This window comes from Acanthochromis polyacanthus, chromosome 13 (assembly GCF_021347895.1).
Source record: "Acanthochromis polyacanthus isolate Apoly-LR-REF ecotype Palm Island chromosome 13, KAUST_Apoly_ChrSc, whole genome shotgun sequence".
Classification (NCBI taxonomy): domain Eukaryota; kingdom Metazoa; phylum Chordata; class Actinopteri; family Pomacentridae; genus Acanthochromis; species Acanthochromis polyacanthus.
The window spans coordinates 5,956,180-6,100,358 of NC_067125.1; the positions used below are offsets into that span (position 1 = coordinate 5,956,180).

Sequence of the window (144,179 nt, forward strand, 5' to 3'; positions counted from 1 at the left end):
ATGTAAAGTAGGCCGTGAAGAACACTATAGAGAAGTTATCTTTAAAAAAAAAATCATCATGAGTTTTGTCCAAAAAAACGGCATAAATACTATGTCGAAAAAATATGCCATATTTCCAACATGTCGTAAAAACATGCCATATGATGAAATAGTGTAAAGTAGGCAGTGAAAAATACTATAGAGCAGTTATCTTTAAAAAAAAATCATCATGAGTTTTGTCCAAAAAAAACACCATAGTATAGTATGTCGAAAAAAAATGTAATTTTGTCAACATGTCGTAAAAACATGTCATATGATAAAATAATGTAAAGTAGGCCATGAAAAACACTACAGAGCCATTTTTTTGAAAAAATAATCATCATAAATTTTGTCAAAAAAAATTTTTTTGTTCAAAAACACACCATATGTCGAAAAAATATGCCATTTTTCAACATGTCGTAAAAACATGCCATATGATGAAATAATGTAAAGTAGGTCGTGAAAAACACTATAGACCAGTTTTCTTTGAAAATAAAAGTCATCATGAATTTTGTCCAAAAAAATGACATAGTATAGTATGTCGAAAAACATGCCATTTTTCCAACATGTCGTAAAAACATGCCATATGATAAAATAATGTAAAGTAGGCCGTGAAAAACACTATAGAGTAGTTTGTTTGAAAAAATAATCATCATGAATTTTGTCAAAAAAAATTTTTGTTACAAAAACACACATGTCGAAAAAATATGCCATTTTTCCAACATGTCGTAAAAACATGCCATATGATGAAATAATGTAAAGTAGGTCGTGAAAAACACTATAGACCAGTTTTCTTTGAAAATAAAAGTCATCATGAATTTTGTCCAAAAAAACGCCATAGTATAGTATGTCGAAAAAAATGCCATTTTTCCAACATGTCGTAAAAACATGCCATATGATAAAATAATGTAAAGTAGGCCGTGAAAAACACTATAGAGTAGTTTGTTTGAAAAAATAATCATCATGAATTTTGTCAAAAAAAATTTTGTTCAAAAACACACCATATGTCGAAACAATATGCCATTTTCCAACATGTCGTAAAAACATGCCATATGATGAAATAATGTAAAGTAGGTCGTGAAAAACACTATAGACCAGTTTTCTTTGAAAATAAAAGTCATCATGAATTTTGTCCAAAAAAACGCCATAGTATACTCGGTCGAAAAAAAATGCCATTTTGTCAACATGTCGTAAAAACATACCACAAAAGGGCGCCCGTGTAGCTCAACTGGTTAAGCTGGAAACCCATGTACAGGGCCTGGTCTCTGATGCAGCGGCCTGGGTTCGAATCTTGCTGCATGTCTTCTCTCTCTTCACTGTGACTTTCAGACAAATACAAACAAAACCATGCTATATGATGAAATAATGTGAAGTTTGCCGTGAAGAACACTGCAGTTAGGATTTCTTTGAAAAAAAATCATCATGAATTTTGTCCAAAAAAACGCCATAGTATAGTATGTTGAAAAAAAAACCCATTTTGTCAACATGGTGTAAAAACATGCCAGATGATGAAATAATGTAAAGTAGGCCGTGAAGAACACTATAGAGTAGTTTGTTTAAAAAAAAAATCATCATGTGTTTTGTCCAAAAAAACGGCATAAATACTGTCGAAAAAATATGCCATATTTCCAACATGTCGTTAAAGCACACCACATGGGGTGCCTGTATAGCTCAACAGGTTAAACTGGCAACCCATGTACAGGACCTGGCCTCTGAAGCAGCGGCCTGGGTTCGAATCCTGCATGCGGCACTTTGTTGCGTGTCTTCATCCCACTCTTCTCCCCCAATTTCTTGACTTTCACTTCCGAATGAAGCCGAAAAAGGCTAAAAACAAAAAAATAACATGCCATATGATAAAATAATATAAAGTGGGCCCTGAAAAACAGAACAGAGCAGTTTTCTTCTAAAAAAAATCATCATGAATTTGGTCCAAAAAAACGCCATAGTAAAGTATGTCAAAAAAAATGTAATTTTGTCAACATGTCGTAAAAACATGCCATATGATAAGATAATGTAAAGTAGGCCATGAAAAACACTACAGAGTTTTTTTTTTGAAAAATAATCATCATGAATTTTGTCCAAAATTTTTTTTGTTCAAAAACACACATGTCGAAAAAATATGCCATTTTTCCAACATGTCGTAAAAACATGCCATATGATAAAATAATGTAAAGTAGGCCATGAAAAACACTATAGAGCCATTTTTTTGAAAAAATAATCATCATGAATTTTGTCCAAAAATTTTTTTGTTCAAAAACACACCATATGTCGAAAAAATATGCCATTTTTCCAACATGTCGTAAAAACATGCCATATGATGAAATAATGTAAAGTAGGCCGTGAAAAACACTATAGACCAGTTTTCTTTGAAAATAAAAGTCATCATGAGTTTTGTCCAAAAAAACGCCATAGTATAGTATGTCGAAAAAAATGCCATTTTTCCAACATGTCGTAAAAACATGCCATATGATGAAATAATGTAAAGTAGGTCGTGAAAAACACTATAGACCAGTTTTCTTTGAAAATAAAAGTCATCATGAATTTTGTCCAAAAAAACGCCATAGTATAGTATGTCGAAAAAAATGCCATTTTTCCAACATGTCGTAAAAACATGCCATATGATAAAATAATGTAAAGTAGGCCGTGAAAAACACTATAGAGTAGTTTGTTTGAAAAAATAATCATCATGAATTTTGTCAAAAAAAATTTTGTTCAAAAACACACCATATGTCGAAACAATATGCCATTTTTCCAACATGTCGTAAAAACATGCCATATGATGAAATAATGTAAAGTAGGTCGTGAAAAACACTATAGACCAGTTTTCTTTGAAAATAAAAGTCATCATGAATTTTGTCCAAAAAAACGCCATAGTATACTCGGTTGAAAAAAAATGCCATTTTGTCAACATGTCGTAAAAACATGCCATATGATAAGATAATGTAAAGTAGGCCATGAAAAACACTACAGAGTTTTTTTTTTTGAAAAATAATCATCATGAATTTTGTCCAAAATTTTTTTTGTTCAAAAACACACCATATGTCGAAAAAATATGCCATTTTTCCAACATGTCGTAAAAACATGCCATATGATGAAATAATGTAAAGTAGGCCATGAAAAACACCATAGAGCCGTTTTCTATGAAAATAAAATATCATCATGAATTTTGTCCAAAAAAACGCCATAATATATTATGTCGAAAAAAAATGCCATATTGTCAACATGTCGTAAAAACATGCCATATGATGAAATAATGTAAAGTAGGCCGTGAAGAACACTATAGAGAAGTTATCTTTAAAAAAAAAAAATCATCATGAGTTTTGTCCAAAAAAACGGCATAAATACTATGTCGAAAAAAAATGCCATATTTCCAACATGTCGTAAAAACATGCCATATGATGAAATAGTGTAAAGTAGGCAGTGAAAAATACTATAGAGCAGTTATCTTTAAAAAAAAATCATCATGAGTTTTGTCCAAAAAAACACCATAGTATAGTATGTCGAAAAAAAATGTAATTTTGTCAACATGTCGTCAAAACATGTCATATGATAAAATAATGTAAAGTAGGCCATGAAAAACACTATAGAGCCATTTTTTTGAAAAAATAATCATCATAAATTTTGTCCAAAAATTTTCTTGTTCAAAAACACACCATATGTCGAAAAAATATGCCATTTTTCAACATGTCGTAAAAACATGCCATATGATGAAATAATGTAAAGTAGGCCGTGAAGAACACTATAGAGCAGTTATCTTTAAAAAACAAAAATCATCATGAGTTTTGTCCAAAAAAACGGCATAAATACTATGTCGAAAAAATATGCCATATTTCCAACATGTCGTATAAACATGCCATATGATGAAATAATGTAAAGTAGGCCGTGAAAAACACCATAGAGCTGTTTTCTATGAAAATAAAATATCATGAATTTTGTCCAAAAAAACGCCATAGTATATTATGTCGAAAAAAAATGCCATATTGTCAACATGTCGTAAAAACATGCCACAAAAGGGCGCCCGTATGGCTCAACTGGTTAAGCTGGAAACCTATGTACGCGGCCTGGGTTCGAACCTTGCTGCATGTTTTCTCCCACTTCCTGTCTCTCTTCACTGTGACTTTCAGACAAATGTAAAAAACAAAATACAAACAAAACCATGCCATATGATGAAATAATGTGAAGTTTGCCGTGAAAAACACTACAGTTAGGATTTCTTCGGAAAAAAAATATCATCATGAATTTTGTCCAAAAAAATGCCATAGTATAGTATGTCGAAAAAAAATACCATTTTGTCAACATGTTGTAAAAACATGCCATATGATGAAATAATGTAAAGTAGGCCGTGAAGAACACTATAGAGCAGTTATCTTTAAAAAAAAAATCATCATGAGTTTTGTCCAAAAAAACGGCATAAATACTATGTCGAAAAAATATGCCATATTTCCAACATGTCGTAAAAACATGCCATATGATGAAATAGTGTAAAGTAGGCAGTGAAAAATACTATAGAGCAGTTATCTTTAAAAAAAATCATCATGAGTTTTGTTAAAAAAAACACCATAGTATAGCATGTCGAAAAAAAATGTCATTTTGTCAACATGTCGTAAAAACATGCCATATGATAAAATAATGTAAAGTAGGCCATGAAAAACACTATAGAGCCATTTTTTTGAAAAAATAATCATCATGAATTTTGTCCAAAAATTTTTTTGTTCAAAAACACACCATATGTCGAAAAAATATGCCATTTTTCAACATGTCGTAAAAACATGCCATATGATGAAATAATGTAAAGTAGGCCGTGAAAAACACTATAGAGCTGTTTTCTTTGAAAATAAAAGTCAACATGAGTTTTGTCCAAAAAAACGCCATAGTACAGTTTGTCGAAAAAAAATGCCATTTTGTCAACATGTCATAAAAACATGCCGTATGATGAAATAATGTAAAGTCGGTCGTGAAAAACACTACAGAGCAGTTTTCGTTGAAAAAAACATATGATAGTTTATTACCTATTATTGGTGAATATGGAGCAGAAAACTGAAAGAGACGGTTTATTTTTCAAAAACTTCAAAAAAAAGTTCAGGAATGACCCATAAGTAACCTGGCCTCCCTCTGCCCTTAAAAGTCCTCACTTTTGTGTTTCTGAGCTGACCTCCAGTGGAGTCTTTGGGTCATGACATGAAGCACTCTGTAGTTTATCCACTAGAGGGCAGTAAAACACAACAGAACAGAGTCTGACACCAACACAGCAGTCCAACAGTCAGGTGAACGGATGGCCTGAAAACACTGGTAAACACAATCTGGAAAGATAAAATCAATATCAGACAAAAGGAATTTTAGACATCTGAGGATATACACTAGTGAACACATTAGAGCAGCGGGTCAATAAAAGGAGACTGACAAGCGTACAGATAGGAGGGGCAGAAATACACTTTTCCTCATCTCGCTGTCATGCAGGGCTTGTTCAAACAGCTTTGGCTTATCATGCTACACTGCTGAGTCATGATTGATCACAGGCTGGGTCTGATCACACGTCTCTCCTGCTGCCGTGAGCCTCCACTGTCAACAAAGAACAGCCTGTGCTCAGGTCGGCCTGATACATCAGCCTGAGCTTTTTATTGGAAACTGGAGATCAGCCAGTCACCGTCTGCAAATAAAACAGTTCTTAGCTGCTACTATGGCGTCACTGCTCCGATTACAGCTTCTAATACTACAGCCCTCTATACTGTGTTCCCTCTGTCGCTGCTGCTGGTCCACTGCTGTGTTCATGTGTCGACACCTGAAGCTACAGCCAGCAGACGTGAGTTTAGCTCAGCATAAAGACTGAAAAGCAGGGAGAAACTGCACATGGATGTGTCCAAAAGTGACAAAAACTGCAGTCTTAATACCTTTAAAACACACTAAAACATTTTTTTTAAAGGTTCTGTATGATTAAAATCCATTTTATTGTGTTTTGTGCTTGTTTTAAACTTAGAGGTGTAAATTTAAAGCTGTTAAGATATGAATATATTCACTTTTATCATTCCTCAAACTCCTGTACAACTAGACAGTCTTCCAACTTTATAAACCAATTCAATCCAGGTACCATCTAACACCTGACTACCTGATAGTCATCCAGCTGTCAACAGTGTGTTCATTGCAAACAGCCCCTTTGGAACAGCCTTAAAACCATACAGTCATTTTTAAGTGAGGCATTTTTGTGGTATTTTACGTGAACAATAGAGCAAAAAGACATACTGTGGGGACAAGTGAGACTTTGATTTACTGCCTGAAAAGGAGCACAATATGGGACCATTGATTTGTGTAGTAATAGAGGTGCTGCAATAATGTAGTGCAGTTGTGCCTACGGACAGATGTGAGTGTGATAGTGTGTGAAAATGTATAATTATTTAACATTGCTAGTGGAGAAAGATGACCAGTTTTAAAACGATCATAAATCTAAAACTCCATTTAACCCTTAAAGTGGGTCAAAAATGACCTATCTGAAATGTTTTTTTATCATTTTATATTCCAGCTATACCTTAAAAGCATGTTTTCAATTATTTCAACTCTTTTAAGTTATCTTTTATACCTTTGAAGAAATTGTGATATTTGTATTACCACCTCAGCCTCTTTACCACTGATACCATACAAGAGGTGAAGCACAAACTTGGAGGGACGGAGAGCAGCAACAGCTGGAGGAAAAGAGTGGAAAAATGTGAACAGAATGGATGCTGACATTCTTCTATTGCTGTTCTGTGTCATATTTTTCTTTTTCAATTATCAATTCGTTCACAATCTGCTACAAAGTGAAAAATAAACATATTTTGAAATCATCCTTGTGTGGACAAAACTATAATGATATTACAAATGATTATTCTTAACCAAAATGACAATATTGATTCTCATATGGGTCATTTTTGATCCTTATCGAAGACTTTATTATGCAATCACTGGAGCATCTAATTGTTAAATAAGTCATTTGGTAGCAATCTATCAGCCAAGTGGTTAGTTTGGTTCGAGGACACACCACCCGGGTACAAATGCACTAAGCAGTGAGTGTTTGATTCCTAACTGGCTCAACCATTTGCTGCATGTCGTCTCCTTTGTCTCTTTGTCCCATTTCTTGTCTTTCATTACTGCCTAGATCAATGAAGAAATAGAATAATCTTTCATTTTTTTTCTTGCATAGCTGCTGAACTGCAGTCAGCAGTTAGTTACTAACTGTGTGTGTCTGCCGTTTGCTCCTGGGTATGGTAGTGTACAATGGGGTTTTGAAATATTTTCTCTGAAAACAGCTGCTGCTGGAAACATCATTATGAGAGATGGAACCAAAACAGCAAAGTTGCAGAAAGGAAAAGCAAAACAATGAGGTGAATTATTGCGAGAACAGCTCCTGTGGAGCTCAGAGAAAGTGCAGGGTGGAGGTTCAACCCGTTTCATGTACACTCCATTGTTACTATGGAAGTATCCATCATAGCTGTTGTAAGTCAAACTACTACACACACACGACTGTTCAAAAGTTTGCCATCACTTAGAAATGTTCTTATTTTTGAAAGAAAAGCATATTTTCAATGAAGATAACCTTAAATGAATGATAGATCCAGTGTAGACATTGTTAATGTGGTAAATGACTGTTCTAGGTGGAAACGGCTGATTTTTAACGGAATATCTCCATAGGGGTACAGAGGAACATTTCCAGCAACCATCACTCCTGTGTTCTAATGCTACATTGTGTTAGCTAATGGTGCTGGAAGGCTCATTGATGATTAGAAAACCCTTGTGCAGTTATGTTAGCACATGGATAAAAGTGAGTTTTCATGGAAAACATGGAATTGTCTGGGTGACCCCAAACTTTTAGTGTAAACACATAAAACTGACAAAAGGTCTCCATTTAAAAATATTCACATCACCTTCACAGATTTATATATTTGAGTGCTAGACTGTCTACATTCTTTACTCCCTTGTTAGAAAGCGATGCTCCCACTGTGTCCTCCCTTTTCCACTGCTGTCTGTTACATAAGACTGAGCTGATGTTGAGGAACAACAGTCTGTCCATCTCCTGACTTCTGACAACTTTGAGGGGAAAAAAAAAATCCAATTTTCCTGTAACACAGTTTGGCTTCGTCATCCTTTGACTATTCCTACGGCAACACCTGACCAAAGAGTGTCTGTCGGTTCCATGCCTGTTTAGAGTCTGCAACTTGAAAAGTCAAGCAGGGTCAGTCACATTTAACAACCAAAATCATTTCGGATTTTAGCCTCTTGACGAAAACCAAACTGTTATTTTCTCTGTCACCATCAGAAATAACACGCTTCTTATCGCAGGACATGGTCTTGGACGGCTGAGTGGAATTTTCGAGAGGATGGAGTATTCCGTCTCGGACGAAGAGGAAGCTGTATTGGGGAGGATTCTTGGTGGGTTCCTTGTGCGTATCATGCACATATAGGGATTATTCTCATAAAACTAAATTCCAGCTTGTAAAGCTTTGGTATGTCTCTGAGCCCTGGCCACTCGCTCTTTCTTGGAAATTATAGTGCTTCGTCACACTTGAGAGAAATACTTTGAATTCTTCTGAGAGTCTGGAAGATGTATTTTGCCGAGTGGGGTAATATAAATGTTTATTCAAGTCCTGCGTGCACAGAGAAGACAACTCACATGCACTCATCCCTCAGAGAACACTTGATTGAGTTTTTTAATGGTCGATCTACTTCATATAGTAGCCATGCATTGTTTATTTGAGCACAGCGATTGAAAATGATAACTACCTCACCTAATATGAGTAAGAGACCACCAGGTTGATGAGACATGCAGGCGTATGGAGCCCCTGAACTGACCTCCTCAGACTCGACTCAGCAAGACATGATGAGCTGAAGTCACATCTAAACACATTTTGCTGCACGACAGTGAAATGAACCCATGAAAGCTGAACCAATGAATTTAAGCAGCCAACAGCCAGCATACTGTTACATTAAAGCAGTGATATATTACAGTAGCCAGCTCTTGGACAAGCACATGGAAACATATTACGGTGAAGGGAATCTAATCCTTCTCTGCAGCACTTTATAAACAGTTTCTCTTTTTAAGTGTGCAGGAGTGAGAGTGAGCAGGACACATTATTTAGGCAGAGTTCTCAGTGGAGGATGAAGCAAGAGATGGAAATATGAGGTAAACCGGACTGCAGGAGACAACTTTCCCTTATCAACCTGCTGAGATAAGGTGGCGCTGATAAGGCAGCACCATCAACTTTAGTGAGATCACACGACTGAGACGGGAATGATGTCACCCTTAGTGATAAGCTTCTGCCTGTCTGAGGTTTTATTTCCTTCACAGAAGACTTCATAATGACGAGATGAGCAAGAGGAGGCAAAGTGATGTAAGCTTTCTCTGGAAAGGATCTGAACTCTGGAGCAATTTAATCACAGTAGGAAGACTGCTACCTGAGGCAGTGAACAGAGGTCCAATCATCTGCGCTCCTAGTGCAGGTGCAGCAGCGAAGAAAAAAAACACTGATTTCATGCGTCAAGAGGAAGAGTCTGGAGCACAGCACAGACAAATGTCTTTCATTCTAATATGACTCACCTCTGCAGGAGTGTTTTCAGCTGTGATTTTTCAGCTTTTAATTTCAAACTCTCTAGTAGACCAGGTCATACACAAGTAAAGAAATCACTTCTTTATAAAAGCATGAGGTTTGGTTTGCTCCAAAATCATTCCAAAGGTAATTTCAATGAAACGCTTCACCGCTCTCCTTTCAGTATTGATCAAGTTCATCTTGAGTTGTTCACAGAGAAAGGAAATAATTCAGGAGGCACTGGTGCAGCACCTCAAAGTGCTGTGTACCAAGGAGGACATTGTTGAAGATGCAGCAAACATGCCATCTCCAGTACAGAGGGGGTTGGATGCATGGATTAGATACCACTCTGGTCAGTGTTTGCAAGGGCTAGTCAGTCCATCTAGAAGCCTCAAGTTGTGACTGCATGAAAAAACTGCAGGGTTAACTGCACATCTGAACAGTTTATGATATTCTATATGATATTATTGTGATCTCTCGTCATGAAATCATTTGGGCAGATGTCACCTTTTTCTGTCTTTGTATTTGGTTCAGGACATAAATTGTTCAATTATGGCAGAAAGTAAAAAGAAAGCCAATGCTGCCACAAAGTGTTTTTTACCAAAGCTCCATTTGGTAAAATGTTCAGACCCTCAAACTATACAAACGTACCAAATTTCACGCTTTTATGAATAAGTATCACCTAAATTTGGCACAAATCACAAATCAGTCTTCTGAAACAGAGATTACAGCTGGGATTGTATGCTTCCTAGAGGAAGCTTCAAGGAAATGCAGTGTGCCCCCGTTTATCAGAGAAGGGAAAGTTATCTAGAAGAGTATTCACTAAACCAACCAGTTAGTCCTGGTTCTCGGAGTCTTCTCTTTAGTAAAATGAAAACATACTGTTGGGGGGGAAAAAAACCTTCTGATCTATCTTTCTGTCTTCTATCTCACTGTTACGTTTCACCCCCCCAGGTCTCAGAAAAATTAAATAAACTAAGGTTATTCATGGGTGAAATGAACAAAAACTGCACAAACAAACAAAAATTGGCGTCTGTGGTCTAAAAGGTTTTCTAAAAGGGGATAGGGTATGGTCAAATACCACTATCCCCCACTAAATCTACCAAATGTGGTAGAAAAAACCCCAAAAACCCCTCAAAAGAAAAAAACATTCTCTAAAACAAAAAGAAAGAAGCGCTGGGTTCTGGGCATTACTGACACAAAGACGCTTAGGTTTGTGGAAAGAAGGCTGACTGATGGCATCAAACCTTCCAGGTCGCCTACCCACAACCAACTGAGCAGCTGGGAGATCCCTCCTTATATCCCCGCCCAGCTGACTGGCAACAACACTCAGCCGAGCTCACACAGGTGCAGCAGATTGAGCCTGATCTCAGAGTCAGGCTGTGAACTTTCTAAGCCCATAACGCTCACCATCACATCTCTTGTTCAAACAAGTGTTGACACACTCACAGCAGCTACAGTTGAATTAAGTGATTTCTCCCAACGGCCAAAAGGAGCAACGACTGAAAAAAGACTAACAAGCTTTCACATGCAACACAAAAGAGAGATGTTTGCTGCATCAGCAGTATTTTCCACCAAGTATTAGAGAGAAGGCTTCAAAGGGGAGAGCATACTGGCTGCCCTAAGCACTTCTTGTGTAAACACAACCTCCTACATTTATTTTATGAATATTTTTGTCTGATTAGGTGATTAACTCTCTCAATCCTGAGAAGTTTTTGATGTGCGCTTATTTTTCACTGCAATATAAAGTCCACGACGGTGGAAACAGCACAACCATGACTAGTAGGAGAGAGAACTTATAAGAGGAAACATTTAAGTCAAGAAAAGTTTCTCTTTATTTGGTAATTTAAAAAAAATCAAAACCTGGATTCAACATTATCCGAGTGTCCACAGGTGTGACTAATACTGGAAATAATGGGAGTCCTGCATCCATCCATCCATCATCTATACACCGCTTAATCCTCACTAGGGTTGTGGGTGCTGGAGTCTATCCCAGCTGACTCAGGGCGAAGGCAGGGGACACCTGGACAGGTCACCAGTCTGTCAGTGGAAGACAGACAATCACACTCACATTCACACCTACAGACAATTGACACCTGTCGGGCATCGTTCACTATGACAGACAGCATATACTGATCAGTAGTTGTTCCCAAGGTGCGTTTGGTCTCCGGAGTCTGTCTAAACCCAGCACTGAGAGGATGAGACAGCACTAAACGGGGCTTCGATATGTCAAATTTTAGATTAAAGTGGCCTTATAAACTAGATTGACTGTCAACAGATGGACAGAGGAAAACTGCGGTGTTGTCATGGTTCTCTCAGGTGTGTGATTTGTTAACGAGTTAGCAAAGTTAGTTTTTTGGAGTTTTTCGTCTCCTTTGTGACAAAAAAAAATGCTTCCATGCAGCTTTCTGTAAGCTGGGACAAAAGAACTACTCCTGGCTTTATGTCCAGAAAAGACAAAATGCGCCTGGTATCTCCGGTTCTTCTCCGTAAATAATCTCTCCTGGGTTTTACACACTGCACTCATCTCATGAACATTCCTGTGGCCAGACTACATCATCAGATTCACATAGACCCAATTTGGCCTAATTAGGGGATTAAGAGCAGAAGCAAACGTTTACATTCACCCCGTGACTCCTCCGGTCTGGACCGCGGTGTACAGTACCAGCCGGCCTCAGCTCACAGACAGAAGCTGCCCTCAGTTCACAGACAGGCCACCACATGCTGGAGCCAGAGGTCGGCACGTGGTGCAGCTGGACGTCAGCAGGCACTGCAGGTTCAGCAAAAACACACAAGCAGAATTAATATTAAAAAACGTAGGAATGTGTGGTGAGAGGTTCTGTGCGTTGTATTGGAAATTTGTGCTTGTATGCGTAAGAAAAGAGGACATAGCAGAAAGGTCAGGGAGAAGGCTTAGCTAGCTGTGCACTCACACATCAGAAACATTGCTTTGCTTCAATACATGGCTCTTCTACCCAGTTCCTGTGGTAAAGCAGTTTTGACAGCTTCAGTGTCCTTGAATGGAACTACATAGCCTTAGAGAAGGCCTTTGAAGTTGTGATTAACACGCACACAGCGCTGTGAGGTCGGACAGTAGCATGAATAGTGTGTGCATTAATCTGCCAGGCCACCCAGTGTCCAGTGTTTTAGTAGACCCTGAAAACAAAGCCAACCCTGATCTGTTCACCAGGGCTTGTTTCTACTCAGACAGTGGAAAAGATCTGAGGCAGCTAAGAAGAAGCCGTACTAATGAGGTGATCACAAGATCTTTGTCGACCTGGCGTAACAGAGTAGTTCTGAGGATTTTTTTGACAATTTAAAACTTTTAAGTGTAGAAGTTTAGTTGTATGTGATTATAGCGTTCACCAAAACCCTCGCTGATGAATAATGTTGTTTATATTGTAACAGTGGAGTGTAGACTGTATATATACATAAAAAAAAATGTGTCTTCCGGATCTTGAAAAGGGAAGCCAGTGCATGTATGTGTTAAACATAAATTCTTTCTGACTGCCAGCAGGAGGAAACTCCTTTGGTTGCAATAAGAAGTCTGATTATATACAAAGTCTCTTAGAAAACGGCACTACTTCAGGCAACATTTTCCCAATGAGTTGATGATTTCAATCGCAAGTTTAAGACTTTTTAAATACAACATGGGGCTGCACAGTGGTTAGCACTGTCACCTTGCACCTAGAAGATCCCCAGCTAAGTCAGTATTAGGCACAACCATTACTGATTAAGATTTAGCTATTGCCTTATTGAAGTGTTAGAAAAAAAATTGTGCTGGAGCAGTAAATCTGAGTATTCAGATTTTAGGAAGGGCTGCTCAGTTGCTAGAACTGTTCCTTTGCACCTAGAAGATCCCCAGCTCACATCCCGGCCTGGGATCTTGTTCTCCATGTTCTCCCTGTGTATGTGTGGGTTTTCTCCAGGTTCTCCAGCTTCCTCCCACAGTCCAACAATATGCTGAGGTTAATTAGTGATTCTAAATTGTCTGTAAGTGTGAATGTAAGTGTGATTGTTTGTCTGTATATGTAGTCCTGTGATAGACTGGTGACCTGTCCAGGTGTCTCCCACCTTCACACCAAGTCAAGTGGGATAGACTCCAGTCTTCCTATGACCCTAGCTTGATAAAGCGGTGTATAGATAATAGATGGATGGATGTTGTTGATGAATGAAGTTCATGCTTTAAATTATGGTCCTATCAGTATGCTTTAGGATGGGGCTGTTGGCATCGACAGGTCGCTCTTGTATAAGTGATCCTTGTGTCGTTGACTTCTCAGTCAGATTGAACAACCAAGATGGAATCTGCCAAAATCCAAATTCAAACTTGAAAAATGGTAGCCCACAAACCAGGGGTGTCATTATGGTCTATTTCTGGGATATATTAGGTAGAAAGTCAGTTCTCATAGTCACTGTATTGGATGGTTGGAGAACTGGGTTAGAGGATCTCCAAAAATAGGGCTCCTTAGTTAAAGGTGGTTAGAAAAGGAATATGTCACAACATAAAGGGCATCACACCCTGTAGTGTATGTGGAGGTGTAGCCACATAACGGTCAGGCTGCACATCTGGAAACACCTACAAGCATCAGTACTGGATCCTGGAGCAATGAAGAGGGCTGCCTGGTCCAATGAGTCCCATTTTCTTTGATATCACATGTTACTTTGATGCACTGCGAGAAGAAGCTGGTGGAGGCAGTGTGAAGCTCTGGGTAATGTTCCGTTGGTAAATCTTGGATCTTGATCTTCACGTGGACATCAGTTTGGCAAGTGGAACCTACAGCCCATGTGCTTCATGACAATATTCTACTTTCCCATGGCAGTGACCCTTCAAGCAGGACTATCCACCCTGCTGCTCTCATCATACGGCTCAAGAATGGTTCAAGGAAAATGATTACGTTCAAGAGGTTGGCTTGGCCTCCAAATTTCCCAGATCTCAGTCTGCACCTGTGACAATTATCTCTGATTGCTTGGCAGCTGAAAGCAGCCTCAGTATATCTGTGAATTGTCACTTGTTTTATATGAACAGACACACACAAGCCTGAAAACTCTCAAACATCATTTTAAGAGGGATTTTTTAAAACATTTTTTTGTGTAATTACACAAATTAAAATAGTTCTCAAAATGCCTGGAAAATCAGATAACTGCTGCAAAGCTTGTAAACATAAAAGGCACCCAAATCTGAATGACATAAACCACCATTCAGATGGCTTGATGCAACCAACGGTGCTTTGTATTTACGAGAATCTCTTTTAATCTTGATTTCACTCTTTCAACTCGTTGCCTGTGATGCTGAATGCATGAGTGCTGGAACACCTGACGCAATATTACCGCTTTAATAGCAGTCGTCAGCAGCTCTGTGTCTGTAGATGAGGTTTTGTTCATTTGATGCTATGCAGAGCAGCTGGCCAGGACAGAAATCAAATGCGGAAAGCAATGACATATGAAGTGAGGCCTGCAAGATTGAAAAAGAATATGTTCAGACCAAATTGATGTACAACGTGTGGTCCATTTGTGAGGCCTTTTGCCATGGACACTCTGAGGCCTGATCTTGGACGAGTTCACTTCCAGATGTGTTTTCAGGCCCTGACTTATGTAATGTAAGGAGTCTGCACAGTGGGGGCAGGCACTGGCTGTCTGCTTTCTTGATTGAAGAAGTTCAAATGTTGATTCAGTCTCAGTACACTAAGTATTTCTCTTCACTGCAGCAGGCATCATTAACCCTCTACTTATTCAGGCCTGTTGTGCACAAGCTTGGATAACTGCGACCGCTCAATGTGCTGCACATCGTCTGTTTGCTTTCCAAACTGACCTCATGAGTGAAAACATATAGACTCATAATGACTGTATTTCATAACTTTTTGGCTGACAGAAGCAGGCCTGACAATTTCAATTCATTTGTTGTGCAAAAGCGCAGAAAGGTGGGCCTGTCAGTCTGCTTTTCTCTCCACATGAGCTGACACGAAGGCTTAAAAGAAAGCAGAACCCAAAGTTTGCTTAAATCACTCCTTTATATACAGTGTCTTCCCTCAGGGCCCACATATGTGTGTTTGGTTTACTCACCTGTGTGGACCTGCAAGTGCTTCTCAACAGGTGCTTCTGTGGTGCAGGGTTTGGGTTGATACAGTGTGTGTATAAAGCTGTTTACTTTAATAACAGCTCTGTGTGTGTGTGTGTGTGTGTGTGTGTGTGTGTGTGTGTGTGTGTGTGTGTGTGTGTGTGTGTGTGTGTGTGTGTGTGTGTGTGTGTGTGTGTGTGTGTGTGTGTTAAGCGGGTGGGGCGTTTTGGCTCCTCAGTTCTCAGAGATGACATCATTGGTCCATTAAATGAAATGCAAAATGCTGCAACATGCTGTCACAGTGGAAGAAGTGCTACTGTGCTCAAAACTTCTTTGAACAGAAGCAAATCTAACTAGAAAAGCACTCAGAGAACGCAGTACTCCGCCAAGGCTGCTCAGTCGTATCATTTCCAGCGGTTGAAATTATTAAAACATTTGTGGATCCAGACTATAAGCTGCATCGCTGCCAAAATCTAATCACTTGGTCCTTGTGTCATTTCTGACCTTCACTGAAAATTTCATCCAAATCTGTTTATGAGTAACATGATGAAATGGTTCGGCAAACACTGAAATATTTAGAATGAGGCAAAGTAAATGTTAATAAGCTAATCAAAAATCACATTGTTCCATGTGAGCTGTCCCATGTGTAGACAGGAGAGAGAGAGTTTTTGACTTTTTTGAAAATAGAATTACTGCACATAATGGGAGATGGAAACACCTTTATAAAATAGCTTCCAACACAGAAAAAGTTTGTCTTAGATGGCTGATCAGCTGACATGAAGGCTCCAACCCTCCAAGCAGACCATCATCTTTGTCAGAGCTGGGGAGCAACCAAAACCTGCCAATAGAACATCAGACATCCTAACCTCTGCAAGGGACTGGCAGCTGTTGGTGGACCTTGAGCAGCAGTTTAAGTTCCCCAGCCACGTTGCAGCTGCCACCCTGAGACCAGACATCGTCCTTGTGCTGGAATCCACCAAGCAGGTGGTGCTGTTGGAGCTGACAGTCCAATGGGCCTGGAAGAGGCCTATGAATGGAAGCTCTCCAAATATGCAGAGCTGGTCAACAGCTGTTAGCAGGCAGGATGGAGAGCAAGGTGTCTTCCAGTGGAAGTGGGCTGCAGGGGTTTTGTAGCCTGTTTCTCAACAAGAGCTTTCAGCTGGGCATCGAGGCAGAGAAGAAGAGGAGAGCCATCCACAGAACCACCGAAGCAGCAGAAGAAGCCTCAAGATGGCTGTGGTTAAAGTCATGTTAGCTAGCCGTCTGGACACAAGCTGAGGTCTGATCAGCCCCGGCTGGAGGAGGATGTATGATGCTGAAAGACCCAAAACACCCGATGACTACAGGAACGTCACTAAAGATGTGTCCAGAGGCATCAGTAGATGTATAGTCACATACTAAACTACTGGCTTCTGCAGCTTTTACTAGACAGAGGAGTGTCAATGCCGACTGATCACACATTCACTTTGTCACCCACCTCTTCTTTTACCCTTTTCTGTTTGAATGAATTGTTCAAGGGCAGTAGAATATTGCCATGGTGATACTCTACCCACTCACACCGAGTGACAGTAGTTCTTACAGCCTGCATCGCTTTACGCTCCACTGACTTTCAGGAGAAATCATTGAGCAACCAGAAGCTTTCATCAGATTTGGTGTGTTTATTTTAAAAAACTAATCAGGGACATGGTTTCTCTCTTATCCCTCATGATAATCTACAGATAGTTTAGTTTGATCTGGTAAGGCTCTCTCTGACCCTACCAGGTATACCAGCAGTAAATGGAATGACATTTGTCGCACCTAGTGCATTAAAGTTGCCATTTAAAACATTTCGTTAGGCATTAGTTGGCTGTGTTTCTTTTCTACAAAGTTCTGATCAATTAGACAAAAGCCATAGACCTCACTGTCAGTTTTTAGAGACATATTCTGCATACAGGCAGTTAACAGTCAACCATAAAAGGTAAGACTGGAGTTTTTCTTCTTTTTTTTTTCTGTTCACAAATCCTCTCAAAAGTCTCCTTAATGCTCTCCAACTTCCCAACCCACTCAGGCAGTCAGGTCCAAGCACTTCAGTTCCTGCTTTGGCTCTGTAGCACAAAGCAATAAACCATAAATAGTTAAAATTAAAACACAAAACATGTTATCAGGATCAATTTATTGTTGTATTTGGTTGGCAGTACGAACAATAAATACTATCATCAGTGTTTTCAGTTCAGTAGAAAAATGTTGATCTCTGGGGTTCTGAGGAATTTTGGAATAGGCAACATGACAAAGAACAGAAGAAGGAAGTGACACGTTTTCATGGAGTGGAAGAGGGGAAAAACATCTCCTTAACACAGTAAATGTTGAATTACTGGTTTCAAACAATTATCCACTTCTATCCACAAATCCAACAGATAAAACACACCGATGTTAAAAGCCACTCTTCAAGTCTGCAAACAGATGATCTCATCACATACTGTCCCAGTGAAATACAGTGGAGGAGTGTCTTTATTTAAAGAGTGCAGCTGTATAACAGTCTATCTGTTAGCCGTTTTTATTATAAACTGGCTGTTTTTAATCCAAGGCCACTCCTGACGTCAGCACTTTTGGAGAGGAACCTGCATACATTCCTAAGATGAGGAGGGATCCAGACCCAGACTCATTCCCCCTCCCTACCTGCACTTATCAGCCAGAACAACAAGCAGAGCTTTCTGCAGACAGGCTGATTGATAGATCAATCTGAGCAAACTTACAAGTGCTTTTTTTCCAACCAGACTGCCATAAAATTACACAGTGGTGAATTTTTTACAGCACAACTATTGAAGTCTATTATTTGATAACCAGCGCAGTCTGATGTGAACGTGCCACGTGAGAGAAACAACATAAAGTTTATTATTTATGAGGTCCATCTGCTGACCGAGAAACCCAGGAACAAACCTGTAGAAGGTCAGGCTGGTGTGAACAGTTAACTATGTGCTATATGGAAAACTTTCAAAATGACTCACATTGTGTACAACTGAGCATACTTATAAGACAGCTGTCTTGGCTAGAAAAGGCCTTTTGTGTGCAGAAAAATCATTCTTTCATTCTTTTCTAGCAGTTTTTGACTGCAGCTAAAACCACTTTTTACTGTTTCTTCCACCTTTCTGCCACAAATCATTGGAAAACTGCATTTACAGCAAGGAAAACCACTGGAAAACCGCTGTTTACTTAAAAACACCAACTAGATTACACTGCTGTGCAACTGCATCGCTGATCTTGAACACATTCCATACTGCTTTTAGGAAAATAAATTTTAATTGTGCTCATTACAGGACCCATAAATCTGCTTGTAAATACTTTCAAAAAAGCCCCTTTGACGTACAACCATTATCTCTGGGAGCTCAGAAACACATGCTGGGTGACATCTGAGATGCTGTGATATCTGATCATCAGATTATAATTTACAGTTAAGAATAGAATCACGGTGTCTCTGGGAGCTCAGTGCACTGTAGTATACTGTGTGAAGTGCGTTAAATGAGTTATGCTGTGAAAAGGCACCAAAACAAAAATGAATTAAGTTGAGCTGCAAAAATCATGCAACTCAATAAAACACAAACAAACAAAAAAATCTTTACCAATTTGACCACACAGATGCAGTATTCAAAACAACACAGAAGAAAGGTTAAGCAGCATCTTCTCTACCCTTTCTAAATGCTGCGATTATGCCGTCCAATCACTGAAGATCATTTCTGAATTTACCTGTTATTTCCTTCTGCATATCTCTACAAGCTGTCTTTTCATCACATCAGTTTAAAATACACGGACTAAACTAGAAAACACGTTATAAATGCAGTTCAACCAAGCATAAAATTAATATTTACAGATTAAGAGGCTCTATAAATGTAGCTCTTCCCCATTTTGTCAGTCTTCTTAGGGAACTTTTTCCTTCTCCACCTAATTTCTTGTTTATCATTGAAACCCTCAGTGCATACTTAGTTTAGTAGTTCTTCACATTTTAAGTACTGTCAAATATTATTGGACTTTCTCAGATTTGTTATGTAATTCACAGCTAAATACCAGATAATTTCCAGGAAATCAGCCTTATTTATTGCGATACACACTACCCTCAAAAACGATTTCGTGTTTTCCATGAAAACCCACACTTTCATCCATGTGCCAACATAATTCATCATCAATGAGCCTTTCAACAGCATTAGCTAACACAATGTAGCATTAGAACACAGGAGTGATGGTTGCTGGAAATGTTCCTCTGTACCCCTATGGAGATATTCCATTAAAAATCAGCTGTTTCCACCTAGAACAGTCATTTAGCACATTAACAATGTCTGGACTGGATTTATTTTATTTACCGGGGACAATACCAAGAACATTGCCACAAAAAAGGGAAAATATGTTGCATACAAGATGTCTAGCTTCAGCTTATTTGCAGTCTTTGTTCCTGGTCAGACATTTAAAATACAATGAAATATACCAAATACAATTAAAAACGCAATGACACAAATACAGTGAATAATACAATAAAAAAATAAATACAGTTGCAGTTGTCAATTACTGATAAAAGAAAATTAAGTTGAATTTAACACTGAACATTAGTAAAATGCTGTTACACACGTGGACAAAATTGTTGGTACCCCTCAGTTAAAGAAGGAAAAACCCACAATTCTCACTGAAATCACTTGAAACTCACAAAAGTAACAGTAAATAAAAATTTATTGAAAATTAAATCATCAAAAACAGCCATTACTTTTGAATTGTTGATTAACATAATTATTTAAAAAAACAAACTAATGAAACAGGCCTGGACAAAAATGATGGTACCTCTATAAAAGATTGAAAACTATTTGACCAGAGTGACATGATTAACTCAGGTGTGTCATTTAATTGACATCACAGGTGTTTCCAAACTCATAATCAGTCAGTCTGCCTATTTAAAGGGAGACAAGTAGTCACCCTGCTGTTTGGTGAAAAGGTGTGTACCACACTGAACATGGACAACAGAAAGCGAAGGAGAGAATTGTCCCAGGACATCCGAAAAAAAAATTATAGACAAACATCTTAAAGGTAAAGGCTATAAGACCATCTCTAAACAGCTTGAAGTTCCTGTGACAACAGTGGCTCATATTATTCAGAAGTTCAAGACCCACGGGACAGTAGCCAACCTCCCTGGACGTGGCCGCAAGAGGAAAATTGATGACAAATTGAAGAGACGGATCGTTGGAATTGTATCCAAAGAGCCCAGAGCAACCTCCAAAGAAATTAAAGGTGAACTCCAAGGCCAAGGTACATCAGTGTCAGATCGCACCATTCGTCGTTGTTTGAGCCAAAGTGGACTTCATGGGAGACGACCAAGGAGGACACCACTGCTGAAAAAAACTCATAAAAAAGCCAGACTGGAATTTGCAAAAATGCATGTTGACAAGCCACAAAGCTTCTGGGAGAATGTCCTTTGGACAGATGAGACCAAACTGGAGCTTTTTGGTAAGGCACATCAACTCTATGTTCATAGACTCAAAAACCAAGCATACGAAGAAAAGAACACTGTCCCTACGGTGAAACATGGAGGAGGCTCAGTAATGTTTTGGGGCTGCTTTGCTGCATCTGGCACAGGGTGTCTTGAAAGTGTGCAAGGTACGATGAAATCTGAAGACTATCAAGGCATTCTGGAGAGAAATGTGCTGCCTAGTGTCAGAAAGCTTGGTCTCAGTCGCAGGTCATGGGTCTTCCAACAGGACAACGATCCAAAACACACAGCCAAAAACACCCAAGAATGGCTGAGAGAAAAGCGTTGGACTATTCTAAAGTGGCCTTCTATGAGCCCAGATCTGAATCCCATTGAACATATGTGGAAGGAGCTGAAACATGCCATTTGGAGAAGACACCCATCAAACCTGAGACAACTGGAGCTGTTTGCTCATGAGGAGTGGGCCAAAATACCTGTTGACAGCTGCAGAACGCTCATTGACAAATACAGAAATCGTTTAATTGCAGTGATTGCCTCAAAAGGTTGTGCAACAAAATATTAAGTTATGGGTACCATCATTTTTGTCCAGCCCTATTTCATTAGTTTGTTTTTTTAAATAATTATGTTAATCAACAATTCAAAAGTGATGGCTGATTTTGATTATTTAATTTTCAATAAATTTTTATTTATTGTTACTTTTGTGAGTTTCAAGTGATTTCAGTGAGAATTGTGGGTTTTTCCTTCTTTAACTGAGGGGTACCAACAATTTTGTCCACGTGTGTATGTTGACAATGATGTGTAAGAAATTGATGTTCGCACTTCTGCTGCTGCTGCTTGAGCCAGTATTTAACTTTCATGCTGAACCTCTTCAGTTCCGTTAGGGATTTAATTTTTTTCTGATGGTAAGGAATTCCATAGGTGTGTACTTTGCTTGGTTCTGCTCCTCGCCATTGTCCTGGAGCCGTCTCTCCTTTTGAAGATCTGAGACATCCCTTGTGGGGCCAGTCATTCTAAACACAAGAGAACTTCCTACAATTGGAAAAAGTCAACATATTGTATTTTTCAGTGATGTCATAGTGGTGCCATTTGCGTGGTTTCTGATTAATTTAATGTCATCTTCACTGATAAAACTGCTTTTCCTTCAAAATTAAGGACATTTCTAAGTGACCTGAAACCTTTGAACGGCAGTGTATGTAATACGGTGCCGCTTTGTTTTTTGCCATTTCTTATCCAATAGCTAAAATGAATCAGGTGTGGAGTGTGCATAGCAACTGCTCACACATTCTTAGTAAGATATCATGATGAAAAATTTCCCTCCATGTTCCCTGAAACTCATCTGGCCTCCGCAAATTGGCCACATGTGCTGGCTGACACCAGCACTACTGGAAAATGTCGCAGGTGTCATAGGCGTTTTACTGTCACTGCTGTCAGGTCGGCTTTTCCATGACTTCCCAGAAATGCAATGGAAAGACTTTGCCATGAAAGAATGGAAAAAACTGCTCCAGACCCTTTTCTGATGGTCGGTTGGTGGGTTGGAAATCACCGCGTCGCTTAAAGAAATCCCTCATGCGCTCCAAATATTGGTCCTGTTTGTCTGATATAAATTTCAACCCTGGTCTCGAAATGAAACGCAGCCGCCGCAGACAATGGCTAATGAGGGAAAAAGTGAAAGCATGCCTTTAGCGTGTGCAGCACGTGCCTCATGTCGCAAATCTGTCATCTTAAGAGCCTCCTTTCAACACGTACAAGAACAGGTCGAACCTCTCCTAGCCTCAGTAAGGAAGCGCGTCACAGAATGTGAATGAAACGATGATGCTACAGAGTGTAAAAACAGGCCCTCGCTCTGTCATACAAGCCTGCTCTGGATAAACTATCCGGGCAGCACCTATGAGATGTCTGGGAAGATTATTTAGGAAGATGAGACCAGTGTTTGACGTCAGATAGATAGTGTCCTTAGCAACAGCAGAAAACACTGAAATACAAATACGACTGTGAGAGTTAACAGACAAAAGTTATTGTTACAACAATAACACATTCTTTGAAATTACTTTGGATCGCTCAGTTGTGAGTCATCATTTTTTTTTTACAGTGGGACTTTTTTTTTCTGAAATAATTTAACATTCCCTTGCAATAAGTCTTGCATTCTTTCAGCTCCACAGAGGAAGGCTGAGCAGTGGCCTGTTATGATACCGATACGACAGACTGCAGCTCTGATTGGAAGCAGGTATGGAATGAAGCTGGTGCTGTATTGTGGCGTTGTTACATTATTTTAGGATGGTTAACTGTGTGTGCTGTGAGTCCACATGGTTGTCTGTGATCTGTCCTGTGTGATCATGTGTGGTTTTACTGATGTTTTATTGGTTAGTGGCTGATATTAATAGGAGGAATAAAGAGCAATCACAGTCAGTACGGAAGAGTAATGAAATACATGTGCTGAATTATGTATTTACAATAGAAAATATGCATTTATAATTAAAATAGACAGAAATCAGACGACAGTCTGCATTGTTCCCTATTCTATGCAGCAATGTACATTTACATTATTTCCATCAGTTTCATCTATTTCTTCCTATGGGCAAACAGACAAGAACAAAAATTCTGTAATTCTTATTTTTTGCATATTTTCCCCACTTTAATGTTTAACATCATCAAATAAATGTAAATATCAGACAAAGACAATCCAAGTAAACACGAAATGCTTTTGTTTTTAAATGATGATTTTATTCCTTAAGGGAAAAAAATATTCATAGCGACCTGGCCCTTTAGATCATTGTTCTGCTGCAGAACTCAAGTGAGCTTCAGCTTGAGGTCACAAATTGATGGTTGAACGATCTCCTTCAGGATTGTCTGGTAGAGAGCAGAATTCATGATTCCATCACTCACAGAAAGTCGTCCAGGTCCTCAGACCATCACACTACCACCACCACCATGTTTCACTGTTGCTCTGATGTTCTTTTTCTGAAATGCTGTGTTACTTTTACACCAGATGTAACGACATACACACCTCTCAAAAAGTTCAACTTTCGTCTTGTCAGTCCACAGAATACTCTCCAAAAAGTCTTGGGGATCATTCAAGTATTTGTTTGCAAAAGTGAACAGCCTGTCCTCAAACAAAAAACGACCACATAGGTCGTCTGTACACGCCCGTATTACGACCCAGTGTTACGTTTTGACGTTATGCAACCTCTAGCGGTTGAGTAAATATCGATACTCCGGTGTCACAGGTGAAACGTCACCATGAACAAGCTTTTATCTAACACTATCCCTATCCCTAACCCTAACCATAACCATAACCCTAAACCCGTGCTGGGAAAGTGAGGAAAAAGCTGTTTCACGAGGGAAAAGCAGTTTCGCGAATTAAATCCCATAATGCGTTCCTTTTCCCCGTAGGGACGCTAACGTAAATACGCTCTCATGCATGTTACATACGACCGATGTGGTCGTACGAATTTGAGGACTTGCTGAAAGTGAAACAAGCCTTCATGTTCTTGTTGGTCAGCAGTGGTTTTGGCTCTGCCAGGGATCCATTCTTGGCCCGTCTCTTCGTTATTGTTCAGTCATGATCACTGACCTTACACGCACAGAGGTTGATGCCGTTTTCTGTAGAGAAGTGGATCTTTGGAAGAAGGCATAGACAATAACAGTATTATGTCACGTAGTGGTAGTTGATACTGATCTCTAGATTCATTCTGTTTTCCATCAAAACTGAAAAAATGTGTATATAATTAATTTTTTGCAGCGTGAGTATCAACATGAAATACTGTGACTCAGCTCTTTGACACCAAAGTAACTAAATCAATCTTCTAACATTTTTTTTCTTAAAGGAACTCAAATACTCCAGAGCCAAAACTACGTTAGTTCTTGACTCAGTGGTATGAAAATAAAAAAAACTGGCCCCATATAAAGCTTGTTGTTGACCTGTAGTATAAAATGCCTCTTCTCATCTTTCTGCAGTGTTTCCTATCTTGCATCCAAATGAAGAATTTCTGATCCAAGACCTTTAAAGACAACACTTTAGTTAAAGTTGGGAATAAAATTCATCAAATCATCAAACTTTGTGTTTTTTGGAAGCATCCAAAGCTTTGTGGCTCTAATTTGGCCTCTTCACTTGACCAATAACGGTCATAACTCAGAGCTTTTGACAGGTGAATGTAAAACAAACCAGAGAACAGTCTCAACATGAGGGTTTGTTTACAACCTGTCTGACTTCTCGTCTCTTGTGGCCCGCTTCTTGGATTCTTTCTGGTGATGTAACAGCAGTCTCAGTAATTAACTGAGTTATCATGTTGCCAAAAGGTACAGAGTCCAGGAAAAGTAACTGCCATTTTAGGCAAACACTCCGCAGATACTACAGAAGGCAAAGATAATGTGACGTTGATGCATTAATTGCTCATTATTCATTTGAAAATTCAGATCTCCAACAATATCCAGCAGAGATTGGCTTTTAAAAATGACGAATGAGTGTGTAAACTGTCAAACTTTGCAGAGTGTTTCCTCCTACTGGCTGTGTTTTCTACCTGGACTGGGTCAACACACTAACTGTCCGTATGGATCAATAGAAATGTGAAGCACACTGTAGAGGTACGCTAAATTTATTTTGAAGTTAATGCAACAGCGTTGTGGAGTCATACAAAAGTAATTAGAGGAAACCTAAAGTATTGTGAGGCAGCGCAAAAGTGGTTCTCAAAAAATTCTACATTGTGTTCCAAATACTAATAATAATAATAAGAAAAGAAAGAGACTTCAACAATAGACAGACGTCTGTCTCACCAGATTGAAAAAATACTTTCCCCCCTAAAACACAAAAAGAGATTTGACAGATGAAAATCTTAACACCTGGCCAAGCAATCACTGAGTTCCTGGTATTGATCAGCAGCTGTCATCATCATCATGGCAGCAGGAATATGTCATTTATTTCCACGTACAGAGCATCCCTGCAGGGGAAACTGTGATGCAGATTCAGGTGGTTGAGGTGTATTGTTTGTGTCACTGAGAGTGGCTGCTGGAAACAGGCTCTCCATTCACACCAAGTGGCCTGATCACTGTGATGAGGCTGGGATTTAATGGTGTTTCCACATGAGCAGACGGCTTGAAAGGGCATGAAGTTGAACAGTGAAACTTTTATACTTCTCCATAGTCGGCAGTCTGTCCTCTTTAGCTTATGTAACTTTATGTTATTTGTTACCTACTCACACCCTTGGAAAGTACTCACCGGTCATAACAGGATCCGGGACTGGATGAAAGTTTTCATTTCCTATAAATTCAACTTTTACTTTAGGTCCTTAATTTAATTTCGTGTCTGGAGACACAGCTCCTGGCAGAGCAGCAAAGATTATCTACGCTGTCTTTTAGTGACTGAATTAGCTATTCAAATGTCGAGCATCTCCAAAACTACCATGTTTTAAGAGAAAGTTGCCAAATAGAGAAAGTAAATTTCATTGCTTCGTTTTTTCTGCACAGCAAACATGTGACTGAATAAATGAGATTTATGCTCACATGCATGGACACATGCCGGCTATCTCTTGTAGCAAAAACATCTGATTCATTCCCTCCAAAGTCCGCTGTTATGTTTGAATGTTTTTAGTAGTCAAAGTCAAATAAAGATCGTGCTTGTGTAGGTCTGCCTTTCACATGTTTGCTCTTTATCCAGCAAATCTATTAATGCAACATGTATTCTCAAAACTCAAACAGTATTTGGTCACTGCACTGGTATAACAGAGACTTGTAGGAGTCCCAAGATAAATCTGCAGGGTCACAAGATGATGAAAGGGATTAGAAGCATAAATCATCTCTGTTGCATGGAACAAATTTTTTGTCTAAGCTTGAATGCTTCATATTGGATATTTTTACCTTTTGGAAACATTTAAAGTCATTTCAAATAAAACTATCTGTGATGGAAAACTTAGTTTTGGGATAAGTTTTCATAATTTGTGTGTATATCTGTGCCAAAACCAGTAACAAGCCATCACAAATAGACATTACTTCATTTTAAGGGATCAGAAATCTAAAATATTGAGAATGTTTGCTACATGGAGTTGTGTTTGTGTGTGTCCATTCTAAAAAAAAAAAAAAAGGTTTATATTGGAGCCCATGCTGTAGCTGAACAGCAGATATCATTTGAAATGAAATGGCAAATAGCTAAAGTAAAATTCCTGGTAGGCCTCATGATTAAACAAAAATGGTAACAATCAGCAACAATAGGCCATAGAGCCACACCAATCAATATTTCTACATTAAACAAATTTGAGCAAATTAGGGTTAATAAATAAACTTGTCTTCATAGTGTCATTAGAAGATGGCAGTATATTCTATGTAACTCATAGCTGTAATAAAGAGAGTAGAAGAAGCTGGAAACAAAACCAAGAGTACATTCAAATCCCCACAAGATGATATAATAGTGAATGTCAGAGAAAGGTTTGGGTCATTCCAGATGGAGGGCATTTGGACTTCAAAATTTTTGAATAAACACTTTCATAATTTTCAGCTCCATATTCATCAATAATAGGTAATAAACTATCAAAGGCTTGATTGGCTCAGCTTACACATCAGTGGTAGCATTTCTATTCCATGTTTTATTTGTTGTTTGCTAACCCTACTCTACAGTAACAGGGCTGCTAATCCATGCTAATGCTAGCTTTTTCTCAGCAGTAGAAGCTAGATATTTAGCTAGCTGTTACTGCTGACCAAGAGGACAAACTGACTGATGGAAAACAGTCCTAAAAATGACTCTGATCCTGATGGTATGAGGTAGAGTGAGACGTTCAATCAAGGCTGATGATATTACGAAAATATGAAAAATAGAAGAGAGGACATAGCTTTGCTCTACCCATTCTTTAGGAACACTGATGATGTTATTTCCAGTGTTTCATGTGATTCACTGTTTTCTTCTTCTACCAGAATAAAAGGTTATTTATCAGGGTTGTTGTGGGACACACGTTCCATGCATAATATTTAAAATAAGTTGATTAAAAAAATGTTCCCACAATTACAGGAGACGTCAATGGAAAAATAATACCAAAAAAGATTTAAGTTTAATTTTAACAGTTTGGTCATAAGGGGTGGGACAAGAGAAAACGTAATTTTAGGAGGAACTCCAGACTTATTTGGTATTTTAAAAAATATTTTCAAACATTCTTTTATCCCAGTTTTTTTTTTTTTTTTTTTTTTTTAAGATTTGATCTCAGGACAAGTAAATGTCCACAACAACTACACGTTTTAGTGTTTTGTACAGAGAAAAGCAGTGTTTGCATTTCTCATAGCGTATTACTTCTTCCACTAAAATAACTTCATACATTTTTTTAGTTTTTTGCGAAATGGATAAAGGAGAAAGGGGATTATGTTGTCCTTATATGGGCGACATAGTGTCAGAAGGGATGCTAATAGTATCAAACCCTCCTGACTCCTCAGGTCAACAGAACTACTTAGCTTCTTTTAGCCCATTGTGTTGATTTTATACCCCACATAGCCGACAGACACACGAGTTAGAAGAGCTTTTAGCAGCCAGTGGAGTCAAAAATCAAAGGAATATTCCACCTATATTCATTAGGTAGTCAGGAAAACAACTCTGTTAAAATGCTGACTTTGCTCTAGATCTGCAGGATGTGTGCATTGGCAACTTTTGCTAACACATTTACTGTATCAACTTTATTAGTGGTTTAATATGTCAGTGTTGTGTTTACAGTTCATTCTATTGTTGTTTTAATGCTTCTTTCATTTCATGCTTTAATTAAATTAACAACTTCTGCAAGCTGGCCTCCTATTGCTAAAGGCTAAATTCAGACTGCCAGAGCTGTTTTGAATAGGCTGCACGCTCTGTCAGAGACCGTACACTTTCATTTGAGCACAAAGCAGATGGAGGATTGAGATGAGGGTCAGTTACCTTCATACCCAATAATCAAAACTTTTGCCAAGTGTGTGTACAAAAGGCAGCTTTGGGCCAAGACTGTTATGGGAAATGTAACCAATCCAAATATGCAGTGACTTCATACAATACAGGCCTGTCAAACAGTGATTCAGTAAAGATTCCCTGCATCCAACAAGTGCTCCTCTTCCTCATTGTGTTGCCCAGTGCATCACAGAGCACAGACTGGCTCCCCTCACTAATGCGTCCAGATGTATAGTGTGTCACTGTGTTCAGCAGCATTAGCGCTAATGGAATACACTGCTGGGATACAGAGTGGTAGACCATAAAATGACTCTTTATAAATGTCAGCTCTACTCTTTAATGTAAGTGATACTGCAGAACAGATTGAGGGTTGGTTAGACTGGAGAAGACCTCTCTTACACAGCTGGTAACAGGCACCATAGTGGGAATATGGGTGTCGCTTGTCTACTGACAGCACACCTGTAAAATATGAGCACCGATTCATAATGTTGTGTTTCCTGCTGCATGCTGCAATACTACCTGGTAAAAAAAATCTTCAATATGCATTTTACATTACACCGTAAGAGCTGAGCTACACTGTAAATTGTGGGTAGTTGGGAGGTCAAATGGGAAACGTTGAAGCAGAGAGAACAACTTTGGGCAGCCTTGATGTCTATACACACTTAAGCTTTGGTTTCATTGAATATATAACGATGCTATAAATGAGCAGAACCAGATATTAACATGTCTATGCAATGACCAGTGATTCAGACAAGACTAAAATGTTTGAAGATGGATGTGGAGCTGTACAAAGGCTGCAACTATGATTAAATTTGATAAAAATTCAAAATTATGTTTTCGGTTGCACAATGGCTCTGTGGTTAGCACTTCCACCTTGCAGCTAGAAAACCCCCAGTTTGCGTCCCGGTCATCCCAGGATCTTTCTACATGGAGTTTACATGTTCTCCCTGGGTTTTCTCCAGGTTCTCCAGCTTCCTCCCACAGTCCAAAAACATGCTGAGGTTAATTGGTAATTCTAAATTGTCTGTAGATGTGAATGTGAGTGTGATTGTTTGTCTCTATGTTTAGTCCTGTGATAGACTGCTACCTGTCCAGGTGTCCCCTGCCTTCTAAGTCAGCTGGGATAGACTCCAGCCCCCCACGACCCTAATGAGGATTGAGCAGTGCATAGATGATGGATGTCTTATCACCTCCACTTTATTGTACAGACAAGCATTGTTGGAAACTTCAAGGTCACCCCTGTAATTTGGTTTCTTTGAAAGCAACCAAACACAGCGCTCTGTTCAGTTGCTTTTGTTCACCATTACATGTCACTAACTCTGTGTTTCCACCCAGGTCCTATTTCCTGTGTTTGTTCTCTCCACAGATTTCTCTGGATTTGGAGCTACACGTCTCTGATCTGCAGCCACTGATCTCACCACCTGCTATTCCCTCCCCCCTCATCCCCACTCTTACCCAGACGATTGAGGCAAATGGCCGCCTTCCCTCAGCCTGGTTCTGTTTTTTTTCCCCCCCTCCCTATCCTAGAAGTTTTCCTTCCCACTGTTGCTCATAGAGAATCCAAAGTAACTTTGGATTGTTGGTTTTTCTCTGTTCTCTCTTTAGAAGTTCATAAACTCTGTACCTTACTATGCTAAGCAATGTAAGATGACATACATAAGTTTACATCTACAGACTAGAGTGGACTATAAGGACTGAAGTTCCTAGGTAGTAATGTGGTTGGTCAAATACATTTGTTTTTTAAATGATTGCAGCCAATAAACTGTGTTTTTTGCACACAAGCCAAATATACTACAAAGTCAGAGTGGGAGCACCGTTTGGTACATCATCTTTCATCTGGTGTCTTAGATTACCACCGCATTAGTTTGAGTGTCAGCTAGAGATATGAAGATTGTCCTCTACTTTAAATGCCTGTATCCTCAGCACTACTATGAGGTGTAGCTGTTTTTTAGGTGAATGATGAAATGTTTTCTGCAGCTAGAGCCCAGTGAATGACTTCTTTCCAGCTAGTCATTATGCATCTTGTGAACGGATGTACAAATCCTCATAACAAATGGTGCTGACATTCTCTGCGATGTTCACCCTGAGCTTCAGAAGACAGACAGAAATTAGAAGAGACAGACATTATTCAAACACAGGCTCCCAGGTCAGGTGATCTCTGTTCTCACACTATGTAAAGTAGGTGGGCACAACTATGAACCTTAGTGAAGCTTGGGCCAGGGTTTACTCATGCCTGCAGAATTATTTTGCCCATCCTCATGAGGAAAAGACCTGGCGAACGCCTGGTGACACTTTTACAAATGAACACCTGAGTTGTCAAAACAGAGCGTCGCCTCCAGTTCAGCATTACCGAGCTGACTGTGTGCAGGCTTCTGGAACAATAACTGACAGGTAGTGATGTTATTCTGCAGCACGCAGCCCGCCCAAGTTTCACTCCAATGTTGATGCCTTTGACTGTGTGAACTCCCTCCATGTGAAGTGAAGAAGCAGAGGAGCAGACAGTCGACCCGTGACCTGGTGACGAGAGACCATATAAGGCAGCAGACTGAAGAAAGACACTGCAGTGTAATCCAGCCAGTTAGCAAGAAGAGGTCCTATAAGTCACCCACACATTCACACATATTCTTCCTGTAAAGCTGATGGCACTTCTCAGAAAAAAAAGGTTTTGATTTCAAGCCTTAGTTCAACTGACTAAACTGTACTGTGAGACAGCAGGACTTACACCAACAAAAGAAGCCTTGAGAGCCAAAAGCTTCCCTAATAAATCAAGTTTACGTAAGTACCAAGGAGAGCTATTAGACAGCCTCATAAAACATGTCTTACTCTAAGATGCAAGAACATCACTGTAATGTTCCAAAGAAATCTGACGTTTAAGCTGCTGAAACTGCCAAGCAGCTGCAGAATGAAGACAAGATGCAACACCAGTGACATAAACTGCATCTTCTGAAGCTGAAATCCCCTCCACCAGCACAGCAGTGTCACCAGGCTCAGCACAAATTAGACTAGAGATGTCACAGCACCAGAAATGTGGTAATCCACTTAACTTCCATGATTCATCTCAATAGCAAAATAATAAATCAATTAAACATTTTAACTGCTATGCTCTTTTGGAGGCAGCAATGTTTAAAACTCATGTAATCAATATTTTAATAATAACATTGGAACAAACATGTATAATCTGAACGGGGTAACCCACAGAGATGTGCCACCTGACACTGCAGAGTGTTTTACCCTCTTTCAGCTGATAGTTTTGGTTTTCTGGCCAGCGACTTCACCGTTCTGACAGATTATTGGACTTCACAGGGCTCAAGACTGCAATCAAATTGGTAGCATATGCAAGCATTTTTTGAGAGTGTGTCAGTTAAAATTTCATATGGTCACATTCATGCGAGTACGTGATGATCATTAGGTTGTTTTGGAGCCCCTCTGGCTGGCAGGGGCAGCTTCTGCGTCAGCCACTGTGGTTGAAAGTAGTACTTTTTCTTCTCCCCTGGCTCAGTCAGTCCCTCTCTGCCTGCACTCTTCCTGCCTGATGCATTAAACAATCCATTTAGCTGTTACTGTGTTCCAACGATGAAGTGGTCTATTGCTGATTATTTTAAAAACAAAATGAGGAGAGAGAGCTCAGGTAGGGAGAGGCAGCCTGAGCCAGTGAAGTCTTTAAAGTACGACTTTCAGTCACAATGGCTTGTGCAGTGCTTTGATTGCACAAACAAGAAAAGCACTCAGACGCACAGTACTCCAAGGTTGTTCATTCTTCCATATGGCATTGTCTGAAATGCAGCATTTCTTTATTAGTTACTGATGATCAGAAATCATGGCAACCATGGTGTCCATTTAATACAGATGTACTCACAAACAAAATGACCTCACGCTGAGTACAGGCGTGTGTTATGCAAGTTGTGTACGGATACCGAATCACGTGACCTAAATATGTAGCGGCGGCAGGAATTGATGGGACTCAGAAACACCCCGACAATTTAATCAGTTGTTCCTTGTATCATTTCCGACAGATAAGTCCTGATAAGTCCACAGTGGTGGATTTGTGGTAGGATCACAATCATGTGATCGTCAGCAAGCAGCTGATGTAGTGTTCACTTGTTGTCATGGTTACAGTGACACCATGCTGCTATCTGGCAATGATACAGAAATTTTTAACAAATTTGTGGATTCAGACTATAAGCTGCATCACTGCTAAAATCTAATCACTTGGTCCTTGTGTCATTTCTGACCTTCCCTGAAAATTTCACCCAAATTCTGTTTTTGAGTAACGTTGCTAACAGACAGACAAACAGATGTACGCCAATTGTCACATAACTCCACCGCCTTCCTTGGCGGAGTAACTATTATCCACGATCATCCACATAGATAAAACCACTTAGTTCCATCCATCCATTCTCTATACACCATTTTATCCTCACTAGGGTCTCAGGTGGTGCTGGAGCCTATCCCAGCTGACTCGGGTGAAGGCAGGAGACACTTGGACAGGTCGCCAGTCTGTCGCAGGGCTACATATACAGACAATCACACTCACACCTACGGACAATTTAGAGTAATCAATTAAAGACCCACCAAGGAAGATTTTAGCGGAAATGTAGCGTTGCCGAAGGGCTACATTTCCCGTGAGCCTCGGCGCACACTGTCGCAAACCGTCGTAAATGAGCGAGCGAGCCTCAGGAAAGCCAGCGGAGTTGAAATCATTGTTGAACAATGGCCACCGACAAGGTAATGTATACTAACCACACATCGCAAGCAACACACACAAAAGACAAAAGAATTGTATCAAACTTACAAAGAGCTAAAGTTACGTACCGGTCTAGGAGAAGCACAGCCAGCTCGGCATCTGTTTTGATTCCTTTTTGCTCCCGGAATTCTCTCCACCTCTGAAATGCCTGTCCAAGATGAACTTTTCTTTTGCTTCGTTGTCGATCTGACAACCTTTTTGCTTGCAGACTTAGCTCCGTTCGCTTCCTTTTGCGCTCCATGTGTGCCGTCTTCTCAACCAACTCTCCACTCTGCTACTGCTAAAAACAACTAGCTCCGCTCTTCTACGCTCCGTCAGCGCACGCGCACCGTATTTGCTGTAAATCACTCCGTCTCTCACAGGAAATTCTAGACGAGTCGACAAAAAATTTATAAAATACAAATATTTACAAAACCAAAATGATTCATGAATCGAAAATGGGGGCATTAATAAGTGTAAATAATGAAGATTCATCCACATTAATATGAGACTTTGTTACGAGCATAAAAATCTTCCTTGGTGGGTCTTTAACCTCAGCACATTTTTGGACCGGAGTACCTGGAGAAAACCCACACATGCACAGAGAGAACATGCAAACTCCATTCAGAAAGATCCCAGGCCGGGATTTGAACCAGGATCTTCTTGCTGCAAGGCAAAAGTGCTAACAACTCCACCACTGTACAGCCCACTTAGTTCCAGTTTGGGTAAATCTGACATTACAATTATTAATTTGAATCGTTATTATGTTTCACCCCCCCAGGTCTCAGACAAATTAAATAAACTAAGGTTATTCATGCGGGAAACGAACAAAAACTGCACAAACAAACAGAAAATGGGGTCTGTGGTCTAAAAGGTTTTCTAAAAGGGGATAGGGTGTGGTCAAATACCACTATCCCCCACTAAATCTACCAAATGTGGTAGAAAAAACCCCAAAAACCCCTCAAAAGAAAAAAACATTCTCTAAAACAAAAAGAAAGAAGCGCTGGGTTCTGGGCATTACTGACACAAAGACACTTAGGTTTCTGGAAAGAAGGCTGGCTGATGGCGTCAAACCTTCCAGGTCACCTACCCAAAACCAACTGAGCATCGGGGAAATCCCTCCTTATATCCCCGCCCAGCTGACTGGCAACAACACACAGCCAAGCTCAATCACACAGGTGCAGCAGATTGAGCCTGATCTCAGAGTCAGGCTGTGAACTTTCTAAGCCCATAACAGTCTCTCTGGTAATTTTTTACACCATATCTGTCTGAGCTGAAAGTCTGCAGTAACTTATGGAACTTCTGTATATTGTTGTGTCTATCGATGTCGTTGAGCCAGGGAGGCATTTTCAGTATACCCAGTTTACAGGAGTGATATCAGACATGCTGGTCTTTCCAAAATAATCTATGTTTAGATTAAATAATTCTGCAAATATCAATTCTTCATTTACTACCAAGCTTAACATCAATGCAAAACTAGATTGTGTACAGACAGCTATTCATCAGCATGCAGGATTCCTTAATACCAAAAAAACCAAACACAACTCCAAGTAAATGCTCATACTGCTTAGTCTTTTAGGTGTTTTTTTTAATAGCTTTGATTAATTTGAGTTTTTTATTCTGTATTATATCCTGTTTATTTTATATGTTCTTTCTTGCTTTATTTTAATTTTAGCTGTCTGGTTCTTTGCTGTGATGCCGCCTCCAATTCTCTAATGTTTTGATTTTAATTTCTACCTTTTAACCTCCAATTTCATTCTTTAATTTTTAGACTGCCCCTCGTTCCCTCATTTGATGTGAGCCCTAATCTATCTAATTGTTCACTAACTTATTTTTACTATTTATTTTAATTGACTGCTCGGCCTTGCCTCCTTATGTCTTGCTTGCTTGTCTGTGTCACATAGCCTAGCCGCGCTAGACAACCCACGGCAACGAATTTAATTCTCTGCCAGGGTGGGTCTAGTTACCCTCCATAAGGCTCCAGGCTGGATTCTCCTAAAACTGGCCGGACCAATCACCATGAAGTGTAGAGTCAGAAGGCGGGCGTAACTGAGTGACGACAGAGGCGCGACGATTCTGACAGAAACAACCGGCGCACAATAAACAGTTATCTTTCGACTCGGCTTTGGCCACAGCCCTTAAAGATTTGAAGCTAAAATTCAACTTGAAAGATAAACAAAGGACGGCACTGAAGTGTTTCATTGAGAAGAAAGACGTATTTGGACTTATGCCGACGGGATATGGCAAATCCTTAATATACCAGTTGGCTCCGCTGGTTGGGAAGCTAATGAGACTTAGCCACAATCCGCCGGTGCTCTCGGAACTACGTCAGCCTATTTGTTGCGTTGATTGGTTGTATACCTACCCAATTGCTGCAGACAGATTTGATAGACAACCTTTTAGCCCGCCTCCCTCCCTGTCGAGCTTCCCTAGACCCTTGTGCCGTCAGAAACATGGGTGTAGCATGGCTAGGCTATGTGTCACATGTTTTGACTGCCAAATCACCTTGTGAACGCTGTTAAACAAATAAATAAAGTTATTATAAATTAGAATTGTATTCTCTGCTGAATCTGACGTTTATCGTGCCAACAATATGTCAGTGTTTGCTGCACTCCAGTCAAATGGCCAACAAATCTATTATCTCAGGTTACCTCGTGCACCTATAAAGAGCTACCGCAGTGGAGATTGTTATGTAAATTTCAGCACACTTTACACTTTACTGATATGAAATGAGGACATTTATGCTACCACAAATTGTTCAGAAAGTAAAATAAGAGCTCAATTATTTCAAGGACAGTATGTGCAAACATTAAATGAAGAGTTACACTGTGATACAAAGACAACAACCAATCAGTGGTCTCTATGAAAGCTGCACTACTACTACTACAGTCAGGACACCGTGGTCATCACCCAGTGACACACATCTTCAGCTGGGACTTTGAAATGCAGGGTTAAAGGTGAAGACTAGCTGCTCCTGACTGCAAGGACTTTTGCATGAACACTGAAACACATGGAACTATTTGCTTGAAAAAACAACAGTCAGATGCTGAGAGCCACACAAAGACTTCCAGCTCCGTCGTATGAGTCAATTACAGCAAAGACTCCACACGAAGCGGCTTCAAATTGATTCTTTTAAAACAATAAATCCGTGTCACATACGTTGAAGCAGAAATATGTGGTGTGCCTGCAGGCAGCAGCTCTGCTTTGACAGCTCTAGCTTCTGTGTGTGAGCCGGTTTTCCTTTCATAGAAATCATATGAGACCCAGAGACCAGAGACCTCAAGATATCAACCACACTGTACAGTGACCAAGACGTGCATTAAAGGTTGATTTTATTATGTAACTGACTGGATTGCTTGCTGTTGGAAAATGTGCTCTGTGCCTAAGGATAGACAGGTGGGCGGACAAAGTTTGGAAAAAGTAACTGAAAAGATTTTTCAACTCAAAACCTGGAACGTTTTCACATAAATAAATATGTTTAACTACTTACTATCACTCAACAGTAATTGAAAACTTTTACATTCACTGTTGCAAATGCAAGCCATCTTCTCTTCTCTTCTCTTCTCTTCTCTTCTCTTCTCCTCTGCTCCTGTTTAGAAAAAACAGAGGAGAAAATGGGCAGTTTGCGTGAGCAGTGATGACAACTCACAGTGGGAGAGCAGTGCCTACAGAACCTCATGTAAAATTAGGAAGAAGCCGAGCCACAAACGAACCTTATAACAGTAACACTTTACAATAACCATCATTTGTAAATGGTAAAGAGATCGTTTATAAATGATTAACAGATAGTTTATTAATGCTTAATAATCATTTACGCACACACACACACACACACACACACACACACACACACACACACACACACACACACAGTTTTCGTTTTTCTATACCGGTGGGGACTTACCATTGACTCCCATTCATATCTAACCCCTAACCCTTACCCTAACCCTAACCTTAACCATCACCAAATCAATGCCTAACCCTAAACAAACGTTTTTGCACTTTTACATTTTTTATTAACAACAATATGGCCAAGAAAACGGTGTTGCCACCCGTAGGGACCTCATTTTAGGTCCCCACCGTAAGACAAGTCCCCACCTTTATAGCAAATAGTCAGGTCAAAGTCCCCACCGGTATAGCAGAAACAAGTACATACACACACACACACACACACACACACACACACACACACACACACACACACACACACATATACTGTGTTTTTCTATCATTGTGGGGACATTCTTTTGACCCACTGACTCCCATTCATACCTAACTCCTAACCCTTACCCTAACCCTAACCTTAACCCAGACCAAAACAATGCCTAACCCTAAAGAAACTTTTTTGCACTTTTACTTTTTTCAGTAACAACAACATGGCCAAGAAAACACTGTTTAAACTTGTGGGGACCGAAATGAGGTCCCCACAAGTGACATTGTTTTCGGTTTTCCTACAGTTGTGGGGACATTTGGTCCCCACAAGTATAGCCAGCACCTGACCACACACACACACACAAACACACACACACACACACACACACACACACACACACACACACAGAGGTATTGGACAGTTCAGGGGAGGAAAGCTAACATTTCAAAATAGGTTTTTCTACAATGTATGCTAACGTAAAAAAATTTGGGGTCACTTAGAAATGTCCTTGTTTTTGAAAGAAAAGCAGCTATTCTCAATGAAGAAAACATTAAATGAATGATAAATCCAGTGTAGACATTGTTAATGTGCTAAATGATTATTCTAGCTGGAAACAGCTGATTTCTAATGGAATATCTCCATAGAGGAACATTTCCAGCAACCATCACTCCTGTGTTCTAATGCTACATTGTGTTAGCTAATGGAGTTGAAAGGCTCATTGATGATTAAAAAACCCTTGTGCAGTTATGTTAGCACATGGATAAAAGTGTGAGTTTTCATGGAAAACATGAAATTGTCTGGGTGACCCCAAGCTTATGAACGGTAGTGTATGTGCAGTGCCACTACTATGGTGGAGGTTTGCTATAAGCCTGGCCATAAACAAACTATGACAAAGCAATGGTCAAGATCAGGCAACTAAAATATTTGGTTAAGGGTGGAGAAAGATTGTGGTTACAGTTAAATAACGCTATGGATGTGTCCGAAATCACTGCTTTGTTCATGCATTCACTATTCCCTATGTAATGGACACTTCATAGTTCACTTAAAAGTGGGCAGCTTGAGAAAGCATTGCATTGTGGTATGGTGAGCAGAAAGTAATGTAAATGCCATGGACACCACACGTAGAATTCCAACACTCAAATATATTAAGGAGTGACAGTCTGTAAAGGGTACACAGCTGTGTGTGAGTGGCTGTTAGGCTGAACTTAGACTCAACAGGACTTTTCCTCAACATGCAAACAGACTCACAAATACAGTTAAGCTAAGGTTGATCCTTCTCAGAAATAACATCAATCTAGGTCATTGTTGTAGTTTAGTGTGTAGACTAACATTTGCTAATTAACACAAAGCTCAAACAAGGCTGATGGGAATATTCTTAATTATGCAGATAATTAGTGTTTTAATATATAGAGGAAAAACTAAAGGAAAAGTAAGAAAAAGTAAATTAATCTTCAGTAGGGAATTAACATCTGTACCAACTGACATGACCATCAATTAATTGCTTCAAGAGATTTCACTCAAAATCCCAAATTTCTACTGGTGCAGCATCCACAGTAATGTACTTGAGGGACCTTAACCGAGCTCTCCATTTACAGGCTGATCTACATTCTGACCCTCACCTATGGCCCTGAGCTCGGAGGAGTGACCAAAAGAATGGCAGATCACAGATACAAACAGCATAGTGTAGGAGGGCTGAGCCTTAGTGGTATAGTGAAGGGCTTAGATATCTGGGAGCTGTTCCTTCACACTAAAAAGAGCCAGTAGAGGCAGTTTGGGTATCAGATTAGGATGCTTCCTGGGTGCCTTCCTTTGGAGGTTTTCCAGGCACATCCAACTAGGAGGAGACCCAGAACTTACTAGAGGAATTACACAGTTCATGTGACCTGGTACAATCCTGGGATTCCCCAGGAGGACCTGGAAAACACTGTGTGGGGTAGAGGGATGTCTGGAATAGCCTGCTTAGACTACTGCCACTAGGCTCCAGCTCAGAAAAGCATAAGAAAATGGATTTCACTTGAAGCCAAAGTTGTCTACTCCTAGTGATATGAACAGAAAAATAAAAAAAACAACAATAAAATAAAATCAGGAAAGGCAGATGTTAACTTGAATGCACACGCTATACATCTAATAAAGACTCAGACCACTGATTCCATCAATTAGATGTATTAGATGTGTAATCAGATACCCTGCCAGGAATGACCAAATTCTTCCTGTAGGAACCATGAATCTCTGTATCAAGTTTTGTGTTAATCTATAAAGTGATTGCCGAGATATTTCAGTCAGAACAACCAAAAGACAAATGAACATATGCAGTGGAGTTACCTGAAGTCTGTGACCAGGCATAAACTCACAAACCACACAATATGTGTTGCACACTTAGAGTACCTTTCTTGCTACACAATGGCACATACCTCCTCCTTAGTCATGAGGTGTGGAATCTCTAAATATTAATGTAATTCCTAAGCATATTTGACAAGAAAAAGGCATTTCGGAACTGACACGCTGCTTGATTGATGGGAGGCTCAGTGCAAAAACCTCACAGCAGTGATCTCATTGCAGACACGTTGGATAAAAAACGGAGAACTTATTTAAAATGGCAGAGAGAAGCGTCTGGAACATCACGATGAGAGACAGAACACAGACAAAGAGCAATAAAAGGTGCTCTGTACAGAAAGTACGGCCTTAGTTTTAACTGGGTACATAATCCTGAGAGTTTATATTGTTTGATGTTTTAGCCGACGTCATTCTGACGGTTGAGGTGCAACGACTTCAGAAGACAAGGCAATTTACTTTGATGCGAGGTCTTGTCTTATGAAAATGATATAACACAAGCTTTGGTTTGGCTCAGGAAATGTTAATGTGGGCTGGGGGACAATTTGGACAATCAGATAGCTTTCCAAACACATTGGCCTGTAGCGGCAGCAGAATTATTAAATGTTGAGAAGCTAACAGCAAAATGTGTGACTATCAGCCCTTAAAAGCAGTGAGTACAGAGTGGAGCAGCTGGGTAATTGCTACAGGCCCTGTGGCTTCTCATACGTTTACCTCCTCTTCCTTCCTCCATCTGCAGCATTGTGGGACGTCACGTGATTCAAAGGAATTTACACTGGAATTAAGGCTGGATGTTCCATGTCTGGCTAAAATGAGGCTTTTTCCAACACTAGAGAGCAGAAGAAATTATGAGCTGTAGTGGAAAGAATTAAACACTAAGTGAAGCTCTGAGAAGCTCATTAAAAATGAATGGAAATTGACATAGTAGTGTAGGTCGATGACTTGATTCTCTTATTGCTTCCATTAGCTGGTATTTGGTACAGTAGAGCTACTGGTGGAGAGACACGAGCAGAGCTGTGGAAAAGGGAGAAATCACCGTATATCAGACGGCTGTCATCGTTGTCCCTGAAGCTTGGAAAATAATGGAACAAACGTATTCACTTTTTGCATAACTGCAAGATGTCAGCTGCACAAATGGGCAGTAACGTTACCCAGGTCCTCAGGTCACGTCCTGAAATACGGAGCTTGAATGTCTAACTATTATTTTCTGTGGCTACAAAAGGCTAATGAATCTGGCAAGGACGTGATTTGTGGAATATTCCATTGAATCCAACCCCTCCATTGATTGGGAATGTATGACATGTGTATTAGTCATGCAGTGTGTTTTATTTTTCCTGGCAGCGAGGCTCACCACCGCATTATCACTCTCCTTACAAACTGCTGTATCCAGTTTGTCTAAAATCCGCCTCCAGTCGTTCACTTCCAACAGATAAGCCCAAAATGTAAACAAGGCATAAATGCATCTGCAAACACATTTTTGGCACTGCAGTAAAAGTTTACAAGGACAAAAGTAAGAGCCCAGCATTACACAACAGGGCTGTAATAGAGGCAATGAATGCAGGGTGATGGAGGGGTGAGTGATGGATTCCATCAACCAGTAATTCATGTTCATCCACCTGTCATTTCCCAGCAGATAAGCCGCACTTTTGTTTAAAGCTTTTATTATTAATGATTAGCGTGCAGCTGTTCTGTCAGCAATGTGTGCACAGAAATGCCAGAAAGGGTTTGAGGAATATTCTGTTTTATATTCATTATGGAAGTTTCTTTCTGATTTAAAAAAAAATACAATTTTGTTGATAAAACTTTAAGCACTTGGATTCATCTTAGAGAACACAAGTCTGGGGCAGAGGGTTGAAGGTGCTCCGATCGGTCTGCAGTCCAGCACAGGCCAACATCAACAACATCCTGGCTCTCTAAAATGGAAGACAATTACATCGACTTCAGCATTTTCAACACCATAACAAAGTGTCATCCACCGATCTCTGTCTCCTCCTCTGACAATTTCCAGGACTAGAATAGTTGATTATGAAGCACTGATTTTTAGCAGAGCTTGATATCTTCATCAGACTCTTATAACTAAAGATTGTAGCTAGCTGTTTGTGAGACAAATGTTGCCTCTAAAAACTTATATTAGCTGAATCTTTACTGTGTCTGAGTCATAGGTGAGGGGAGGGAAGGTGGAAAGGGAGATGAATTTTTATGAGTTTCGTTTGTCAAGTTCAATTCAAAATTTGAAAGCTCTTTATTAATGTTTACACAACGAAAAGTCTGTTTTGGCCATGCTTTTGTACACTTTTGTACAACAGGTCTTAAAATAAAGGAAACCTTCTTTTGTCCACATTCCTTCCATTGTTGGTTTTGATGACTCATAATGATCCATACACTCCCTGTCAAATGTTTTAGGACACTATATCATTCAAATGAAGTAGAACCTGTCCTGCAATTTTTGACAGGGGGTGTATTTCATCACATGGATGTGATCAGGGCAGGACTCTGATCATACATGTAAAGTTTCAGGCAGATTGGAGCATGTTCAGGACATTTACACAGCATTTGAAATTTCATGGCGAAGGATCAAAATTCCAGAGGCCGCCACGGACATGCCCTTTGACTTTGGAAAAAGATTTTAATAACTTTGGATCATTAAGGCCTCCTGTATGTACTGGCCGAATTTGAGGTGAATTGGAGTTTCCCCCTAGGAGGAGTTCGCTCTCAAAAAAAAATGAAAAATGGGCAAAATCTGACATTCAACGCAAAATAGCTCACTTCCTGTTGGGTTTGCAATGTGGCTGTCACTGACTTTTTTGTTCAGCCTGATGTGCTGCATATGTGTACCAAATTTGGTAGATACACCCCCTGTCAAAAGTTGTAGGACAGGTTCTACTTTATTTGAATGAGAAAGTGTCTTAAAACTTTTGACAGGGGGTGTATGTCTTGGCAGCGATGGAGGTGCATCAGTTTCACACACAAAAGAAAATCTAGATTATGTTCTCAAGGCACACAACAGAAATGTGGCAGAGGGATTGTCCTCATACTCAGATGTTATGTGATTCTTACTTTCACTTTATTAACTCTACTTCACTACCAGTTTTTGTATGGCAACTGCAATGTGGCATATTCTGTTCTCTTGCTACTCACCCATCCACCACCCCAAACTCCACACACTTAAACTACCACTCAAAAGTTTTAGAAAGCCCCAATTTTTCCAATTTTATTGGTCCAGTGAATATCTTGAAATGGTACCAAGGTAAGTGGTAAACTGCCAGAGGTTAAAAAAGGTGAAATTACCCAAAACTGAAAAAAGTGTACACTTCAGAATTACACAAAAGTTTTGTTTTGGTTTTTAGTGAACAAGAAATGGGTTGACAACTTACAGCTGTTCTGCACTAATGGAGGTTGATCAAGTCTTGAAAGTTGGTGCCACTCATTTTTAGAAAAACAAATGCTTGTCTTTTCAGGTTAAAGCCATTGCTTTCAACTTGGCACATGATTGTGTTACATAAGTAAAGTCAAACACAGAGTTTCAGTCTGGAAGCTTCATTGTCAGAGTAGGTCATGAAGACTGTATGACCTGAACAATTATTAGGTTACACTTGTCGAACCGTTCAAGATAAGGCAACAAAAACAGAGAGAAAGACTTTTGTGTTCACTGTCATAACATATACACTACCAGTCAAAAGTCTGGACACACATTCTCATTTAATGGTTGTTCTTCATTAATCCACCAAGGAACACAGAGTTATGTGACGACTGGTCTACGTTTGTCTGTGAATGTGTCTGTCTGTGCACAATATTACTTAAAAATCGATTTGGATGAGACCAAAGCACAGATTTCCACTGGTCTAATGTCCATTCCTTGGTCAATACAAATCTCTGCTGCTTGTTTCTTTTCCTTAGTAGTGGATCTTAGCAGATATTTGACCATAAAGGCCTGATTGGTCAGTTTGCTCTGAACAGTTGATGTAGAGATGTGTCTGCTACTAGAACTCTGTGTGGACTTTATCTGGGCTCTAATCTGAGCTGCTGTTAACTTTCCATTTCTGAGGCTGGTGACTCTGATGAACTTATCCTCAGCAGCAGAGGAGACTCTTGGTCTTCCTTTCCTGGAGCGGTTCTCATGTGAGCCATTTTCATCATGGCGTGATGCTTTTTGCGACTGCACTTGGAAATACATTCAAAGTTTTTGCAATTTTCTGGGCTGACTGACCTTCAGTTCTTAAAGTAGTGATGGACTGTCATTTCTCTTTATTTAGCTGATTGGTTCTTGCCATAATATGGATTACAACAGTTGTCAAATATGACTGTCAACTGTTGACCAACACAACTGATGATTCTAACCCCATTAAGTAAGCAAGAAAGAAAGGTCATAGAGACGCAGTGGGTTGAACTGACAGTCTCCCTCACAGACCTTCATCCTTCCATCCTGTTAACATCTGGTGCCATCCCTGGCAGCACATACCCACGAATCAGAGTACGTTCCTTCATGTGCTTAGTTTGTTACAATAGGTAACTTAGTCCACAGCAGTAAAGTGGGTGAAACATTCTGTATCCACAGTGCGCCTTTGTGATTTCACATCTAACAGGTCTGTTTGCACTCCGTTTAAATTTGTCTGGGTGATTAAATACACATTTTTCTGCAGTGTGACAAACCCAGAGCACATACAGTTTTCATAACTCATCCACACAGACTTTCAGATTGAAGAAACAATCTGCCTAAAACCATTTCAGAGTTACTGTGTATTTTGCAACATCTGTTTTGCCAATGCCACACAGCCACACAGCCACACAGCCAACGATGCTTTGTGTGTTTTCAAAGACAACAGCTGTGGGGTTTTTTTTGTTTTCAATGAAAGAAAAACACAGTAGTTAGCTTTGGCGGCAGTCGTCATCAAGGCAGACAAGGAAAGAACTCAAATTACATCAACACAAATCAAAGGAAGAAGAAACAGATGAATTGCTCACAGGCAGCTCACTGTGACAGCACACGATTAGCAGTAAAAAGACTTTGTGCTGGCTGAGTCTTAGTTTTCCTAAAGAGACAGCAGTGCCATCACATAATGGTTTCTTTGGGTGCTGTTAAGTGCTGACATTTTTTTTTTTTTTTTTTGCATAATTGTTGTCGGAAGTTTAAAAGTGTATTTTGAGGAAAATATGATATCCCACTGCTGTTATTTGTGAAGGTTCTCAGTTGTCCAGGTCATCTTAAGGTGAAGGTTTAGTTCAGGCAGCTGGACTTATTCTTGTGATCTTGAAGACGTTTCGCCTCTCATCTGAGCGGCTTCTTCACTTCTAAAACTAGTTTGGAGAGTCCCAGGTATTTAACCTCTAGAGGTGTAGGTGGGGCTAAGGCTGATGGTATCTACTGAAAGACTAAAGAAATCTTTCAAAAACAGGTGTTGACTCCCAATGAGGTATTAATATGCTAACAGAGGGGGGCCTGTTGAGAGTCGTTGATTAAATGGCCCACTGAGTAGCCTCCTACCTATGACTCATCATCATGTGAGTCGTTAGGCTCACCTGAGGAAAGGTGTGAAGAGCGGTTAAATCTTCTGGGGAGAGTTCTTAAGGCAGCTTTGTATGTTGCTGAGAGATGGTGTCTGAGGCCTCCCCCTCTGTTCAGAGTGGGTCGCTCAAGAAGAACATACAGTAGAGTGCAGCACTCACAGGTAAGCACTAGCATTATATGCTGAACTCAAATCTAAATGCAGCGTGTCATCTTATTTCATTCCAACCACTCATTTTTTATGATCATTTTTGGTTTTATTTGACAGGTAATTGGTTGAGAGACAGACAGGAAAGTATGGAGAAGACCTGCAACAAAGTGCTGTGAGCTGGAATCAAACCATGACCGCATCGGGAAGTATACATTTGGGTCATCCGCTCTACCAGTTGAGCTATCTGGATGCTAGAGAATAAGTATTTGTTCCAACAAATGCCATCTCTACAACTAATGGAGATCAATCAGTGGAAGTCAATAATGAGTCATACAGTCAATGAGGTTGTCGATGCTGCTTGTAGGATGTTGTCTTACTCTTTCTGACAAGCTTGGTGAAGTTCATAGACATTTTGGGGGATCAGGTCATGCTGTCGGACACGTCCATCCAGAGCTGTCTCATTCAGATTGTCAGACAACAAATACGGTAGTTGTGGACATTCAGGTCCTGGCTGTGGCACTAACTGACACGCCAGCATCCAACGTGAAAAGAACCAGTTCTCATCTTTCTCTTTTTATCTGGGGTATCATGTCATTTGAATAAAACGGCACGTTAGGGCCTGTTACAGTCACTGGTCAAAGGAGTTTCCGTATGCTGTTCACACTTTAAATCCATTTTTATCAAAAACAATAGAAAATGGATTTTTAACTTTTTCTCTAAGTGAGAAAAGAAGAACTTTTGCATGCTGCGTTTGTATTTTTGTTCAGAGTATATAAAGAATGGCTTTTTACAGTACAGTACATGATTGTACAAACTGCTTATGCTCATAAAACTCTAAACAATTAGTTTAGTTGTCTCCTGCAGCTGCACTCACATCCAAATACTTTGAGGCAACCAGCGGTGGTCACAACTAACCAGAGAGCATACGATAGCAGAAGAGTCTAAATAAATCTCCCGTGGCTGCAGTCAGACCTATATCCTCTACACGGGCGTTATCTGTCATACTGGGCATCCTGTTCCACAGAAACCAGTGATCTATGTGGGCGTTCCTGCATTTACCAGTGATGCTCATATGCTGGAATGCCCCGCCACAGCTGCAATCACACTCTACTGCCTCACTTGGATAAAATGTTGTTGGTGTATTAATAGTGCAGCACTTGTTGCGTTCTCGTCTGTAATGTGGTTGTCTATAAGTGATGTGGTGGCAGCAGTGATCACAATGAGTAAAATGCACTGCCAGGGACTGCAGAGGAAAATCAGACACAACTGTGGCTCAGACCGCTCATCATGTGTTGGGGAGTCTGCAAAGGAAAACAGCCATCTCCGAGTCAAAAATAGCGTGAACATTAGCCTTCCAAGATGACAAACAGTCCAAGTTGAGAAGTAATGTGAGGAACAATGCAGATGTTACAGCGATGAGTCTCAGCTGGTTTGTCCTAGAGTGAGCTGTACTGTATCTGATCCTAAAAACCTCTGTGTCAGGGCTTGGAGAATCTTTCACATAAAAATTGATGCAGTGTTGCAATTTGGTTCAGGTTCACAGTGTCTTTTTCCCCAAAAGATCATTTTTAAAAAAACGGAGGTGTTAACATGAAGTCAGAGACCGGGAGGAGAGTGGCTTGTACAATAACGTGTTGTTACACCAATGAGTGTGGACAATCACCGCTCCATGATCACAGAATAATTTCAAATGCCATATCTATGGTTGGGCAGCACTTTCACCTTGCAGCTAGAAGATTGCGCCCCAGCTCTACTGGGATCTTTCTGCATGGAGTTTGCATGTTCTCCCTGTTCATGTGGGGGTTTTCTCCAGGTTCTCCAGCTTCCTTCCACAGTCCAAAAACATGCTGAGGCTAATTGGTGATTCTAAATTGTCTGTAGGTGTGAATGTGAGTGTGATTGATTGTCTCTATATGTAGTCCTGTGATAGACTGTTACCTGTCTCCTGTCTTCACCCTCAGTCAGCTGGGATAGACTCCAGCCCCCCCATGTCCCTAATAAGGATTTAGTGGTGTATAGATAATAGATGGATGGATGGATATCTGTGGTTGCTTTGCTTTCATACCACAATCACCATAGTTAATTTGGAAACTTGGTTATTTGTTCCACACCAAAGGGATCTCTACAATGGTCGGCGTCCAAACAAGCTCATGCAAAATTTACCACTAATTTGCCTGCCAGAGTTCTGAAAGGAACCAGTAAACGGGATCAAATTTCTCCCATATTAGACTCTCTTCTTGGCTTACTGTAAAATACAGAATAGAATTCAAAATCCTGCTTCTCACATGTACAGCTCTTAATGACCAAGCTCCATCTGACCTTAAAGACCTCATTGAACCATATCATCCTAACAGAGCCCTTCCCTCTCAGACTCCTTCAGTTACCAGCTCCTCTGTTGCAGAATCAGCGCCCATGATGCACTAAGCACCTCTCCTTCTCTATATATACATTTATTTGCCACCTTTGTATGTCATTAAAATCTTTAACGTGTGTTTTATCTTCTCTGTCTGCTCTGCCCGTACCTGTCTGAAGGCATTTCTTATTTGCAGTCAGTAGCCTCACACTCAGGATCTATTGCTGTTTTGTTTGTTATCTGTTACTTCACGCTGCTTTTCTTTTCTCTCTCTCTGCTCTCCTCAACCCTGGTGCCGTTGGAGGTTAAGAAGGTTGGAGGTTAAGGCAAAGAAACTAATGTCCAGTACTTTCTCAAAGGGGGGACTGTTGAGTTTCCTTCTACAGTAAATTCTTGATCTTGCTATGTAAAATGCACTGAGATGACTTGTGATTTGGCATTATACAAATCAACCTAAATTCAGATGTGTTAGTTTGTTTTAACCCAACGAAACAAGGTAGAAGAGAAAGCATTCAAAATTTACTTAAAGGAGAATTCCAGCTCATTTCAATTGCAGAGATTCAGGGAAATGAACAAAAACAGTGGTGTATCAGGGCAACAAGTGGAAGATGCTCCCTGCAGCTTAAATCAGTTGAAACTTTTGTTTTCAGTCTGACTGGAAGAATCTGAAATAGGCCGTCAGCAAAAGGCACTCACTGCGCTATGGGACTGCATCGGGGCCAACTTACCAGCCGACCTATTCGCTCCACATATTCGCGTGCACACCAGCGCCACGCTTTGTTTACATGTTTGAGGCTATGGATAGTGTTACATTTACTCTGTATTCATGCTGGAGAGGTTTCTAGGACACAAGATGAAATTCTACTGTTCGGCATTCTGTGCCACCATTAAGTTTCAGTCTCTACAACAGAGGTGAAGAATGCAAAGCGAGCATGTCCCATAGTGACACAATAGCAGCATACATGGGAAACAAATGAGATCTGCGGAGTTTCTGTCAGTCTTTAAGGGAAGACTAAAAACCCAGCTCTTCACTGAACACCTTTGCACTTGACAGACTGCAATAAAATATAATGAAATAAATAAAAATTCTATTACATCCGCACTGCCTGTAGACACTACAGTTCTACTATCACTCTAGAACTTGTTGCATGGCTCTTATCCAGGCTGTTTTCTCCTGACTAGATCCTTGCTTGTGTTTATCTACTCTCAAATGTACGTCGCTTTGGGTAAAAATGTCTGCTAAATGAAAATGTAAAATTGTAGAAATAAACTGGAACTGCCTCGTCAGTAGAACGCAAGAATAGATAAATTATAGAGTCCTGTTAATGCGAGATTAAATTTACCCAGAAGTAGGTTTCTTGCTTGGAAGGCTGATTGGACCAGAGACTATAAATAAAAGATGGATGTAACCACCATGACAACACCCATTTATCATCTACCACTGTTTTGATATTGATAAATGTATTGGCTATTTTAGTGTAAATTGGAGCATATTTCACATAATGAACACTTTGCTGTATTATGGAAATAGGAAACTAGTGACTGAGACCATGATGCTTTTAGGAAAACGCTTACTGAGGAAGCATATCAAGTAAGAATTTGGATTATTTTCTCATGGATCAAATTCCTTTCTGCAACCAGAACAGTCACCCCCTGCTGGCTGTTAGAAAGAATGCAGGTTTAAGGCGCCAAGTTTTTCAGAACTGGAGGCGACAACCATCATATGGGATGTACCAGGAAGAGCCTGATGAACCCACAGGACATCCGAAGAGGTCCTGTGTCCATGCCCCACTGAGTTTTAACAGCATAAAAGGACCAACACAATGTAAGGAAGGTGGTTGTCATATTTAATCTGATCAGTGTATTAGCATTTTAAAGTAACAAGGTAAGCTACTGCAGCTTTGGTAAGCAAATAAATTCTCAGACAAGTTAGTTCATTTATTCCGACTTAGGTTTTTTTTTATTTACATTTTATACTTTTACAAAAACAACTCTTTTTAAGAACAACAGGACTGCAAAGCCAGAACACTAGCAAAGATTCAGAACAACCATAAACTCTTAAATACAGAGTGGTCTTGTCAGTTTTTAACAGCCAACTGTGGAATATGATCCAGTTAAAACACTCAACACCACAAACGTCAGTTCTCCGTATACAGTGTGCAGGTTGCGTTACTATCTGGGATGTTTTTTGTACAGTTTCTCCAAACTACAGTTTAAATACAGTATCAAAGACACAAAATACAACATCTGTCTCAAAGCAGGTTGTAATCAAGTAGCCTACAGTATAAAGAATATGCAACATAGTATGAGTGTATATACTGTATATTTATATATATACACACACTGCAGACGGTCACAAAGTGAAGACTACCAAGGCCCCCCATACTCCCAGACTAAGCTGTTCTATTCACATTTAACAAGAATATCCAAAGATGCCATGAAACAGCAACCATAATACAAAAATCACCAAAAATATATATGCCATTATGAAGAGCTACCAGGTTTTTTTTCTTATATTTTCCTACTTTTAAATAAACCATATGGACTGGAAAACGTATACAACATCAAGTGTACATTGAAAAGGCATGTCCTGTATATAATCAAGATATTTTAAAACATTGCACATAAAAAGGGATAACGTACAGAAAAGAAGAGGGCATGCTGAACAACAGATCAGAGCTACGCCGAATGAAAAGTCATCAACAAATAAGGCCTTGACAGAACGCACCGCCAACTCAAGACATGCTCTCTTTCACTTCACAGAACGATATGAACATGCACCTTCAGAAACAAACATAAAGGAGCTGAACAGAACCAGTCGTTTGATATCAAAGCCTTGTTCCTTGTTTCACAGATCAAATGGGGTCCTTGCCTATTTGATACACCTTCAGTCACATTTGATTAAAACAAAATGATACATTCTTTTTTTAATATATATATATATATATATATATCTGTATATTTATATATGTGATCTACCATTCCAAAGACAAAATGAAAACGTTTAAAACAACACCGGTCCATTTATTGCACACCATTGGTTCACAAAAATATTTTGGGCACTTTTGCGTTTCAACAAACAGCAGCATTTCATTATAAAAAGTTGTTTGAATACAGACACCGAACACAACAGATGAAAAGCATGACATACAAATGGAGAATAGAAAACACTTTTTTTTTTTCAAATTCTGACATTGTGCAACTAGAGTTAATAGGTCCATTTACTAAGGCTAGCCTCTTAAATGCACAACATCATACAGTGTTTTAAGGGGCTCGAACAGCAGGACCCCTTTGCTAATAGCATGGACCACTTCGAATGATTATCTCTGTCTTTTATTATGTGCAATTACTGATTGCCATGGCAAATCCCCAATGAGAGAGAGAACATTTGGTCCTGTAGGAAAAAGCTTGATTTGTACCCAGATAAAGAGGGCAAATGGCACAACATTTAGAAAGTGACTGAAAGGATGGCACAGGGTGACATCAGCTTTTATTAAGACAGCTCTCATTGGATTTCAGTGACCAGGACACGGGAAAACTCATGTCCTCATCACAGCAATATTCACCTTCACATTTACAATCAACCCTGTATGTGAGCTCTTACATCCTGCTGGGGTAATGCTAAATGTTGCCCGTTTGTACTACGTTTAGGGGGCGAGAAATAAAACGCAACAAGAAACCCAGTCACTGTCAGTAGCATTCAACTCATGGATTATCACCACGGGTGTCATTATCTTCTTAAAATACAGGCACAGCAACGTCTAAGTACAGAATTACAACCATGTTGGCACAACGCAGGTAACAGGAGTGGGAGGTCTGACCCAAAATCAGCTTTAAAAAGTGAGAGAAACTGGTAACATCAAAGACGGCCTGCTGCCAAACTGTGCTGATTGGCTCTTGCTTAACGCACGTTTATCATTTAGAAGGATTCAACTCACAGTATTTGCATTCACACATTAATTAACACCAAAGCAATGCTGTCCTATAAACAGCATCTCTTCCTGCTGCACAAACACAGTAAAAACAGACTCACCAAGCACTTTAACAGTAACACCAGCACAATCCAACACAACATTCTGCCTTAAGTTCCACTTTTAAAACATATAAATACATTTAGATTTTTTTGTTTACCCTGTCAGAAAGGTGATAATTCTACTTCCTGTTAATTATGGAGGCTGTAGCAGGTAGTGGAGACGTGTTTGACTGAAAAGGGTCCTGAATATTTCCCCCTCATATTCCATGTTAAAAAGCAGAATTTACGGCAGAGCTGTTGTTTTGGGTTAAACTACATCACGCGGTGTTCCTAATAAAGTGCTCCGTGAGTGTAAATGGTCGTCAGGGAAACTTTGACACTGTAGTTCCCCCCCCCCTCTTTCTGACAACTCAGATGAAGACAGAAAAACAACTGAATGGTGGTTAACCTCAAATCCACACAAGGCTAAAAGTTTAAAAAAGACAATCAAGCTGTACCCAAGTGAAACATCACTCCGACAGTCATGCAATATTGTAAAAATATCCGCAGTGTACCTGTTGGCAACTTTGAAAGCCACGTGAGAAATCGACATGTGTAACACGAACTAACGACAGCTAAATGAACCGCCATGTGACAAGCAGGCTGACCTTCAGCTGGGATGAAATGCTACATTACCATCTTAGAGACCAGTTTGGAATGGAACACTGCAGTTTACAGACAACCTTGCAACTCCAACCTTAATTTTTTTTAATGTTAAACATCAATTTATGCCTTATTTTGTATCTTATTTGGTTTAAAACAAAAGATAGATCAGTGCGGATCAAATATTTCACTTTTTGGAGACACAAAGGCTGACGTAAGAAGAGTGTTCATTAAAAACAAAACTAAAAAACAGGTCAGAAAAATTCCATACTGCACAAATGTCTTTAGGGAACACTTTGTCAATATATTTCAAGTTTTCAACATTTAAAATGAAATGTACTGTGTTCATATTGATCAAAGAAATGCACATACACACACCAGACATGTCAGATTTCACAACACCCAACATACACAGCATTCAAATAGTAAAACTACAGTACAAGCTATTGCAGTATAGATAATATTGACATTTAACAGTTTGCCTATAGCGACGGCACTGAAGGAATAACACAGTCTCTGCCCATACAAACTAGCATTACCACTACAAATGAAATACAAGGATTTTTTTTTCTTTAGCTCAGTTTGCAAACACTTGATTTGTCACTGTTGGCAAAGTCAAGACCTTTTCTTCCTCTACATGTCACTGTGTTAAAATGGGAACTCTCAGGCACTTTCCAAAAGTAGAGCAAGGCTTGGATTTGACAGACCTCAAATTTGCTAAGACAGAAATGACTTTAGCTAGTGCTGCATTCACGTCATATGGGAAAAAAAACAACCCTATTTCAAATGACTCTTAAAAAATACTGTTTACTGGCATTTCCACATGGAAAAAAAATCTTACGTGCTGAAATCTCATTATCAGTAAAGTTTAGGAAATTATATTAAGAAAACAATGACAACAATTATCATTTACTTTGCTGGATTAGGTTTGGTGTAGAACATACACTCAAATAAGTGCATCTGTGTAGCGTGTAGAAAAGTGCCATCAAGCCAGCTGAAGTCTTCAGGAAGCTTCGATCACGGCGTCTTGATGACTTCACATGAGGCGTCAGCATGTGCACGCCTTCAAGTCGTCCCTTTCAGCCGTCAAATCACTTCAACTGATATTCCCATATGACATGACTGCAAAATAAGACATGATGGGCAAGTAGAAGACTTGAATCACTCAATGGTAATGGAAGCCACCTCCTTGGCCTGAGCATGCTGCTGTTGCTGCTCTTCTTCAAACACCTCTGGGGAACTGCCTCCTACACTGTTGTCCATCTTGGTCTCCTCTGTCATGGCTGCCGTCTCGTCGGCGTCCATCTTGAGGGAGGCTGGGGCTTCCAGGGGATCCAGGGGCTCAGGTGAAAGGAAGCCGGAGGAACTCTCACAATTCTGGGTGGAGGAAGAGACCTGGGAGATGACAGGCATCTGGACGGAGGAGGAGGACGAGGCGGCAGTGGTGGTGGAGGTGGAGGTGCTGCCCGGGTAGACCGGGTGATGTTGGGACTCCTCCAGCTCATACTGGACTCCCAGCGCCTCCTCCTCCTCCTGTACCTGGCTCAGGTAGTCGGGCACGAGGAAATCACTGCAAGGACCAAGACAACTTGTTGAGGTCTTTTCATTTGTTACGGTATCACAAATACACAAAGTCTCAGGAGGAGTACATCCTCACTGAGTTTTGAGTCCGTATACACTCAGTGTAAAAACATGTGGTCTCTTATCATCACACAGTAAATCTGTGATGTTCAGTCTGATCTGGCACCACTTACAGGGTGGTGTTGTGTTTGTCAGTTAGCATGACAGCTCAAAAGTACATGAAAACACTATGACAACTTGTACAAACCTGACAAATATGTGATAATTCAAGTTTGACATTTATCATTTCGCTCTCAGAACTGTTTAACTGGGCAGAGGTTTGTTTTAAAGCAGAAACAACTTATCTGTTAATAGATAAAAAAGTTCACATAAAATTGATGTTTTTCCTCATCTTATGTTTTGACCTGTGATCCTAGATATCAGTAAAAGATGACATTTGCCAGAATATTGTGTAACAGCTACAAGAAAAAGATTGTAATTTGTTCTCAGAACTGCTTCAAACGTTCAGCTGTCAAAATACATGTAATTATCATCTAAACGTCCCTCATTCCCTCCATCCATGCAGGCTGCAGCCACATTTATTTTCTTTATCAAATAATCGGTTGATCCTTTTCTCGGTGACGTTCTAAAATGTCTTGTTTTGCCCAAAACCAAAAAAAAAAAAAAATCCTTTTTCTGTCAGTGAAGGAAAGAAGCTGCAACCAGATAATTCAGAGACTTGATGCTTTTTAAAACTGATTACCAAAAAAGGTTTGCAATTAACTTATTAGTGTATAACTAATCAATTAATCATGTCATCCATCAATCCATCCATACATAGCTTAGGATTGGGTCAATGACTTAGCCTTACTAAAAATCATTAAATGTCTAGTGGCTGTACTGCGTTTTGGTCTAAAGCAGCAACTAAAGCAGCATTCAACATAACGTTTCCCTACGATTTCTGTGGTCTTGACATAATAAGCTTACTTCTAATATGCCAAGTGATGTGTATCCACGCCCACCATCCACACCTATAATTCACCTCTAATACACTCCAGTGGTTGTAGCTCAATCAGTGTAATAAACAACAGAATTCATTCAACAATCTAAGGTGAGGGTTGGTAAGTCTGTTGGAACATGGGGATTTGAGATGAAGTGTTTAGTTCCAATACAAATGCACAGAATAATGCAGGAACACTTCAAAGAAATACAAAGTAACTGATGGTAGTCTAAGCTGAGAAACTACTGTCTTGGTTATCATCTCGTGACAGCACCTTAAAAAAAAGTACATTTGAATTTCTACAACAGAGGCCCATTAAAATGTGGAAGCACACAGTGTGAGAATGATGGTGAACTGGGTTTAGACTCCACAGTCCCACAGCGTTACAGGAACCGTAGAGATCAGAGCTCAGAATCCAGAATAAATAGAGACGGTCCAGTTTAACTCGTCTGTGGTACAAACAACAGCTGAACCTGACAAACTAGTCTGGAAATCAGCAACTTAGACTAAGAGTACAGTGTCGTTAACATATCTTTTTATGTGGAGACTGAGGATGGGAGTTAAGAGTCTCAGTGACTTGCCAGAGAATTTTCCACTCTGTTATGATCTCAGAAGTAGACCTTCTACTATAAAATGTTTGAGGAGTCAATGGACCATTTGAGTCCTGCCGACCTGCGAGGGCTTGAGTTGATTAAGGAGTGGAAAAGTCTGGGAAATAAAAACACACTTGGACTTTATAAAGACACCGTGTTCTAACTTTCATGTAGCTTTATGGCCTGAGCTGCTGATAAAAATAAACAACCCAGTCTACGTGGTTCAGGAAAAGTCAGTCATATAGGAACAGACACACATCACAAAATGATGAAAGTTGTATTCTGCAGGGATTGTTGGACCACTTGCACTTGGTGGTGTTTTTAAGGGTCTTATAACCAAGGAGTAGGACTATGTGATGGGTGGTTTATACAAGGCTACAGTTATCTCAGGTGTTTAAACACTGTACAGTTGAATCATAATTTTGGCAGTTTGTCTATATAATAATACTTTTGTATACTAGGTAATCTACTTCATCCTCACATCTTAAGGAATTTTGTCTGTCAACAAAGACCAAACAGACTTCAGGTATTTGAAGTCTCTCAGTGATGAAGGTTAAAGAACTAGCTCCACATTTTGGAGATACACTGAGTTGCTTTCTTACTGAGACTTAAATGAGAAGATCAATATCAGTCATGTAAATATTAAGAATCTACACCCAGCAGCTGCTTTGCTAATAGTAACAAAATTTACCTGGCTGCACATTTAAGAATCATCAATTAACAAATCATGTGTCATTTATTTGATTATTCCTAAAACTGTAGTAATGAAGCTGTCATTTTGCAGCTTTATGGGTCGTTATGATCCTTATGGTTCTTTGACTGGAGCCTGTGGCAACAATCATCTAACCCAGAACTGTATCCAGGCTAGAATTGGGCCACAACACAACCTCCTGTAAAAAACAAGTCATTGTTTGTACATCATGTTTGTGCAGAACAAACAAACCAGAAACATTTTCATTCAGGAGCTTTAGAGGTGTCATTAGATGGATTTTGTTACCTTGGTTAGAGTCACCGTAGCTGTGCAGGTATACCAAAACCTTCATTCTTTACATTAAGCTAAGAGTAATACCTGCTGGTAGTAGCTTCATATTTACCATACAGACATGAGGGTGGTATTGTTTTTTTCATTCAACCATTATAAGAAAGTTGAAAAGCCTACTTCCCCAAACGTCAAATGATTGTTCTAAACAAGTGAAATTAAAATTCCACAATAAATACAGTCAAATACTTCAGGTACATTTGATTTGAGCATTCAAATCAGTTGCAGTCATCTCAAAAACAGTTCTACACAACCAAAGCCACGACAACGATCCAATAAAATTCAGGTATTAGAATCTAAACTGAAGTTACTTTCTGATCCAGGTGAGATCTGAGTAAATGATGGGGGTCGACGCCCCCAAACTCCTCACCTGCTCTGGAAGTAGTTTGCTAGTTCGGATGCCTCATGGTTCAGACTCCTCAGGTGTACAATTAAATTGCCAGAGTTGGTGAACATGGCGCCGCACGTTTTGCACTCATAAATCCGCGGCTTGCGGATTATGTGTCGGGAGACCCTCATGTGATGCTTATATTCACCGAAGGACGTGAATGTGGCGCTACAAATCTGGCACCGGAAACAGCGTTTACCTTCGTGCTTCAGCCGATGCATCTTTAGGGAGTAGGCCCGTGTGAACTTTTTCCCACAGCGGTCACACTGGAAAGGTTTAATGCCTGGAGGAGGAAGACAAAACCATTGCTTGCTGATCTGAACAATAGCATCACACAAGTGTCAGTAACTATGTGTGAGTGAGGTGAGGTGGAGCGTTACTGTAATCACAAAGTCTGCCAACTGCTTTCTTTATCAATATATTCCAGTATGCCGACAGCAAAAATGCCTGACTACTCATCCCTAAGGTCTATACAAGGTGCAGCAATGCACAACAACCAACGATCATTTCACCTTTACAAAGTTTCCTTTAGCAACTGCACTGTCCAGACTTTTAAAGAATTCCAGGTCATGTTTTAATCCAGTTCCATTTGTTACACTCCAAGTCCAAATCACTTGTCTAAATGTTAAGCCATTCGCCCGCTTCTATAAAGACAAAGACAAAAAAGTGTGGGTTGTCAGTTTGCTTGGTAACCTACAATCCATCTGGCAAAAAAATTAATTATTATTTGAAGTCTTTAATTTTAGCTTTAAAATGTAATTTGTTAATGAGACAAATATAGTTTCTTCCTTAACCTACATAGTAAAATCAAATCAATGAGAGATACATTTAAAGTAAATACACCACTGTTGAAAAGTTTGGGGTCAATTCCATGTTTTCCATGAAAACACTCACTTTTATCCATGTGCTAACATAACTGCACAAGGGTTTTCTATTCATTAATGAGCCTTTCAGCACCATTAGCTAACACAATGTAGCATTAGAACACAGGAGTGATGGTTGCTGGAAATGTTCCTCTGTACCCCTATGGAGATATTCCATTAGTAATCAGCTGTTTCAGCTAGAATAGTCATTTATTACATTAACAATGTCTACACTGGATTTATCATTCATTTAACGTCTTCATTTTTTTTTTTCCATGTTTTTCTTTCAAAAATAAGGAGATTTCTACGTGAGCCCAAACAGAGGTGTTTATTCTGCAGGCTTATTGCAGCAGCTAATCACAGCCACACAGAGATTCACATTAACTGTGCAGGTTTTGATTTTGGACCCTTTCTGCTCCAGGACACCACCTACGCCACAAATACTGTTTATGGCTCTGTTTTACACTCTCACTTTACTTTGATTGCAAGTAAACATGTCACAGGCAACATTAAATCCATCAGCGCAGTACTATGCGTAAAGAGCACCAACAATGGAATTTGTACAATTTCTCCACGGCTTAAAAATAAGCGAGGACAGAACATACTAAAACGTGAAACAAACTGCCTATAAATTCCTTTAACCGCACTGAAATTAACACTTTACTTGTTCAAAACATTGAGTCACAGTGGATGGAATTTTGGCTTTTTTACAACAGTAAACAAAACAAAAACATCACAGTAAAAACAAATGTTTGTGGAATTGACCTAAATAAATTGAAAACCTAAAAAACGTCTACTATAATGCACCTCAAAGGGGATTTAAGTATGTTTCCAGGTGTTACAGAGAACACCTTCATCACAGAGGGACAGTTGTTACTATTATGCTGCTTTCTGGTCCGCTTGGGGGACCCTGTTAAACACATGTGCGGTACATCAGTATCTATGTACTCTACACATACACACCACTGCCCTTGTACAGCAACAGGCACAAATTTTGGGGCTGCGTGCAGATGTTCACACAGACATCTCCACTGACTGCAGCAGACTTTTGCATACGACGTGAAAAGTGTAACCCCAGCTTAAAGCCCTCAGTGTCTCCAGAAGGAGCTGTGTGAATCCTGATAAGTGTTCTCAACTGATGTCACATCAGTCAGTGTTGGTTTGTGCTGAACAATACAAGCTTATAAATGAATTTTTAAAAAAAAGTAGATTTAGAAAGAAGTGACCACTGCAGGCGTCTCTTTATCCACGCTTGAAGCCAGAAGCCACATTATCCACTTCTAGCTTAACAGTTCCCAGTATCAGACTGAACTGTCAGGAGTCGAGCCACACTGTGTATTTGGCACAGAATGAAGAAAACTAATGTCTGTTTTTCACGCATGGATTTAAATCGTTTTCTTCTGTTCATCACGATGGTACAGGAGCTCAGTGATAAGTAGCTGAGTACCTGTTTAACCCTTTAAGCTTCAGTCAATTCCAGCCATTTTCAGTACAAAAAAATCGCTAATATTCTATTTTTAAATAAAAAAACATTACGAAAAATACAGGGAATATTGGACGGGCATCGCGAGGTGCATTTCCTTGAAAACGACCGATTCGGGGATTTTATACCGACTTCAGGACATGTTTTGGACAAAATAGTTTACTGGCTTGTGTCATCTGGATGTAAAAGGTTGGATTATGGCCGTTTTTTGTGGAATCTTTTTTTTTGTGTGTAATAATAAACCCGGAAATGTGAGTCGCGCTGTGTACGTTAAAGCCGTGTATAGAGAACGGATGGATGGATATTTGTTTTTGTCGGACAAATGTGTTTTTCTCACCCACTGTGGTAATCGCATCTGAAAGTGGTTTATACCGGCGGATTCATGAGAATCTAAGCTTTCCATCGGCGTATAGTGTTTGTATAATCGTGTTTGCAGCCGTCGGACATTCTTGAAATTCCTATGCAAATTAGTAGGTGTTCCGCCGGCGGTACACTGAAGCTTAAGGGGTTAAACATCAGTGCTTGCCATTATCCAAAAGGATGAGCAATTGAGCGTAAAAGTCTCAAGAGAGCTTAATTACATCAACCGTGACTCAGTACGATTCAGCACTGTGAAAGTATCCAAAGATCAGTACTGCCTTATTATACCTCAGCACTACTGTACTACTAAACAATATATACACCACATAATATAACACGACTGCTACTAAAGTACTGTATTGCAATTTGAAGTCGTATTATTACGGTAGGCCCTTCATACTACTAGTATTATGAATGGTAGCATGTGTTTAATTTTATAGTACGGTGCTACCATCATACCAGTTGATGCGCTACAGCATTTACAACAGAACTCTCTCTAAAGTTCTATGTCACCGGTGGCATGGAGTTTTCATTTTTCCCATTTCACCTACCGGAGTGTATGAGCATGTGCTGTTTCAGGTTTTGAATGCGTGTAAATCTGACTCCACATGTTGGACACTGAAACGGCCGGTCAGGGCCGTTGGTGCCGGGTCGGGCTGACGGACTGATATAGAGGTGGTATGGATACTGAATACCTTCCAGCCTGAAATACAAAGAGAGGAAAAATCTAAGTGAGAATCAAGCTTGTATGTGCTTACGTGGACAAATGCATCCATCCTTGTATGAAGGCTACAAAGCATCCACTTTGACACGCAGGTAAAGTTACTGTTCCAGAGTCTCCTTGTGTCCCAGTAATTCTTCCTGAATTACATTAAGTTTTAAGACACAACTGACTGTGTGACTAGTGATGATAATGATAGGCGGCAGATTGGTTGGCATTAATCGATTTCCCGTTAGAAGTTACGTTGGCTTTCATATTTCATTTCATTTCATTTCATTTATTCTTTTCCATGGTAATGCATGAAAAATCAACAAATGGATACAATTTATAAAGCACAGAATACACACATCCCATGTACAAGAACAGGAGTAGGATGAAGAATAAGTCCTTTTAACTCCTACCCCAGTCTTTTTTCCAAACTCAAACAGAAAAATAACCACAACAAATAAACATCAGATGGCCACAATCAATCTACAGATCATCATATTAAATTTATCATCCATGTTTGTGGCTTGAGGCTTTACCGATATACAACCCGCATTCTTTATATTAAAGCGCATTATTTCAACATGACGTCCAAATCTATGATCTAAAGCAGGTGTGGCACAGACAGCCAGTCCTGGGATTCATGTCTATATGTCCTTTATTGCGTATGACTTGTTCGGTGCAAGTTGTAACAAATTGTGATACCTCTCATCATCTTCTGCATGTCCTCCAGCGTTCGAGGTGCTCTGCATTGACGGCAAGCCCTCTGACACGCCCTCATCCATCGACCCTGGAAAAACAAAGAAAAAAATGTACTCAGGGTGGCGGCCTGATTTTCTGACTAAAGCATGTCATCTTGGACAGGGTTACACTCATACACTTTAGTTCTTTGAAGGCTAATCCCCCATTTAAAGATTGATGATGCTGGATAACAATACTCTGCTATTCAACAGTTTAGGAAAAACTGACGAATGTTTCCATTTTCTGTCTATTTATGGCAGAGCAGAGAAGCCTTTCAAAACGCATTTGGGCCACTGGACAATAAAAGTTTCCACTGAGACCAATACAAATAAAAATCTTGTGGGTGTTTAGACAGCTCTGAGGGCGGGGAGAGGCAGGTTTGATTGCACATTTTACAAAGCAACACTGTGTTTAGTGGGTCAGGACACAGCTTCCATTAGAACGGTGACAGAATTGGTAACACTGGCACACTGACATGTGACTTCACAGTATTCTTTAACAAATAGATCAATGTAAGACTAAAGTAACTATAAGCCAACATTAAACATGCAGAAGTACTTCAAAATGCTGTGGAGGTGACAAGTAAAGAAAGCAGCCCCACCTATAGAGGAGGACTGTGGACTGATGAGCAGCTCCTCCTGGACCTGTTCACTCCCTGGCACTGTCTGCTGGTCACTCAGCGAGCTCTGAGAGGCACTGACCGGCTGCGACGACGCCTCCTGGACCTCCTCATCGCTGAGACGCTCCACCTTCACCCTTACATCTTCCTCCTCTGCTGCCACAGGTGACGACACCACCTTGGAGCTCTCACACGTCAGGAAGTCACTAAGGCGACGACCGACCACTACCTCAGAGGTCCCTGGGGTGCCCTGCTCTAAACAACGAGGGCTCTCTGGGAGCTTTGATTTGTCCGAGTGGAACCGCCGGTCAATCCCAAACGGGAACGTCCATGGAAAGGCCAGGGAGGACTCGACAGGCTGGGCTGTGCTGTCTGAGAAAGAGGGGGACGGGTTGGGGATCTGAGGGGAGGTGGTGACCATCTGTGTAGTGCATTTGAGCGGGCTCTCAGGTGATGCCATTGTCACAAAGCTTTTGCGTTTCCGTCGTGATTCGCGGCATATGGGGACATTTCTCTCCATCACGCTGCAGTCAGATGACACAGGTGACACGCTGCCATCCAGAGGCGTCAGGGCACAGTTTGATGAGGCGCTCTCTGGTGCCGATTCATGTGGCTTGTCTGCTGTCATGTTGTTGTTGTTGTTGTTGTTACCCGGACTCCACAGAATACTTGACTTCATGAACTCCGAACACGTGCTAGCCACAGCAAACATCTGCATGTAACTTGCAGCTGCCAGGACGTCAATGATATTCTCTGTGCTGATGGAGAGGGTGGATGTGTAGGCATATTCCAACAGCGGGGCGAAACCGCTAACTGTCACGTGATGAAGGTCCAACACAAATTTGTCCTCCTCCTCCGGCCGTCCCACTAGTTTGGTGCGAAAAAATTCACTGCAACAGGCCAGGACAACTTTGTGGGCCAGGAAGAGCTTGTCCTGGACCCGGATGGTGACGTCGCATAAGTGACCCTCATTGCGCAAAGCATTGAGCTTCTCAAGCATCTCCTGGCTGTGGGAGGTCGAGCTGTGGGTGAAGGTTTTGACCCCCATGTTGGAGTCCCTTTCTGACTGTGTACAGGAAATGTGTCCTGTGGAGAGATGGGAAGAAACAAAAACAAAACACTTCAGTTCACAAAAGTCAAAACATATAAGCTGTATCTCAGGAGTCGTGATCCACCTCTAGTAGGAAAATAACAAAGTGAGATCACTGTTATTGAAAATGTTTTTGCTAGGTTTTGTTATTCTTCTGTACATTACATCATTTTTGTTTGTGTAAGGCAACGTCAGTGTCCATTGATTACCTAACAAAAAAAACTAAGCCCAGACCCAGCGTTCAAAGAATCAGGTGTGAAATCACAGATGTCACACAGTCTCACTGAACCATTCCATTAAAAATGCAAAAGTATGGTGACAAAATGAGCTATCTAATATCACTCTGCAAAACACCAGCTCCAGAGAAAAGACCGGATGAAAGTGCACCGGGAAAGGCGGTGGGTGTAGGCACAAAGAACTACGAAGGTGCTCTCTGAGGGAAAGGCAAGGTAAGGAGGGGTTGAAAGCAGGGTAGGGAGCACGGAGGACAAAATGCCAAGTTATGTAACAACAATCAAAGCAGATGCGCAGCGATGCGAGCCAGACCCATGTGGAGGCCAGTGCACTACAGGACGCTCAGCAGCTGTCTGCGAGACATGTGGATTCTCTGAGGCATGAGATTTTCCATCAAACAAAAGCTCAAGTGAAGGGGCTCTTGCAGGGAGAGCACGCTCCCCTTCACACACACGGACCAAAGGAAAATACTCTTGGGCTATGTTGGCCCAGTAAAGGCAAAGTGAATTATAGACCTGGGCTGTGGTGGTGCAACAGGAGAGTGCCTAGTCTGAACCAGCAAAAAGAGCTAATAGAAAGGAGCTTTAATTCCACCATGGGGTTTTCACAGGGCTATAATATCTCTGTCAGAAAATTATTTAGCTACTTGATCTCTATTAAGTTCTTCGTGGCAAAAAGGAAGGTTTTTTAGTATATATGAAGTTAAGGGAACAGCGCTGTATACACATGAAAAACAAGACACAATCTGGCATCTTTTTCAAAGCAGATACATCTAATTACAAAAATCATCAGGAAAATGTAAAAACAAATACATTGTTCTTTATCTTTTCCTCAAAGTTGGAGTCTCATATCTTGCTGTTTATTCCCTAGGTCTTATGTTTAATGGTTCAGTGTGTAGCATTCAGGAAAATCTGATACCACAAATGGAATATAGCATCCACATTAGGTTTTCATTAGTGTATTATTCCCTCTTGATACAAAGCATTGTGTTGCTGTTAGCTTAGAACAAGCCTCTCATATCAAAACAGGAAGATTGTTCACCTCAGTGGAGCACACCATGTTTCTACAGTAACCCAGAATGGACAAATAAAACACTGACTCCAGAGAGGGTTTCCCGTGTAGGGAAAAGGAAAGTGTATTCAGTTGGTGGCCATCTGCAACCCGACCCTCGATACTCCTCGTTCAACAGTGGTTACCTTATCAAATTTGGCCAAACTAAATAAATGTACTTGGATATATCAAATAGCTATTTGTTATTAGTTACAAAGACAGTATAAACTTATAGATAAACAGTCAGTGACGCTTGTCTGACCCCCTCAGAATCAGTGGTGTTTTGATGTTCAACAACTTTAGCACATTTTATGAAGCCATACAAAAACACTTCACACACTACAGCGTTTCTTCTAGGATTTTTTTTAGCAGTGACAGGCTCTCCGGGAGCCATGGTGGCATAAACAAATGACACTTGACTGCAGATTTTACTTTTACAACCTATTTACTGAGTGGCCATTTGAAAATAGCTTTTTAAAGTCTGATTGTCAAAAAAATTTTTTAAAATCAGAACAAGCTCATCTGAAAATGCATTCAGCAGTTACATCATAGCGTGTAGGTATTAGCTTAATGCTATCAATCGGGTCCAATTAACTGAAGCTACCGATATGTTACGTAACGTTAGCTGGCCATCAGTATTTTGTGAATGTCTGTTTAACTTGTAAAATCTATAATGAGTTATCTTAAGCCAAGAAGGACCCTCCTCGGACTCTCTGACCTGGTGCCTGGAGGCTGGACGTGACATCACTTTCGAGGCCGCGCTCTCGCTTCTAATTAACGTCGTATTAACATGACGCATCAAAGAGTAGATAGTGATACTGATTATCTGTAGTTTACCTTAGTACTCGTGAGTATCCGACACAGTGCAAGATGTGTGACAGGGGTGCATTTGCAACAATATAAGAAAGAAAGAAAGATTAAAAGGAAGGAAGGAAGGAAGGAAGGAAGGAAGGAAGGAAGGAAGGAAGGAAGAAAAAAGAAATTGGAAGGAGCGGTGGCTAGAATCTAAATGAATGTAGTGGAAACTGCACAATGAATACTTTCAGGTCCTTAACAAAGAGGTGGGTAAAAACCTTGCAGTTTGCATTATTTTTCCCAGCATTTTTGAGCCCTCATAACTTAATAAATACAGGAAATGGACACCTGAAATTTTCAGAACTGAAAAATACATTTGAGTTCTCCTGAAGACGGCAACTAGATCAATTTTACATCCACTCCAGGCATAATTATCTAAAGTCAAATCTTGTTTTTGTTCCGCATGGTTTACTGATCAACCACATTTTTTTATAACTCTTTATTTATGTGTTTTATAGTAAACAAAAACAAAACAAAAACACAAGAACAATGTGTAGTGGGGTACTACTTTTGTAACAAAAATTAAGTTACAACTGAGTACAGGGCTTCTACATGGAGCAGCAATTCAAAACCAATGTACTTCAATGCCACTGATCAACCAACTTTAAGTATTATTATTATGGGATATATCATAGTTTCAATAGCGACACTGTACCAGTTTAATGTTTATGGCAAACAGAGATAGAAACAAGCATCGATATACCGGATGCACTGTCTGTTTTCTGATCGGTCAACAGAGAAAACTGTAAAAAGTGCATTTTGTGTAAATGTTCAAGGCTCATATCATATCATGTACGACAGGTGGTGGGTCAAAACAAGTTACAGCCAATGAAAGGTCTCATTTTTATCTACATTTGGATATCAGTCTCATCTTCTAGCCAGGTATCCTTTCATGTCAAAATGATTTTCTTCTAAGATAATATTTTAATGCTTGTAAATGTAGCTAATGGCTGGGAAATAGAGAAAAAAAGCACTGATGTTCACATGTGTTACATAATAGTTTAAACAAAACACATTGATCAAACAGGTTTGGAGTGTTTAGAGCTTATTTGAGTCTTTCAAGTCCTGCTCCAACAGTTTTTAGCGGTGCTGTTTCTGTTGTCTGAATTACAGGATGAAGGATGCAGGTAAAAGTCTGCCACTGACGTTCATTTCAGACGGCTTTGTCCTTCCCTTCCACTGTCTGTGTGTTACCATTTTCTGTGCTAAAGGAACCAAACAACAACAAACTCTGGGCAACAGCCCACCACACTGAAAAATTCAAGTTTTTCTGAAGGTTTGCATTGAGCAGTAAGGCAGCCGTGGTAGTTTATTTCAGTGGGCTGTCCATTTCAATGACAGGGCTCCGAGATAGAGCATTTTCTTACCCTTTACAGCACAACGCTGCTGAAGTGCAGCCAGACCATTCAGTCTCACATTATGACTGCTGTAATGATGTGTACTGTTGGTATCAAACATTTGTCTTTTCTACGGGGACAGGACAGTGATAGAGCAGGAATTACTGTGGTTTTAATTCCCTTAGAAAAACTTAAATTTTACATTTTGAATGAGTCAAAACATTCCTTAATTAGAAAGTTATTTTGACACACAGAAAAGCAATGGCTAGAAAAAAGAGCATGTATCAAAATGTAGGTAAAAAAAAAAATCCAGATGCTAAAACTTGCTGTGCCAACCAGTTATGTGAACTCAGAAATGCTAAATACAAAAAAAGTACAAAGCACTAATTTCAGTCACCTCCACACACTTCAATGGCCTGCAACTCAGAAAAAAATAACAGTATGCATAGTAATATATTCAAATATTGAACAGCTTTTATAAATATACTGAAGTTAGGAAACACCTCTTAAAAATGTGCTGATTCTGGGGGGTCAGGTGGTTTTCAGATATGGCTGATTTTATATGGAAAGATGCATAACTAAGACCAGGGTATCTGCAGAAATCAGCCAGTCAGATTTAATGCTTTTTGATGCCATGTTAATGCTATACTGGCGGCATGGCTCAGTGGGTAGAGTGGCCGTCTTGCAACCGAAGGGCTGTCGGTTCGATCCTCGCCCCGTCGTGTTCGAGGTGTCCCTGAGCAAGACACCTAACCCCGAATTACTCCTGATGGGGTCGTGGTTAGCGCCTTGCATGGCAGCTTCCGCCATCAGTGTGTGAATGTGTGTGTGAATGGGTGAATGTGATGTATCATGTAAAGCGCTTTGGGTACCTTGCAGGTATAGTAAAGTGCTATATAAATACAGACCATTTACCATTATACTGTAAAAATTTTAATGCCACAACCATGAACTCAACAAATTACATGGGTTTGTTTTTTTGTAAAAGATATTTTTTATATTAAAACTGTCCTTACATTTGACTATTTCTGAATCCAGTAACCACCCCTGACCACCCACGGGCTTCAGTCATTCTCTGAAATCCACGTTTTCTAGCTCTCCTCCACCTGATCCAGCCTGCCGGCCACTTTAAAAACATGCAGTTTTTGGCAATTGTACCCTACCGGCTGGTACAATTATCACAATGCTTCGGCATGTTTACGCAAATGCACATATCTGACAAAATGCAGTCTATAATTATATATTATTATTTACAATTTGTTTTTTGAAAACTGCAGAAAGAACTTTTAATGCTATTGAGAATCAAATTGAATGATTTTAATGCCATTTAAGGCCTTAATTTTCCCCAAATCAATTTAATGACTATTAATGTTTTTTTTAATGCCCTGCAGAAACCCTGTAAGACTCAGTCCAGCCTAAAATCCAAAAATCCTTATGATGGCGACAGACAGAGGAGGCGTGGCCTCCGCTCATTTGTTTACATCACGCAACAACAAACGACCACAAGCCTGTAAGTGAACCACACTGTAGACACAGCTGATAGTCTGTGAACACAGGAAGCACTGAAGCGGTGTGTGTCTGAGGCATGGGGCTCAGGATCTGGCGGACAACATGCTGACGAAACACGTTTACAACAACAATCACAGCTTAGCGAGAACTGGCTAATAGTGTCAAGCTGATAGTCAAGTCAGCCAGGAGATGAAACGTAGGTCCGATAATAACAGTCAAAGTAAGACAGGTCGATGCTGCAATGTTTTCAGTATTTTACTTGCAACGAAAGATGTCACTGTACTGTAATTGCTGCTGTTACTACATTATATATATATATACGTGTGTGTGCGTGCATCACCAATATTTGTGAAACATCAATAAGTATATAACTGTTATCAGACTGAAAATTCTTAGTCGACAAACCGTATTATTCCTCTCTCTGTGTGTACTATATTACAGTCTAGATTTTCCTCTCCACACACATATTCTTACACAACCTTTCAACAGCCAAATAACAAAAATGAGCGATTCAATTTACCTGATTTATTGTGAAGCACAAGTATCCACGGCTCCGTGGTGTCCGTGGATAACCTGCCTGACTTGACGCAGCTACTGCACATAAGCTAACTACCGTTAGCTACCGAGCTAGCGCTAGCTGACACAACACAACGCTCTTAACTGGTCCATTAGCTATTGTTAATGCTAACACAACGAAGAAACCGGATAAGAGTACACACAACTGGGTTATCGTTATCCAGACATACTGTGTGGAGGGGATTTACCTTGGTGGTGACGCCTCTGATAACGGCTGGGCCTCGGGATGCAAACAGCTCAGCTGGCAAAAAGCAGTCGGAGACAGCGGTGCGTCCTGCCGCTCCGCTCCGCTCTCTCACATTCCCCTCTCCTCTCAGGCGGTTGTCAACCTGCCAGCCGCCAAAAATCACTGTTTAATTAACGCTCACATGAATTCACATCACAACAGGCCGGTATTAAAAGTTGTCGAGGTGCTGTTTTCATTCCTTTGTGCTCCCCGCTGTCCTTTCTGCGCTGTGTTTGTACCCCCACAATGCAACGCGCATCTCTCACTGTACAGTACTGTAAGAAACAGGAAGTGTCACGTTCAGCGACATGAAGCTCTCAGATGCTGCTCAGGAATCCCTGTGGTTTCATGCACTTTGCATGGCCTCCGTGGAACCGTTTATCTAATCAGAACAAGCGCAAATCTGGCGTCCTTGTCATTTTAGATAGCGCTGCCGCTCAGCGTCTCAGATTTAAAGTTTGGTTTTTGGAACCTAAGTTCAGCAAAATATTGTGGCCCAGCATCTCCGAAATGTAATTCAAAGAACCATGAAATCGGTGAAAATACAGACAATGTTGTTTCTAGCACATCTAAAGGAACAGCTCCAGAGGCTTAATATTTTGTTAATGTATTTTAAAAGTGAGGGACATTAGAACATTTTTAGACAGCGGTAGTGACTATTTCTTAATGAAATACAGTCTTTGAGGCCTCTAACATCAGTATAATTTGCAAGTGGTGAGTATGGCAAATCAAAGTTCCAATGTTTTTCTATTTTGACAAAGTGGTGGTGTGGAATAATTCACTATGCACAGCATAAAAACTGCTGTGCATAGCAGTCTGTATATTGTTATGAGCAAAATTACAAGTTGTTTTCATGGTGAACTTAAACAACATCCATCTATTATCTATATGTCGCTAAATCGTCATTAGGGTTGTGGGGGTTGGAGTCTGTCCCAGCTGACTGTAGGGTGGATGCAGGTGACACCTGGACAGATCACCATCTATCACAGGGCTACATATACAGACAAACAATCACACTCACATTCACACCTACAGACAATTTAGAATCGCCAATTAACCTCAGCATGTTTTTGGACTGGGAGGAAGCTGGAGTACCTGGAGAAAACCCACATGAGAACATGTAAACTCCATGCAGAAAGATCCTGGGAAGGCTGGGACATGAACTAGGGATCTTCTAGCTGCAAGGCGAAAGTGTTATCCACCATCCACTGTGCAGCCCCACTTAAACAGCATATGAGGCTTATTTTACCCTAATGAATGTTCCATATGCATGTAGTTGAAAGGGACACTGAACAGAGAAACTGATGATAATTCAACACACATCACAATAAATCTCATGTTTATTGAAATACATCATGGAAAATGTTGTAACAAGACAGGTGAAACAGGATATTCATGTTGGTCTTAAATCAACATTAAAACAATGAGTCTTACTTAAGTGGATTACATTTCATCGACTGCCGAAAATGAATCCTCAAAAGCCACATCGATGTCTCCATTTGTCCTCATGTGAAGTATGTATGGTTCCTTCTCAAAGTAGCTGGTGACAGAACAAGTTGGCCTACTGCTGTATTGGCACCTATTTGTCATCACTGCTTTGTTTCCATTGAAATCTTTCATTAATTACGGAAAAGACTTTCCAGTAATCATGGACAGGTTAGGATCACAGCGTGTAAAGGGAAACCACACCTAATACCCAGTAGAACGCTCGGACACACCAAATTGATTTTGTGGTTGTTTTGTATCCGTCTGTTGTCATTCTGTAGTATTTCAAGTCTTATTCTCATCACTTTGTGTTGTTACTCTGCCAACGAATGCAGTGGAGTTATGCGACGATCTGCGTTGGTTTGTTTGTTTGTCTGTCTGTCTGTCTGTCTGTCTGTCTGTCTGTCTGTTAGAAAGCATTACTCAAAAATGGAACAACTAATTTCGATGAAATTTTCAGGGAAAGTCAGAAATGACACAAGGACCAAGTGATTAGATTTTGGCAGTGATGCAGCTTTTAGTCTGGATCCACGGATTGGTTACAGATTTCTGTATCATTGCGAGATAGCGTCTCAGCGTAACAATAACTATGACAACAAGTGAACACTACGTCAGTTGTCTGCTGACTATCACATAATTGTGATCCTACTACAAATTCACCACTGCGGATCTCGAATTTTTGAAAGATTTCATCCATCGGAAATCATACAACGACTGAGCAGTCTTGACTGAGTGCATTTCTTTTTATTTTATGTTACAGCTAGAAGGTGTACATGCTGAGGTTAATTGATAACTCTACATTGCCCATAGTTGTGAATGTGAATGTGATTGTCTCTCTGTGTAGTCCTGTGATAGACTGTTTCCTGTCCAGGTGTCCCCTGCCTTCACGCTAAGTCAGCTGGAATAGACTCCAGCACCCTATGACCCTAATGAGGATTAAGTGGTGTTTCGATGATGGATGGATTTTATGTCTATTTGTAAACATGATTCATTGTATTAATTCCGTGCCTTTTTGTTGTCATTTCATGTCTTTGATGTCATTTTGTGTCTCTTTTTTGCATTGGAGGTCTCTGTTTTGTCTTTTGTCATTGTATGTCTTTCTGTTGTCATTTCTTGCCTTTATGTGTCTATTGTAATTGTATTGTAATTGTAATTTTGTGTCTCTATATTGTCGCTTTGTCTCTTCGTAGTTATTTAAAATTTCATTATTCATTTCATGTCTTGGGCTGCTCAGTGGAGTAGTAGTTAGCACTTTTGCCTTGCAGCAAGAAGATCCCTGGTTCGAATCCCAGGGTGGGCCTGGGATCTTTCTGCATGGAGTTTGCATGTTCTCCCTGTGCATGTGTGGGTTTTCTCCGGGTACTCCGGCTTCCTCCCACAGTCCAAAAATATGCTGAGGTTAATTGAGTACTCTAAATTGCCCGTAGGTGTGAATGTGAGTGTGAGTGTTCGTCTGTATATGTAGCCCTGCGACAGACTGGTGACCTGTCCTGGGTGTCCCCTGCCTTCGCCCGAGTCAGCTGGGATAAGCTCCAGCACCCCCCGCGACCCTAATGAGGATAAAGCGGTGTATAGAGGATGGATGGATTTCACGTCTTTGTCCTTCTCATTTCATGTCTGTTGTCATTTTGTGTATCCTTATTGTCACCTTGTATGTCTTTACTGTCATTTTGTGTCTCTTTGTATTTAATTCAAGTTTCTTCCTTGTTATTTTGTATCTGTTGTCATTTAATGTCTCTTTGTTGACTTTCACATCTGTTGTCATTTTGTGTTTGTTTAGTCTCATTTTGTATCTCTCCATGTCTTACTTGTCATTTTGTGCCTTTTGTTGTCACTTCATGACTTTGTTGTCATTTTGTGTCTCTTTGTAGTTATTTAAAATTTATTTTTTGTTATTTTGTGTCACTTAATGTCTCTTTGTTGACTTTCACGTCTGTTGTAATTTTGCATCTCTCTGCGTCTTACTTGTCATTTTGTGTCTTTTTGTTGTTGCTTGATGTTTTGTTGCCGTTATTTCAAGTTCCTCCCCTTCCACTATATATTTGTCACTGTTTTCTTCTACCCAGGAAACCACAACAACCTCCAGGCAACAACCTACCCCAGTGGAAATGAAACAGAAAGTGAAAGTCTTGTACAAGACTTGGATTGATAGCCCCACTCGTGACTGTGATTGAATTAAACAGAAACAAACAATACAGTGTGTTTTTTCCCCCTATAGCAGAATGATCGTGTGGTGCTGCCAGACCATTTTATTCTACAGAATAGCTTGGATAAATAAGACTAATAGAAACACTGTAGAGCAATACAAACCTAAACCAAACCAAAATGAGTATATATCAGTTTTGTAGTGTATTATGACTTTCATGGGTGGTATGGTGGAATAGTGGTAGCACTGTTGCCTTCCAATAAGAACACCCTGGGATTGAACCTACTGGTCATCTTTCTGTGTGGAGTTTCTGTGCGTGCTGTCACTGTGCCTGTGGAGGTTTTCTCTCTATGGTTAGTTAATTAGTGATTCTAAATTGGCTGTATTAATGGTTATGTGTTCTCTTTGTGTTAGTCTGGATGATGGGCTGTCCACTGTGTCCAATCGTACCTAATGTCAGCTGGGATAGGCTCCGCCCCTCAAATGACCCTCTGCAGGATAAAGTGGGTATAGCTAGCGGATTATAGTTTATTACTTCTACCAAGCTCAGCCTGTTGTGATTGTACAGAGTGTCCCTAAAGTCGGGACACACAGGAAATCTAATTAACTAGATTCTTTTTGCCTCCACAGATTAAATATGGCTTTGTCGAAAAAAGAAAGAGTTGAACTGGTACTTCTCAGTGGATGTGAAGGATGGGCATGTGGAAAGACAGCAGATGGATTTAATGCACCTTGTCAAAGGAGGATTCCACTTGGCTTTTCCACGGTGGTGAAGGTGGTTAAAAAGTTTAAAGAAACAGGCAGTGTCATGGACGAACCCCGTTCTGGATGACTTAATGTATCAGCCCAAACGAAAGAATTGATGATGGCTAAAATTCATGCTAAAAATAAAAAGTTAATGAGATTTCCTGTGTCCAGACTTTAGAGACACCCTGTAGAATAACCGACATTAAAAATAGGATATTACCGTTGTTGCCTCTCAAATCAACATTCATCCCCAAGCTACAGCTCCTGAGCATATTTTTTTTAAAATAGCTGTCTTTATTTCAGCTGTCTGAGCAGAAAAGGTATTCCTACGTGGGAGAATTTTTACTGACCACTATGAGGGGTTTCAGTTTGTGAAACCAGCAGTGAAATCTGCCTCACCCTGCTTTTAAAAGCTACTGACACACCTAAAAAATTCCATTAGTCTGGCGTTCCATGGAGAGTTTTAGTGTCCAACGGTAGTCTGAAAGCATTTATGGCTCATTTTGAAGTATGGCTCCGCCTGATAGTGGCACATTTGCAGGTGTGTACTCACAAGTGTGGACATAAGAGTCCTTGAAGTAATGGTGCTTTGGTGTACAATACAGACAGAAGACTGAGTATAGGGTTTTTCACACGGATTTGAACGCATATCTTTGTAGAAATGTTGCCATTTTGGTAGTCATGGATGATAGGCTGCAGTCAAAGAGAACATGTATTGACATAAATGTGTTTATTTGACCGTTTTATAGACAAAAACCTCAAAAACAGCAGCATCTGCCATGTTAATTACATGTCCAAGGTAAAAACTTTACAAAAATAAATAGCTTAAAAAGGAAGCTGCAATAATAAAATAGTATGGTCCTTCACTGAAGGGATACAGGCCTAATGCTCCATCTCGTTTTATAACATACTGTAAATTAACAACAGGAATGAAGAAATCAAATATACATACAAGAGTCTGAAAACCATTGTGAGCGTTTGCATATGCTGCTTTAACAAAAGAGTCTGAAAATGAATAAAATTAATGTTTTATGTTTTCATATACAAGATAGATAATATGCTTATCATTTAACTTAGTAATATCTCCAAACAAACGTGTTGTTTGCACCACTGATAATTGCAACTGCATTGTAATGCACCTCGGAAAAGGCTAAAATCAAACTACGGGGCAGAGGAGAATTCTCTGTCATGGGCTTTTCTGATCAGGAGTGACCAGTCATTTTCTAGGCTAAACAATTTTACACAATGTGTAAACTCAAATTCTATAAGATTCTTTCAATTCTACATGTGTAGTTGAGTATTTGAACAATCTGTTTGCCACATTATAAAGTTTAAATATTGCCAAACAAAGTGTCAGTGAATGGTTTGCCCATAGCTTAACTATGCTAATCTCCAGGATAAAAGCATGACATCATTATCACAAGCATTTAATGCAAATCACATTAGTATGTGTGGAAAGGAGAAGCAGTCACACAGGACAGGAACACATTTCTCTGAGGCTAAAAATCCCAATGCCTCAATCGTAAGTACTTACCTCAATAATAGGTAAATGGCTCGATCAAAGCTTCATAGAGGGTTGAGTTCTGTGGAGGACAGTTAGAGGTATATATACACTGTGCTGGTGTTTGACAGCAGGTTTAATGCCATTGTTCTAGACCCACAATAAGTGACAGCTAACTCAGGAAGTGCAGATTATTATCAAATTTCATCCAAAAAGTTAGAATCTATTTGAGTGGGACTAGAAAGCTTCTCATTCTGGAGAAAACATACACCGCACCTTCATCTAGCATGTATACATAACATCACGTGTACATTCTGAGGTAGATTTTCTTTGTTTCAAATCTTAATAGTGGTTGTCAAATGTCAACAAAAGATGACAAAGCAATATTCAGGTAAAAGCCCTTAATGTGATTGATGCAACCAGATGGTAACATGGATGGATTATGAGACAAAGGGTCCTGGGACACAGACATATAAAAGACCCAGATCTCACAAACTGAAATAGGCACAAATAGACCACTGAGATGTGCCACATTACATTATGCAGATAAACTACAATTTTAAGAACTGCTGAGACACAGAATTGAGTAATTTTGTGTCGCCTGGTAATTGCTTTGGATCACGTTGTGATGATTTGGCACCTCTTTGTAGTCTTTAGAGTGTCGTTGTGATTATTTTGCACCTTTTTGTGTGCTTTCTTTGTAGTTTGTTTGCTTGTTTTCTCTAGATATTTTGCCTCTGGGCCCAAGCCTGGTGCACCCATTCAGTAATCCATCCATGCCTGGTAAGTTGCACACAGACCAAAAAGTGAAAGTTCACTGTTCTCATGTTCTTCATAAGCAGTCCTGGTTGAAACATTCTCCAGAGACTGGCTCTGGGACTTTGTTCGGATCGCACTTCTCTGGCTCAACAGTCTTCCCAGTGTAGTCTATGCAGAAGACGCTGCGGCGGCGCGCTCCCTGACCACAAGTTCGTGAGCAGGCAGACCACGGTCCCATCTGCCATATGGGGCATGGCAGATCCCCGCAAGGCCTGATGTCCATAGGCTTCAGGTCTTTGTCACACAGGCTGGAGAGGAATCCTTCGTTGTCTCGGCATTCAACATTCCTCCTGGACCACCCGGAGCCACAGCTCTTGGAGCACTCAGACCACTCTCCTAGTACCCAGTCAGGCACATCAAACTGATGGATCATATGCAAAGACAGCGACAAGCCATTCTTCTCTTTTGATTTGTTGAAGGTCACATCTCTGGGGATGAAAAAGGTATACTTGACCTTGGGAGGGTTGGCATCCCCTGCAGTGGCCAGGAGTTGGATTGTAATGGCCTCCTTCAGCTGCCTGAAGCTCTGGATTCTCTCTAACGTGGTGGAGGAGCCGCTGTACTTCAGGATAGCACCCAGCACTGGAATATCTTGCTCCACCGTGGAGACAGAGAAGTTACCATTGAGGATGTAGCTACCACTCTCTCTCTTTATAGCCAGGTAGTTCCCATCATGTTTGATTCCTCTGTGGCTCCGCTGTTTGATGTCAATGTTTGTCGCACCAATGGGAATTGTGACAATATCATTGTATCCAAAGCTGGTAGAGAAAACAAACAAAGAACCTGATTGAGGTAACTGACACTTTGTACATGGTTCGTGCACTCACTTTAAATAAATAGCTCAACAGTGTAAGAATATACTTTTTTGTTTCTTCCTCTAAGTTAGAGGACAGGATTGATACTTTCATATGCTGGAGCTCGAGCTGTTAGAGAATTAGCTTAGCTTAGCATAAAAATGTAAGCTGACTGGTTCTCTTCAACATACAAGTATCACCCCACATGTAAAACTACTCATCTAACCTAATGTGATCTGATCTAAACTATTCACTGCTTAATGCAATGATTGAACATTTTGGGTCATATGACAGAATCTAGTTTCCATGCACTGAGCAACCACAGAAATGTAGCTGTGAAGTGTCAAGCTAACAGACGCATAGCTGGCACTGAGCTTCTCATCGAACTCCTGGAAATGACGAGAATAAGTATGTTTTGTTTAACTATGTATAGTGAATAGTGTGCAGGATTTAGCAACATCTAGTGGTGAGATTGCAGATTGCAACCAGCTGAACAGCCCCCCTCCCCCCAATCAGATGGTTATGAAAGCTACTGGTGCTGATTGTGCTTGATTAACAATCATCAACATACAAGGCAATGCTAACACATGCTAATACATTTCAGTGAATCTGAGCTTCATTGTGACCACATATGCATCAAATCTTAAATTTTTATTGGTGAGGACTGTTTTCTAGAGGACTTACGTTGCTTTATTGTAGGAGCCTGTGATCTTTCTGCAGGTGAGTCCATTTCCTCCACACACTCCACACTTATCCACCCTCTTGTTGGATCCGATCACCTGGTCGCAGCCGGCCTTCACACACTGGCCTTGGACACACACTGATGTGGTGTCAGGGCCACAGGTCGTCCCATCAGTCACCTGCAGCATTCATACAGGTGTCATTAAAGGTGAAATGCAATGGTCACATTCAGATGAGATTTCCTAATCATTCCTCAGTTCCAATTACAGTGACAACTTTTGACTTAAAAACCTTTACTTAAGTTTTTACCAAAGAAGAAGTTGCTTAAGTTCATGTTATTTAATGAGGAAACTACATATTTTCTAATATGTGGGTTTCCACTCACTGCAGTGTCCTGTTCATATACTGTCACAAAACTCAATTTATTTGTAATGGGAAGATAAGTGAGCTAAAACTGAAAGTGTGTGAGTAAACACTGTACCTTGGATTCAAACACCTTGAATTCACTGCTGCCTCTGGCTCTGCAGAACAGCTTACACCTGTCTCTGGGAGAAACACCAGCATACTTCGGTATCCACTGTTTCATGTTCCCATTGTAGTCCAGGTAGTTGGGGCTGTTGTACTTCTCACACTGCTCCTCTCTGAAACTTCTACCTGAAGAGAAAAAACAGAACAATTGATAAAGATGCCCTACAAAACCTTTATTGTTCTATAGAAATACTGGGGGCTGGTAGGCATAACTAGTAGGTTAAACGGTAATTAACAATTGGTCTTGGAGTGTGCAATGTTGTTTGTCTGTGTCTGTTAGCTCTGTGATGGACTGGCAACCCCCCCAGAGTGCACTCTGTCTTAAGCCCCCACTTTGTGCTTAAAATTGTCCTAAAAAATTTTTTTCACTGAAAAGAATAAATTGCTGAGCGAGATGGTGTGGGGCTACGATAAATACTCCAGTATCCTCAGAATTAATGGAAATATTGGAAATCATGACACAACAAGAACATTTACAAATCTTAAAAAAAGGGATCCAAGACCTTAGAATGTACTGTCCTAATGTCTAAATTACAGAGGTATAGTGTTAGAAGAGCAGTGCTTGATGACTCCATGTGAAGTCCTTCAGGACCTAGTTTTGGGGGTTTGTGGTATGTTTTGTTTGCAGATGACCAATTTATAATGTAAGATAAAGTAAGAACTATTTAGATAAAAAGTTATCATTCAATCTGGAAAAATGTTTTATGGCTATTCCTAATCAGAACAGATTAAACAGCTCACTGTTGATTGATGAAATTAGTAATGCAAAAGTATTTGAAGTTAAACCTTTGAAGTAATAAACCTGGAAACCAAGTATTGCATATGCGCAACAAAGGTGTTTGCTATATTTGTGATCTGAACAAAGCAAAGTATATATTAGATCGAAAGGTACAATGCACATTCAGTACTGGCACATTTATAATCCTGACTATCAGCAGTTTCAAGCGTTGAATTTTGAAACCTGCATGGAGTTGATTCTCACCTTCATTGTTGTCACATGGCTCTATGTTGCAGGACTGGTACTGAACCCTCTGTCCCTCACAGTACTTCCCTCCATTCTGAGGCACCGGGTCAGTGCACTCCCTGTAGGAGAACTCCACCCCACCTCCACAAGTCCTGGAGCACTGCTTCCACGGACCCCAGGAGCTCCAGCCGCCGTCCACAACCATCTGTGGTAAAACACAGAAAAAAAAGCAGCCAGAGTAGTTGGTTAGAGCTCAGAGCCAACGGCAATCTCAGCTGTGCAGCCTAAACCACAGTCTGGGCTTCTGGGTTTGAGGCCGCACAGTGTGTTGGCGTGCTGCAACTCAAGGCTAAATCTGTGTTGAAGTTCGGCACGCGCCTGCTGTCTGCCTCTACCCACATTCCTGCCACATGTGTCACTCACCGCTAGTGGAACCTGCCATGCTGCAACTTTGTACAGCAAAATTAAAAGTGTGTGTGTGTGTGTGTATGTGTTTGCTAGCGTGGATGTCCTTTCCAGAAGTTTTATGAGTTTGGACCAGCTAACATCTCAGCTGCCAGCACGTCTGGATTCATAAGCAGATGTGTGTTTATAACACAAGGAGAAGATATCAGGGCAACCAAGCTAAAATGAAACACTGAGAGGTATAAATGTACCTTTAAGGAAATATAAAAAGGCATCATGAAGCAGATGCATTAATACTCAGCTATATTCAAAGAAATGTCGTAATCTGTACTTTTAGCCCTTTACTTTTCATTCATGTATTCAACATAAAACACACACAGCCGCAGTACTGGAAAAGAGACAAACCTCCACTAACCTCACACTTTAAACTCAAACAGCAGATTTACAACAGAGCTTATGTATTGGGTGCTTGATATAACGGGAAAATAAAGTTGGAATTCAACAAACTTCATGATAACTGTTGGAGACCTTTCAACAGCAGAACATATTTTTTCCAAGTGCTTTAAGGAGTTGTCCAACATGCTTGCTTCAAAGGTCAAACTGTCAAGCTTATTCTAGACTTTGGAAACAGCAACATATAAAACAATCTCACCTCCATGTCCATGTAAGAGCTATTCTAGGGCTTTGGATCAAATCACACGTTAAAGGAACTTACTTTGATGCTTGAAATTTTACGATATTTTTGGTCAGGGAGAAGCAGTTACAAATCAGCAGATCAGTACATCTGAAGCTGATAGACAGAACATTAATTCAGGATATTAGTTGTATTGTTGTGGAAGAATAAACTGTGAAACAGATGGCGACATATTTTCTTGGTTTGTCAACAAACGCTGTGTAAGAAATCCAATGAGGATATTGGCTCGAGTTTTATGACTAATAGTTATATTCAGTACATGAGTAGTGCTGTTCTAAAGCAGTGACTCATCAAAACCTGACAGCAGTTCTCAGCAGCAGTTCTCAGCATGCAACGAGACGTAAATGAGGTCCAAAGGGTGCCACAGGATATTGACAGATCAGATGCTTCAGAAAAAAAATACTGACAGCAGGTAGACCAAAACGCAAACCTTCCTGGTGGAGGGACACAACCACAACAAGCCCAATCACAATAGGACCTTCAGGGCTGATATGGCTAATATGTTAGGAAACAAATGTCTGTTTACACATCTGGCCTTTTTTTTTTGTTTTTCACCAACTCATGAGTAAAATATCCAGGTCATTAGCTGCTAAATGTTCCAATATGTCCACCAGCTAGTTGCTCTTTTTGACTGTCTGCCATTTGGTGCTGAGTAGGTAATGATCAGTGGGTTTATCAGATCTTGGCTGAGAAGAGCTGCCTGCTTTGGCTTAAATGTGACAGAGATGAGAGCAACAACGAACACTAAGTTGGGCTATGCTACCAAAACAACGAGCTGAAAGATGCCAAATGTAGGGACTGTTGGGTATCGCAAAATGACTAGATAGTCCTCAGTCAAAAAGCAGTGTTCATATTGCACACAGTAATTGAACCCTTTCTTCATATAAAAATAGTAATTAATTCAGCTAAAGTTACAAAATGCTCTTGTTTAAAGCTGGCCATGGTGTGAACAGTTAACAATTATAGTATAATGGTAACTTGTAGAACTAATAGTTCTAAGTCAACAAATAGCTGTTGTAAATTGTCAACTGCCAACATTTCTACAATTTCATTTAGCAGACGCTTTTGTCCAAAGCGACGTACAACACAAGCAAGAATTCCAACATAAGGAAAAACCTGTAGTAAGTGCAAAAGTGCAAAAGTGCGATTGGTCAAAGGTGTTGCCATCAAGTGGCAACATTTGTTAATGTTAGCTACTATAAACTGCTGGTATGAAACTGAGCATGTTACTGCTAAAGAATTCAACTCTTCATTTGTAAGAAGATGATTTGTTTCAAACTAACACATTTTCTTTGCTAAAACAAACAGCTACTTTTCCAGTAAAGACAAAGACAGTGGCTTACCGATGGCTGCATCACCTCCAGGGTTGACATGCAGGCTCCATTAAGGCAGGTCCCGTTGGGGCTACAGGGGGTACCATCAGCCCAGGGCAAGCTGCCGTTCTTGGTGGAGCACTGTGGCGTCCCATCCTCATGACACCACAGCTGGCTGCAGATATCACTGTCTGAGGTGTTGGGGCAGTGGATGAACTCTTCTCCAAAAATCTGCTGGCACTGTTGGTCCAGGCTGTACTTGGTGCCTGGCAGTTCTCTTGGTAAAGGCATGGTGCTCTCTGGGACATCCAGAAGGCAGTCTCCTGTGGTTTCAGTACAAAGCAACACTGTATGAGACTGATTATATTGAGGTTTATGGAGATTATGGGCTTTGCGGCACAGTGACAATTGTAAATGTGTTGCTCTTTGTGTGTGGTATGACAACAGTGGAAAAATATTTAGGGCAAGTTGTGTCTTGACTATAAAAATGAATAAACTGACTTTAACTAATGCAGTTCGCTTTTATAGCCAGCCTAATGCTCTGACCCTGGACATTTGCCGGCAAAACTAATGCTGAATTTAATCATTATGCCTCTAATGATCTTTATTACTTGCAGTAAGTTTTTGTCTGGAGTTGTCAATGACATTCACTGTTTGGAATGAACAATCTCAGCCACATGAGTTTTCGTCATAGACATTTTCCAACTGATAAAGAACATATTTTGCTGACACCAGCTGTTGCTCTTGGCTGAGAAGGTGGAGAACAGGAAGAAGTCCATAGTATGACTCAGTGGAAAAGAAGGTTCAGTGATAGGTCTAGCAAGGATACAAACAATACAAGATGCACAACATGAGATGAGGGACAGGAGGCAACGGAGGTGAGGCAAGGCGAAGGCAAAAAAACAGAAAGGGAGATGAGTGAGGAGAACAGGATGTGGATATCTGCAGCAAGATAAACTATCCCTACAACCCATTATTTGAGGGGAGCAACATGTTTAAGCAGGAAAGAGGTTACGTTCACGAGAAGATGAGAGGAACAGTATTTTTTATTCATGTCTGAATCAGCCCTAATAACAGAGTCACAGTCTCATGGCAGATGTCTCTACATTACGTTTTGACACACGGGAGCAAAAGTGGAATCTTCCCTACCATGCCCATTGTCAAAGAATTCAGTGACGTAGAGAGCGCTGCAGGGAGACCAAGGAGCAGTCTTGTTGAGGCTGACAAACAGAGGAGCCATCAGGTAATGTCCTCCCAGATCCCCAAACAGCCTCTCACATGTCTTGGAGTCATCATGAGGCATACTCAACACATGACCTGCAGGAGGAGAGGACATTTGGAAATGCTTCAAGTGTGGTTAAGAATGTCTGACATCTGTACATAACAGAACTTGCCTATTACGCTAAATTTCAAAAGTTTACTACACACACCAGCCCACCCGTATAACAGCAAGTGTGACCTAACCGAGCTCGTGTGCAGCTGTGAAGGCAGCCTGCAGGCCGTTGTCCTCAATAACCGAACAGCTTCTCTTAGGGTCGCACATGGTCCCAACATCTGCCACGCCCAGCGTGTCGCAGCTCTTCTGTCCGCAGATGTCCTGCAACACAAACACAGAAAAAACACTGAAACTGGAACAGTGGGATCATAGAAACATATGACTACTGTCCAACATTTTGACCTATTGTGCCTCCCCAGAACCGTATTCTGTATTTTCTCTTTGGTACTTATACTATTAGCCCACCTATTTCTTTTAACTAACTAACTGTTTATTTCACTTTAGCAGTCTACTATAACTGATTATCCATTACTACCAACTAATCTTTTCAACTATCTTACTTTCAGCTAACTGTGTAACAGTTTATGTTACTTTTTTATAACTGCTACACCAGTTTCTTTCAGCTAATTAGTTTATTTGTGACTTTAAGCCACCTGTGATAATTGTGTATCCACTAGCAATTTATGTTGCATTTAACTAGCTAATTCAACTGTATCAGTCATCCATTTTAGTGACTTGTCACAATATTTATCCATTAATTATAACTAAGCCATTAATTAGTTGCACCTATTCACCATTTTTCCAGCTACCCCTGTTTCAAAGCACTGTACTAGAAGACAACCAGTCATGAAGTTTGTTTTAGCTAAGCTATTAGGGCTAGCTCTGTATTAGCTAACAAAGTGAGCATATCTTTAGATAAAAAACAAAACAAAAACTACTCTGCCCACAAGTCAATAGGTAAAAACATGTAAATTCTTTTTTTTTCTCTTTAATGTAATAATGACTAAAGTTATAGGTACCTATTGTATGCCAGATAGAATCACCATATGTCAGAGAAGAGCACTACAACTAGCATGTATATATCCTACTTTGTCATATAAATTTGCATTGTCAAGTAAAGGCGACTTGTCTTGACTAAACAATGTAGAATATTTAAGTCATGCACTCCTACAAACCTGCAAAAGAGTAGCACACAGTATGTCAGGAAGAATCAGTATGTACCAGTGGGTGGTATTTGCCAGCAGAGCATACGTGACATACCATTTGTAAGTGCCACAAGTCAGTAGAACAGCAGTGGAAAAAACCACAAGTAATACAACACTCACAATCAACACCAGCTATTAGAAGAAGAGCTGTATACCATCAGCTACTTTTTTTTATCTCACTGCTGCTGCTAAAACTGCTTCAGCGTCAAGGAACACTAAAATTTTCCACCAACACTTTACAAAAATACATTCTTGTATGAGATTCAAAGTATTTCATTCATTCCAACTCAAGCTATTGTCACAGACTGTAGTTATGTGCAAACCCTGTTATTTGCAACAACAGCATAGTGGACAACAAATTTAGCAGTATCTAGATCTCGTGTTTAATACATGCCAATGCATTATCAATAGGGCTGCACGATATGGACAAAAAGTCATATCTCGATATTTTTGTGCTGAATGGCGATATACGATATTTCTCGATATTTTTTTTTTCCATTGAATTAATACCATTAAGCCATGTTCCTGGTCAAAACCACGTGACAAATGTCACAAAGGCGCTTTTATTAATGCTTAGCAGCAAAAGAACATGTGCCTAAATTCACAGCTTTTACTAAACAACACTCTCTTAAATAAAAATACGAACCAATGTACTTTCCTTTACTGTGCAGCGGTTTAGATGCAGTTTATGCAAAGTGCAAAATGAACAGAAAGTATTCTATCGACCAAAAAACAACAGGTCAGCTGGTTATTCATGAGCTTCAGTTTTTTTGCCAAACAATATGTGTCCAAAATACATTTGACATGTACCACCCACCTAAACATTGCAGGCCAAGCAATCCCCCTAATCCCCCACCCCCTAATAGCAACAGCAGTTTCCACCCTCAGCAGGACAATGCACCCCGAGACACCACAAAAACTGCTCATTAGTGACCCGGGGAACATTACAGAGATGTTCACCCAGGTTTCACACTCCCCAGATCCAAATCTTACTGAGCATCTGTGGGATGTTCCAGGATCAGCCTGATCTTGGTAGGTCCCACCCTGCAACCCACAGAATCCACTGCCACCATCCCTAGAGGTCCTGAGTCCATGTCTCAATGGATCAGAGGACTTTTAGCAGCATAAAGGAGACCAACACAGTATTAGACAAGTGGTCATGATGCTATGCCTGATCGGTGTATATATACAATATATATCTAAATATATCACAGTTTGTGACTACATTTTAAGGACTATTAAAGAGTGAAAGGCCCTATCCTGCTTCAGTTATCTAACATATCTACAGTGTATGGGCACCCCTGGGTCAGTGTCATATAAATCACATGCGATGGAAAACCTTGGCCATCTATTTACAAATCAAAAACATGTTGCTCCATGTTTCCATCATAAAAAAGCCAGATAAATATCCTCAACATTCAGCCATTCCAGAGCTGTGATGTGGGAAAATTAACAGTGCGCTGTATCAGAAATCCTTCCCTACCCAAGAAGACGCCTGGCGACGTAGGATGGAGACAGAAGAAATCACAAGACAGAAGTCTCTGTGATTCAAAAGACATCTGGACTGGGAGCTGCAGTTTGAACACAGCTCAGCATGTGTTTGTACACCTTGTTCCACAACAGCAATCATCACTCTTGTATGCAGACATGCAGATGCAAGGCAAGATGTATGGGTTCACAGCTCCAGCCATGGTGCTACATTTTCAGATAGTGTAATCAGACTACAGACACACGGGGCCACAAAAAATGCCTGAGAAAAATATTTCCACTACATTCAAGTAGTGAAAAGGAGTGTAAGGTTTAAGTTTCACAACAGCCAGTAGTAGCAGCCTTCTCTTATGACTGTGGGATGCATGGCACATACTTTCAACCCCAACCCGGCCGCGCACTCAAGCCCTGACCATTTTAAGTGGCTTCATCATGTCAGGGCTGATTTGTGGTGGCACTAAAGTTAGCTCATCCACGAGAAGCTTTCCGTTCTCTACGTTTCAAAGCATATCTCCGCGGAAATGGAAAAACAAACACAAACTAGGTTTGCGTGAATGATGGTTTCCCCTGAACGAAAGCTGCTTCACCAAATCCAACACAAGACTGCAAAAACCCATATGTTCTAGTCATCATTTCCGTGATCCGAGGTCAGATGTACATGCTTACGTCATTCGGTAGGAGGATAAATGCCAAGCCTGTCATCAAATCAAGCCGCAAACCAGGGCACTTAGCTATAAAAATGTAATAACAGAGAAGTTGCCCGCCTAATGTATTGTCTGCTAACACCTTGTCAGCATTCACATACCAGATGGAAGACGGCAGCCAAATACTGCAAAACAAGCCAATCACAACTCAAACCTTAGGGACCTGTGAACTTATTTCCTGTTGAAGCATCCATAAAGCACAGTTTGTTTGCTCTGTGTTGACATTCCCCCAGCTTGGAAAAGATTACAGCTATTCCATTTCTACCGTTTGGCTTCAGCATCGTTAATTTACCTGAAAAACTAAAAAGGCTTTCCTTTCTAGTTCATCTTTTTTCTGTTCTCACACTATATGGCAATAACTGGTCTAAAGTGAGGGGCTGTTTTTCAGCTGCAACTCTGAACCATTAACTAAAACTGGGTCTACAATGCACCTGCATGTGTTACTGCATGACAGTTTGGATTCACATAATTGCTGTGCGGTCGAATGTGCTGCCTCTGAAACCACAATATGCACCGCAGCTGGCCTGATCCTGAATTCCACCAGGCCTTCTTTCATGACTCATCCTTAGTGGGTTATTGCATTATGAATGGAGAAGAAAATATACCAGACTATTATGAGCGCAGGGACCATCCATTCCAATAATTCACTGTGGAGCACTCACTTCATTAGTTGTGTTGTATCCTTCACAAAACCACACTTTAAAGACAAGCTTGACTTTCATCATCTGTCATCATCAGTGTGAGTGTTAAAGGGGATATCCTGTGCATTGGCACAGCATATCCCCAAACTGCAGACTTTAACACAGCCTTAAAACTACTGAATTAAGGTTGCTTTTCTTTTCTTTTTTCTTTTTGTTGCAGCTAACATGTTAGCCAAACAAAATCGACTGCAGACACATTCAGTCATCACTTGGAATCATTAGCATTAGCACTCTCCTTTTACCTTTTGGTGATGGCAGGTGAGACACGATTTTTTTATTTTCAATTTTTTTTCTTTTGTTTGAAACAACGCTGATGATTAAAGGCAACACATTGACAAGCAAGATGCTAAAATGCCATGTAGTACTGAAGATAACCAAATATTTGGGTGATCATTTTCTGGGTTCCTCACTATGACTGATGCATTTTACAAAACAGACAGGCATTTGGCCAATTGGTTTTAGTAAAACTCTGAAATATTGCATATTTAAGTTACAATTTCTGATCAATTATTGTTAGTAATCAGAATTTTCTGCAGCTAAAACCTACTCCTGCTATAAAAATTACATTTGGTGTTCCCCAAGGATCAATTCTTGGGTCACACGTGTCTTGTCTGGGTCTTTATTTGTCATGTATTCAATACAGAAAAAACTAAACAAACTCTGCCAATGATGACCACAAGATGGATTCAAAAGGTCCAAAACGCTTGTTATTGAAACCGATGTTACGTGTAGCATCACATTAATAATATCTTGATCATGCCAAGATATAAAACTTTTATGCCTAAATTCTGCCAAATGTTTCACACCACATGTTTAAGGTCTTTACTGCAGATAATGGAATCCTTTACTAGAGAAACCTCAACAGCCACCTCAGCTGTGTTAATGAACTGGAGCAGATCTGTGCTTGGTCCTCACCTCTCTAGTGAACAGCATGGCAGTGTCGTAGTGCTCTGGATGCCTCTGGCTCGGTGGGTTGAAGAGTTGCTGCCAAGAACAGAAGTTTCTCAGAGCCACACCTCCGTTACTGGAGACCTCCGGTCCGACCTCCTCGTCCTCCACCGTCAGCATCTTCACCACCACCATGTTCACTGAGTTCTTTATGCTGGGGTGTTTGTAAAGCTGGGCAGCCATCGACATGAGGGTGAGAATGTAGTGCTGTGAAGAAAGAGAGGACATTTAAAAAGCTTGAATAATTTCTAGTTTCCTGTGTTTCATTTTTTCTGCTAAGCTGAATTACACAATGCACATATCTTTTCTGCATGCATTTGTATTTGTGTCTTTTTCTGCATCAACTAGCGCCCAACCAAAAATAGATTTTTTGAGATGAATGTTATTATTTAAGACATTTATTAAGATATGGCCAATATTGTTTTTGAACAGTCCCATAAAATTGGGTATGAAAAATAGGTTATACTAAGCAGGACATTTTACGCATAAACAATAAACTTATGAGTGCCCTCTGCTGGTCAAGCTATGTTCAGGCATTTTAAAATTATTGAAATAATTGTAGTGCAATTTCCGACTCATTGACCAACACTGCATATCTATGATAATGTGAAAGGAGTTACCGTATAAGATCGCCTCTGTCACACACTGCCTCTTAATATTAATTGAAATACAACAGCTAATTTTCATGGCTTTAGTTGTCTGAGTCACATACAGAGTCCGTGCAAAATCACATCAAAAGACCTTAGTGCCTGTTTTCCAGTCCCATAATCATAATCTAACCTATAATTGTAGCCAAAGGGTACAGATAAAATTATCTTCTAAAGTAAAGTACATTTGTGCGCATTATTGCTTAGATCACTCAAACATTACTTACACTATCTATCTCCAAAAATAAAAATGAATTCAAAAGGGAACAATATTGGCCATCTGAAGCATGCAGACTACATGATATTCCTGTTTAGTCTCGGATTGTAGGCATTAATATGTCTATTTTGCTGCTGCAGAAGAACCTCCAAGAAGTTAACCTAGAGTCTCCTCCTGTGCCAATAAACTGTCAGCTGCCTTTAAATGGGATGAAAGAAGCAGATGTGATTTGTATAAAATTCTGAACTACTATTGAGTTTTAAAAGTACAGACAGACTCAGTTCTATTCACATTTAAAGCTTGAAACCAGTTGCAGGACACTAAAAGCAGCATTATTTGGTTCACTAGTGATGATTGTGTCATAGGAGGTAGAGATGGGCAGGGATTTCCACAGAAATCACTGAGCGTGGGAGACTTCACCATGATGTGCATCCATGCTGAAATCACTTTTTCTAGGGTGGGATGACGTTCCCACAACAAAATTTTTCCACATGTGCTGTACGCACACCCACGGAACCACATGCTGATTTTTTCCTGGGGCGACCAAATCACAAAAATAATCTTGGCTAAGAGAAAGCCAGTGGACTAAAATGAAAATAAACCTGTATGATTTGTAATGAAAACCCAACAGTGCAGCTCATCAGTCTAACCTTTGTCCATCTGCCCTGATGCCTGAGTGCTACTGGGGAATACTGCAGTGATTTAGCAGCCAGGCTGTGTGTGAAATACAAAGAGAGGAGAATCTGGCAGGTGCAGACTGTGGCAGGATTGTGGATTGTCCTACTTTTTTTAAAGTAGGTTTTTGGATTGACTCTGGTTAGAACCAGGATTATTATTAGTTATGGAGGATGATAAATAAAAAAGACACCATCCATTAAACTGAGCTAATTCAAAATTTGGGTCCGTTATGCAGCAGGAAATGAAAGGAAAGGAAAGGAAAGGAAAGGAAAGGTCAATTTCATGTATTTACAATACTAAGTAAAGCAGAGTGGAATAAATGCTGTAAGCGCTGTGAATCTTCCCGGATGATGCTGAGGCATTGCTGCCAAATCGTGACCAACTCCTGAGGAATGTACTTCAGCATTGCTTGCATTTCTGTTGCCTGACCTCTTTCTCAGCCTGTGGAAAACAGGGAGCCCACCGATTTGCTCCCTCACTGCCAAAACATGTTTTATGAAGAAGCAGAGAAGAACATTTCCCCTGCCTCTGGGTTATGATTTCTGACTGAGCAGACAGGATGGGAAAATAAAGGGAAAATGGGACGACGTCTTCAGCAGCTTGTTTATGGGACAGTCTACACTGCGAAATTAAACTAAAGGTTTGTTTAGGTTTCTATCGTGTGTGTGTGTGTGTGTGTGTGTGTGTGTGTGTATGTGCAGGAAAGAATGAGTGGTGTCTGACCTGTGTTTCATCTCCATAGAAGTGGGTCATGGTTGAGTCTGCTACCACCAGCGTCTCTATGAACCGTGGCGCGGAAACGAACCGTCTCCGGCGAGGTTCCCTCTGTGCGTCACTGTGGCCGTGCGTAAAACTTTCCCCATTGCGCTTCTCGGCTCGGCTCTCCTCCGCCGCGTGATCAAACAGGAGTGGAACACCGTAACTTTTCGTGAATGTCCTCCTCTTGATGACATGCAGCTGCTCGGCAGAGTCTGGCCCCAGGCCGCCGCGTAGTTTGGGCTCAATTAAATACTCTTTGCCTTCAGTAATGAAGGACCCAAAGATACCGGAGCACAAACTGACAGCCACAACAGAGTTCTGATCTTGATCCACATTCCCCGAGTAAAAGCAGCTCCTCAGCTGTCCTTCACTCTCCAGTGTCTGGTTCATAAGTTTCTGGAGACCTCCGTCCAGGGCAGCTTGGGCACCTGAGGCGCTGCGTACAGCGGCAGCATCCTTGGCTTTGATGCGCTGAATGGTGAAGGACGGCGCGATAAAGCTGGTATCTGGTATGAGGTTTAGAGTCAAGTCCTTGCCAAATGCACTGAGGACAAACTTCGGCTGCTCCTCGCTTCTTTTCCAAAAGCGGCCGCTGATTCTTCCATTTATCCGAACAGGTACAACATCCTCTGATTCAAATGGAGTGGTTCGTGCCGCGTTGACGCACAGGAGAAAAAAGACAAAACGCACAGTGGCACACATCTTCTGCAGAAGAAGCTGCACTCAAGAGTTGTAAAACGAAAGACTTTTATAAAATGTATGTCCTTTATCTTTGGTAATGGCGCGTCTTCTCCAGACGGAAGAATATCTTCACAAAATCTTTTCAAATAAAGTGATTTTCCAGTGCTGTGGAGCCAGTCTTGGTCAAAGTGTGTCTGGTATTTAATTTCAGTCTGTCTGAGCTGTCGTTTCTACTTCTCTAAGCAAGCTAAGTCTTGTTGTATCCCTCACCAGCACCGCTACAGTCTGGACACATCGGGGGTATTTATACTTTCTGCTCTTCCCTGGACATGAGGGGGGTTATTTTTGATATCCTCCGTTGCTGGAAATTCTCCTCCCACTCGCACTTCATGAGAAACTCGCGGATAAAATGGATCCAATGAGAATAGGTCGACACTCCCCCCTTCTGAAATAGCTTGACAACCGCGCTCCTATTATTAACCCAGCGTGCTATATGGCAGCGGCAGGACATCTATACTACGCATAGCTGAAAGTCCGCTACTCGAGTTATTTCGGAGCGCTGTGTAAGTGACAGGCCCCCCACAGAGCCCGGAGCCCCCCCAGGGCCGAGCTGCTTTATCCCCGGCACAAAAGACCACCGCTGGACGCAGAAAGGCGCAGTGTGTGCCTGGAGCTGACCGCCGCCTCCAACACTGGAGAATGTCTAATCACATCAGTGGAGCCATAAGAACAATATTCTCTATAGCTGTGTGCTTTAAAGTCATACATGATCAATTTTAAGTGTTTTCCTGATTATTGGGGGAAAAAGAAATTTTAAAAAAACTGAAAAATCCCCAGTCTGTCCCATTTTAAAATGACACGTAGTGCTGCAGATTTGGAACATCTTTCCATGAAGTTTCTTTCACGCTTCATAAAGAGTAAATATAAAAGCTTTTTTTTCTATTGTGCTGTGTAGGAGTTCCTCTGTAAGGCTTCTGTTGTGTTACCAGACTAAACACGTGCTCTGCCAGACACCACGGACATCACTTTTTAGAGCGTCAGTGCCAGAAGAATGCTCGAACGTTAAAGATAAAACGATCCTGGAGCTGCAGGTTAAGAACCTACCGCCAGATGGGGCCACAGCACAGAGAACTGCATTCTCAGCTGGAACTTTTCTAATCTTCAGGTACGAGCAGGTGTCACTATTTGCCTGCATTTAAGTTTGTACTTGCGCTGTAAGTTTGGCATCTGCAACATACAGAATTTTCTTACATTTTTGCTGTTCGGTGTTTTTCTCTTTTAACTCAAACCTATTTAAGGTGATTTTTTTCTTCTTCTTTTTTTTTGTTTTTACATATTATGGAAAACGGAAATAAATAAATAACAGAAAAAAGTTTCGGAGGCGAAAGTGTTTTAAAATATGCACGTTATTAAATTAATATTTCGCCGGTGTAAACAGGTAGGTGAAGACTGCAACTGTGTTTTAAAACAAACGTCCAAAAGCCTTTTGTTCCTTGTGAACTTGACTCTGAGGTGGGAGGAGGAGGATGCTCCAGCTCGTGTCGCACATGCTGTAAAGCAACAATAATATTTGGAGAGTTACAAGTGGCTGCGGTCTGCAGCACAAACCGAGAAGCATGACCAATGAGCTCTCTCTTGCGCATGTACTCAGATTTCAGTTGACAGTGATCGTCGGTGTTTATGCGCGACTTTAAAGCTCAGCAGCCCAGAGAAGTTGGTGACCAGAGTGAAAACGGTGCAAGATGGGAAGGAAGGTGGAAGGAAGCGCGGGCGCATAGTTTTGATTTTTTTCTGAGGACGCGGCGCTCGGTGCCATTGCGCACAACTTCTTAAGTGCATGCAAACGCACCGCAGCTGATTTACTCAGTGGACTCTCCTGCGCAGGAGCAGAGATGGCTGCACATATTAGTTCTTTGGTTGTTTTTACACAATTCCTCCTTTATTGGAAGCTGACATGTTGCTTTGAGGTGGATTTCTGCATACCTGTTCGCGTGGACCATCAAAAGCATGAAAAGCATGTGCACCGACGCACGGAGCAGATGAATGAAAGACAGGTTGTTTTTAGACTCAGTGCATTCAAACAGGAATTTTACCTCCACCTCATGCCAGATTCTAGTTTCCTTGCAGCTGGCAGCATGCTGCCTGAGAGCCACTCCACAGCATCCAACGCCTCTGCAGCCGCTGACCTCAGGGAATGCTTCTACTCCGGTGATGTCAACGCAGACCCGGACTCCTTCGCCGCTCTCAGCCTGTGTAAAGGTCTACAGGGAGGCTTCTCCTATAACGGAATGGAGTATTTCATCAGTCAGAGCAGGAATGAAGATGCGCCTGGATATGGAAACTCTTTCGACAGGACGCATGTTATCCGTCGCCGGAGACGCGCTGCGCACTCAGGTGGCAACTTCACCAGCAGGTGTGGAGTTACACCTGACACCAACTTCACCATTTCTCTGGAGAAATACAAGTACATGAGCGAACTGGAGATTGATGGCTTAACTGAAACTGTGTTGAAATCCTTGGGGAGGTCCAAACGGTTTGCTTCCATCCCCAGGTTTGTGGAGGTGCTGGTGGTGGCAGATGAATCTATGGCCAAATTTCACGGGGATGACCTGAAGCATTACCTCCTGACCTTGATGTCAGTAGCAGCCAGGCTTTACAAGCACCCCAGCATCCTGAACTCCATAAACATAGTGGTGGTGGGCTTCATGGTGATAAATGAAGCTGACAAAGGACCGAAGGTTTCCAGCAATGCTGCCCTGACTCTGCGCAACTTCTGCTCCTGGCAGAAGAAGTTGAATAAACACAGTGACAAGCACCCTGAGTACTGGGACACTGCAATACTGTTCACCAAACAGGTAAGCAGGATGAGTGAGCTGCATTAACCCCAGCAGTTGTGCATCACATTTGGTGTTGCAAAGAATACAATTAAAATGCTGCACTCGGGGAAAGATTAGGGAACAAACATGCAAAGGCCTCCACCCCACTTAGACAACTAAACAGAAAAAGATGCAAAGTGTGAAGGTTTTTTTGTTTGTTTTTGCAGCTGAACCTTTTTTAGTCATTTTGTGTCTGAGGTTATTTTGCATCTGTTTATGCATTTATGTAGTTGTGTTGTGTCTCGTTATAACTTCGAGGCCTTTTTTCGTTGTTGATGTGTCTTTGTAGTTGTTTTGTGTCTTATGTTGATTGTGTGTCTGTCATCATTTTGCATTCCCTTTGAGGTGTTTTGTGTCTCTTTTTGCACCTGTTAGTGTTCATCGTCTTCCTCTCTGTGGTGGTTTTGTCTCTTTGTAATCACTTTGTCTCTCATTATAGTTGTTTGGTGTTGCCGTGGTTGTTTTGCATTACCTTGCAGACATTTTGCACCTCTTTTTGTTCATTCTGCAGCTGTTTTGTGGTCATTTTGTCTCTCTTTGTAGTTGTTTTCTGTCTCTTTGTGTTCTTTTGGTGTCTCTTTTGAGTCGTTTTGTGTTGCTGTGGTTGTTTCATGTCTCCTTGGTTGTTTTGCATCTCTTTATTGTTGCTTAGTATCTCTCCAGTCCTAAATCTCACCTTATATACAGGCTTTAGCCCAGGTTGGTGCAACTTGTCATCTGCACAACTCTGCAAGTCCCTTTCTAAACTTCTGTGTTGGCTGCTGCAATGACTCACAGGAAAAGACCAACTGAGCCAGTTCTTTCCATGAAAGACCTCACCTCTGTCTGCTTTAAATGAATAAGAACTGGGTCAGTATCTGCCAATGTTAGCCACCTTTAAATGATCAGAAAATTTCATTAAAATCCATATAAAATTCAAATCACTCCCTCATTCATTCAAGCTGATGTAAGCTGACACTATCTAAAGCATCCAGCCTGCTCACAGCTGTCAGATAATCCCATGTGACCACCCGAGCTGTGAACACTGCCTCGTAAATCTTTCTCTGTAGTTACTAACTTCTCACTGTCTCCCTCTCTGATGCCTGGTCGTCATTGCTGCCTGCTTTCCATTAGGTCCACTCTGGCTCTGGCTGACCCTCTGATACACAGCCTCTCTCTTTCACTGCATAGCAACATACAAAACACTTGAAGGTCAAAATGAATGAAGAGTCATCCCAGTGCTGGGAAAGATGCCTTATTTACCACCAAGGTCATGATATGTAGGAAAATCCAGGTCCGGTATCGTTGTCCTTGTAGGGCACAATGAGTGCAGCTGCTGCACTGGAAAGAATCTTGTAATAGGTTATGGAAAGCGAGCGGTGTGGAATACACATGGCTGGCAGAGGGAGCTTCTGGCATTGCTGGGCCTCACTGTAACACTGGGTTAACAAGTTCATCATCGAATGTGTTCATATTTGCTTTGATCACTGCAAAAGCACAGGAGAGGCGCTTTGATTGTATATAATTTCTGACCAGAAATACTGAAGAGGCTAAATCATTTTAAAACACAGGAACCTTTCCAGTAAGTCTGAGGGCAACAGTCCCACTGATAATCAGTGAGTCATGGCCATTATTCCAATGAACTTTTCCATTGGGAAAGCACTCATAAATTTTCCTGTCATTGTAAATGCCAAGATAAGAGTGTACAGCAGCAATAGTGGTGCTCTGAGTTAGATTGTTACGCCAGAATGTGAACATGCCCAAAATAACAATGGGCAGCTTTCCACTGCAGGACGAAGGTGCAGGCACATGGTGACGTGAACATTTAGAGGAGTGGCCCCATGACTGGCACTTTCTGCCTCTCTGTTTTTATTGTGGTAAAGGATCACCATCCACGGCTTCAACCGAAGCGTCAATTAGTATTAGTTACTGTACTCCAGTTATGTTAGTATGTGGGGAATAGAACAGGGTTGTACAGCGGTGGTTCTTGAAGTTAGAACATGCATAAGCAGGTGTAATGTTTCTATGCTCACCATGTTAATCTGGTGTGTGGTCTAACTTAGTATAATTTGCAAATTAGCAATGAACACAAAGCAAAGTTGTGATTGACAGTTTTGTCAGAAACATCAGAAGCATTTCTTAAACTCTCTCTATGCTTTTCCCGATAGGCTCCACCGTAGTTTTAATTGCTTTAGCCGGCTCCATTTCCATTTACTCCTGCAGTTGCTCCCCTCTACTCTGGTGAATCCATCACTGCTGGCTCACGTCATCACTATTGGTGCCTGGGAATGTCACTGCAGAAATCAGATTCAAAATTCCAACAAACTGTGAAATACAGAGAGATTTACTTGGCACTGACATGCTTCATCAACCCTGTGTGAACTTGTTTGGCTTGATAATAACAAATATTTATTTATATGTACAAGTCCCAAACTCTAGTCTGAGGTGATCAGCTGAGTTATTACAGTTCTTACTTAAAGGGACATAAATATGTCTAACACATTTCATTGTAACCCATCCAGTACCTATCAACACATTTTATTTAAAACCGAAAACAATGACTGCATGCTGACATTAGAGGAAAGTTCAGGAAATCCCCAAAATCCAACAGATTCATCTTCTGGGGATTAGAAATGGCTGAGCAAAGTTTCATGGCAACCCATACAACACTTCTTGATATATCTCAGTTTGGATCCAAGTTGTGACATAAAGAGCAACAATAGTTGCCAACTGAAAGATCATCACACAGTTATGACACAAAAACTGGCACTGACTTTGAGGGGAAGCCTTGTTTTGGAAGTCTGGTCCATCCATTGGCCACACTTGTGGTATCTGACAGGAGTCAAATTCTTATTTGTGTTGCAATGCCCATGGGACACCTAAGGCCAGAGTTGTACTTTCCACACCCACAAGTATGTGAAGGCCCACATGGCATAAATCTTGTCATCTTTCAAAGTCTGTGAGAGTTCACTCGGACCCCTCCTCAGATGTTCATGTGCAGCACAAAACTGTGTGCAGCAGCTATGCTACAAGGGCAATAGAGCGCAAGGACAGCAAGAGTGTGTATGTGCAGAATATGTGGATGCAATCTACTGTGCATGTATAGCACAAAGTCCTCCAAGAAGACTTCAGAGCGCTAGAAAGCAATGTATTAACAACTACATGTCCATGTTGTCTGCAGCTGTGTGCATCTGCAAATGTGTATAATCAAGACGTGAGACTTACAGGATGTAGGATTGTCTGTTAAGTTCAGAGCATTGCTGCAGTTTCCTCATTAAGAAATGCAGTGTTACAGTTAGTCAGATGATGTATGAAGATGAACTATGGGAATTAATGTATCTATACTCCGCTACATCCTCCTAAGGGTGGCAGGGGGCTGGAGTCTGTCCCAGCTGGTGACCTGTCCAGGTCACCAGTCTATCACGGGACTACATATAGAGAGAAACATTCACACCTACAGGCAATTTAGAATCACCAGTTGACCTCAGCATGTTTTTGGACTGTGGGAGGAAGCTGGAGAAAACATGCATACTCCATGCAGAAAGATCCCAGGACACAAACCGGGGATCTTGTAGCGGCAAGGCAACAGCACCAACCACCACTGTGCAGCCCAGTATTGGAATTAATGATGTAATTAAATCAAGTTTTCTTACATCATTTCATAGCTTCATTGCCACCAGCAACTGGACTGAACTAGCACAATAGATGCCATTGAATTATGGATACCACTGATGATGATTTTGAAGCAGGATAAGTGTTGACCAAATGTAGGATAAATTTCCTTTATGTTTTTGGTGATATTTTTAGGTAACACCTATCTAGTACTTGATTACATGTGAATGCATACTTAGGTACTCAAGATCCATGTATTAATGCCGCTTCTGGCTTCAAGGCAGAAAATAACGAATAAACTGAAGCTGCAGAATCTGCTGTTGGTACAACCCGGTCTCACGGGGATTCGTGAAACTGTCACGTAAATTTTTGTTTCGGTTTCGTGCGCACCAACACGATTTCGTCATGTTTTTCGTGCCGCTCACCACGAAATGTTTTTCGTGTTGCTCACAACGAAACCCGCTGTGGTAATCACATCTGAAAGTGGTTTATACCGGCGGATTCATGTTGATCTCAGCTGTCCATCGGCGTATACTGATTGTGTGATCGCGTTTGCGGCCGTCGGACATTCTTTGAATTCCTATGCAAATTGGTAAGTGTGAGCATTTCGTGGTGAGCGGCACGAAAAACATGACGAAATCGTGTTGGTGCGCACGAAACCGAAACAAAAATTTACGTGACAGTTTCACGAATCCTCGTGAGATCGGGCTGGTTGGTAAGTCAGAGAAATAACATCACAATTTAGAAAAACACTGACCAGTGCAGACAGTGAAGATGCTTAGACAGTGGTTCATTCTTCATTCTTGTTTACTTGTAACCATGATAAATGCCACAGGAAGAAAAAAAAAGGTTGGTGTAACTGTTACGGGTCCCAAGAATAGGGCCACAGCAACAAAAATGAATACCTGTAAAATACAGGAGATAACATGCAGCAATGAAGACACTCAGCGCACTCGTTGTCCTCCAGGTCACATCTCTATTATCTTTGGCTTCAATTAACAGAAAACATTCATTTTGTACAAACATCCTGGCATCACCGTCCTCACAAGTGCAACACTGTCTCTGTTCACTGTTCACATTCCCAGACTTCAATATGCTGGACACAATCATCTCTAAATCAATACAGTATAACCACTGTCTTAAAAACGAGCTTACTTTAACTGTCACAATCACAGAGGGAGAAAGGCACTTTCAGGTCATGTAAATATCATGCAAATACCAGGAACATTTTACACAGTTATTGTTATCAAAACCATTAAAAAATGAAACATGCTCTCTGATAACATTTGTCTTTGCTCAAACATGTACTGAATGTCAGATTAGAACTACAACAGGTGTAGGAGCCAAATACAACCAAAGAACGTACAAGAGAAGGAGACGATCTCCCTGTCAGACAATGCTGAGGTAGCAAAAACCCACCTAACCGCGGTTAGCAGTTAGCCCGCGAACATAGCTGTGGCGCATTTTTAACGGCGTTATTTTTACATTTTGTCTCACAAAACAACATCTCACTGACACACAGCGATTTAACATTTAAAGCTTGACAAGTCATAAGCACACATTAGCAGTTTTTAACCGTACTAACCTGTAAAATACAGGAGATAACATGCAGCAATGAAGACACTCAGCGCACTCGTCCTCCAGGTCACATCTGGGGTGCCGCGGTTTTCTTCCTTCAAAAGTGATTTTTGTTAACTCCGTCACTGTATGTTTCAATATCATGTTGATGTTGGATGTTACCTGTGACTTTTGGAAATAAAAAAAAATAAAATAAAAATCTGTTGTGCCGCGGTGTCCCTCCCCCTAAAGTGACCCAGGTGCAACAGAATCGATGTCAACAGTTCCCCCTTGGAATGCTGCTGGTATCCTGTCCTTTGTTTAATATAAAATATTGTACTGGCTGGAATGTTGTAAAAATTAAGTCTTATTATACAAAATGTGGTCACCATATTTTAGGTGAGCCACATAACATCCAATGAGATGTTTTAATGCAGGTAATTGAAACAGTTCCTTTTAACAGTTTGATTATTTATGACTAGATAAATGGAAATGCACCATAGAGAGAAGATAGCAACAAAGTTAGTGATAAACTCATAAGAAGACGCTATTGGAGTTGACATGGATTATTTTACCCAGGGCTGTGTGCTGCAGGTATATTCTTACATCCTTAAAGAAACCCAGGAGGCAGCCTATCTGCCTTCACCCTCTGCCTCAGTGCATTCTCAGTTACAGAGAATAAGCAAACCACAACCCTGTGTGCTTTGAATTAGTGCTTTTCATGGTCTGTTCATTCTGTAGCTGAGCCCAGCCACATTAAACATGCTTTGAACATACCTCGAGTCCAATCTGATTTTTCAAGCTTCCTATAATAATAAAGAAATGGGCTCCTCACAAGTAACACATTTGTGTGTGTGTCACCAGGACCTTTGCGGCGCTACAACCTGTGATACTCTGGGGATGGCCGACGTTGGCACCATGTGTGACCCGAAGAGGAGCTGCTCTGTCATTGAGGACGATGGTTTACCTTCTGCTTTCACCACTGCTCACGAACTTGGTAAGAAAGTTGTTGCGTTGGAGAGACTGAACAGTTGCATTATGCATTTCAGATTTATGCTAGTGCTCACTTGGATACAGTGAGATATACTCAAGGCAAGAGCTGCATATAACCATATAACCTTTTGCAGCTGGGTTTGACAGACGTATATGTGCATAATCAGCGTGGAAACTGGCCTGGCCTGAGGGCTTCGCAGCTTTCATGTTGATGTATGCGGCTGTGATTCTCAGAGTCCGAAGAGACTGCAGGGTTTTAGGCCTACCTATTTAATTGCATTCACCTGATGTTCCATCTGAAAGTCAGTCTCCCTAATTGCTGTAGGTGGGTGGAATCAGAACCAGCAGGTCTGTGTGTGTCTCACAGAGCCAGGCTGAGATCTGTGCATGTTCAGCATCACAGCTGCACCGTGTAACTTTGTACACCGACAGCTGCATACGGCAAGTGAGAGATAACTGAAAAATCTGAACTATTTCACATGATGTCATAAACATACGTGGACAGGACAGCTTATCTGTGATGGTTTATGCCAACAGAACAGATGAACGTACCTAAGGAAGTAATACTGGCACGTCCGTTCATTCTTTGCTGATGGGAAAACTCTCATCACATCCAACATATCTCCATGTAGAGGATCTGCCATACTGAGCACAGACTCATCTGGCATGTCTAACTATGTTAGTACATAGATACAAAGTCATTAATACTAAGTTAGATGTTTGACAGTAATTTAATTTCTTATTTATTTTGGTGACACTAAATCATCAATATTAACCCATAAAGTCCCATAATACAATCATACACTAAATAAATAAGTGATAATAATCAGCCCAAATCTGCTGTTAGCTGGAAAAATATTTTTATGAGTTAATTTATTATTTCGTACAGAAAATTCCATCCATGTGTGATGATGATTTATCTAACTACCTTAACCTGTAATACAATAAAATGTCTTTTCATTGTTACTTGGCTGTCTGTTGCCATACTTTGGTCATTAATGACTAGTGAGGTTACTTTTTATATACAGTATATAGTTATGGGAGCACAACCAAAACTATGAAATACCTGCAAGACTGTGAAGCAGGAAAATCAGATCAGACTTTTACAGAATAATAAAAACTGCTGTGATGGAGCCCGAGACTTTCTGATGATTTACCTGAAACTCAATCAATGAAGTCACTGCTGTTGTTCTTTGTGTGTAAATGTGTGCAACTCTCTCACTTTTGAGACGTTCATATGGATCCTACTGCCGTCTGATGCTGCAGGTATTTAATAAACTCAAAGGAAAGATGAGTGGAAACAGCTGGAAGCAACAAACTAAACTTCAGCTACGATTAGCGTTTTGTCAGAACCCAAATTACATTTGTCAAGTTTTGCTAATTTGACCTGTAAAGTTTTATTATATATTTTTCACTTCAGGGTAGATGGGAAGTTGTAAAGCAAAGCTAATGAGGCTTTTGCCAACATTTATGAAAGATGTTTTGCTGTTCTCAACTCATCCAGAATTTTTGATTAAGGCAGATATTACGGGTGTAGTTTTACCAAAACAATCCTTCTAACTGCAGCAAAATTACCTATTTAAATCCGTTGCAGGAAAAAAACAACAACAACTGTAATCAAACACTGCTTACTCTGCCCCATCTGCTTTTAAGATGCTGTTTAATGGATGGTATTAAACAGCACACACTCCAAGTCTGTCTAAGTGACAGTTTTTTATGCATTTTCAATAATCAGTGGTTGAGAGGGCTGTTAAAAAAGTAGTAGTCATGCCTGAAACCAGATGTACAAGTAACTCCTGAGGCCCAAGAGAGGCATTGGTTTACACTGTCCTCATATATGTTAAGTAATAACACAATTTCCCCCTGAAAACGATCCAGGCTCATGATTGAAGACGTTAAAGCCATACTTTAGATTTTTTTTCTTTCGGAAAGTACTGCATGTTCGTATTGAGGGAATGAAATGATTTCCTTGGGAACTAAATTCCCCTGTCAGGCCTGCTTTAGTACATGGACGTGTGCCACAGCGTATATTCCCATGCGTAGCTGCATTCCTGTCTGCTATGACATCAGCTTCACATCAGTTGAGCTCATTTTGCCTTATGGGTAATGTGATTTTTGGTATCAATTTGTGCCAGTATGTTAGATCAATTTATCCATCATCAGCAAAACTGCTCTGCATCTAATCTGCTCACCAATGATGTTTTAGTGAAAACAAAACCACTTGAATCAACCAACCGCTGTGTCTCTGTTCCCACCCTCTCCCCTCAGGCCATGTCTTCAACATGCCCCACGACAATGTGAAGGCATGTGAGGAGGTATTTGGGAAACTGAAGGACAACCACATGATGTCTCCCACGCTGATTCAGATAGACAGGAGCCGACCCTGGTCTGTGTGCAGCGCAGCCATCATTACCGAGTTCCTGGACAGAGGTCATGGTTAGTAAACAATTTCTGTATATGTTTCTGGACTCAGACGGACCACTAATTCTGTCCAGGCTTCATCATCCAGCTCTCAGCTGGGAACAATCTAATTGTACCCACAGAAAACAGGCGTTTGGCTCTGTGCTGTCACGGTTCAACTTATCATTCAGTTGTACTTAAAGCCAAGAGATGTATCTATTCTGTTTGTTTCACTGATATGTCGATTTGGATACAATAACTGCCGTATCTTCTTCCTTATAAGCATCTTGATGTGATCAAACATGTCAAAGTAGTTTATCTAAAGAAATATACTTTGAAACAAATGTCAGCATGAAAAACACCATTAAATTCAAAAGCAAGGTGATATTAATACCATGTGTAAATTGACAAGTCAATCAAGACGACAAAGGCTTAAGTAAACTTTAAAAAGCTACCTTAAAGCTGTAGATATTAATATTTAAATACGAGCAGTGGGTCAATGGACTGTGTGGAACATAGAAGATTTTGTATTAACAAACACACAGAATTATCACTGGACTCTGGAGTTCCCCTTAGTGTAAATAATTAACTTATGATTAACTGTCCTGAAGGAAATTATAATTTTGGAACTCTGGGATAAGAGTAACATATAAAACCAGCTGACAACAACTGAAATCAAAATTGTAGCTTTTTAGTGAGCAGAATGACATACAGTATATTAAAGAACAGTAGGTATGTATGGCAAAAATAGCAGGAAAAGAAGAAGCGAACCACAGGTCAATGAGTGCTACTCAAAAGAAACAATATAATCAAATAAAACAGTGCTAAACTTCTAATCTATCCTTTAATATTTCCAAATCTATTCAATTCAATGCCATTATATTTATACTAGTTCATGTCTGTCATCTCATAGAATGTCACATAGTGAGGTGAAGACCTTAAGAAGTTTTAACAGAGAACCCAACAAATCCAAAGTTCCCTAACTACTCTGGCCTACCTCTAAACATAATAATACATCATCTCTACACCATGTTATCCTCTTTATGGTCTCTGGGGGCTGGAGTCTATCCAGCTAACTTAGGGTGAAGGCAGGAGACACCTGGACAGGTAACAGTCTATCACAGGACTACATATAGAGACAAACAATCACACTCTCATTCACATCTGCAGACAGTTTAGAATCGCCAAGCATGCATGTTCTCCCTGTACCTCCCTGTTCTCACTGGGTAAGACATGAGGTTGGGGATTCTAATCTGTCCAGTGCTGATTCTATCCACGTTCAATACACCATTCATAAGTGCATTAATATATCATTCAGCTTTTTCTCCTCAGTGTGGCTCCTCATGCCAAGTCTTTCTGTCTGCGTGTAAACTCCCTAAGTGATTGTAAGGGAGTTCTGTGTAACAGACATAATTAATTGCAAAAATTTATTACCTTCCACAGCCAGCCCACTTACTTTAACAAGCAAATGAACATGTACTTTGAACCGTCCAAGTTCAACACTGCTGTCTCTTCTGTGTGAGTGATTTGCTTTAATCTAAATACTGAGGCAGCTGCACTGCCTCATGTAGATCCACCGCTGTGTTTGTACAGACTGAAGACACTTAGTGAACATGCAGTGTTACTGATGAAACTGCTTGAAGCTCATTCACACATTATTTATACACAGATTATTTTCTTTTTGTTGAAACAGTATGTGTCCATTATAATGTGGAATGGAATGTGGAATAATGTGAATTTGCTTTTAAAACCTCCCTCTATACTCTAAGCTATAGGTTTTAAGTGACACAACATAATACAGAACATCCCAGTTATTGGAGTGCATGCAAGAGGAGGTTCACAATTTTGCAAAATAAAGAAAGGACTATTTCTACCATATAGGCCAGTTTAGCAGTAAAATGTTGTCAGTTGAAATTTCTTTTTTTTGGGCCTTATTCTATAGATACAGTCTGAGAGGTAGACAGGAAAGTCAGGAGAAGAGTGGGGGAAGACATGTGGTAAAGGGCCATGAGAGGGAATCAAACCCAGTCTGCTGTGTCAGGGACTAGCCCCTGTACATGGGACATCACCTGCTCAACCAGCTGAGCTATCTGGGTGCCCCGTCAGTTGAAATTTCATCACTTGAATCAGATTTTTCATTTGTCCTCAATTTGCCTTGATTGAAACTGATTAACCTTCTTGTTAAATTCAGATGGTAAATGCATTTGTAATTTCATTTTCATGCATTCAGTTAATGAAGAGCAACATTGTATTAATTTAGAGTTTCTGTCAACAACTAAGCCCGCTATTCACCTTTCTTTCACCTGCTGCATGGTTGGTCTCCATCACATCCTGGTCCTGATCCTATTTCACTTTTTACCTGCAGATGTTCACCAGCTAGTTGCTACCTTTGTTTAATGTTGGTAGTGGCCGGGCAGGTAGAGGCAGTACTGGGTAGGTACTTCGGGATTAATACTGAAAACGGAAGCTGCCCGTTGCTCCTGGAAATGAGATAGAGGAGAGCATGGGGACTGAACCCATCCATCCATTATCTATAATCCTCATTAGGGTCGCGGGGGGTTGGAGTCTATCCCAGCTGACTTAGGATGAAGACAGGGGACATTCTGGACGGGTCACCAGTCTATCACAGGACTACATATAGAGACAAACAATCACACTCACATTCACACCTCTGGGTAACTTAGAATCATGTTTCTGGATTGTGGGAGGAAGCTGGAGAACCTGGAGAAAACCCACACATGCACAGGGAGAACATCCAAACTCCATGCAGAAAGATCCCAGACTTTGACGCGAACCAAGGATCTTCTGGCTGCATGGCGACAGTGCTAACCATCAAGCAGCTGTGCAGACTGAACCAAAACTTTTAATTTTCAAAGCCGTTATCAACGCACACCACTTCAATTACAAGTAGTAAATGAAAAAATCCTGATGTGTGCAGCTTTAAGTCAAGTTTAGTTATTTATGTAGGGTGATCAACAGCAACTCAGTGCAGCTCCACCATGTTGGCTTCCCCAGCAGCAGCCTGACTACATGCAGTACTGTCGGTTTGTTTCTGTAGGAGACTGTCTTCTGGACCAGCCTCAGAAGCAGCTATCTCTCCCTGACAACCTGCCCGGCTCCAGCTACAGTCTGCACCGTCAGTGCGAGCTCGCCTTTGGATCCGGATCCAAGCCCTGCCCCTACATGCAGCCGTGCTCCAAGCTGTGGTGCACCGGAAAAGCCCGCGGACAGCTGGTCTGCCAAACCCGCCACTTCCCCTGGGCAGATGGCACAAGCTGTGGCAACAGCAAGGTCTGTTACAGAGGTGCTTGTGTTGATAAGAACAGCACTGTGCACGTCAAGGTGAGATAACATGGGAAGCACTGTCCCATCCTGCTCAGTCATTTTTATCAGAGGCTGATGAGCTGTTCTGTACGTTTTCTGTTGTCTCAGCTGGATGGCCGATGGGGGAAGTGGGGTGCGTTTGGAGACTGTTCTAGAAGTTGTGGAGGAGGAGTTCAGTTGGCCAAGAGAGAGTGTAACAACCCCGTCCCTGAGAACGGAGGCAAATACTGCTACGGCCTACGCATCAAATATCGCTCGTGTAACCTCAACCCTTGTTCTGAAACAGGTACGCTAGTCCCCAGCACACACACTGAGGAATGCAACTGACAACTAACCGTCACCATAGAACAGCTGTCCACATATATCCTATATACACCATAATTAGATACGCTAGTAGGCACGTTGGTCCAGGGTTTATACCTAATTTTAATGAAAAGTCACTAAAGTCTGCTGGGAAAAGTCACCAGATTATGTCAAATGCTATTTTGCAAGTTAGTGACAGCATAATGTAATTTGCATAGACAAACTTTTGACACATAAACTAAATATAAGCACTTTTAGTTGCCTTTTTTTTTTTTTTTTTTTTTTAAATTAAACAGGGATTTAAAGCCACCAAGTTGCAACAAGGTTTGTTAAGCTTTGTCTGTCTCTGAATGTTGAAGCAGGAGGCATTGAGATACAGAAAATAATCTATGTAGAATCTGGGGGTTGTTGAAGCCTTCACAGAACCAAAAACATGGGAACATACATGAAATGGAATAAACAGTATAGGTGTCTAGTCTATAGAAAGCAATGGCTAGAAATTGTTAGCATATCAGACTAACTAGCTTACAACCTACAGTAGTGATTAGCTCAATGCTACATAGGGCCAAGAGTTCAGTGTAAAGTCTGATATTTTTGATTAGCACATCCACTCTTTAGTGTTAAGCCCTTTGTGGAAGCTTTTCCTGCTTTGTTCGGCTAATTTACAGTACATGAACCCCACGCACAGTTTACCAAACACAACAGTTTTCCATCATCTTAAATATTTTTTCTCTTACATGTGAAACATAGTCTTTGAAAACACAATCTTGTATGTATGCTAAGTATTTTACATTAAATGTCAGCCGGAGATGTTTTCAATCAATAGACCAACCATGGATTTAATGTTAGTTTCACTGTATAGTTAACTACAGCTGAGAAAATCTGCCAGTGAGCTGTCCATTCCCTTCATCTGGTACAATCAACAGTTGCCTGCTAGAAATAAAAATACTGCATTTATTTACCTATTTCTGAACTGAATAAGCAAATTTTCCATACTGTAGTATATTAATCTGTGAATATTTTGCTGTCTCCAGGTAAGAGTTTCCGTGAGGAGCAGTGTGAGGCGTTCAATGGCTTAAACCTGAACACCAACAGGCTGGGCTCCTCCGTGGTTTGGGTTCCCAAATATTCAGGCATCTCTCCCAAGGACAAATGCAAGCTCATCTGCCGTGCCAATGGGACTGGATACTTTTACGTCCTGGCTCCAAAGGTATGCATGTAATTTACTGTGTTCACTTTACCATTCCTCCCAGCAAACACACTGAAAGTCTGACTGATCTGTTTTAATCAACTTTTTCTCATTACTGAAAAAAACATTTAGTTCAAGAACATAGATTATATTTATTAGAAAGCCCTGCGGGTACGCAGCGTTAATGATGTAGCAAAACACCAGTAAGTTCTGAAAAGTTCTAGGCAAATGACATATTGACTTCTTTCACATTACCAACAAAACACAATTACCCAACCATCTGGAGGGTGGTTTGCATGATAATTGCTGGCTGTGGTGAAAATGGTATTATAGTCTGGACCCGGTACATAGAGCAATGCTGTCAGCTCTCATTATGCTGCTGTGAATAACAATCAAAGTCCTGCCACACTTGGATGTGTCTAAAAAGTTGAGGAATGGCACCAGGGAATCCTGTTAATATTCTGAGCTTAATGGGTATCAACTATTGTACTTCTTAATGACCTACTCACCACTGAGCACCTCATGAGTCAAACCCTAATGGGAGGTGCAGTTGAAACATTTTGGTAGAAATAATGGGCATTTCTGTTCATAAAAGTTTCAGAGGTTGGCGCATAACTATCTGTGTGGCATGGTTTGGCTTTTATCCACAATGCAAGAAGTAGCAGCGAGTTCCATGGACAGCAAGCAGTGTGAGGTGATACGTTGGTGGCAGCAGAGGATGGATGGAGGGGTGAGAGAGGAAACTTGCAGGGACAGTATCACTTCACAGCTGTGGCTTGTCAGCAGCTATTTATGCAATCAGCAAGGAAACAAGCTTGTTACAGAAAGACAAGCCAGCATCTCGTTTACACTGAAGGACACTGCACAGTCCGTCTGCTGCTATTCCTGGTTTTCTATTGATGTAGCACTTTGGTTCATTATGTTTGCTTAGTGAGAAAAATCAAGTATGTAAAGACCAGTAGACCAGATAACCGTGATGCATGTGATATAATGTCTGTATGCTCTGAACCTGGCAGGTTGTGGATGGGACACCATGTTCTCCTGACACCTCCGCTGTGTGCGTTCAGGGAAAATGCATTAAGGCAGGCTGTGACGGCAAGTTGGACTCTAGCAAGAAGTTTGACAAATGTGGCATGTGTGGCGGAGACAACCAGGGCTGCAAGAAGGTCTCAGGAATGTTCACCAAGCCTATGTAAGTAGGTCCGCATATACAAGTCTTTAGTGTTATATTTAGTGAACCAGTCTGGATATCATCATGCCAAGACAAGCACAGAGCTGAAATCAGTCAGGCACAGGCCAAAACAGAGGATCAACTGAAGGAAAAGATAAAAGTTTTGGAACCATATACAATACTGACATCCTGTTTTGGCACAATGGGCATCATACTAGAACATTTTCATATTCTTGTCCTAAACTTTTTTTAAGTGTCGTGTTTGCTAGCACAACTGTTGAAGTGTGATTCATTGAACTTTCTTACCAAGACCACCTGATATGATGCCACCTGTTCACGAGGAGGTTTAGCATTTATGAGATTTAATCATTAGAGTAATCAACTCAAAATTGCCATATAAAGCACCTATCAGGAGATGGCACTGTGACAGTGTAAAATGCTAATAAAAGCTTCACACTAAGTTGTCTTAGTTCTGTATTTTATGGTCTCTAATTTTGGTATCATACTGAACATAAATTCAGGCACTGACAGTATTATGATTTCAGGTCAAACTAATGTATAACCCTTTGGGGTATCATTCTAAACAGGACAGTTCCAAGTTACCTTATTGGCCCAAACAAAAGACCACCTGATTATGAGTTGACTCCCTCTTTTTTCAGCATGTGTTTTTGATAAAAATACACTCAAGAAAAATATAAACGCAACACTTGTTTTTGCTCCCATTTTTTATGAGATGAACTCAAAGATGTAAAACTTTTTCCACATACACAATATCACCATTTCTCTCTAACACTAGCCACTTTCTCTGACAGTTAGCAGTTTTCAGACTGTCTTTTTGAGATCATCACCTGTGGCAGCCATACGTCTTGGCTGTTTGAGCTATCTTCTCACTGCTTCATTATTACAGAAAAATATCCTGAGATGCTATGAACTCACTTTCAGTCATCATGAATTTATTTCCTCTGTCGTAGAAAAACACATAGCAGAAGCTTCTAAAAGCTCCTGCAGATTAAACCTGACTCCGAAAGAGCCACTATAAATGTACTGAGGACACTTCCTGGTCGAGCAACATTACAACTACAAAAAAGCCCATAATGCAACCCTCTTAGTGTCTTGCCGTTACACTGGTGTTCTGTCCCTTCAAAAACAATATCTGATGTTGTGAAAACATACTTGTCTAGTCCTCAAGTACAACATGAACCCCAAATTTTCAGAGTTACTTCCAAAATTAATCTTCTTGTTCTGAAATGCTTTAAAGAAATTATAGGCAGACAAAAAATTAAGTCAACCTTGCCTCTTGCATAGATACTGAAAGTCCAAGCCGTATCCAGTCAGTTTTATATCATGTACTGGAAACAGAACAAGTGGAAGCAGCTTTGTATTGATGATGTTTCAGCAATGCTACTAAAGTGCATTTAAAGGCTGCTCTTAAAAATGATTGGATACCATCAGTAATATCTATTTGACTCTTCCTCTCCAGTCATGGCTACAACTTTGTGGTGATGCTGCCTGTTGGAGCTTCCAACATTGACATCCGTCAGCGTGGCTACCGAGGAATGGTCAGTGATGAAAACTACTTAGCCGTGAAGAATCGTCATGGTATGTACCTCCTGAATGGAAACTACGTGGTGTCAGCTGTGGAGCGGGACCTGCTGGTGAAGGGCAGCCTGCTGCGGTACAGCGGTACTTCCACATCTGTGGAGATCCTTCAGGCCACCAGACCCCTGCAGGAGCCTCTGACTGTAGAGGTGCTGTCTGTCGGCAAGATGACCCCTCCCAGGGTACGCTACTCCTTCTACATCTCTAAGGAAAGCAAGGAAGAAAAGACTCTCCGGAAAGAGGAGAAAAGTCACAAAGCACAGAACAGTGTCTTAGCTGATAGCAACAAAATAGAGGCTAAGAAGCAGGCGATGGGTAAGAGGCCTGTCAGTCACTGGGTGACAGGAGGCTGGGATTCGTGCACAGTGACTTGTGGGAATGGTCTGCAGAAGAGGCTGGTACAGTGTCAGAGCATGGAGGGTCGTCCTGCAGCAGACTGTGACAGTGCTGACAGGCCTGTGGCAGTGAGAGCATGTGGGGACCCCTGTCCCATGTGGGATGTTGGGACCTGGTCTCACTGCTCCAAGTCCTGTGGAAGGGGCTTTAAAAGGCGGCCGGTGCGCTGTGTGACTGAAAATGGTCTGGCTCTGCCCAGAGACCACTGCTCTGGAAGGAGGAAGCCTCAGGAACTGGACCTGTGCAACCTGAAGCCATGCTAGAGCAGAAAAGACACAGACGGTAGTGAAAGAGAACATTTGACATGAACCTTAATGATACCAACAGCTGTGTTGGGTGCAAATACTCACACACAGCCTGACAGGGTCTGAAGGGGTGTCTGTGACGCCGAGAGAGGGAGACAGAGAGGGTCTTCCTCCATTGTCTGAAAGGACAGACATCTGCTTACATAAAACAAAAGAAGGAAAACGGTCTTCTTGTGAACTGTCAAATCATCTGTGACAGGTTTGCCTTGTCTACCTCTACCAGGACTGATGACGAAGCCTGTGTATATATGACAGCCCTTTTCAGATATGAGATACGCAACATAGCTGCTTCATCAGGCTGTTACACTGACAACCTTCAAAAAATGTTTCTTACAGCTTTATTCAGACATGTCAAGACTGTTATGGAAACAGCCACACTAATATGCACACCGGATTTGGCATGCAGCACACAAGACTAGACAGTACAGGGTGTTATGTTTAATGTATGAGACCCCCACGGTTCTGTTAAGCTGCCTGGTTATCTCATTCTAGTGCTCATCCAGATATGACCGGAACATTTAATTTGCCTTCAGAAGGAAAAGGGATTCATGTCTGAAAGGAGCTAGAAAGTAACAGAGCAGAGAGCTGCAGACAGTGATCACACATCCATAAGGTTTATGTATAACCACAGAGGATGAAAGACAAGGACATGAACGTTTGTGAGATTCAACCTCAATACTTGTGCTGTGCTGATATTTCACCTGTGAACCGACATTCTTCTCATGTCACTGACAAACTGATCAAAATGTGAAACACAGTACTGTATCTGTCACATTTAAGGCCTGATTGGTCCATGCAGTTTCTACATCTGTTCTTTTATCTATTTTCCTTGTTTCTGTGGTGTTAGAATTCAGTGACCATACCAGTCAGATCAGCTTTACATCTCTGCCTGTCAACAATGGATCCTACGCACATGATACAATCTTTACAGATTAGATTAAAATCAAAGAATTCCTGAAATAATGACCAAAAACTAAAAAATATTTTTAATAATAGGAAAATTAGTGTAGTTCATGCTAAGCTGCTAGCATATTCTTTACAGTGAATGTAGTCTGCTTGTACGGTGCAGTTGTAATGTGTACGTGTCTGTTCTATGTAAAGCAAACCGACCAACGCTCAGCTGTTTGTTCTGTGTTGCCAAAGAGTTCAAACCTTCCACAAAGCCTTAGTCCAGTGACAGACACCTCAGTGCATGAGCTGGACAGAAGCATGGTTTGGCCAAAGAACCTTCATAGTTTCTGTTGTTATCTTTTCACTGACAAACCCTCACCTTAGGAGGCTTAAAATCAGGACATAAGAGGTCGAAACAGTTCAGGTCAGTTCATGGTGTCTGCCTGAGCGATGCAGACAGCATAAAGCATACTGGTTGGTGTACTCACTGGAATTAAAAGGTTTTCCTTTTTCCCTTACTTCTCTGCAATCCAAATCTCTTATTAGACAAGTTTGTCAGCTAACCTTTGGCTTTTTGGCTTTGGCTTTGACTAAACACAATGGGTGCTGAGCTGCTGAATGGAATTACCTTAGATGAATAAAAAGGCTGTATTGAATTGCAATGTCTAGGTCTCAAGCCCCTCCCCAAAAATTCCTGTACTTTTGGAAGGTCTTCTTGAAACTTCTGTTAGACTATGGTTCCTCAGAAGATTCTACAGACCAGATCATGGTTTCCATATTCGCGTCCACTGACATTTGCAGCCTCAAACCCCAACAGTAGACTGACATGCCTTTTGAATTGGGAATACTGGTAAACACACATTCCAAAATATGATGGCAAGCTCCTCACAGGAAGAAGGGGAGCTACTTTGTTTACGGCCAGAAGACAAAGAAAAAACTTCATATGCAATCGCTTAACACTGTAGTCCACACAATGTGGACTATAGTACATCATGACATGCATATGGTGGAAGAGAAAAGTGTCCTGCTGTGCAGATGGTCCGTATTCTTAAAGTGGTCTGGGCATTAGCAGATGGCGCAATTGACATCACACAGACCTCTGCAGACCCTTTTGGACACAAGAATTTGGAAACCATGATTGGCCTTTAGTCTCAAGGAAAGTTCCTGTGATGGAAACACAGCTCATCCCTGCAGTATTAACTGCCACTCTACTGAATATCTATATGCTGAGTTGGATATATCTATTAGAGAGATAAAAGCCAAAAGCAGGACATGAGCAGCATTGAAACAGCTGGAGAGGTAAAAACCAGAAAAAGCAATTATACTGTAATAGTTGAAACAGCAAAAATACAACGATACAGAAAAGCACAGGAAAGTATTGAAAGGATGAAAACATTTTCAAGTAGCAAAAATAACTTGTATGGAAGGCCATCCCAGAAATAAAAACATGGAAATGAATTGGTTATTGAGAGGCCATACAGCACTGAAAAACTGCTTTAGCTGAGCTGCAAGACAAAGGTTAGATTGCTCCACACCATACAAGGCCTCATATGTATCGTTATTAATAGTTCATTCAAATGAATTCCGAGAAGATTCTGGCAATCAGTGCAATGAGGCCATGATTACGGTGATATGTGACAAACAGTGCTCAGGGTCAGGAGTCTGCCTGATGAATTCTGTACAGTATGGCCATAACCCTCCTCACAGCTCCATGAATACAGGGGCTGTATTGTGCTCCAAAGATGTGTTTTTTGAAAGAAATTATTTCAGTTGGACTTCAGTAGTCTAAAAAAAAGTTCAGATTAGCTGTGCTGCTCTGGGTAAAAAGCTTGTTGACTAGTGGCATTTCCTCAGCCGGCATGCTTCTGTCCGCCTGCATGGCTGCTCCATCACCTCTAGCCCTTAATGAGAACACATAATGCTTACATTGTGTAGTTTTTTCCAAGCTTATGCATCACGTCAGCCTATCGTTATAATGTCAGCCAAAATTTATATGGTTTTTCATCTGTGGTGAAATTAAAGAGAAAATCCACCCTAAAATGTGTATCACCAAATGGCTACAGGTGTACTTTCCATCCTGGTGTTGTATTCGGTTTTAGTAGGTGTAGTTTAACACAAAATATTTGGTAGGAGAGTCCAGTTTTGTTATCACAATCTGAAGTTTGAAGTGCAAGAGCATTTGTCTGGACTCAGCGTTACTATTTCAACAATCAGATAAACAAGAGCAATCCGAGATTTCTGACCTCCGCCAAGGGAAGATGTGGATGGTAAAGTTGGAAAATCTAAATCCGGATCCAGAATCCAGATCCTTATCCGGATCAACACAAAATTTGAATGGAGTCTTCCCTGGGCCAAGATCCACCTCTGGTGAAAATTTCATGAAGATCCGACAAGTAGTTTCGGAGAAATCCTGTCCACAGACACGCACACAGACAAATAAATAAACGGACCCGATCGCATAACCTCCTTGGCGGAGGTAATGAGCCAAACATTACAGAACATTAATGTAACCAAAAGTTGCATTGTCCTTGAGAGATACGGTCCCCACATCCCCTTAAACAGAACGTTCATTTCACTTTGTGTTTTGGTTCAGAGGGGCCAGTTATACCATCTAAAAGGTGGTAATGTAGAGTTACTTTTTTCTTTCACATCATGTACAGATGTTATTTTTATCATTTGTCTTTGTATTGTATACTATGTATACATTCATCTAGCTGTATAAAATAAAGTATATATATATAAATATATATATAAAACAGTAAAACCATGTGCTGACTCATGATTGAAGCATTGGGTTCTCAGGTATTACACAGATACTGTACATGAAGTCAATGTGGAAATATTACTTCGCTCCTGTAAATCGATCCTCCTTCTTTGGGTGGACGGCTCTTGAGCATCTCCTCTTGCTCCAGCAGGATCTGTTACATCAGATTTCTGCTGCGCCATGCAGTCTTCCATCACACGAGACAATCTTGATACCTAAGCTTTTCCCCAACTGAAGCATGACTGAAGATGAAAACACATTCATTCACGTTGGTATTCTGCTGATTCAAGCCTCGTTGTCCTGGCTGTACTGTAATAACACACCCGACTTGGCCAGCGTCTGCCCAGTAAGCTTAATGCATTGTTGGACAGACGTCTCTCAGACTCCAAGGATCTGAGGATTTAACAGACTATGCTAATATCAACACTTTAGAAGACGTGGATGGCTGATTCAAAGTTACGTTTATGCACATTATGTAAAAACAGAGGTGTTAAATGGTTGTTTCTGCTCAGTATGAGACAATATGTGTCTCCTTGATTTGGAAAGGTCTCATGAAAACCTTAAGGTGTACAATGATACTAATGTTTAAGAGCCACAGTTGAATCACAACAACTTGAGAGAAACATGAAAGATGGTACCGGCTCACGTGAAATAAAAATATTGTAGTGGTGCATGAGCTAAGAAAGACTTGTAGCTTACAGGCTTGCTTTCACATGTTTTCTGTTTTAAAATGGAGATTCAGGGGAAAAATGCTTTTAGACACACTGTAAGTGGATTGTGTATTGCAATACCATGACTGGCCACTGGGTTCTCGCTGCAACACTGAGCAGCGGTGTCCAACTTTTTTGATACATTCAGTTAATAACTATGGAATCGCTTGGAGCTGATGTAAGAGGGAAGACAGAACAGCAAAAGGGACAGGGGTGGTCTGTGCTGCTCAATTGACAGTTCTCTATTTCACTCTTGAAATCAATGTGAACACTTCCTGATGGTGTATCTGACCCTTGAGTCAGGCTGAGGATTACTAACTGTACTGGTAAAACTGGTGCAGTGCTCCATTACTTTTATTGTCCACAAGGGGAAACTGATTAGCGGTGAAACATAGGCCATGTATCGACACTGTTTTACATCATTATCTAAGTGCTTTGCTGATAAATTACCTGGTAAACCAGTAGAGTCTGTAACTCAGGTGACACTGATGTCAGTAAACTCCTGTAGGAGGGTCCAAGATCATCCTCCCAGGTCATAATATTTACACTTTTAATCAGGGGCCTCCAAGCCTTTTATCTCAGGAGCCACATAAAGAAAAAGTATATTGACTGGCCAAAGGTCTTTTCCATTGAAGTTCATCAGTAATTATCAGTCCTGAACAGCACAGTGAAGCTGGACCTTGGAGAGATGAAACACAGTAAAGTCTGGTACAAGTCTTCTAATGGAGAGTCAAAGTACATCACATATGTTCTGTATTTAAAGGAACTGAGCATTGTTGACACCTTCTCTGGACTTCTCTAAACCCCTATAGGCCAGTTGGAGCTGCTGGTGGACATTTCTGAGTATCATCACAGTGCATTTCATTTAACTCCTGCAGATCACTTCTTCTTCCTTCTATCTATCTATCTATCTATCTATCTATCTATCTATCTATCTATCTATCTATCTATCTATCTATCTATCTATCTATCTATCTATCTATCTATTGCTTTGCCATGAAAAATCAAGCATCCCATCCAGGTATTTCATGTGTGTATACCTTTGCTATTCTATGCCAGAAATGTACCTCAACTAAGCCAGTGCACATCTTAACAGTCGATCAGGTCAGTTTTCAACAGGTTTCCCTAAAGCTCCATATGATAGGCTGTACTGATTGGCATGGATGTTTCACCACCAGTTTCACCTCACGACCCAGGTGAATGACAGAGTGCTTCCTACACCTCATATTACCCCTTGCAGCGATATTAATGCCTAGTGTTCACAATAGAAACAGAACTTTATCATAGTTAGTGTGACAGATATCATTTACATTTTCAAATAATTGTAAATTTTCATTTATTCTCTATTCTGGTTTAAACTGGGATTGCAGTCTTCTTTTGTGCAACTGTTTTAAGACTCCTCACATCAAAAACAATGCTATAGCTAGTTTGTGTAGCTACTTTTTTTGACCCATAGGTGTATTGCATTGGCGAGCGACTTGGGTTGGAAGACTTCCATCCTTGTAGAAACACAGCAATAACATCACAAATCTTGGCATCATCTAATGCACTTCATTTGGTGGACAGCGCACCCACTGCATGGATTATATGAAGTAGTTAAGGTGCCGAGGCCAGAAAATTGGTGTTTTTCTCAAGAGCTGATGTGATTCTACACTTCAGCAAACCCTAGATTTACAAAATGTGGTCTGGCTTTCACTGCACATACTGTATATGTGACAGACTTTTTGCTCTTTGTAATTTTCATGCCATTTATTTCTATTCTGACAAAATTTATATTGTATATTTTTCTTAATGCCAACAAATCCCATCAAAAGACCACCCACTGACAAGAATTATCTTCATCAATAACAAAGCTTTTGTCAGACTGAACTTGCTAATTCTATTTTTTCTTTACAGTTCTGAAAATCATCAGCTTTACCTTTTACTTCCAGGAGGCTCTGTCCCGCCTGAGATTCACTCACTCTGTAAATATTTATCACCACGTGAGTTTGACGACTATTGAAGTAGACATGGAGGATTGCTAAAGTGGGGCCTGGACTCATTGTTTTCTTAGAAAAGAGTCTTCGTGTTCAGCCAGGTGTCCTGAACCCATAAATGCTCAACTAAACCAAATATCCACATGCTCTGAATTCCTCTAGATCTGACCAGAAAAACTCAAACCACTGAGCCGGTAAACCAGATGTGCTTTGTGTTTCTACTTTTATGGACAATATCTGATGAAGAACATTTAGTCTGTCTGTAAGTTCACTAAAAGCACAAACACAATTCCCAAACTATCTGTCTTGTAAAGTTGCCCAGGGCCAGATAACAGCGAGACAGCCTGGCTGCAGACCTCCACTGTAGGGACATTTCTGGTGGAGACTCCATTGATAGGACAGCTTCACTGTTAAAATGCCATTTCAAAGTGAACGATCTTGGTCCGGTCAAGTGTTTTAGGTGGCTTCAGAAGTAATCTGCATATCTGCATAGCTGAAGACCTATCACATGGCCAGATACACTTCACATGTGGGTGAAAGTGAAGCAAACATGGGTGTCATTGTTTCCTAATCTCTCTTTCAGCCCATCCAGACAACAAACAACATCATTTTAAAACTAAAACAAGGTCAGCAATGTTACCAAACGTCTTTGCTTTAGTGTAGCAGCTAGGTGTAAACGCAGAAGAAATTATGTGTTTTAAGACAGTGGTTATACTGTATTGATTTAGAGATGATTGTATCCAGCATAATGAAGTCTGGGAATGTGAACAGTCTGTATTAACGGAAGAGGAGAGAAACAGTGTTGCACTTGTGAGGACGGTGATGCCAGGATGTTTGTACAAAATGAATGTTTTCTGTTAACTGAAACCAAAGATAATAGAGATGTGACCTGGAGGACAACGAGTGCGCTGAGTGTCTTCATTGCTGCATGTTATCTCCTGTATTTTACAAGTATTCATTTTTGTTGCTGTGGTTCTATTCTTGGGACCCGTAACACATTTATATTTTTGTTGAGTGTATATCCACAATGAATTGCCAGACTGATTTCATCTCTTCCTCCTCCTCTTTGGATGGCAGACTACCAGCCTGTGCATTAAAGTCAACATGGTGTCAGACTGAAGACAGACAGTCCTCTGTGGAGTCCCGGCTTCGCTCTGCCGCACACTAATCTCTCAGCCTAACATACAACTGTCCACACACACAGTGAACATCCAGTTTCATGTCGAGACCTCCAAGTATGGACGTTTTAATGGTTGCAAGTGGTTTGGTGTAAAATCAGTCATGCATCTTGACGCTGACCTGAAAATGTATACCAAGTATAACAAAACCTAAACACACTACAGCTGAGTAATGACTACGAGAGAATCAAGGAGGATTAACACAGAGGAAGTATGATGAATACTTTCTAAGAGCAACGCTGCTGCGATGAATTCTGAAATAATTGCTTCCTGCATGTGAGGACAAGAAAATACATGATAAATGATGGACAGAGGATCCTGATAAAAGAAGAACTGCATAAATGGTAAAAATCATACAAAGGTTGACTTTCCATGACATTTCCATCCAGGGCATTGTTCAGTTTATATTGTAATAAATCAATGAGCCAACCAAGAGAAGCTGCCAGCTGACCCGTTGTTAATGTTGATGAATGGTGCTTCATCAATAACAACACATCACAGCCATATTAAAAGATGTTTTTAGTTCACCAGGGAAGACGGAACCAGAATAATTTACTTGCAGTTAATAGATGTTTGCTAATTGTCTGAGCTAGTTTGTGTTAGCTAAACACAGTGACCTCACAAGCTAGCTAGCTAATAAGCTAAACCAGTGTTCATTAAAATAGGAAGAAAATCAACCAGAAGTCTGGCAAAGCTGTAGAGTTACAGGCACTAAAATATTAACAAAACTTTGCAGACAGCATCTAGTTTGTTCCCTACTAGCTGTTTTTAGTTGAGTCATCCATCCATTATCTATATGCCACTTAATCCTCATTCGGGTCATGGGGGGCTGGAGTCTATCCCAGCTGACTTAGAGTGAAGACAGGGGACATCTGGACAGGTCCAGTCTATCACAGGACTACATATAGAGACAAACAATCACACTCACATTCACCCCTACGGACAATTTAGAATCACCAATGAACCTCAGCATGTTTTTGGACTGTGGGAGGAAGTCAGAGTACCTGGAGAAAACCCACACATGTACAAGGAGAACATGCAAACTCCATGCAGAAAGATGTCAGGAAGTGAACAGGGTTTCTTCTACTGCAAGGCGAAAGTGCTCACCACCAAGCCACAGTGCAACCCTGCACAGTGATTAGTTACACTTTTCTATACCTAAACTGGTAGCATTGGTAATTTATACAGAGCAGTTAGTACAGAGTACAACAGCCAGGGTGTTTCAAATAGCCCAATATAGCTACTTACCATTGTCAGTGATGTGTGGTAACTACAACCTGCCACATCTTTATCAACTGTTTAAATTAGGGGCAATTCTAGCTCTTATTTTTTGCCCTCACAGTGCAGCTGTCCTGAAAGCAGAACATGGTAGCCTGTTTAAGTGGTTTACAGTCCAGTAAGGCCCTTTAACCTGGCATAGTGTCCAGACTACTACTAAGTTATGTAAAACCATTTTGTTCATTATTTAGCTATTATTTTTAAAACAGTCCTGGAAAATAATACAGTACTTAGTGACTACAAATTCAGTTGTGTTGTTTATAACAGATAATGTTTGATTTTCATCAATTTGGGCTGATTTTGAGCAACTATTTGCCTCAAAAAAACAAAACAAAAAAAACACTGAACACCAGAGAGGAATATCCATACAGTGCAGATCTTCAGCCAGGTTCCTCTCCATAATTATACAAAACACTGTTGTCAGCCTAAATCATAATGCGGAAGAGGGGAGCCCCAAATCTCTTTTCTACAATTAATAACTATGGATATGCATAGAAGGAATTTTATGTGTGTTCCACCCACAGACAGTAAACTTTTTAGACGAGAACACAAAATGCCAAAATGACAGCACATCTTTTGATGTCCCTTTGGGGTCTTCTGGTATGAAGCAGTGCAGACAGGCTGTGTTGGTAAATGTGAGCAAGAGTATCTGTATTTAGTTAAATGTCACATTTTTAGAACTCCTGGTTGTGCAGTAAAGAGAATCTCTGGAGGATGTTGGTAAGATGAAGTTATATGATGGTGTGTTGGGTGGACTGGTGAAACCATCAGGGAGGGGATGGATGGAGATCAGTAAAACCAGGCTGAAAATGACTCGGATGGGTGTGTAGTATCTCTTAACAAGTTGCATATCTCAACAAAAAAATATGCTGTCCGACCAAAAACAAAGTTGCACACTCTAATATTTGTTAGACTTGCTATTTGTCTTTTTAATTGTACTTTTTAACTTTATTTCTATTTCTGTGTTTATGAATGTGAGCAATGGACTATTGTACAATTTCCTTTGGGATTAATAAAGTATTTATCTATCTATCTATCTGTCTATCTTAGCTTTGAGTATGGCACTCATTCTCTGGCATAGTTTCAATAAGCTTCTGCAATGTCACAGCATTGATTTCTGTCCAGCGTTGGTATAATTTTCTACCAAGATCTTAACTGATGATGGGAGAGTCAGACCGCTGCGCAAAGTGTTCTCCAGAACATCCCAAAGATTCCCCGGCTCATACCAAAGGAGAAAATTAATTAGTGTGTGATTTAACTGCAGTAAAACTTGCAAGTGTAAAAACATCATAAGCCGTGGGGCTGTAACCCAAACAATGTGCTGAAAGATGCTAAAAGACTTTGGAAAACTATAAGAAATAGCAATCAGTTCAGCTTTAAAAACCATTTGTTGCTCTCAGCTTTGCATGAACTTATTTGAGGCTTAAACTGAAATGTTTTTTCTGTGTCTAGCCTATTTATTTAGGCGATCAAACAGAATGTTTAAACTGAAAACAACAGTGAACATGGTCAAAGTTTAGCCCAGCTACATGTTTCTAATAACAGGCGGGGCAGGACACAGTAGGTGACGTATAGTCATGAGTCACACCAGTAGTCGTATAAATAAAAACAATTAGCGTGTGATCTGGCCTACTTTATGGGCAGGCATACATTGACACTACATTAATATGCCTTTGATTTGAATGTGTCTGGACATTAGATCAACTCACTGAACTCAGCCATTACTACTCTGTTCCACTGGCTCCTCACTCACAGCTCCTCCACCCATTTCATCTCCTCAAACCTCCTTGAAAAGTAAAAGAGCAGAGACCTGCAGTGTCTTCCTGTTTCTTCACTGTTTGAGGCTTTAATGGACGTGGACATTGCCTGTGGCATCCTGAATGGATCAGGGCACTATTCAATGTCAGCTTTAGTCCGATGTATTTAGAAAATCACGCTCTTGGAGTTCATCCTAAGCAGTTTAACCTCACAGTGGGCTGCTGCTGCAGAGAGTTGTGAAGAGAATTCTTGTCCGGAAATCACATTATCTGCTTGACACAACAACACAGCAGTTGACATGGGTTTGTGCCAAGAACTGGGCAGAGTTTCCCCTCCTCTTCTTAAAGCGGAGGCCTGTCCACCTATTCAGACCCTGCTCACACGGCTAATGAGCATGAAGGGTTAATGTTTAACAGTCCATGGGAACCACTGAAGCTTTAAGTTGGCCTTTCTTTACATTGACTGAACTGCAAAGTCAGAATGACCAGCGTTGCAGAATTAAATGCATGTGGAGGGCTGTAAACAACTGGCTGTGAAGTTCATTTGCTTAGCCAAGGCGTCAGGGAAATACATCAAGATCAGCACTGGTTTAACAGAGACTCTGTAAAGGGGAATACACTGAATTCAAGTAATGACTGAAAATCACTGCCCTGCTCTTAAATATGCAGTGTAAGAAATTATAAGGTGTGGCAAACTTTTCTTTGCTCATATTCCACTCACACACAGCACATTTTTATCATATTCACCTCCCTGTAAAACAGGACGCTGAATGGGAACACAGGCAAGCATGTCTTTTTTAACTTAAAATTATGATTTACTATAAGAACAGGGCAATAAAGTTCATCAGTTTGAACAACTATACTGATGGTTTGTCCATACCCTCTGATACAAACATCCATAGAACGTCTCCAAGCAGCAGGAAATAAAGCGCAGGTTTGTCCTCGTTGGTTTGATGTAGGCACATAAATTGTGTGGTCATTTTTCAAGCAAAAACTAGGTTTGGCTTAAAGGTAAAGCCTGTATATGTCATTCAAAACAACTTGTTGCTATAGCACCAGTATTTTTAGACCAAAACGGGTACGTCAACCACAGCTCCCTTTCCTTCACTTTCACTTACAACCAGAAAGGTTGTACACAACAGCAAACAAAACATTTTACAAACCGTTGGTGTACACGAGCAGTGTAAAATACATTGGATGGTAGTAAGTAGTAATAGTAACGTTAACCTCACTTGGCCTGTCTCTCCATCGCTTGTCCGTGAGCGTCTGTGTTTCCTTGGATGTGTGTCATGGACCATCACAATAGAACAGACACATGGATCAGAACCAAACAGTCAGAACAGAGCAGAGGAGCAGAAGAGAGCACACAAATCAGGTAAATAAACAGAAATAAACTACATCACTCTTGCTTTATAGTGCGCTATGGGAGGTCACCTTGGTTTGTATATAAGTGCAAGGAGGCCAGCAGTTTCAAAGGGAGGATCTCACATGCACTAACAAGCACACACAGCTGGACTGGCTGCCAAAACACGAAACACAGAAGCTTAGATTACAACACACACAAGGAGTGCGACTTCACTCTCTGCTTAGGACTCTATTACTCTACTACATCTTTACATAGCATAGTGCCCTTAAAATACAAATATGCAATATGCATGACATAAGAGTAATAAATAGAAAGAACAATAAAAGTCCTCATGCACACACACTCATGTTGCTCTGTCCAATGTTTGACCAAGAGAAAAATGTCCAGAAGTGTCCGTGGGAGTTCCTCCTTTAAGTTTAAAAGTTTTATTGCCCACAGATGAAAACTGTTCCTCAGCCAGTTTGTCTGGCATGGAGTGTTTCTGTACTTCCTGTCAGACGGCAGAAGTTTGAAGAGTCTCCGGCCAGGGTATAAGAGGTCAAACAGAATCTTCTTTGCCTTGCTGAGGCCACAGGAGTTTGCAATGTCTTCCATTTATCTAACTAAATTAAAATTACAGTTAAGATTATACAAAATTATACAGGGAAAACACAATGAATCCAAAAATGTCCTATGAGCAGCAGATTGACAGCAGTGAAGAAGAAGAACACCCTTTAACAGGAAGAGATCTCCTGCAGAGCCAGGCTCAGGAGACTTCACACTACTGAAATTTGGGGCCTGTAACGTCATTGTATAGGCTCCGACAGTTCTGACAGTGATGCTAATTTTAAGCTTGTTTAAACAACAACATAAAGTGGTTACTGGACAGTTCTACGAGCACATAGGAAATACTGAAGAGTAATGCTGTTACTCATCTATAAGATGAACATCACACTGTTAATGTTAGACAGGAGAAATCTGCTAGACAATGAGGACATTGTAAGTTTCACCCATCAGTCCATCACAGCAACTTTTTCAGGCTACACTGCAGTACGTATCCCTAGAGTAGTTGCCCCAAGAACGTACCTGAAAAAGGTTCCCCCAGGGCCAGTTCTTGCTGTTGCACAAAGGTTCATGGTGCCCTGAAATGACCCACAAGTACCTGCAGTGAAAAATGACCCACGGACATCCACAGTAACTCCACAAAAGCAAAATTTCCACTTCAGTGTAAATGGGGTCACAGGTCTCATGGTTAATGGAGACAGGTACTTCCTCTCAGTCATTATGTGGTACAACAGCCATACGTTTACGGAGATTAAGAGATTTTGATGTTCCACCTGAAGCAACGCTTGGAAATTTGCTGTGATTTATCTCGTTTCATATTAGAACATTATGCGATACAGCCGGCCCCGCAGCTGAGTTTCAGAGTCAACACAAACAGCTTTAGCTCATTTCACTGGCGCCTGTGTCATCGTATCTAAATCTTGGCTCGGGTCAGACAGAAGTTCTTCCTCTGGAGGAAGCGAGGCTGTGGTTTGACTCAATAAATCTGAAGGATCGGGGCTGTGAGTGCAGGGTTAACAGTAAAGACTTGAGCCACAAGAATTTATTTGTGGTGTCATGTCCCCTACGCCAGTCTTCTTTTAAACTGAAGGATTGAGGGTATTCAGCTGGTGATGAGATACTGTAATGTACTCTCAGACCACAGCCACATGTGATTTCAGCAGTGTGTTTTTAATTATATCTTATTACAGTCAGCACATCATCATTAAATAAAATCTTTAGGCTTGAGGATCTTACTGTCATATACTGCTATTTTTCTTTGAGTAAATTGAAGACATGTTACTATTTTGTTTTTGTCTGTATATATGTCTGTACTTTTTAATCACAGTTTGACTGATTGCAGTTTGTAATAGCTACATGTCACGTCCTTTGTAAAATGTGCTGTGTCTATTTAAGACATCGCAAGATACTCGAACTGGAGATATTAACATTTAACTATTTTAACATACAACCAAAACATTTTAATGGGCTTTTCCTTTTCATAACCTGATATTTTTTCTTCGTCAGGCATTCTTTTCTGGATTTACTTGTGTGTTGAGTGTCATTATGCTGATAATGAAGCATTATGCACAGTTGGCAAAAAGCTCTTCTCCTAAAAAGCTTTCATTTGTCTTCAATAAACATGTCATGCTATTACTGTGGCCAAACAGTTCTGTCTATGGTTTACTAGAGCACGTTATTCCAAAAGGCCTGCTCTTTGCCACTATCTTCAGTGGCAAAATGTATTTTTGCTCTACTGTTCTTTATGCACAGCAACCACTTTTCCTGTCCTCCTGTGCAGGTTAAATTAGTGTCTCTGATTGTAGTTGCAGCAGATTGATTCCAGCAGCTGCAGAGTGACCCGCAGGTCTTGTGATGACATTTTCTGTGTTCTTACTGATTCAGTTTGCATCTAAAAGTCTGTTCTTGCATTAAGTATGCTTGGTAGCCACTTTCAGACAAAGTTGCATTCACTTACAATCTACATTACTTGTAGATAATTTAATTTAATAGTTTGAAGATCTTTAAAAATTTCTTCCCTGGATTCACAACCTTTTTCCAGAAGGCCTTAGAAAAGTCATTAGGTCTTGGCATGATGACACTACAGAGAACAGGAGAGTCTAGACGTTTAAATACAACATGTTCCACCTGTCACTGTCTCAGAATGTTTTAATCATTGCCACTTAATCTAGAACTCACGGTTCTAATTTGATGGTGTGATAAATGTAGTGCAAGTGTGTGTGTGTGTTTGAAAAGAGAATGAGGGGTCAGAGGAAGGACCCCAGCACTCGGTTGTACGTCGACCAAATCAATACCAACATGTAAATGAGAATCGCTCCCCTAAACTCCCTCAACTCTGGTGCAGATTTTTTTTTCGTTTTCCCCCAAACAAACATATTTTATACAAGGACGACGGTGGTAATATTTTATACTTCTTTAACTTCTCGTGCTCCTCCTCCAGGATGACCGACTGCCTCTGCATGTTCACTTTAGCCTCCAGGGCGGGATCCATCTTTCTTTTGAGCTTTTGACATGCACATTTGGCATGTACATCTTCCCCCTGACTTACCTGTTCTTTTTAGTTAGCAAGCAACAAGACAGAAATGCCTTAAAGTAGATGAAGAATTGGTTCGGGTTTTTTTATTTTATTTTTTTACTTCTGGTATATTCTGAGGGTCTGTTGGTTTTGCTGATAGTCATGCATGACAGTGTTTCTACGCAGCAAGAATCACTGTCTGATCTGAAGGGCTACATGCCCCACACAGTTCTTCCTTTATTGATGTAAATATTGGCAAATTAATGCTAAGACTTCAACTACATTTGAATATCTCTTTTTTTTATTTCAAACTGAAAGTGCTGATGCACACAACCTGCAAGAACAAAACATATGTAACTGTCTGGATGCCAATTACATCCACTACCATTCAAAAGTTTGGGGTCACTTAGGAATTTTATTTCTGAAAGAAAAGCAGTTTTTTCAATGAAGATAATATTAAATGAATGATAAATCCAGTCTAGACATTGCTAATGTGCTAAATGACTATTCTAGCTGGAAGCAGCTGATTTTTAATGGAATATCTCCATAGGGGTACAGAGGAACATTTCCAGCAACCATCACTCCTGTGTTCTAATGCTACATTGTGTTAGCTAATGGTGAAAGGCTCGTTGATGGTTAAAAAAACCCTTGTGCAGTTATGTTAGCACATGAATAAAAGTGTGAGTTTTCATGGAAAACATGAAATTGTCTGGGTGACCCCAAACTTTTCAACAGTAGTTTAACTGTCCAAATACTAGTTGCATATATTTCACTCCACTGCATCTCTAATCACAAGTGATGGCTGGAAATCACTGCTAGTGCTTCACACACACTTGAGAATCTGTAGGCTGTTTCCATGTTACCAGAAACAACGTACACACTGTACAACACAGCATCTGACTGTCCACAGTGATCCACCGTCATGGTAACATAAAGAGGCATTAGTCCCTCACTTCTTCCTCCTCTCTGCTCCCCACACGAGGGGAAAAAAACTTCATGAGGACTAAATTGGGGTTTTTCCAGCGCCTACATAGATTTAAGTTGCCATGGAGACCTTGCAAAAATAAGGGCCGGGTTAGTTAACTGCTCTCCTAATGTTTCAGCAATCATCTTGGCTGTAATGAAAAGCAGCACGCTAAAAAAAATAAAAAATATGGCAGTTTCACCAGGTCTTTACAGCGTCTGTCATCTTAGTTTTATGGTTTTCATGACTGTAATAATAGTTTTACAAATGTGTTTACACTCTGCCATGTTTAGGTCTGTATGTCTTGATGAATTTAACAGGCTTTTCTAAAATAGTGTGTGCTGCAGAGGTTGTGACAAAGTCGTATATTTAGAGAAGCCACACTGAGTCCTGCTGTTAGAAAAGGTCAAGTTAATGAAAAACAGAGAGCAGCACCTTTGGGATTCACTGTGCTGTTCTGCTGAAGATACCAGCAATGAGTAATTCACTCACCCTGCAGAGACTTTGCACATTTGAAACGCTTGCTTGCCCTCGCACAACAAAAACGCCTTTTGTGATCTGAAGGAGATGGAACCGATGGATGGCAGGAATCCGCTGAAGATGCCAGTAGGCTTTGATCCCACAGAGCGGCCTCTGCTCTGCTTTGGCCAACAGCCATGTGTTCAAACTGTGAAGTGGACTTACAACAGGATGAAGAGCAAAAGAGGGAGAAATTAGCAAAAGTGATAGAGGGGGAAAGAGAAGGAATGATCAGGAGACAGAGAGTTGTTCCTTAGCTGTAATAATAACAGCATGGTTTTAATCACAGCATGCTGTGTTTGCTTTACAAGTTTACACTAGAGCGGTTCGCCTCGGCCAACACTGATGAGCCTTTCTGAGGGGAGGCAACGGTTCACAGGATGGTCTCACTGAGAGTCAGTCAGGCGGAGTAGAAGCAATCTGGAGGACATCTAATGCACACGCACTCAGAAAAACACTGACCAACATAAAGCAATGCAGTTTATTTTCTCTCTTTCTGTGCAATTCTTCTTCAGTAATGTCCGACAACTTAACTGACCCACTAAAGACCCTTCGGACAGAAGACAGTTTGTGTTGCAGTCTGCCGTGGTTCAGTATATTACTTGCGGGGAGTCACAGTGCACAGAGAAAAGCGGGAGATTTCAAAACTTCCAGAGCACCACTTTGGCTCATTTTTTCTAGTGGGAAGCTTCCAGTTAGTTTCAAACACCTTATCCTCATTTCTATTGGCTGCATGGGTACATGCATCTTTCAAAACATCTCTGTTTCAGAAGTAGATTTATGTGTTGGACCATTGGTGCTGCTGTTAATAAGGAGCTCCCTACATTTAATAACAATATGTGCATGTGTGTAAAAGAGATGGGTTTGTTAAAGATTTCTGTTGTTTTCAACGATAAATTTCAGTGGATAAAAACAGTTTAATCAACATACGCAATCACATCCTAAGTACTTCATTAATTTTTAGCAAATAATCGATTGCAGATTGTTAGCTGTGACCCACTATCAGTGAAGGAAATAGTTTAAAATTTGGGTCTCCGTGCCCTGGGCTTCCTGGGTTGGTTTTGGTGCACTGGGGGTGTCGGTAGCTGCTCCCTCTTGTTCTCGGGGTCCGTATGGTACGCGGTGGCCCCAGTGGCTCCTGCAGCCCGGGGGGAGGGGCATCCTGTCTGCTTGGCACTGCCTTGCCACGATAGCTGTTCTGGGCTTCGGGGTCCTTCACACTTGCATGTTTGTCCAGGTCTCACCAGTTCCTGTCGAGTTCCACTGCTGAGCATTGATAGGACCCGTCAGAATGTGTAGAGACTCTCTCCAGAGTCTCTACACTAAACTCATTCTCTCTTTCTCCAGTATCTTCTTCTGGCCTATTCTATACTGTCAAGATATCTCTAATGGTGTTCAATACTGTTTGTTTATATATTTATTTTTCAATTTTTTTCTTTGCTTTGTTTTTTTATTTATTGACGGGTAATTAGTACTTGAGAATAACACAACACCTGACACTCTTCAGTTGTAATAGCACCGCTTGCTAGCTCCTATCTCTATCCGTCCTGTTTCGTCTCGTCCTGCCTTTGTTTCCCCTGCACATCATTGAGGTGTAGCACTGCCCCCCCTGGCTCTTAATAGGGAATTCTAATAAAGAATATCATCTTAGGGCAGTAGTGGTTAGCATTTTCGCCTTGCAGCAAGAAGATCCCCGGTTCAAATCCCGGCCTGGGCCTGGGATCTTTCTGCATGGAGTTTGCATGTTCTCCCTGTGCATGTGTGGGTTTTCTCCGGGTACTCCGGCTTCCTCCCACAGTCCAAAAATATGCTGAGGTTAATTGATTATTCTAAATTGTCCGTAGGTGTGAATGTGAGTGTGATTGTTTGTCTGTATATGTAGCCCTGTGACAGACTGGTGACCTGTCCAGGGTGTCCCCTGCCTTCGCCCGAGTCAGCTGGGATAGACTCCAGCACCCCCTGGGACCCTAGTGAGGATAAAGCGGTGTATAGAGGATGGATGGATGGATGGATCTTCGCTCTCAGGGAGGGCTGGTGATGGTCACACACATGCACTAAATATTAAAATATTTGGCACCCTTCTGTCACCCCTTCTGTGGAGTTAAACAATAAGAATAAATGCAGACAAAAAAAGAAAAACATTGTGTCCTTAATCAGTGAAGTTACCTGACTATAGCAAAATTTAAAAATTAAATATAAAACTACACACACATTTATAAACTGAACTCACATACAAATCACAGTGACTATTAGACAAGAAGCATCAAGAAGACAACTGCGACAAACTGCAAATATGCAAGCAGCAGCTGACATCTGTAAATGGATATTTGAGTTGCATATCTGCCAACATGAATATATCATGTTGGCAGAAAGACTGAGTTATTCCTGAGATTAATGACAGCGCTCTATCAAAAGGGTTGCTAAAGAAATATCACTGTGAAATAAACAATGCACACGTGGATGAATTATCTTCTGAGAGTGCTTCTTCTCGTCAGTGCTGAGAATAGCTGCTGTAGCACTAATGCTAAGACTTGGTGAGCATGATTCACTAAGAAATGATAACACTGGTTGGATTTACTGAGGACTGGCAACAGCTGCAGTCCTAAACCACTTAGAAGACAAAAGTAAAACAACAAATAGATGTGTAAGATGACACTGATAAAACTAAGCTAAAATCTATTCAGTTTTTGTTGACTAAAATGGAATTATAATCACACACCATATTTGTTTGACATCACTTTAAAACAAAGACTTTGCGTTTTGTAAAATGCCTGTTGTCTCCACTCCTCTTGTCTTTTCCTCGCCTCCTCCACTGACATCTCACATCACGTAAGGAGAGGAAAGTCAAGGAAAGGAAACAAGAATGTGCAAACTGGCAGAACCTGCAGAGGTGCCTGAGCTATGCTGACTTGTAGGTGAGTCTAAGTTCAGGCAGAGAGTGCAGGCTCGTTCGTTTATAGCAGGGGGTGATATTTGACATTAGGTGATCCAGCCTGCTGCGTAGCTGTCTTCACTCCTTTAATTAATTCTCACAGCAAGCTGCAACCGCACCCAGAGAGAAAGAGAAAGCCAGAAGCCACATGTCGTTTCACTAATTTCAGCCTCCTTATCTCCTGTGCCCTTCATCCTCCTGTCTGTGACCTGGAAATCAGTTTTGGTGCAACACTGCAAAGGACATCTGGTCCTCTACCCTCTATCCCCTGTCCCTGCTGGCTGAACTTGATCCAGGACCTTCTGGCTATGAGGCAGCTCTGCTAACCACTGCACTACCATGAAAGCTAAGTTTTCCATCTTTTTCAAGCTAGCATTGCACTTGGAACTCTGTGTTGTTGTTCTATTGTGGCCCATACAGTAAAATACTGTCAGTTCTTCAAAGAATATATTAGTGTGTCATGTCTCTTCTGTGTTGAACTCTAATGGCTAAATGTGCTTTTGCATGCAAGAAATTCATCTGGTTTACAATATCATCAAGTAACAGATATCACTAAAAAGTAGTAGAAAATATTCAATTTGAATACAAGAGGAATATTAAGCATGCATTTAAAACATGTCCAGCTGTCAGATGTTCCACAGCTTTGACCAGCGTAGTACAGCAGAGGACTTTGGGTGGAGCTGATAGTTATCTGTAGGTCACTGGTTCAACTCTGGCTCAAGACACGAGCTTTTCATTTATTGAAAACATGTTAAGTTGTTCTCAAGATGTAGATGCAGCTGATGGACATATTAAATCCCTGTAATGTTTAGTTCTTGCAAATCAAAGATGTCGGCATAACCTCATGGTCAGGTTGTTATGAACGACTCACGTTATAAAGACTAATACAGCGGCCATGCTGGTACAGTCAGCTGCCTGTCAGATTGAAGTTCCTCAAATGTTGAGTGTTCTGTTGAGATCTGTCATAAATTAAGAAACTGTTTTGCTTGTTAAATTCAACTTTATATAATTACAGTCTAAATAGCCACACGTACACTACCATTCAAAAGATTGGGGTCACCCAAGCAATTTCATGTTTTTCATCAAAACTCACACTTTTATTCATGTGCTAACATAACTGCAAAAAGGTTGTCAAATCATACACTAGCCTTTCTTCTTTTCTTCTTCTTTCTTTTTTCTGTGTACAGTTTGCATGTTCTCCCTGTGCATGTGTGGTTTTCCTCCAGGTTCTCCAGCTTCCTCCCACAGTCCAAAAACATGCTGAGGTTAATTAGTGATTCTAAATTGTCTGTAGGTGTGAAAGTGAGTGTGATTGTTTGTCTGTATATTTAGTCCTGTGGCAGACTGGTGACCTGACCTGCATTCAGCCTAAGTCAGCTGCTTTTCTACATTTTCAAATAACACTTTTTAAAGACTTAGTACCAGGTCATTAGCATTAACACACAGTGTCGTTGCAAGCTATGGAGGTGTATTAGGTGTATTATGAAAAAGACCTTAAAAGAAAATGTTGTGTATGACTTTTGTTTCATCAAAATAACAAGGAGCAGTGGGGCACTGGGTTCATGGTGACAGGCCACTCTTGGCTTGGTACATGTGTATGCACACACGTGTGTGTGAGTGTGTGTTTGCCATAGCATTTTAACAGCACAGTGGAGTGAAGAAAACATGCAGTCAAGCCAGCATACGCACAGGCAGTAAAAAGGCTATTTTTATGGCCAGTGCTCTCATGCTATCCAATGCGTCTGTTTTCAATGTGACAGCACTGGATCAAAGACCACCATACTACAATATACGAAACATTGCACTGTGAGGCTGGTGACATGATCCTCTTGGTTTGACAAGGTATCAGGTGTCACGCTGACGAGAGGCAAAGAGTAACAGAGTGTGACGTAACCAGCACAGCAGAGGACCATTAATCACTGGCGTCTTCAAAGCAGTCTTATACCACACACTGGACCGCTTAGTCCGACAGGATGAGGTCCAAAGCAAAACCATATACAGCAACGTCATGGCAGGTTTAGGCTTTAATCTGTTTCTGTTGATTTGTTAACAAATGTTTTAAGTTTTGACAATTCTGCAAAATTAAATACAAATCAATGCTGGAATGTGTATTTGGATGATATTTTAGCTCTTGTATGCTCAGTTATTTTAAAAATACTTTGAATTGTAAAAAAGAACATCCATCCATCTATTCTCTATACACCGCTTTATCCTCACTAGGGTCGCAGGGGGTGCTGGAGTCTATCTCAGCTGACTTGTGCGAAGGCAGGGGACACCCTGGACAGGTCACCAGTCTGTCACAGGGCTACATATACAGACAGACAAGCACACACACATTCGCACCTACGTGCAATTTAGAGTAACCAGTTAACCTCAGCATGTTTTTGGACTGTGGGAGGAAGCCGGAGAACCTGGAGAAAACCCACGCATGCACAGGGAGAACATGTAACCTCCATGCAGAAAGATCCCAGGCCCAGTGTGCAGCCCACTTATAAACTCTTTCTTACACTATTTTTCACTCAATGTCTGCTGAAGTCATCTTACAGGATGTCTACACCCAACACCAACAGATAGCCTGTATATTCTGGCAGATATAGCCCTCCTGATATCAGACGACGTGTTACCAGGAGCGTAAGCATTAAGTTGAAGACAAGTTACACCCTATCGTCAACAACCAGTAGCTAACTGTCTGGAAGAGCTTCCTAAAGAGCTTCCAATATCTACTTCAGAGAGCATGAGAATCACTATGTGGGAGGAAAGAGTTTCAAGTCTCTCACCAGCCTCATTGATGACACTACTCCAGTGAAGAGCTTCCAGCTGGAGCAGAGCACAGATGGACGGAGTGGAAATGCTTCAACCGACTGAGGACTGGTATTGGCCACAGCTCAGTGTCTCTGCACAAATGAGGATATTTGAACGATAATCAAGATCTGAACTGTAAATGTGACACTGAGCTCCAAACAAAGCAGCATTTATTAAAGTCTTCTTTATTGGAGCAACTATGCTGAAGACCTCACAGTCTGTAATAATACGGCACAGATCTACCACATGACTGTGTTTCACCAATCAGACGAAGCAACAGTAATCACATGACTCCGTTTCGCCAGACGTCGCCCTGCAGTCACATGACCACATAAGAACTGTAGCAGTATAGCGGCACAAACCTTACACACGTAGCAGACAGGGAATGAAAAAAACTGAGGCATTTTCGAGAAGACTGATCTTGCTTTGGAGTCTGACAACATTAGCATAAACGTTAGCATGAATATCTTCAGCTATTGTCTTCTGTTTACGAACACAGACAAAGTGAAGCGTGACGTCAGGGTTGGTAGGTCCGCGATACAGCGGTGGGGGGTGAGGGGCACAGCATACAGTGTATCTTGTCACTGGAAGTAGTTTTCACTGTTCAAACATAAAACTGTTACCTTACTTCAGGTATTTGTTTCAAAGCTTTATGTTGTGAAAACCCAAGACTGGGAAATTTGTGTTTCTTGTGACTTAACTTGCTATTTTGTGAAGTTGTTTTTTGTTTTTGCTATTTTTTTTTTATTTTATTATTTGGAAACACCAACATTTGCACATTATTTTACATTTTTGTCTGTCTGATCACAACATTTTTTAAAACTAAATGGGACACTACAATCAAGCAGTTACTCAGTACTTGAGTAGTCTTTCCACCAAATGCTTTTTTACTCTTATTTGAGTAATTTTTTGGATGACTACTTTTTACTTCTACTTGAGTGATATTATTTTGAAGTAACATTACTCTTGAGTACAATTTTTGGCTACTCTACCCACCTCTGCCTTTAAACCACACTCTTTTCTATCCATGAACGCAGAAGGTGTGTGTGTGTGTAACTTGTGGATACTTGGAAGGTATCTTGATCAAAGCTGATTACTTTTTAAATGAGACCAGTAATAGCAGCACAAACTGTCCAAACAACACTGAATCGCTTTTATGTGTGGCAGCATCAAGGTGAATTACATTCTACAAACATCTCAGGCCAGATTCTTTATGTGAGAAAAACTACACTTTATACTTGAAAGCTGCATGTGAAAAGATTTTTGTGAGACACTTTTGGAAGCTGTGAACTGTGCATGGCTCCACAGGCACTGGAACCAATCAGCAGGGTCTTCCTTTTATGTTGGGTTTCCTTGTTTAAAAGTTCTCAGCTCTTGGGAATCAATGTAGCATGTTCTTCTACAGTCCACCTCTGAACTGCCAAACTACATCAAGAGAGCATGAATGTGTGTGTGTGTGTGTGTGTGTGTGTGTGTGTGTGTGTGTGTGTGTGTGTGTGTGTGTGTGTGTGTGTGTGTGTGTGTGTGTGTGTGTGTGTGTGTGTGTGTGTGTGTGTGTGCGCGTGCGCATGAGAATGAAAGCACATGAACAAGCATCTGGATCCACTCCAGCATTATCAACAAATTGCTGATCAAAGCTAAAGCATCAATCAGTGACTCTTATGTCATATAGGAACATGTTGGGCTTGTTTGGTGGAACTATTCTTATACAGACATGGCACATGACACATATCAGAGAAAAGCTTTGGCACACTGAGGCAAAGCTCAGCGCAGATATGTCTTACAGAGATTTGACATACTGCAGCACAATTTCAGCACCAGTTTATTCATGGGTTTGGGGATTTGTGGTCAGGGATTATGGCGAGCCACAAAGACAACTTCTGAAGCAGAAGTGAACACAGGAACAAGTGGTTCTGGCTCCAAAGAAAGTGGTAGCAGTCGGGGGTCCGAATCACTGGAAACCAACCCTGCAACCACTACGGGACTCAAATTCCATGTGAGGGCATAGCTGCAGCAACAGAAGCTCTTTAAAAGGTTCCTTCTTTCAAGAGTAAGTTTTGGGTTGATAGTGAGGTTTGTGAAGTGTGGAAGAATATAAAAGTTTGTGTATTTAACTTTCTGGCTTGTTTAAAACAATGATGCTGACATGTTCATTTCTCAGTTCTAATGCTGTGATTCTAGACATAAGCACACCTCTTAGACTTGGTCAGAATGTGCAGAACTGGGTGCAGAGCTCTGTCTGAGCCTGAAAGATGTTAATATAAGCAGAGATCTTTCTGTGTCTTCTTCAATTCAAATCTTTTCCTCAGCCTTGTCATTGTACTTTGAAATAAGTTATTTTCACATTAGGATCTTCTTTCCTTCTCCTTCATATCATCAGATCTGTGTGAAATCGAATTGACAGTGGATCATCACCAAGCTTTTGTTGTACTTTATACACTACACATGCATTTGAGATAATCAATGCACTTCCTACATTCAGATGCATCAAACCATGAAAGAATGGACTGGGTAAGTATTCCATTCTGAAACGTTTTATCCTTGTATTGTCGTTTCAACTAATATTGAAAAGGCGGTTCTCGCCAAACAGTGTTTTTTCTCGTATCCAGTTTCTTGTTTTATTCATTTCCATGGAGGATGCCATGAATGAATCTCTTCAGCAATTACAAGCATTTAGGTTGTAATTGCCTGCAGAAGAATTTCTTCTTCTGCAGGCAAGAATTTCTTGCCTGCAGAATTTCCAAGTCTATCACAGATTTTGTCCTGCAGTTTGGACAAATTAAAAATCCAATCCAGGATAATAAGTTAAATTACCAGTAACCACAGGGAACATTTTCTCTCCCTCCTCCCCCTGTCATGCTAGTCCTGTCTAAATGGGGCTTTTGAGCTTTTTTGTGTGTAGTAGAGATCACCTTGGTGAATTTAATCTCCATTTGCATACATTACCACTCAATTTACAAATAGGAGCAGGCCTAAAAAGATCTAGTCAAAGAAAAAAAGCTGAGAAATGCGAGATATTTTCACATCCAACAGAAAAACATTCAATAGAGAAGTACGAAATCTGTCTGGAGAAGTTATCATTGCGCTGGAACTGAGGAACACAAATTTATCAAGTATTAATCTGATTACTGATTACAAATAACAAGCATAGTGGGGCAGAAGATTCTTTAGCCGATTTGTTGCTTCTGACATCTGGGCTGGTTGATGTTCACACTATTATCTCAAGAAGGAATGTGGGGGTAAAAATGCTAAAACAAGAGGAACAGAGATGTGGCAGAAGTTGGGTTCTAGAGTAAGGATAGATCAGTGGTGCTTTACCTCCTGACTGACAGCAATGAGTTATTTAGTGCTACAATAAATAGAAATGTCTAAGAAGTCAACTTTGAACTGTAGCTGAGACCACTGCAACTGGTGTGCAACAGGATGCCAGACCAAGTCCAAAAAAGGAGACTTTTAGAACTAGAATGGGCAGAAACATATACAACTCTTCTTTTTTTTTCTTCATTTTTTCAAATCAGCTTTGGATGAGCTCAACATCACTGCATTCCTAAAGACCTGCAGTTAAAAGCAGTTCCTTCTCCAAGATTGTTCACGCTGACTGGAGCTGCAGACTGGCCAACAGTAAAGGATGAGGTCATGGCTGTCAACAGGATGCTCTCCTCCCTCCACATATCCCTACACAGAAACCACAGCACAGCTCTCTACAACACAACTGTCCACTTTGGACTGTATCTGCTCTAATTGACAGCGAAAGGAGGTCATGAGCCTCCAACCTCACTTTGTGCTTTTTTTTTTCTCCGACTGTCAGGATGTCAATAAGCTTGCTGAGCAACATTAAAGTTAACCGCAGTATCCCTGCAGAGGCCTGGCACACAGAATTACTCAGTGTTCCTGGAATTAAACGTGGTGTTAGTCACAGATTTGTGTGTTTGTGTGAGCAAAAATGGTGCACGTGAACACACCTCTGTCTGTATGTGTGCGGGAAATCTCAAGTTACCCCCTCATCATTCCACCGCATTCTGCAATACATCACTGTCACGGCAAATGTAGCCCCGTTCCAAAGAGTTTAGTCTGACACTTGAACATGATAGCATAGACTGTGTGCAAAGATACCATGATAAAAAGCTGCACTGTTGAAATAAATAGAGGACAAGTTATAGATGCTGGATGTTTGTTATTTGCTTGAATTCCTACCCAGGTTTCAAATACAACGGCTCAGTGAAACATGTATTTTATGTAGTTTTATCCTGTACGGATAACATTATCTACATAAACAGACATACAATTCTACATCTGCCACATTTTAGTAAGTAAAACAAATTTGCATACAGCATGCACTGCAGTAAGTTGTTCTGATCCAGGTGAGGAAAAACCATTGTACAAACTGTGAAATGGACTTTTCAGTTGGGTCACTCTGTCATCACTTCCACAGTGAACCTGGGAATCCCACACAGGATGGTACTGTCCTGGAAAAGCTTTTCTTTTTGTCTTCATATTTTGCTCACAGCAATCCCTGTTGCAGTCCTCCTGGTATTTTAGGACAACAATCATCCCATGTCCTAAGTTCACACTACATCTGACAGCCAACATCATTAATGTGTTATGGAAATACAGTCCTTCTTTGTAATGGTTGTTGTGCAATCCAAGGACATTATTCACTAATGAAGAAGTAATTGAAGCCTGGCAGTGATTTCATAGTTTCACTAGGGGCCCTGAGTTATGGGAGTTCACAATCATCCTTGACCCTGGAGCACAAAACGGAAGGATCATTACTTAAACACAGAGGAAAGTTCGTAGTGGAGGCTTAAAACTAATCAAGGTTTGAACTGAAAAGTAAACCGTACTTGCAACTGCAACAGCAATTACATTTTGAAAGATATTTAATGCATTTGTGAGAATGCTAAATGTAGTACCTGCCAGTTGTTCACTGACAACAAATTCATTTTCATTCTGATGTCCATTTTCATTCCAGTATCTACCAAAAGCAATGATTGTGGTGCAGTTAAAACTAGAACCACACTACAGAGTCTGTAGTCATGCTAGCTGCTCTGAGGTTGTACTTTGGCAATATGCTGCTTAAATCTAAATGCATGCATCTTAATCCTGTTTAGGACCAGTGTCAACATGCTGAAGCCAAGCAGGTTTACTGTTTACCACAACCACCATTTCAGTTGAATATGTTTAGTGCTATTATGTGCTTATTAGCAATAAACACAAAGTGAAGATGAAGCTGATAAGAATTCATCAGATTCACAGGCAAAGCATGAAGGCATAAACCAAAGTATTGGAAAAATTCTAAACCTGATGGTGGCACTGAAAAAACAACAACAAAGAATCGCTAGAGCCATTACAATTTATCCTGAGGGGAGCATGTATAATTTACACAGCAGTTTGTGTCATTTACCAAGAAATGTCACTCAAAACCACAAATGTCAATCTGCTGTTGGTGCTAAAGGAAAAGTGAAGAGGTCACTGAAATCATTGTTTGTACAAAACTCTGAGCTGATCTGTCCATTAGATGTTTAAATACTTAACAGGGAAATTTAAAACTCACCAGACCACCAAAATCATGAGTGTGTCCTCTGTGAATCATGAAATTAGATAATAATTGTCATGACAATCCATCCAACAGTTGATATTACCGAAAGCTTTGAAAAATAGGCTTGTTGATAGATAAAGCGAGGGGAACAACACCGTCAGTAGGAATCATCCGTTGGAAGCCAAGAAAGGCTGCACGAGATTAGCTGCGAGAAGGTAAAATGTTTTAAGTGTTGGCCTGATTTACTGATGTGACCACTGAAAGTGCCATGATATGGACTGACTTCATGTTCAGTCTGAGCTCCAAAGGACTAATTGTAAATGTTCACATGTGGGAATTCATTTCTCCACTGTAATGTTTATTGTGCACTCAGAATGAAGCATCATTAACTAATGAATAACTTGAGGTTTGGCAGTGATTTCAGCGGTGTCAACAGATCATTTAAAAGAAATGCAAACTTGCACACACTGCACACATTTTGGGAAAGACCCTCAAATACAAAGTCTGTGCGTTTCTTTGTGAAGGTTATGCATATATTACGTTCTCCAGGGGAGTTAATAACTTACAGGTGGCCATATAAATTCACATCCAACCGCTTGTCCTATTCTGTTTGCCAGAAATTTCTGGGATGCATATTTGACAACATATTGTGCGTGGACATTAATGAGAAGATGTAACTTCTGAGGGGTGGTTTTCTGGCTGGAGAGGAACTAAAGGATTGCCAAAAGGCAAAACCTTGAATATGGAAAGTCATACTCCATTAGTACTGTCAGCCAGAATTTGACTGATAGGAGGTTGTTGAAAACACATGCAAATACATTTGAGATAAACCACATGCTACACTCATAGACTGCACATAAAGCTGGATGAACCCTCTCTGATGTCACCCACTGGTTTCATAGAGAGCACTTTGAAGCTCAGGGTGGTGGCTCTGGCCATCACTACCTTGGCAGTGCTTGAATCCTTCTAACTGCTGCTTCAGAAATGAGCAAAGAGGCAAGCATGTGAGTGGCACTGAGGCAGACCATGCAAAAGTCACTGGGCCGTAGACCCACCTGTAACTCAAAGCAGCCACACACTTTTCTCTGAAGGCTTTATCCTGAGGAGCATCTTGGGGGGCTGGAGCCTATCCCAGCTGACTTAGGCCAAAGGGTGGAGGACACATTCTGGCAGTCTATCGCAGGGCCACACTGAAAGACATACAACCATGCATGCTCACACTTATGGCTAATTTAGACTCCCCATGCATTTTCATGCACAGTGAGAACATGGAAACTCCATGCAGAAAAATCCCAGGCCAGGCCAGGACACGAACCAGGGATCATCTAGCTGGTTCGTGTCGGTGCTAACCATAGAGCCACTGTGCAGCTGAGGTCAGAGTTGCTATTTTAAATTAGCATTCTCATATTTGTTTCTTGCTTTGGATAGTAATCTTGCATTAGCATTAGCCGTGAACAGCCAGAACAAGAGCTAGGAACTAGTTTCTTCTCTTGTACTGCACAAGAGTGTTGATTGCTTTGTGTCCTGTGTTTATTGGTAGTTATAAAGCTCTAAGGAAAGCAGAAAGCAATCTGATTTTTGTGACAGCCGCACCAACAGTAATATCACAACACACGCAGGGTGGGGGTGAGGGACGTCTGAACACCAAATGTTTGACAAACCTCACCACTCACTCTTGTGTGTAAATACAATATTTTTAATATTTTCACCCCATTCTCTTTGTTTTTTATTTCCTCCTGTCAGCTTTATAGTCTCTGCTGTTACACACCACAGTTTGGATTCAGTTGTTAACACTTTCCTCATTTGGCTCTCAGTTATGAAAAGGCTAACATCTCTGGAACACACCGTGAGAATCAAACTTCCTCTGACTTTTTTATGCAACAAAAAGAGGAGGACACTGTCTGGAAATTTCTCTCACACCCGCATCCGGTCGGTGAGGCTTCATTCATCATGTGCGCCAGCCTGATACAAGTGCAAGTAACTGTGCCATAAATGTCAGTTTTATTAAATACAGTGTTGAAAAGCATATTATAAACATGTTAGAATTTGTGCTCCATTGCCAAAGAAATAACACAAAAAAGTCAAAAATGAGAAAAGCATGAAGTGTTTCTTCAGGCTTTCATCCAAAATACCTCACAGACCAATGAAGGCATTTCTCTTGAAAATTGGTGCTGCCTGTCGAAATGAAACACCCTTTGTCATGTGAAAATAGGAGATCTGGCTCTTGAACTATCTGAGAGTCAAAAACGTAGGAAAGGTGCTGGAGGAGATAGGAACAAGCATTTGGGGCTCTGCTGCACATTTATACCAGGTGAATGGTGAAAGCGACACAGTTTGAAGTCTGAATTTGAGGATTAAAATGAGCCACCTCTTGCGCCCACCTCACCAGTCGAGACAAAAGCCAGACCAGAACAATTATTTGTTCTGTGTGAAGTAAAGCCACAGAAATGCCTGTGCAATGCCATGCTAAACATCTGGCGCGGCTCGCTTTTATGATTTCATCCAAGAGTCATCCATTTAAGTGTAACTCGATAAAAACAACCCACCACTGTTAAATACACAGGCAACAACTAAATGTAATCTTGCTCATCAGCAAACGTGCGAGTCATTGAAATCATCCACCAAAGTTTAATTCAATCCAGTTCAGGCATAGTGTCAATTAAGAACATCAGTCATCTCAGGCCACTTCATGTGCTTTACTAAAGTCAAGACCTTATAATATTATTAAGAGAAAGTCAGTGATTCCACTTGAGGAAGAATTTAGCAACAGCAGGAAGAAAATCTCTCCATCTAGATGGACTGTCTGGGATGAGTGGAGGGAGCAGACAGGAAAGAAGAGCAGAGAGAAACGATGGACAACAAACAAGAGAGCAATAAACACTGGGCAGGTTGGTGGGTTAGTAACCGCAGATCACAAACATGCAGCTGCGTATTGCAAGATGTTTTAACTTTAATAGCTCAGCTGGACTATCCAAAATTAAAACTATAGCTATCGACGGTGTTTTGAATAGTCTTAGTTACACTGTGACGAGTCTGAATTTTGATCCGAGATATCTCCAATGCCATTCGGACCGATCAAAACAAGAGCGATATCTGTCAGACTCGGTTCATGCTGTCGTGTCTGTGTATGCAAGCAGACAGCAGACACAGCTGTGATCATACTACAGATGTGTCAGGCCCCTCATGTCAAACAGAAAAACACAAGGGGGAACTTTTACAGGATGTGGCAGCTACTTAAAGATTGGGCTGTTGCACCTTGTCAGTGCATATTCTTGATGCGCATCAAGCACAGTGGGTGGACATTACTGGAGAATTTAGAACTTCCCACTGTGTTTTGTGCTCAATTAATAGAAAGCAGGTACAAATCAAAGCACTTCCAAACTCCGGCAAACTTATAAAGGTGTGGAAGGCCAAGAACCTCCTTCATGCATTCACTCCTCATACCAAACACTCGTTTTAAGCACCTCTTGTTGTGTGGCCAGTCCATGTGATCACAGTTTTGGGCTACACAAGGACAGTCTGCATGGACCCCAGTGGATTTGACTGTTAGTTCCATGCATACCCTTGCAGATATGTGCACCACCAGTCAAACGTTTGGACACACCTTCTCATTTAATGGTTTTTCTTTATTTTCATGACTATTTACATTGTAGATTCTCACTGAAGACATCAAAACTAGGAATGAACATGTATGGAATTATGTAATAAACAAAAAAAGCCACCCTTTGCCTTGATTACTGCTTTACACACTCTTGGCATTCTCTCGAAATAAAGAAAAAACATTAAATGAGAAGGTGTGCCACAGCTACACTATCAGTAGTGTACATGGATGCAGAAAGTATAAATTAGCTTTAATTCAGTTGTGATTTAGCTACAGAGGCTTCAAACATCAGGATTCTGAGGTAAAGTGCATGGTACTGCGAATGTGGAGCTTCTTCAAACAACAGGGAATCTACGGCACTATTCCAACAAAGTAAAATGCCCCCGCTGAAAATGTCATGTTCAAACAAACAAGTTTAAAAACAGACTCTTATGCAAAACATTACAGTTTGGCTTTGTGTTCACTGTTCTCGAACAAAGACTAGCTGGCTGAACTCTGATTTTAACATGCCATTTCAATTAAAGTCTTTTAATTTGTTGGAAAAGTGCCGTGGATTGTCCTTTGCGGTTTTAAAATGCTGGAACCTCAACTCAAAGAGCAGATTTAATAAAAGACACAACAGGCTTTTATATTCTAATCTGGAATAAACAAACAAGCAAACAAACAAACAAAAAAAGGTTATGCCTCTCATGAATCTTGTGGAAGGCGCCTCCTGTGGACGTTCCTGTCATGCTCCTCTCCTCCTCATCATGTGATGGTAAAAGTTCTCAGGAGAAACAGGACAGGATGCTGCTGAGGGTCTCAATTAGCCTAGCCGTGCTAGACCCATGTTCTGAAGGCACAAGGGTCTAGGGAAGCTCGACAGGGAGGGAGGCGGGCTAAAAGGTTGTCTTTCAAATCACTCTGCAGCAATTGGGTAGGTATACAACCAATCAGCGCAACGAATAGGCTGACGTAGTTCCCAGAGCGCCGGTGGATTGTGGCTAAGTCTCATTAGCTTCCCAACCAGCGGAGCCAACTGGTATATTAAGGATTTGCCATATCCCGTCGGCATAAGTCCAAATACGTCTTTCTTCTCAATGAAACACTTCAGTGCCGTCCTTTGTTTATCTTTCAAGTTGAATTTTAGCTTCAAATCTTTAAGGGCTGCGGCCAAAGCCGAGTGGAAAGATAACTGTTTATTGTGCGCCGGTTGTTTCTGTCAGAATCGTCGCGCCTCTGTCGTCACTTTGTTACGCCCGCCTTCTGACTCTACACTTCGTGGTGATTGGTCCGGCCAGTTTTAGGAGAATCCAGCCTCGAGCCTTATGGAGGGTAACTAGACCCACCCTGGCAGAGAATTAAATTCGTTGCCGTGGGTTGTCTAGCGCGGCTAGGCTAGGTCTCAATCATAATGTGGACCTAAAGTTAAAGAAATGATAGTGTTGGCATCAGATTGTTGTAAATATAACACAATGTCTTTCCCTCTACATGGGTAACTAGTCTGCCCTCATCCATACTTTTCTAGCTTACCTTGCAAGTAGTTAGAGCATTACACTCTGAGACACAGCAGAGCTTCCTGCAGGGTGTGTTCCTGCCACTGGAAGCGACTTACAGTGTCTTTGGGCAACCTTGCAAATAGTGGATGGCATTCTGTACCAGCTGAGCCACAGCCACCCAATGTTATCCACCAGCATGGGGGTGAGGAAAGGGGGAGTCTGTTTTTATGTTTAGAGTTTACTGTTTAGAGAAATTACAGTGGGTGGTTACCTCAGTAAATTACTGTTGAACATGTGAGAGGATTGTTGACAGAAGGAAACGCATAGTTGAGATGAACACAAAATCAGCCTGAGATGTTTTTGTCGTGGTTGTGGTGCTTAGGTTGAGGGAGCTGCTTGTAACTTTTAGTGTTGCAGTGAAGCGAGGTGTCCCTGTGTTAGGAGGGAAGGTTAAAAGCCTCCTTTTGGCAAAGACAGAGACAGGCAATTCATCTGTTAAAGTTCGTTTAGTTGTACCTCAGTATATCACTGCATTCTGCTGCAGTGACAGAAGTAACCTGTGCTGCTCAGCTGGTAATGTCCAAGAACTTCACTTTGTCTGCGCTTCCTGTTTTGTCATGAGACCTCATGTTTGGGCCTCACAGAGGGTCTCCAGACCGGGGCGAGCTAAGTCAGTATTATTCTGTGTGAGATTTACATGTAATGTCCTGTTTAGTACTGTCTTCATCACTTGTCCAAACTGTAGATTTCAAGATTAGAGTAGAACTGCACATTTTAGCAACCCTACTTAATTACAGAGAATTCTTGTGCTGTTATGGTTCCAATGCAGAGACTCAGGTGCAGGCACCACAGACAAAGCAGACAGGAATTTAAACACAAAGACTGATTTACAGAATATAATGACTTACAGACAATGCCGACTGAGAAGCAGAACCCCCAGAGAACTAAAAAAACTCCCTACAGGATTGGCAGGGTACAGCAGAAATACCAGACCATGATCAACAAATAGCGAAAACTAGAAAACTACCCCGAACAGAAGACAACAAAGTCAAGAAAGTTAAACAGAGTCACACTGCGGACTACAGAGGAACCGAACGGCAAAATGGCACAACTAGAATTACCAAGAAATCTACTCAGAAATACTTACAACTAGATTTACTGAAATCGTATCTCTAAATGGCTGAAGGCGACAAACACGAACCAGGAATACATTCACTAAATCACAATAACTGCTTACACGCCAGGCTGCACAGTGGAGTAGAGGTTAGCAC

The 144,179-nt window shown here is 40.7% G+C and overlaps 3 protein-coding genes and 1 long non-coding RNA gene across 6 annotated transcripts; 2 read left to right on the top strand and 2 right to left on the bottom strand.

The window, feature by feature from the left end:
- Window positions 1–50,099: 50,099 nt before the first annotated feature.
- Window positions 50,100–69,266, bottom strand: zbtb44 (zinc finger and BTB domain containing 44). 2 transcript variants are annotated; one of them, XM_022218018.2, is made up of 6 exons: window positions 68,973–69,266; window positions 62,116–63,219; window positions 61,479–61,563; window positions 60,619–60,770; window positions 57,344–57,644; window positions 50,100–54,351 (listed from the first exon to the last, which is right to left on the bottom strand). In XM_022218018.2, the coding sequence occupies exons 2-6, from the start codon at window positions 63,179–63,181 to the stop codon at window positions 53,943–53,945; spliced, it is 2,013 nt and encodes a 670-aa protein (XP_022073710.2). In that variant the 5' UTR covers window positions 63,182–63,219; window positions 68,973–69,266; the 3' UTR covers window positions 50,100–53,942. The 2 variants fall into 2 exon arrangements, with proteins under 2 accessions (XP_022073710.2, XP_022073711.2); XM_022218019.2 differs by having other exon boundaries at window positions 54,186–54,351; window positions 57,561–57,644.
- On the top strand, window positions 67,624–73,545 carry LOC127536663 (uncharacterized). Of its 2 annotated transcripts, none has more exons than XR_007945744.1 (3): window positions 67,624–68,209; window positions 73,056–73,144; window positions 73,272–73,545. It is a non-coding gene; the product is annotated as an uncharacterized LOC127536663 (long non-coding RNA). The 2 variants fall into 2 exon arrangements; XR_007945743.1 differs by lacking the exon at window positions 67,624–68,209 and adding an exon at window positions 69,267–69,724.
- Window positions 73,546–74,103: 558 nt separating this feature from the next.
- Window positions 74,104–90,964, bottom strand: LOC110966708 (A disintegrin and metalloproteinase with thrombospondin motifs 8). Its single transcript, XM_022216152.2, has 9 exons — window positions 89,675–90,964; window positions 87,377–87,616; window positions 82,552–82,684; window positions 82,237–82,404; window positions 81,118–81,410; window positions 78,694–78,880; window positions 77,665–77,837; window positions 77,187–77,362; window positions 74,104–76,466 (listed from the first exon to the last, which is right to left on the bottom strand). Exons 1-9 carry the CDS (start codon window positions 90,410–90,412, stop codon window positions 75,722–75,724), a joined length of 2,853 nt encoding a protein of 950 aa, XP_022071844.2. The 5' UTR covers window positions 90,413–90,964; the 3' UTR covers window positions 74,104–75,721.
- Window positions 90,965–91,971: 1,007 nt separating this feature from the next.
- LOC110966707 (A disintegrin and metalloproteinase with thrombospondin motifs 15) lies at window positions 91,972–111,209 on the top strand. Its single transcript, XM_022216151.2, has 8 exons — window positions 91,972–93,246; window positions 99,280–99,412; window positions 101,677–101,844; window positions 104,867–105,150; window positions 105,241–105,418; window positions 106,470–106,645; window positions 107,641–107,816; window positions 109,276–111,209. The coding sequence occupies exons 1-8, from the start codon at window positions 92,284–92,286 to the stop codon at window positions 110,051–110,053; spliced, it is 2,856 nt and encodes a 951-aa protein (XP_022071843.1). The 5' UTR covers window positions 91,972–92,283; the 3' UTR covers window positions 110,054–111,209.
- The last annotated feature ends 32,970 nt before the right edge of the window (window positions 111,210–144,179 follow it).

Excerpts from the sequence above, each read along its gene's own strand:
- LOC110966707 (XM_022216151.2), top strand. The coding sequence starts at position 92,284 with ATGGCTGCACATATTAGTTCTTTGGTTGTTTTTACACAATTCCTCCTT. Across the intron at positions 106,646-107,640 it reads TTTACGTCCTGGCTCCAAAG|GTTGTGGATGGGACACCATG; the intron begins GTATGCATGTAA and ends TGAACCTGGCAG. Across the intron at positions 107,817-109,275 it reads GGAATGTTCACCAAGCCTAT|TCATGGCTACAACTTTGTGG; the intron begins GTAAGTAGGTCC and ends CTTCCTCTCCAG.
- LOC110966708 (XM_022216152.2), bottom strand. The coding sequence starts at position 90,412 with ATGTGTGCCACTGTGCGTTTTGTCTTTTTTCTCCTGTGCGTCAACGCG. Across the intron at positions 81,411-82,236 it reads ATTCTTTGACAATGGGCATG|GAGACTGCCTTCTGGATGTC; the intron begins GTAGGGAAGATT and ends CTGAAACCACAG. Across the intron at positions 77,363-77,664 it reads TCAAGGTGTTTGAATCCAAG|GTGACTGATGGGACGACCTG; the intron begins GTACAGTGTTTA and ends TGAATGCTGCAG.
- zbtb44 (XM_022218018.2), bottom strand. The coding sequence starts at position 63,181 with ATGGGGGTCAAAACCTTCACCCACAGCTCGACCTCCCACAGCCAGGAG. Across the intron at positions 60,771-61,478 it reads CATGCAGAAGATGATGAGAG|GCTGGAAGGTATTCAGTATC; the intron begins GTATCACAATTT and ends TTTGTATTTCAG. Across the intron at positions 54,352-57,343 it reads GCAAACTACTTCCAGAGCAG|TGATTTCCTCGTGCCCGACT; the intron begins GTGAGGAGTTTG and ends TGGTCCTTGCAG.